This window comes from Erythrolamprus reginae, chromosome Z, assembly GCF_031021105.1.
Source record: "Erythrolamprus reginae isolate rEryReg1 chromosome Z, rEryReg1.hap1, whole genome shotgun sequence".
Classification (NCBI taxonomy): domain Eukaryota; kingdom Metazoa; phylum Chordata; class Lepidosauria; order Squamata; family Dipsadidae; genus Erythrolamprus; species Erythrolamprus reginae.
The window spans coordinates 127212613-127331046 of record NC_091963.1 but is presented as its reverse complement, the minus strand read 5'-3'; the positions used below and the strand labels follow the sequence as shown (position 1 = coordinate 127331046).

Genomic DNA, 118434 nt, shown 5'->3' with positions numbered 1-118434 from the left:
TCAGCCAGGGAACACAGTGAAGCTGATGCCCCCACTGCCTCTCTGCCTCCTTCCTAGCAACTTTCTGAAATCAGTTGCAAACCCACATTTGTGTGATCAGTAGAGGGAGAGAGGAGAGGACTTATCCTCCACTGAGAATAGTTTGCAACACCACCCAAATCTGATACAGCAAGTTTCATATCCTGCCCATCCCTCAATTCTGTATTATACATGTATAGTTTACATCAATGAGGTGTCCCAGGTGTACCAGAATTATTATTATTATTATTATTATTATTATTATTATTATTATTATTATTATTTATTGGATTTGTATGCCGCCCCTCTCCGCAGACTCGGGGCGGCTAACAACAATGATAAAAAAACAGCATGTAACAATCCAATTAATAAAACAACTAAAAACCCTTATAGTAAAACCAAACATACACACAAACATACCATGCATAACTTGTAATGGCCTAGGGGGAAAGAATATCTTAACTCTCCCACATATTGCATGTATTGATAGATAGGTGACCCTTATTGTCATTTTGTACTGTTGGAGGGATGTTGTTTTGTTACTTACCTTAGCCCAGGGCTGTCAACCCCCAGGCTGGATATGTCACACGCTGTCCAGGCCCATGACCGGTTTAGTGAATGGGGGAAAAGTCATGATGTATCATGTGCAGTGATGGGCTGCCAAATTTTTTTACTACCACACTGTGGGCATGGCTTATGCATTTTGTTTCAACATATTTTAGTGCAAATTGGAGGTGGAGCTCCAAATTTTGCTACCGGAACTGTGTTCCTGATCATTCCCATAGGAGCCCATCATTGGTCATGTGACACCTCCGCGACAACGCCAGGGTGGGTTCTAAACTTTTTACTGCTGGTTCTGTGGGCGTGGCTAGGGGGCATGTGACTGAGTGGGCGTGGCCAACTTGATGACACTCATGCACACTCAGTCACATGAAAACAGCAAAAGTATCAAATATACACAGTAACTTGTGTGAATACATCACACAGAATCAGAATAACAGAAGAGAATAACAGTTGGAAGGGACCTTGGAGGTCTTCTAGTCCAACCCCCTGCTTAGGCAGGAAACACTACACCAGACAAATGGTTATGCAATCTCTTCTTTAAAATGTCCAGTGTTGGAACAGTCACAACTTCTGGAGGCAAGCTGTTCCACTGATGAATTATTCTAATTGTCAGGAAATTTCTCCTTAGTTCTAATTTGCTTCTCTCCTTGATTACCCCATTGTTTCTTGTTGTACCCTAAGGTGCTTTGGAGAATAGCTGGATGCCCTCTTCTTTGTGGCAGCCCCTGAGATGTTAAAACATTATGTTTCCAAATGTAAAATAATGCACTTGGGGAAAAGGAATCCTCAATCTGAGTACTGTATTGCATTGGCAGTTCTGTGTTAGCAAAAACTTCAGAAGAGAAGGATTTTGGGGTAGTGATTTCTGACAGTCTCAAAATGGGTGAGCAGTGTGGTCGGGCAGTAGGAAAAGCAAGTAGGATGCTTGGCTGCATAGCTAGAGGTATAACAAGCAGGAAGAGGGAGATTGCGATCCCCTTATATAGAGTGCTGGTGAGACCACATTTGGAATATTGTGTTCAATTCTGGAGACCTCACCTACAAAAAGATATTGACAAAATTGAACGGGTCCAAAGACGGGCTACAAGAATGGTGGAAGGTCTTAAGCATAAAACATATCAGGAAAGACTTAATGAACTCAATCTGTATAGTCTGGAGGACAGAAGGAAAAGGGGGAACATGATTGAAACATTTAAATATGTTAAAGGGTTAAATAAGGTCCAGGAGGGAAGTGTTTTTAATAGGAAAGTGAACACAAAAACAAGGGGACATAATCTGAAGTTAGTTGGGGGAAAGATCAAAAGCAACGTGAGAAAATATTATTTCACTGAAAGAGTAGTAGATCCTTGGAACAAACTTCCAGCAGACGTGGTTGGTAAATCCACAGTAACTGAATTTAAACATGCCTGGGATAAACATCTATCCATTGTAAGATAAAATACAGGAAATAGTATAAGGGCAGACTAGATGGACCATGAGGTCTTTTTCTGCCATCAGTCTTCTATGTTTCTATGTCCCCCCAGTCCTTCTTTTCATTAAACTAGACATACCTCATTACTGCAACTATTCTTCATATGTTTTAGCCTCCAGTCCCCTAATCATCTTTATGGTCTTCTCTGCACTCTGCACCCTACCTAGCTACACCTACCAAAATGATGGCAATTTTTTTTGGTACTCTGACAGAGGGGAGGGGGTGAAAAATAGACAGCAGGAGGATTTAGGGTGTGGAAAAACCGTAACTTTCCTAAAAGGAATCTAAGCATTCAACTTTGAAGTTCAGAGGACACACCTATGTTATAAAACCGGCAGGCGAATTGTGGAGAAAGACAACTGGAAGGAAAGTGTGGGAGATAGGAAAAAATGCAGGTGTGGTGCTGGACTATTCAACCAGGGCGTGAGGGAGTTAGGAAAGTTCACCCAATCCTGGTTTGGGACAAGTGTGGGGAGAAAGAACCTGCTGCAACTTCAAAAAACATCCCCAGGTGTGGTGAGAGCTGTGGGAAACCGCAGGGCCTGGATTGCATACACCTGTTTATGCCCTGCAATCATATGTGTTGCCCCCACTGCATCCCAGGTTCCTCCTACTGCAGCTTAAGTGCAATATTGAAGGAGATCTCTAAAATATTTGGACCAAGTAACAGCACGACAAAGCAACGCATGCGAGTCCATGCATCTCTCATTATCAACTATACTTTGTATCAATTGCACTTTGTACACTTGCATTTATTTCCCTTGGTGTCTACTATCTGTGGGGAATAAACAAAGGCAACAAATTATCTATATTGTGATATTGTGATGCAAGCCCATTGCTTGTGTACTTGGGTTGGATACAACTGAGCAGATACAGTACATTGGCCCAGATAAAGTGTACTGTACCCTCCATTGGACAGGATTCATAAAAGACACAATAACGAATAAAGAAACACAACTTTTTCACCTGGATAAGACTAATATAGTCAATTTGTCAGGAATGTGGGCATTTTGTGGGTGAATGGTGAAAGAACCTGGACCTTGATTCATAAATTATTACCAATTAAAAAAATAAGTGAAGTAGTGCAATGCCAAACTGCATCAATGTTGTATCTTCCTTTTATATAAGGAGAATCTTCTACAGTATGATTTGAATCCTCTCTTTCCACAATGGAAGAATGATTTACAGACCAGGAGTTTCTTCTTCAAAGTCTGTTTCGGCCAAACACTCCCTCTGATCGCAGATGAATCACTGTCAATAGTCAGCAATTTGGGGGAAATGATATTTTATTTATTTATTTATTTGGATTTATATTCTGCTCCTCTCCGAGGACTCGGGACGGCTTACAACATATAAAAAACTATATATTATTATATTATTAAAACTATGTAACATCATAATCCAATTAATTTAAAACAGTTAAGCTAAAACCCCCATAGTATTAAAATCAGTCATTGCCATCCACACAACAAACATGCATTACATTCGTTGGGCTAGGGGGCTAGGGTCTTATGGCCCCAAGCCTGGTGGCACAAATGAGTCTTGAGACTCTTACGGAAGGTCAGGAGGGTGGGGGCAATGCGGATCTCTGGGGAGAGCTGATTCCAAATAGCAGTCCTTGCTAATATATTTTATAATATGCTAACTCGGGGATCTCAAACTCAATTTCATTGAAGGCCGTATCAGGGTTGTGTTTATGTGGTTAGACTAACACAGAGAACTGTTGGGAATATTATTGAGCCCTGACTGTTTCTGAATTTGATAGCCTATTCAAGATCAGATCTAGTTAGGATTTGTAATTCCAATTCTGTGTGTTGGTCATGGAGCGTCTGAGTGTTGTATATCTTCAATACAACTTAAACAATTTATTGCTAATGTTCCTTTCTGTATTGAATAAAATATTCTAACTTCTTATATCCAAGCCATAGTACCTCCTTTCCATCCTTATCTGCTTTCTTAGTAACTAAAACCCTTATCGAATGGTTAATTCACATTTGCTTGTATTTAATATTAATACTTAAAAATACAAATTCTCCATATATAGTTTCTATTCAGTAGTCTATCTAATGGGGGTGAAATTCCTAAATTAATCATTTTTATTCTGTTCATTTCATCTTAATGTCATCCTCTTGGTGGTATAAAATATATTCATAAAATCTTAATTCCAATCTAATCCAGTTCTTTTCATCCTAATCCAGGTAACAATCACTCAAATTTCATATGTTAATACATCTCATACCATTGTAATTATAATCAATCATTCTTCTAATACGCTAGAGGTATTTATTAAATTAAAACTTAATCAATTATCACAATTTATATCCTTTTATACATTCCATTCATCTTATTCATTTTACCTATATTTCTTTCTCTTATTCATACCAATATCTAACAAGCGTTTGTTTTAATAAGTTAGTTCATTAACTAATTTTACAAAACCCATAATAATTCAAAATTAAAACTAAAAAGCTAATTATTACATAATAATCAAATCCCAATCATTCTTCTTCTTTTAACATTTCAAACATTGTATTTAGTTATAATCAAATTTACCTCTAATATCATATGTGTTTAACAATTCCATGTGTAATTAGTGAACAAGTTTATAACAATTTATATCCCATTAATAAATTTCATTCAATATACTTGTTTTACTTCCTCTAAGTTCACATAAACATTAACAAATATACCAATTTCCATGCCTCTAATACTACTGATAATACTAAAAAATATCAATATAATTTTTAAAAAGGAGAAGGAAAGAAAAATGCATTATCCTCATTTATTTCACCCATATTCAAACTTCATTTCCTCTTTTCTAATCTCTATTTCTTTCTTTCTTGTCATTTTGTACTCCCTTTTTATTTCTCCCTTCTCCTTCTCTTTCTTATAAATTTTCTTCCTGTATATCTCAATCTCACCCCCTAAGTGCCTTTCTCTTAAAAATTTTAATTCCCTTTTTAGGTTGCCAAATCTTGTGTCTCTGTGCAAAACCTCTCCTTTTCTTATCACTGTTAATCCCAATGTAATCTATATATATAGTTATGTTTGACCATGCCCCTCTTCGAAAACAATAAACATTGACAAAGTCATGATCTATCCGTTCCAAAAGGCCACCATACTTGGATCTGTGTGCATCATATGAAAATTCATTACACAGTCCTAGACACTTGGGGAGTATTCGACTTGTGATATTGTAATATGAAATCCAGCATATAAATCTCATTTATTGCGTAAGAATAATGATGATGATGATGATGATGATGATGCACTTCATATACTGTAGTATTGTAGAGATATCCTTGACATACAGTTTGTTTAGTGTCTATTCAAAGTCATAACAGCACAAAAAAGTGACTTATAACTGTTTTATGCACTTAACAACTGCTGTGGCATCTCCATGGTCATGTGATAAAAATTCAAATCCTTGGCAGCTAACTCATATTAATGGTGGTTGAAGTTTCTCAGGATTTTGTGGTTAGCTTTTTTGCAAATTTCTGACAAGCAAAGTCAATGGGGAAGCCAGATTCACTTAACAATTAAATTACTAACTTAACAAATGGAATTCACTAAACAGTGGCAAGAAGGTTGTAAAATGAGGCAAAACTCACTTATCAAATGTTTAACTTAACAACATATATTTTGGGACACATTGTGGTTGTAAGTAGAGGACCACTTGTGTATATTTTAATACAAATATGATATAAAATACCGTAATACAATGGAATAACAGAGTTGAAAGAGACCTTGGAGATCTTCTAGTCCAACTCTCTGCTTAGGCAGGAAAACCTTCACCACAAATGGTTATCCAACATCTTCTTTAAGACCTCCAATGTTGGAGCATTCACAACTTCTGGAGGCAAGCTGTTCTACTGGTTAATTGTTCTGTCAGGAAATTTCTCTTTAGTTCCAAGTTGCTTTTCTCCTTGATTAGTTTCCATCCATTGCTTCTTGTTCTATCTTCAGGCGTTTTGGAGAATAGCTTCATGTCCACTTCTTTGCGGCAACCCCTGAGATATTGGAACACTGGTATCATGTCTCCTCTAGTCCTTCTTTTCATTAAACTAGACATGACCAGTTCCTGCAACCATTTTTCGTATGTTTTAACCTCCAGTTCCCAATTATCTTTGTTGTTGTTCTTTGCACTCTTTCTAGAGTCTCCATATTTTTGTCACATTGTGGCAACCAAAACTATTCCAAGTGTGGTCTTACCAAGGTCTTATAAAGTGGTATTAACACTTCACATGATTTTGATTCTATCGCTCTCTTTATGCAGCCTAGAACTGTGTTGGCTTTTTTGGCAGCTGCTGCACACTGCTGGCTCATATTTAAGTGATTGTCCACTAGGACTCCAAGATCCCTCTCACAGTTACTACTGTCGAGCAAGTTACCACATACAGTGTACCTGTGCATTTTGTTTTTCTTGCCTAAAGATCCTTCTGCCTATCGTCCAGAGTGTTGGCTATTCCTGTTAGCTTGGTGTCATCTGCAAATTTGATGATTTCCCCATCTATCCTCTTGTCCAAGTCATTGATGAAAATATTGAAGAGTACTGTGCCTAAAACAGAGCCTTGGTGTACCCCAATACATACTTCCCTCCATGCGAATGCAGTTCAATTGAGGACTACAGATTGAGTGTGGGTGGTCAGCCAGTTTTGAATGCATCTGGCGATGTTGCTATTTTTCTTCTTTGTGTAGTAGTAGGCTATGGTCTACTCTATCAAATGCCTTACTGAAGTCCACATAATAATTATTAAGACCCTATAAAATAGTTCTCCTCCAAGAAAATGTATGACGGTTGAGCCGTTTAGGCTTAACAGACTAGTGTGCAGTAATTTCCGATTAATTAGGATTTGGAATCATGCGACTTTAACCTTACACACCCTTCAGCCTTTGGAGGGCGTCTTTTGCCCGTTTCGGGCTATCTTCGGTTCGAGCCGCAATACCCAATCAAAGTCCTATCTGGGAGGAGATTGAGGGCGTGTTTCAATGCTTATGCAAAAATCTGACGCTTATTAAGAGCGAGCACCGATGTGAGGCGGGCCCTGGGTTATGCTAATAATAGAACGCTATAGTTTCTTTCTCCTGGACAGTTGATAGGTTCTCAAAATAGAATAGGTGTGGCCTGCATCTCTACATCCTATAGTATTACGCAACGCAGAGGACAACCGCGCGTACCGAACTGCGGTGCAGAGATTATGCAAACGAGGGACAGTGGGCGGGGCTTACATAAAAGGATGCAAATGAAGAAGGGCAGGGCGCCTTGCCTTGTAAGAAGCGCGGGGCAAAGGCGGCGGGCGACACCCGCATCTATTATGTTAATGAGATCGGTAGGCGAGGCAGAATTCTGAGCACAGGCTGCGGAGGGGAAAAGGAGCGGTGTGTGTGTATGTGTGGGTGAGAGGGGGGGTGGACAAGCCCAAGGAAGAGTCCCCGCCTGCAGCGGCCCCATCAGCAACGGCAGAAACAGGAGGAAGCAGAGCTAGAAGGATGCAGAGCCCGGGTGGTAGCTGACCCTGGGGGGGGAGCCCGGCCATGGCTTTCCTGGGGGGAGCCCGGCTCCTGGACTGGGCCAGCTCCCCCCCTCATTTGCAATTCAACCGCTTCGTGCTAACGGGCTACCGGCCGGCTAGCTCCGGGCCCGGCTGTCTCCGCAGCCTCTTCTACTTGCACAACGAGCTGGGCAACATCTATACCCACGGTGAGATGCGGCAGATTGTCCTCCGAACCCCATGCTTGCTTCCCTTTACCTTTCTCACCCCTCCGATGCCCTCCGATCTCCGCGCCCTCCTTGCAGGACCGGTCCCGGCGATTGCCCTGGCCGCCATCCTTGCTTCTGCCCACCCAGATAACTCGGGAATTGCGTGGGTCATCGGTAGGCTTTCCCCGCCCGTCCCGCAGCTTTAGCCGGTCCCGTGTCCTTGCATGGCTCCCGTATTTCACAGGATGGGGGGGGGGGGGAGTAGCAGCAGTGATTTTCGGACGCCGCGGCCATCCCACAGAGCCGGTATGCTGATCCTTTCAGGGCCCGGATAAGTTCTTTCCCACCCGTAAAAAGATTTGGAACCAACCCCTTCTGCTTTTTTCCCCGTCCTAAATCTATAGTTCAGAAGCCCAGTGAAATACTGAACCTCACCATACGGTATTTAGCAGCACAGTGCAGTACAGTAGTAATACCCGTGGAATCACTTAGCCTGCGCCTGCATCCTCAGACACACAACGCCAATAGCAAGCCAGCTCTCCATCAGGAGTTGAGGTACCTACCTACCTTCCTCTTTGCGCATATAGATATGTTTTTGTCTAGACTTTTTTTCAAGTTTGGATTGTGGTCCCCTCCCCCTTTGCTGATAAATGAGGGATTACTCCTACAAGATGGCAAAAAAGCCAAACTTTGGGCAAAGTTGTGCAGGGAAGCATGGGCATAGAGTTATTTGATTGCAGCAGTGCCCTTGCCTACTCCCATCAAGTTTGCTATGGGAATCTTAGTTTGGATTCCATGGGCTTCAATGAGCAAACTTCTGAGAAGGACTAAGCTTGCACTTTGTATGCTAAAGGGCTCAGGTTCAATCCCTGGCATCTTTGTATGGATTCATTATTGCTTTTTGTGCCTCATGATCCTTGGTCAGTGACCTTTTACTTTGCATCCTGTCCTGGACTTAATTCTGTAGTTTTCATCCCTGACGAAAGTGCCTAAGAAAACAAAGCGATAATTTAATTGTTACTAAACTACAACTGATCAATGATAGTTGTTGTTCTTAAGCAGTATTTAGAGGGCCCATTTATCAAAAAGTGAATAGGAATGGGTTGTTTTAAAATTCCCCTAGGTTCAAGGGAGCAAAGAAAGTGTGACTAGTCCCCATTTTCGCCGCTATACTACATAACTTTGTGGATCATTTTGTGACATGTTGATAATACTGAAGAAAACTTGGCCTCACCTAACTATTTTCGGAAAGTTAGAGAAATATATATGACAATGATGTAACCAAAAAATATTGCAATTAAAATATATGGAGAGGGAAGAAACACAAATGAAAATAGGTTTTATTTCATTTATTTCAAATTGATGATGCAGTTCTACTACATGGAACTCGCCTGCTCCTTCAGTTGAATAGATAATGTGTTTCTACCTTTCTAGCTGGGTCATTTGTATCACTGCTTTGGTACCTTTCCTGTACTTGCTGGCAGCTTGCAAAAATAAAAGCAGGGAATCCTCATAAACATAGATTTGTGTTGGTGGAACACAAATTAAGAAAAATAGGCATAAGTATCTAAAACATTCTTTTAGAATTCAAAGGATGTTGTGGCGAAAGTTTCATTAATTCTTTTAACATCTTTTTAAACTAGCTTTATTTCCATATTCCTGATGTTTATGAAAACTCTGTTGTGAGTACTTAAAGTGTTGCTCATACTTTAGATATTCTATTGCATCAATTTACTCTTGAAGGAAAACCTTGCAACATATAATTTATCCTGGGGCTTAATCAAGAGCTCTGTTCAAGGAAATGCTAGTACCTGAAAGTATATATTGTACTGTAAGGCCTTTATTTTATGAAGCAATTGGGAAGAGGGTGTATGTTTGAATGTATTTAACTACATAAATTATACATACTTTAAGATAGTTTATGTAACTTCCCCCACCCAAACGTTATGTAGAATGATTCACCAAATGTTGGACTTTATATTGGAAGCAACGTATATTCAGATTTCTTTGCTGCACCCAAGTACACTGAATGGAATGGTATGTTTTACTCTTTCATTTTTTAAAAAGGTTGTAACGTTAGAAAGAAAAGCATTCAGGCAGAAGTCTACAGCTAATTCTGTAAAAACTAAAATCAATGTACCTTAAGATTTGTGTAAGCTATTTTTAGATGCATTTTCATATTATTCTCAAATACTTGGCTCTTCTTACTACAAAAGTTGTGATCCAATTTCAAAATCTAGCTTTTAACTTGAGCAAGTAAAGAAATAATACCTATATTCCTAATATTCTTCTTCTGAGAATATATATATTCTCACAATTCAAACAATTTAAATACTGGCCTGTGATATATTGACAATCTGCCTCTTTTCCATAACAAAAAGCAAAATCACAAATATAGGATCCCCAAACAATTCCTAATGGATGCAATCACCATCCTATAGGAATTTATTTGAGGATCCTATATTTGTGATTTTGCTTTTTGTTATGGAAAAGAGCGAGATTGTCAATATATCACAGGCCAGTATGTAAGCTGTTTGAATGGTGAGATCCCTGTTCTAGCAATCTTCAAAGACAAAAGCCTCCCAGATCACTTACAATTGGTTATTTACTCTCCCCCCAACCTGTTTGTCACAGTTTGTAATGAGAAACATTGGATGTTCATGTACCTAACCTAAATTCCTTGAGAAAAGGCAGGGAATTAGACATATTTGTTAGACAGAAATCTAATCAATGAGTAAAATAATATGAAATGAAATAAACAAATTAAGACTGAAGAACTGAACCTCTTCAGTTCAGTTCAGCCTTTTTTGTTGTTGTTTCATTACGTCCTGTAAGAAAATAAGAAGAGCCATGCTTCCACTATGAGCCACTGCATCAATCTGGAATAATAAAGGAGTGAAAAGGGAATAAGAATAAGTTGTAACAAATTTTCTTAGGACCTTGCAAATTTCCTTTTGCTAGCTATTCTTGTCGGTTGACCAATAAGGACATCCCTTCGTGACCTCTTATGCCTAATCCACCACATGCCTAATCCACCACGATGTTCAGGGAAATTGTGCAAAACTGCTCTCATTGTTGCTTGTTGTGGGGAAAGCAGGAAGTAGAACGCTTCCTTTCTTAAACTGTTTTCTTGTGCAAATAGCTTTCCCTATTCTGGCTCCCTTCCAGCTTGCAGACCATGGTTCCTTTGTGCTCCTCACACTGACCAGATCGCTTGCAGCAAAACAGTATTTCTCAACTTCAGAAGCTTTAAGGTGGGTGGACTTCAATTCTGCAATTTCAAGTCCACACATTGTAAAGTTGCTGGGGTTGAGATAGTACATTGCTTTAGACAATGCCATCTTGAGGGAAATTGGCTTATAGCTTCTCCTTTTTTGTAAGGATAGTACGGGTAAATTAGTTTGTTGAATTAATTGAGAGCTATTTGTCATGGATTAAGAGATATTTGTCGTCTGTGGCCACCACAATTCCTTTTAGCTGTTTTACGAGATTGCAGTTGCAAAAGCTTCCCATCTATTTGTATCAAAGAATTCAAGAATACGATAGGACCTTTTCCACCTTACAAAACATACTAAGAGGCATAAGCCCTTGTGAGCTGCAATACATGCTTAAAAAGCTCCTGATTTTATGGCCACCGTAGACCAACGAGTGTTCAACCTTCTATCACATCTACACCCTAAATGTTTCAAGCAAGAATCTGTGGGTTGAGGATGAATCCTCCCTGAAACTGTTTACACTGTTCCTTTCTTCCTAATATACCCTTCTTTTAAATAGACATATTTCAATTTACTCGAGTCAATGCTATTTATTTTATTTATATATTTATTGGATTTATATGCCGGCCCTCTCCGTGGACTCGGGGCTGCTTACAATATTTTGATAAAAATACAATATATAAAACACTTCTAAATCCAATTAACAGAATAATTAATTTAAAATATTTTTTTAAAGCTAAACATTTAAAAGTCAAACATTCAGAAACATACTACAGCATCCTACACATTCACTGGCCAGAGGCTGGCATCTAGTGACCCCAAGCTTGACGGCATAAATACGTTTTCAAATTCTTACGAAAGACAAGGAGAGTGGGGGCAGTATGAATCTCTGGGGGGACTTGATTCCAGAGGGCTGGGGCCCCCACAGAGAAGGCTCTTCCCCTAGGACTCGCCAAGTGACATTGCCTAGTTGACGGGACCTGGAGAAGGCCAGCTATCCTCCCCACCAATCCCAAAGTGCACTTTTCAACTTTATCTTGGTCATCAGAAATGTTCCACAAATCAGAATTTGGGAAGCTGGTCACCCTGCAGCCTTTTGGAATAATGGCATATCAGTTGCTCTAAAAGTGTCCTCCTTGAATAGTAAGCTTTTTCTTGATGTTCCTGAGCAGATGAACAAGAGGATCTTCATAAGAAAGGGTATTGTTCTCAGTCCATTGATGTCAAATGAGGCCAGGGAAAAACAAGAGAACAGAGGAGCAGTTGTAGTTTCCCGGGTGTGTCGAATTGCATTGATAAAACAAGGCAGTAAGCATTTGCTGGATAGATAACTTCCAACAATATATGTAGCAACTTCCAAAGTTTTCAGAGAACACCTTGGGCAATGTCCTCGGGAACAGTATTTCTCAACCTTGGCTGCTTTAAGAAAGATGGACTTCAACTCCCAGAGTAGGAGGGGGAGGACTTCTGGGAACTGAAGTCCATCCCTCTTAAAGCAGCTAAGGTTGAAAAACTCTGTTCTGGAGATATGGAGCCCTGAGAGTGGGTTTGTTGGTGCATGTTGTTTAATGAATCACTGTCCCACAGAGAAGACAGACATTTAGTTTTCTTCCTGCTATTAATAATATAATAAAAAATTATTATTATTAATAATAATAATAATAATAATAATAATAATAATAATAATAAGCATAACACACCAGACATTGTGATCGTGGAGAAAAAGAAAGTATGGATCATCGACACCGCAATCCCAGGAGACAGCAGAATTGAGGAGAAGCAGCTAGAGAAATTAGTGAAATACGAAGATCTAAAAATCGAGCTGCAACGACTCTGGCATAAGCCAGTGAAAGTGGCCCTAGTGGTACTTGGCACTCTGGGCGCAGTGCCCAAGGATCTCAGCGGACATTTGAAAACCATTGGAATTGACAAAATCTCCATCTGTCAATTGCAAAAGGCCGCTTTACTGGGATCGGCAAACATAATTCGCCACTACATCACACAGTCCTAGGTGCTTGGAAAGCGCCCGACTGGTGATGAAATACGAAATCCAGCATAGTGATCTCGTTTGCTGTGTTGTACTGACATAATAATAATAAAGTCCAAGTTCCTAAATGGAGAGACTTCTACATTGTTTTCTTTATCAAGGTAACACCCGTCTGTCCGCTAAGGAATCTGTGCATATTGCAAAGGATTCTGGGAAGGGGGAGCTCACGGACGTACCGGATAATGGTGGACGTGCAGCCTTCTCATCCGTCTTATTCCATCCTTTAGAAACAATTTGCACCTTCAGATTGCTTGGGGAATGGCCCAAATTTTGGAATTTTAGCCAGCATGGCCAAAAGGAGGCTGAGAGTTCTGGGAGTTGTAGTCCCTCACAGGTGGAGGGTTTCGAGTTAGGAAAGGTGATACTAAAGAAGGGGGGGTGGAATGAGAGGAAGGAGCAATGGCAATGCTAAGGTGGAAATTGAGTAACTGCACGTCAATTGCAGCAACTTGTTTTGCAAATCTAATTCTTACAGCAAAAAAGCTTAAGGTTCAAATAGATCCTTGAGCCATGACAGCTGTAGAGTCATGGAACCAAGTATTTGTATTTGCTGTGCTTGCCTATTACTCACTTCCCAGGAAAATTGACTTATGGATGCTATTGATTATTTTAGTGTTACAAGGGTGGAGAGTGTCCTGTACCAGATGCCTAAGGTTGCTTTGGGAGTGTCACCTCTTAGGGTTGTGGCTCAAAGAATGCAAAAGAAAGAAACAAGGGTGGGGTAAAAACAGGTCTTGCTGTAAGCATTGATCTGATCTAACATTCTCTTTCTAGTGATGACTAACCCAAAACTTCTGAGAAGCTTAGAGGTAGAAGAACATGTAAATGTTACTCATCTATTATTTGTCTTTTGGTGATTCTCTAAAGCTACACTGCTTTTGTGGGGGGTTTACTACTACTACTCTCCTTGCCTTTCGTAAGCTCCTTAAGACCCACCTTTGTCGTCAGGCATGGGGAAACTGAGACATCTCCCCCGGGCATATACAATTTATGAATGGTATATTTGTATGTATGTGTGTTTAGAAAATGGGGTTTTAAAAAAAAATTTAAACAGTAAATTAGATTTGTTGTAAATTGTTTTCACTTTGTTGTGAGCCACCCCGAGTCTGCGGAGAGGGGCGGCATACAAATCTAAATAATAAATAAAATAATAAAATAAAATACAGTGGTACCTCGAGATACGAGTTTAATTCGTTCCGGACCTGGGCTCTTAAGTCGAGCAGCTCTTATCTCGAACGACTTTTCCCCATAGGAATTAATGTAAATAATTTTAATTGGTTCCAGCCCTCAAAAAACTCACAAAGTTAGTCTAAATTATGCAGAAAGACATGTTTTTAATGAAGAAATGTACATGTACATATAAATGAATAATGAAGTTTCTTTCACTTAACTTGTAAACTTTCTTAAACTTTTAAATTTACATATGTTCAACTTCTCTGCCACCCAATCCTGTAGGACAGAGGTCCCCAACCCTTTTTGCACCAGGGACCGGCTTTAAGCGATCAAGAGAGGAATGGGTGAATGAATGGACGGAGGGTGGGAAGGAAGGAAGGAAAGAGGGAAGGGACAGGAACAGAGGAAGGAAGCAAGGAAACTTATGAAAGGGGAGAGTAAGAGAGGAATGAGTGAAGGGAGGGAGGGAGGGAAGAAGGTGGGAAGGAGAAAGAAAAGAAGAAATAGAGGAAGGGAAGGTAAAAGAGAGAAAGAAAAAGAGCAAGAAAGAAAGAAAGAAAGAAAGGGGGAAGGGACAGGAACAGAGGAAGGAAGCAAGGAAACTTATGAAAGGGGAGAGTAAGAGAGGAATGAGTGAAGGGAGGGAGGGAGGGAAGAAGGTGGGAAGGAGAAAGAAAAGAAGAAATAGAGGAAGGGAAGGTAAAAGAGAGAAAGAAAAAGAGCAAGAAAGAAAGCTGCAAGCACCCCCCCGAGCCCCCCAGGCCAGCTGCAACCTTTTAAAACCCGCGCGCCGCTTCGCAGCTGTCTCCTGAAGCCGAACGCGGAAGTTAGCGTTTGGCTTCAGGAGACAGCTCCTTGGCGCTTGTATCTCGAATTTGGGCTTGTAAGTAGAACAAAAATATCTCTCCCCTCCCAGCTCTTATCTCGAGTTGCTCTTAAGTAGAGCAGCTCTTATGTCGGGGTTCCACTGTACTTCTAACTACAATATTAGTATTCCTTGTAGGGGAATTTTGCTTGATTTTGACTAACACTGTGTGCTGAACAACTGTAATATCGGGGTTAAAGAATATCACAATGAGCAGGAGTAGATTCTATTTGATGCTTTATAAAGCCACTGGAATAAGCCATGCTATTATTAGATCGTTGTGGTTTATTTTGATTGGGTTTTTTTTCCCTCCTATGCTGACTATAGATCCATGACGGCGAACCTATGGCATGTGTGCCACAGGTGGCACGCAGAACCTTCTTTGCGGGCATGTGAGCTGTTGCCCTAGCTCAACTCCACTGCACATGCCACCCACTGGCCAGCTAATTTTCAGGTCTCTGCCGTGCATGCGTGGAGGGAGGGCGCATATGGGAGATGTGCAAGCATGTGTGAGTGGGCGGGGCACATGAGGTTATGCACACATTGCATTATGGGTTATAAATGCAGGGACATCTACTAGGCCCAAAACGGGATACGGGTGTGTGTGTGCAGCATAAGCCCCCATCCATGCCCTGTTTTTGCTCCCAGGAGGCTGTAGGAAACCTACTAATCCCGAAACAGGGCATGGGGGGAGTACATGTGCAGGAGATTAGGCACGCTTTCAGCATGTGACAACGAAAAGGTTAGCCATCACTGCTATAGAGCCTACTCCAGAGAGCAAATTGGGCTAGATGACCTCTGGCCAGTTCTTGTACCAGCTATAAAGTCATCTAATTGGCTTGTTTACAGCTCAATATATAGAAGTTTAATCTGTCGAAGGGGAGCTTTCTTTCCAGTTCACTCTAGTTTAGCTTTCATCTCTTGCAGAATAGGAATCCTGCTGGGAGGTGAGAAGGAATTACAGTTTATAAACATAGAAGGGCCTGCTTATGAATTAAAGAAGAAGCCTTGTTTAAGTATTTCATTCTTTGCCTAATAGTGAGGGATAAGGCAGGATATGATTATCATATTTGAGCTGCAAAAATCCCATTGACCAGATTACAGCAAAGAGGCAGCATGTTCTGTATCATTTACTCTTATCTAAAGGACATTCTGATTTCCGTAGGCTGTATGATAGCCAAAGGAGGTTTTATGTGGTGCAGACTCTTCAGCTAAAAGTCATAGATATGATTGGTCTTGATTCTCTTGTTTTGCTAAAAGTTTTAACTTCTAAGATTTGTGAAACAAAGTACTGAAGCACGTTTATGAGCTAGGCTGTGTGTTTGGCAAATAATTTGATTTATATATTTTGAAGTTAGTCACATAATATACCCAGTAACCACCATAACAGGTAGCTTTTTCAGAAAACCCAAAGCTCAGAGTGACAGAGCATATTTCACCAATTAAAATACTCAGAATTAATCCTTTGCTTCTTTAGTTGGAAACAGCAAAATCCCTGGTCAAACTAGAGGAGAATTGCTTATTGTTGGCTCTGGATGAGGGAGTGTGTCCCAGAATTCCACTGGTAGTATAGCATTGCTAATAATTCTGTGAATGGAAATGGACACATCTGGGAGACATCCAAGGTTGGGAAAGTTAGTGTAAAGATTCTATAGAGCAAGGTGGCTGTAGGGTCTAATTCTGTAAACATTCATCTATCACAGAGGTGAGGAACTATGGCTGGCTCAAAACTTCTGAGGGTTGAAGTTCACAGACCATAAAAGGGTCATAGTTCTCTGCACCTGATGTGTCATACTAACCATGTCAGTTTTTCAATGAGCTCATGGTGATTTTTGAAGTCAGAGATCGAAGGCTGGATTTCTCTCATGATTTGATGAGTCCATGCTTGGAGAAATTAAGTGACATTGTGTGGCCATGAGGGATGAAGAAGACGTTGACCTGGACTTCTTCTCTTAAATACTGCACACGGCTAAAAGAAGATTTTCTTTCCATTTGATGTGGAAGATTCTGTCCAAATAGGGTGAAGAACCAGTACGTCCATTGTTATCTATTGTAATTCTGAATCCTTTGTGTAGTGAAGGGAGATTTGACTCTCCTTTCACAGATAGAGAACTGAGGCTGAAGGCCTGGGATTCAGCCAGGACTTTATGGGGGTGGGGATGGTAAAACCTGAATTCATTATTATTTAGAAGTTCTAAATCTGCCTTTTGATAGCTCACAAACACTTGAAAAACATCCCGATTGAATAAGATGGATTCACTCAGCCTACAAAATTAAATAATACATTCTAAGAACAAATAGAGTAAATGGGTCAACAGTAGCTAAAAAAAAGAGATCAATATTAATTGCTGTTTAAGGCTGAAGAGAACAGGATAAACTGCGCCTGGTATCTGAAAGGCGATTGTGCCAGGCAAATATGCTTACAAGTAGAGTTTCATAATTGTGATGCTGTCACAGAGAAGACGTTCTCAGGAAAAGTTACCCACTGGCCAGCAGAAATGGGAGACTGCAAAAAGCAGACTCTGGATTATCTTGCTCCATGTAGCCAAAGTTCTGCAATTTGCCTGGGACAGTGGATCTTCAAAGAGTTGCCAGGAATCGCTTTAAAAAAAAGCAAGTAGAAGAAGACAGCCATTCCTGTTTGAAGCCGAGGGTACAGATTTTGGTTACTAATAAGCTGTTTAGGGTGCTCCAAATCTGTTGCATTGGAATTCCCTTACACATTAAGAGAATTGTGGTTTTTGAAGACACCAGTTTGGGGTTAGCTAAAACCATTGATAGATTTATACAGTGCGGATTTGTGCAATATCTGCTAAAAATATAAACTGGGGACGGATAATCCTTTTTCGTTACTCCATTTTTGCAGCTTGCAGAAATGGCTCATCAGATTACATTGTGAAGACTCTAAATCTTTTGAGAACCCCAAATTATGACAATTATTTTCAATTCTTTGTGACTTTGGACCCATAATTACTCTTAACTTTGTCCTACCATGTGGAAGGTTTAACACTAAGCACTCCTTTCCTAAGCTCATCCTGAAATACTCCAAAGATATGAAACAATTATCCACCTTCTATTTATCTTCCTATCTCCTTCTTTCCAAATAGCTAATGGTGATCCTATTATAGGCTCATCTCTTTTCTCTCTTTTCTTCCTGTCTCCCTCCTTCCTTCTTTCCAGCCAGAGGACCCATGACACAGGTCCCCGGGGGAAGGAAGATACATCCTATCCAAGATAGGCTGAAATAGTATTTTCTGATCTGAGTGGTTTACACTTCAGCAGCTGACCATGTAGGTGGCAACAAAAAGCCGATAGGAACTCTTGCAAAGGTGTTTTGGGTGTTTAAGCACAATTTTTTTTGTTGGCCTTGCACACAACCTTTTGCACATTTATGTACGTACTGTATATGTACGTGTGCATTTACATTCACACACAGCTCATTTATTGTTGTTTTATTTATTTATTTGATTTGATTTGATTTGTATGCCGCCCCTCTCGGGAGACTCAGGGTGGCTAACAACAATAATAAAACAGTATATAATAGTAATCCAGTACTAAAAACAGTTAAAAACCCATTATTATAAAAACCAAACATACATACAGACATACCATGCATAAAATTGTAAAGGCCTAGGGGGAAGGAGTATCTCAGTTCCCCCATGCCTGGCGGCAGAGGTGGGTTTTAAGCAGCTTACGAAAGGCAAGGAGGGTGGGGGCAATTCTAATCTCTGGGGGGAGTTGGTTCCAGAGGGCCGGGGCTGCCACAGAGAAGGCTCTTCCCCTGGGTCCTGCCAAGTGACATTGTTTAGTTGACGGGACCCAGAGAAGACCCACTCTGTGGGACCTAACTGGTCACTGGGATTCGTGCAGCAGAAGGCAGTCCCTGAGATAATCTGGTCCGGTGCCATAAAGGGCTTTATAGGTCATAACCAACACTTTGAATTGTGACCGGAAACAATGCTTTCATCATTGTCTTTTCTTTCTGCTGCTCCTTCCATGAGAATCTAGATCATCAGCTTGTAACAGAGTTCTGTGTATCCTGCACATAGCCCTCAGTTGCTCAGCTTGCACTCCAACTTTATTGTGGCTCACTTGTTTTCCCTTACCTTTGGGAAATCTTATTTTGCTTACAAGTTCGCTGGAGGAAGGATGGGAGTTTTACTCTCTTCTAGGGCTCACGAGAGAGTGGTTAGCTTTCTGTTTAGCCCCTAAAGAGCTTTTAAAATGACTTATGTATGCCCCATCCACCTCGGCAAGCGTGCTCCCTGTGCTGCATGTGTTGCATGTATAAATGACAACCCAAAGAACTAAGTGAGGTTTGTCTTGTAGCCAGGAAAAGATTTGATGTAAAGAACAAAGGGGGGAGCGTATTGATTCATGAGAGAGGGTGACAGGTGGGTAGAAAGCAAAGGAATCACCCCCCCTCCCGCACTTCAAAGAAATCTGAAATAGTAGCATGTTTTCCCTTGCCCAAAACTGTATGGCTTGGGGAGTATCATTGTTATTGATTAGTATTATATTGCCATGGTGCCTCTGAGTTCAAAGTCCCATCGGTGATGCAACCTTGAGGGAAGCAAGCAAAGTCAGGATGTGTGCAGTAAGAAAGAGAAGTGTCAATAGAAAGATAAGACACAATTGGAAAACTCCAGGTAAGCTGCCTTTTCTTGAGCCTGGACATTGGATGGAGTTGAAGGCCACTTGCCCCCTAGCCTCTAACATTCTGTACTCAAGTTGTTAGATTTATATATACCTAGTCCCTTCTCAAGAGAGAGATCTTGTATGAAAGCCTAAAACGCTATGACTTCCCAAGGCCATCACTGTGCTTTATAGCTAATCGTGGAATTGCATCCTTGCCTCTCCCACTTCTGGTATTGAAATTGAAATTTCAGACTACAGCAAAGAGCTAGAACCTTCCCATTTAAAGGCATTACATTTTGCATCTTCAGCCTAAATCTATGGTGTAGTTAAGATATTCACATACAATTTCAACTATTACCCTGCAAAGACCCACCTAATTTTTAAACCTAATTTCTCCACCCAATTTCTAAATGTTATTTTCAGCTGCTTTCAAGCTCCTTAGCACTTGAAATTTTGGATGTTTGAATTCAGTTTTTTTTTTTTTACTTTTCTTCTTTAGATTTAAAATCAGGTTCCTCAGTGGTTTGGGGGTGGGGATGTGACGGAAATGTCAGCAACTTGGTATATTTAAAATAAAAAATAAAAACATCCTCCTCCAGAAACTAAGTTGTTGCATAGCTTGTTTAATCGGTTTGGCTGCATTTTGGAGGCATTTGCTGCTGTACAGTTAGAGCTTGGGTACCAAATTTCTACTGTCAGCAAAATGTACAATTGCAATTTATCTGCTGACACGCCATCCTTGTTTTCCTTGAGGCTGTCATTCCCATCCGATGGAGTTTCTAGGGACCAGTGAGAATTAAGGTGAAAAAATACTTGGGTATTTCTTCACAGAAATATTTATTTATTTACTTATTTAGTTAGTTAGTTAGTTAGTTAGTTAGTTATTATATTTGTATGCCGCCCCTCCCCGTAAACTCGGGACGGCTAATACCTGGTCTTGGTTTCAGTGGCTTGGTTTTACGATCATCATCATCATCATCATCATCATCATCATCATCATCATCATCATCATCATAATTTCTTTGGTCCTTAAACACAAAGTTTTAGATTACAAGTCCATAATCCTCCAGTTGTCAGTAGGGACATTCTTAAAGACAGTGGAACCCATAGGTTTGATAGGAAGGTACAGGTAGTCCTTGACGTATGACTACAATTGAGCCCAAAATTTCTATTGCTAAGTGAGACATTTGTTAAGTGAGTTTTGCCTCATTTTATGAACTTTCTTGCAGAGTTGTTAAGTGAATCACTGCGGTTTTTAAGTTAGCCACACTGTGGTGATGTGGCTTCTCCATTAAATTTGCTGATCAGTAGGTTGCAAAATGGAATTACATGACCCGAGGACACTGCAAGCATCATAAATATCAGCCAGTTGCCAAGTGTCTGAATTTGGATCATGTGACCATGGGGATACTATAACGGTCATATGTGGGGAAAAGGGTCATATGTCACTTTTTTTCAGTGCCATTCAATTCAATTTATTAGATTTGTATGCCGCCCCTCTCCGTAGACTCGGGACGGCTCACAACAGTAATAACACAGTATATAACAAATCTAATAATTAAAAGTCACTAAAACCCCCTTATTAAAAGAAAACATACACACAACATACCATGCATAAACTGTATAGACCTGGAGGAGATGTCTCAGTTCCCCCATGCCTGGCGGCAGAGGTGGGTTTTAAGAAGTTTACGAAAGACAAGGATTATAACTTCGAATGATCACTAAATGAATCGTTGTAAGTCAAGGGCTACCTATACATGCTTTGGATGTAAAATATCCAAATTTTAGTGTTTGTTTGTTTGTTTGTTTGTTTATTTATTTACTTACTTACTTACTTACTTACTTACTTACTTACTTACTTACTTACTTACTTACTTACTTACTTACTTACTTACTTACTAAATTTGTATGCCGCCCCTCTCCGTAGGCTCGGGGTGGCTCACGGTTTAGGTCAGGCAGGAAAAGTTATGTCAGTTTTTCTTAACCTGGAAGATGTGGTTGCCTATAGTTCTGATTGTCACAGTCAGAGATATGCTGGGGTGGTGGTGGTGGTTAAATGAGAACTCAGGTTTGGGGAACTGTTAGTTTAGGTTTAGGTTCTCAATCTTTTCTTCACACCCCCATCCCTTTTTTGGCCGTGGACGAAGACCATAGACCCAAGATTTAAATCATAACATTTCTTCAAGCCCCTCTGATGACATTGCAGCCCTCAATGGGTCGGGAGACCACAAGCAGAGAACCACTGGTTTAACACCGTATGGAATTTAAAGGAAAGCTTGGAGTAAAACTTTGTCCTTTCTGGGTGGAGCTTTGGCCAGATATAAAAAGTAGGAGTTTTCTCTTTGCATTATCAAGATAACCTGCTCTACCAAGGTTGCCAGTTCTTGCTGAGTCTTTCATGGTGAAAGTAGCACTCTTGGGATGTTTTAATATATTCAAGGTTTTCTTCCTAAATATTATCCCCCCCTCTTTGCCCCTTGCATCTCCATCTTAGTCAATTTTACCTTAGCTGGATTTTAAATTTAAATTTTAAGATTCTTATTTATTTATTTGTTAATTTTTTATACTGCATTTTAATTGAATGACTATAAACTGCCTTATAGCTTATAGTGAGATTGGCAGCATATAAGTTAAATAAATCAGTTCCTACCTTTTATATTTTTTATCTCCTCTCACTACTGCCCAGTGCTCTTGATATATGTCAGACAAAGCTGAAAGTACATATTTTTTTCTTTGGCAAGGCTTAGGATAATTTGGAAGGGAGGAATGACTTACTAATTACAGTAGTCCCTCGCTATATCGCGCTTCACCTACTGCGGCTTCACTTCATCGCGGGTTTTCAAGAAATATTAATGAGAAAAATCATTTGCGGATCTTCGCTGGTTCGCGGGTTTCTGAGGAAGTCGATCGGCAGATTTAAACAGCCCGCAGAACTCGATCGGCAGGTTTTTCAAAAAAAATATATCTAAAATTGTAAATACTGTATTTAAATACTGTATCTAAAATAAATACTGTGTGGGAAGGGTTTATAAACATTTGAAACAATGAAAACTTACCAAACAATTACAATATAAATACAGTACTTAAATAAGTACAGTACTATCAGTCGATAAATTCCCCATCGCGGATTTCACCTATCGCGGCTGGGTCTGGAACGTAACACCAGCGATAGGTGAGGTCTTACTGTAGTACTGTTTTTCATACTATTGTTAAAGCCACAAAAAACTTGTCAGCAAAACACGTTTGGCCATAAGCTTTCTGCATACTAGCCATGATGCCTCAATTTGTGATACTACTTCTAGTCTAGTGGCAGACCTCCTGCCCTGAGTTTTACTTCTAGAATCTTATCTTGGGCTTGACAAAAGTAGAATGGCTGGCCCTTAATGAACTTCAAGGTGTGTGGGTGGGTGGGGGGTTGTTTATCATCTTCCTAATTGAGATCTGGCTTCAGGCAGCCTCAATTAGCGCAGTAATTGGGCTCAAGGAGACCTAATCTGTTTGTGTAAAGCTGTAACCTCTGGGGAAACAGGGGATGAGAGAAAAGAGGATAAGGTCAAGCATATACACCTGCAAATCAGATATGGATGAAGTTCATTGGGTTTGGAGTGAAAAGGAAACATACTCCAGAATATGGTAACAGGAACATACCATGTTTTTTCCTTTAGAATAATTTTTAGGAATAATCAGGACTGGATGACAGATTACAACATATCATATCCTTGAGAATGACAAATTGGTATCAAACAAGTGTGAAGATTCCTCATATTTGTGAGTTATTTTCTTTGAAGGGAAAACATGATCAAAGAATGCCACATTGGACAGCAAAAAGCCTTGTATGAAACAGCCTTGTCCTTATTGGGATGAGAAGACGCTATTCTGTAGGGTTCAAGGCCTCCACCAACAATTCAACTGGTGGACCTTTGCATCTTAGTGCAAGTTAGTGCAGTGCATTAACTTCAGGAGCTATTCAGGAGGTCCCAGGGCTTGGTGATTGCAGGAAGGAATATGGGGAAGTGGGTTCAGAATGGGGAAGTCATATAAAATTCTATATGGAGAGACATGAAGTAATATAACATCGGTATTTCCCTGCTCTGAGAGTTTGAAAGAAACTAGACTGCATATGCCATTCTGATAGCGCTTCCGGAGAGCCTTCCTTGCAACCGCTAATGTCAGAACCTGGATAGCAGGATAGCTAATGCAAAGAGTAAATCTTCGACTTACAGCCATTTGATTAGTGACCAAAGTAACAGTTGCACTTTAAACAGGTGACTTACGATTGTTTTCCACTTACAACACTTGCAGAACCTCTGTGATCACATGATCAAAATTTGGAGACTTGGCAACTGGCGTTTATTTATGTTGGTTGCAATGTCTTGGGATCATGTGTTTGGGACTTTTTAACAAACAAGGTCACTGGGGAACCAGATTCAGTTTACAATCGTATTACCAACTTAACTGCAATGATTCACTTAACAAACGTGGCAAGAAAGATTGTAAAATGATCCACAATTCACTAAACTGTCTAGGTGAGCAACAAAAATGCTGGCCTCAATTATCATAAGTAGACAATTTATGGTGTCTCCTCTCCCCAAAAGGAGGTTTGGAAATCATGTAAAACTCCAAAGAGATATGACACTGTTTCTCAACGTCAGCAAGTTTAAGCTGCAAATTTGGCTGGGGAATTGTGGGAGTTGAAGTCTACGCATCTTAAACATGCCAATGTTGGGAAATATCGAGACACCATATTTTTCGGAGTATAAGACACACCTAGATTTTAAAGGTGGAAAACAAGAAAAAAAATATTCTGAACCAAATGGTGTAGTAATATATTATTTAATAAAATATCAGTGTAGCACAATACTTTTTACAACCATGTACACTTTTTACAAACTTTAAACTTGACAGGTTTAAGACTTGTGGGCTTGAATTCCCAGAATTCTTCCTGTCATACTAGCTTAGGAATGGGAGTTGAAGTCCACAAGTCTTAAAGCTGTCAAGTTTGAAAAACTTTGCCCCCTAATTCCTAACCCAGGGGTTTTCAAACTTGCCAGTTTTAAGACTAGTGGACTTCAACTCCCAGAATTCCTCCTCCAATCATGCTAGATGGGTAATTCAAAGGCAAAAACAGCCCCATTTTTGTGAAAAAAGGGTAATTTTTTGCCTGGGTTTTTTTGCAAAAATTGAGTGGGCAAAGGGTTTGGGAGCCTGCAGACAGCTCTTGGATACTGGAGGATAGTAAAAATGGAGGCATTTTTGCCTTCCTCCAGTCCCAGGAGCTCTCTGCAGGCTCCCTGGACCCTTTGCCCACACCATTTTTGCAAAACAAACAGCCGAAAAACGGCCTGTTTTTCATAAAAACGGGCAATTTTGCCATTCCCCAGCACCCAAGAGCTCTCTGCAGGTGAGGGGTTGGTCTTCAGGAAATAAAAAATGGTTGCATTTGGCATATAAGACACACCAACATTTCCACCCTCGTTTGGGGGCGGTACTCTGAAAAATACGGTATAATGGTTCGTCTGTACCTGTCTGCTTGGAGAATCTAAGAGCAGATTAAGAAAAATCACAAACTTGGAGATTTGCAAGTGGTTTTTAATTCTAAACTTTTCTCTTTACATTTGTGCTTTCCTCTGAGAAATCTTCAGTACAGTGTTCCCTCGATTTTCGTGGGTTTGAACTTCGCGAAAAGTCTATACCATGGTTTTTCAAAAATATTAATTAAAAAATACTTTGCGGTTCCCCCCCCCTATAACAACGTTTTTCCCGCCCGATGACGTCATATGTCATCGCCAAACTTTCATCCACCTTTCATAAATATTTTTTAAAATAAACTTTAATAAATAAACATGATGAGTAATAATCTAAATGGTTGCTAAGGGAATGGGAAATTGCAATTTAGGGGTTTAAAGTGTTAAGAGAAGGCTTGTGATACGGTTCATAGCCAAAAATAGTGTATTTACTTCCGCATCTCTACTTCGCGGAAATTCAACTTTCGTGGGCAGTCTCAGACCGCATCCCCTGCGAAAACTGAGGGAACACTGTATATCATTCACAAAAACAACTGGGAGAAGGATGCAATTTCTTTCTGTTGTGATTCAGCCTGAGGCTCCTCAGGGACCGGCTGGAGCTCTGCCGGATCCGTGCCCAGAAGAGGAGGACAGTGACTAGGAGGGGGAGGACCAGGCAGATGGGGGAGAGGAATGTCAGGAAGAGGAGGAGGGAGAGCAGCCTGAGACCCCTGGGGGGGGGCTCTCCCCAGCTTGTAGCCTGGATTCATTGGATGAAGACGCACAGGCTATAATAGACATGAGGCAGAGACGTGCAGCTCAAAGAAGGGGCCAATTAGAAAGGTATTTCCATCCCTGAATTGGCAACAGCTGGGTTTGGGTGTGGTTCTCCTCAGCAGGGTTGAAAAGGCAGGCCCGCCCTTAGTCTTGTGGAGAGTTATCAACTGGGAGTCCTGTGACCTTGCTTTGATTCTTGGCGTCTCTGATCTTGGCTTGTGGCCTAGAAGCCTGGAAGACTTGGGGGAGGCGTGGGTTTTATTATCTCCAGCGTTGTTTTTGCCAGCAAGAATCCTGTTTTATTGCCTGGACTTCGTGAAACCTCTGTGAAGCTTCATAGTGTTCCTGTCTGTAAGAACAGTTTTTGTTACCTGTGTTTGCTTTCAAGTATATACTGTAAACTGCCTTTGCTTTTTACCAGTGTGTCTGGCTACTCTGTTTGGTTGGTGCTGGCGTCTGGGGGGACCCAGACAGAACACTTTCATTCCCCATCCCCTAACATTTTTGAGTATTGCTGAAAGTTTCCTCGCCTGAAGTAAACAAGAGGAAATTGATAAACCAGCTGGCCTCAGTCTGATATTTTACAGATAGGTTGAGATTTCAATTTCCAGGATTTCCAGTCTGCCTGCAATCCCAATACATTAGGAATCCCGCAAGCTGTGAAAGGAATAAGAAAGTTGTACTAAAGCAATAGTTATCTATTAAAATGAGGGCTTTTTAAAAAGTGTGTCCCTAGACTCCCTACACAAAAATGCTATGATGTAATTTCTGGATCCATGAAATTTCTTTCATTGGTTTCTCTGTGACAGCTGATGAACAAAGGATGTTGCTTGGGTCAAACATACATTATGGGTGGGATAAGATGCAGAAAATACATAGGGTTGCAAAAGGGGGCAGGGATCTCTGATACTATCCCTATTGGAACTTTGAGTAATAATCCTTCCTTTCAGTTCCTTCTTTTCTCCTCTTTCAGGCATCCCTCTGCTGGGGTTTCTGTTCGTGCTGCCACTGACCATTCCATGGGCTCGACTTTCAGAATCATGGCTGGGAGTCGTGCACTATTTGGCTTGCATTTTTCCACAGCTGGGTAGCGTGCTTTACCATCTCTTCATGAATCATGAGGGAGGCCCTGCTGTTTACCATACCTTGCTCACTCTGGATATGTGTGGGGTATGCATGGTCAACACTTTGGGTAAGTTAAAGTGCTCCCTTGTTATCCCTGGATGATTTATTGGATTGGAGAAGCAAAAAAGGGACAAAATTGCAACCTGTGTTGAGAACACAGGAGGACTAAAAGTGATACAGTGATGCTTCGCCTTACGAACTTAATTGGTTCTGGGACGAGGTTTGTAAGGTGAAAAGTTTGTAAGACGAAACAATGTTTCCCATAGGAATCAATGGAAACTCACCCCCTTTGCCAGCCGAAGCACCCGTTTTTGCGCTGCTGGGATTCCCTTGAGGCTCCCCTCCTTGGGAAACCCCACCTCCGGACTTCTGTGGTTTTGTGATGCTGCGATTTCGCTGAGGCTCCCCTTGCTGGGAAACCCCACCTCTGGACTTCCGTTGCCAGGATTACCCTGCAGCATTGCAAAAACACGGAAGTCCGGAGGTGGTGTTTCCCAGGGAGGGGAGCCTCAGGGGAATCCCAGCAGCACAAAAACGGGCGCTTCGCTGGCAACAGAAGTCCGGAGGCGGGGCATTCCAGTGGCGGCGGCTTGGGTTTGTAAGGTGAAAATAGTTTGGAAGAAGAGGCAAAAAAATCTTAAACCCCGGGTTTGTATCTTGAAGTTTGTATGACAAGGGGTTTGTAAGACGAAGTATCACTGTATTTTCTGAGCTAGGAACAAGTTGCACAGAGGGCATATGAGCCAAATTGTGTTGGCTTTGGGTATTGAAGAGCCAATCTTTATGTGATGGCAAAAGCCATGGTAAAAGCTGAAGAAAGAAGGGATAAGAGTGGTGTAGAATTAAGAAGTTGTGGTTATGCTTGAAAAGGAAATACTCATGCTGACTTAAAAGAAACTGAATTTAAAATGAAAAATATATTTTCCATGAATGATCCTTGCATTGTTAAGATTATTTAGGGAAAAGGGAGCTTCCTATTGTAAATACAAGACTGTTTGTTCTGGGAGTATCTGAAGGACAGGTGAAATATTTCAAGAGTGCTAAATGTAGTTAGTCCTTGCTTAGTAACTGTTTACAATAGACTTTAAAAAAAGGTTTATTTATTTATTTATTTATTTATTAGATTTGTATGCCGCCCCTCTCCGCAGACTCGGGGCGGCTCACAGCAGTGATAAAACAATATACCATAACAAATCTAATATTGAAGTCTAAAATAACAATTTACATTAAAAAGCTAAAAAAAAACCATTACAGTGTTCCCTCGATTTTCACGGGTTCGAACTTTGCGAATAGCCTATACCACGGTTTTTCAAAAAATATTAATTAAAAAATACTTCGCGGGTTTTTTTCCTATACCACGGTTTTTCCCGTCCGATGATGTCATACTTCATCGCCAAACTAATAATTTTTGCAAGTAAATTAAAAAAAAAATATTGTTAATAAATAATTATGTTTATAAATATCAGGATCACTAAGTGCCGTATTCAATGGTGAGTACCAGTAATAATGGTGAGTAAATTATTGTTAAGGGAATGGGAAATGGTAATTTAGGGGTTTAAAGTGTTAAGGAAAGGCTTGTGATACTGTCCATAGCCAAAAATGGTGTATTTACTTCTGCATCTCTACTTCGCAGAAATTCGACTTTCGCGGGCGGTCTCGGAACGCATCCCCCGTGGAAATCAAGGGAACACTGTATATAAAAAAGCATACAGACAAACATACCATACATAAAACTACATAGCTCGCCCATGCCTGACGGCAGAGGTGGGTTTTAAGAAGTTTATCAAAGGCAAGGAGGGTGGGGGCAGTCCTAATCTCTGGGGGGAGCTGGTTCCAGAAGGTCGGGGCTGCCACAGGGAAGGCTCTTCCCCTGGGTCCCGCCAGCCGACATTGTTTAGTTGTGACCTATTATCAAATTTCTGCCTCCTGCCCACATTTTTCTGAGATCATATGATTGAATTTCAGGCACTTGGTAACAAAGCATTTGTGACTAGTTGCAAAATTCCGTAGTCATGTGATCTCAATTTGCAACATTTTTGCCCGTTTCCAACAGAAAGCAATGCCCACTGGATGTGCTGGATTTGTTTAATGACCATTTGGTTCAACCAAATGATTTGCTTAACTTGGCAATAGCATTTAGACTAATGTAGCGCTTCACAGCCCTCTTTAAGTGGTTCACAGAGAGTAAGCGTATTGTCCCAACAATCTGGGTCCTCATTTTATTGACCTTGGAAGGATAGGAGGCTGAATCAACCTTGAGCCTACTGAGATTTGATCTGCCAAACTGCTGGCAGCAGGTGATCAGCAGTAGCTTGCAGTACTGCACGCTAACCACTGTACAACCAACGCTCTTCTACACTTACTTGCTTTATAATTGCTGCAAAAGGATTGTAAAGTTGATTCTGGACGATTTGTTGAGTTAGGCTACAATAACTTGCAAAATCCCAGGTTCCATTGTAGTTGGGAGACTACCTGTAGTGACTGGCTTTGTAGGATGATTTCCATTGTTTTTATACTTAATTTCTTGGTGGACTGACTCTCTCTTTCCACACAGGTGCTCTACCAATCATCTACTGCACGCTGGCCTGCTCCCCACTTCTTCGTTCTATTGCCCTGCTGGCCTACACAGGCTTGTCAAGCTATGGTATCTTTTGTGCAGTGACTGCTCGTTCCAGTGTCCGGCGCTTACGAGCCTTTGCCTGGCAGGCTCTGTTCCGCTTCTTCTTCTTCTATTTGCGATGGGTGGGATTAGGCACTGGTCATCCCACCTCTCTGCGTTCATACCTCATTATGGATGGTCTGGCCTTTCTTGGGGGCGTCATCAACATCTCGCGAGTGCCTGAGCGCTGGAAGCCAGGCTGTTTTGACTATTGGTTCAACAGCCATCAGATTATGCACGTGCTGGTGGTGGTCAGTATACTCTATCTACACTGGGGAGTAGTGGCTGATCTTCATTGGGTTGCCAACTATGCCTGTCCAAAGGAATGATCACGTCATGTTTGAATTTACGCCTTCCACGGAAAATCTGCTGACTGAGAAGTGGGTGGCATATAAGGTGGACCAGTGTTCTCATTGTTCAAGATCTTCTACAAGGGCTGAAGTTCATAAGAAAGGACATCTTTTGGATGTGATTTATTTAAAAGAGGCTGCATTTTTTCCCCTGTGGGGTTAATACAGTAGTTTCCTATTGATTGATTATTCATGGATCAACTTGTCTAGGATTTGTATACTTCTCAGTCTAAAGTAATGAATTTCCACCACTTGAGGTTTAGATCAGTTTCTGCAATTCAACTATTCTTCCAAATTGCAACAGGCAAACATAATTTGGTTAAAAAAATCTTGGTCACTAATAAGATAGAATCAGAGAAATAATCCAGTCTACTAGTGAAGATTCTCATCCCATCCCCAATTCTGACTTTTGTTTGCTGTAGAACTTTTTGTCATCACAGCTGTTCTTGAGTAGCTTTGATGATACTAGGAAGAACTCGGTTAGTTGCTTCTCTTCTTTTAATTTGCATTGAAAATGAAACGGGCAGTGGGAAAAGAGATGTTGGAGCCGAGTGCAAGTTCTCTGCTTTTTAGAGACAGTTACTTCAATACTTTTTATCCAGGTGTCTTTCAGACACCATGCAATACTTTCTGATTTTTAAAAGGGCTTGTCAGACATATTAAACTCTGCTGCATAGTTTAGTTTTTCTTTACCTACCAGGAGGATAATCAGGAGCCTTGATACTGGATTTGGGTTGAAGAGTCCTGATTTAAATTTCTGGCTAATGTCATCAACGTTAGGGCCATGACTCTTTTGCAGCATACCTCAGTTTCCTAAGTCTCTCCTGGCAGAGTGTATGTTTATGGTCAGATTGGAATTCTTTTTTCTGTTACCACATTCCAATTTTACCCTGACCAGAGCAATGCTTTTCAAAGCTTTATAGTTTTGTATGAATTTGGAAGAACTCTTTCTACTCCATTGATATGGCTGCTGCAATTGTAGTAATCAATAATAGGCAAGCACTAATCTTTTCTCCTTTGTTACTGTCTTGATTGGTCCATTAATTACAGCTTCTAGATTTTGGTTCCCTTCTTTCAGTGGCTACTTGAATTGGTCCATTCTGAAGGCTTTGCTTTTTAATTCGATTTGTTTTTGATACAAATAGAATCCTGAGATTGATTCTTCCTCTGAAGAATTAAGTTTTTAACTGTTGGTCCAGGGTCAGAATTTTTAGGGAAGGGGGCACTTTTTGAGAACCTAATCAAAAGTGGCATCATGTTCAGGATCAAAATAGCATTCTAGCAAATATTTTACAATCCCTTTGAAGTCTTCTCTTGGCTTAAAATTAGGAACTGGGAGAGCTAGCATTTCTTTTAGGTGCTTAAATTTGGCTCATGTCTCACAGTCCTTAGACTGCTGAACTATATTTGATCCTGATGCATATATGATTATTGTCTAAATAGGGGTAAAATATGTGAGATATTACATCCCCTGATGATCTTCCACATCTGAACACTCGAATAATTGTGCATAATGCTACTTTCAATGTAAAATGGATTTTCAAGTGGAATTTGTTTTAGTATGTTATGGCAGATCTTAAAATCAGGGGTTTTTTTTGGTGTAGCCTCAAAATATACCTAAATCAAGCAACCCATTCAATATTTGGTAGCCCTTTATATTTTACATTTATGTAGACCATTGTAATTTGGCTTTTAAAAAGCTATGTGTAGGGGTTCTCCTTGAAATGGGGGAATTCTCTATTTTCTATGCAGCACAAGTTACTTCATAGTGAGCGAGGCACAGAATATTTAAGACAACGGTTAAAGTATTTTATGTGACCTTTATTGAAAAAATAGTTTTCAATATACAGTAAGCCAACCTACTTGGATTTTAGTTTATGATCAAGTAAGAAAAAAAAATCTACTTGTATCTTTCTAAGAATATAAGTGACAATGGAAACTTCTTTCTCCAAGAAAAGAAATTTGGAAAGGGAAGCGGATATTGTGTTATCAATTAAAATAAATCATTTCTGATTCCTTTGATAAAGATCAAAATAGTCCTTCTGCAGCACATGTATATCCACCTTATTAAAACCATGTTTTAAAACAACCATGTAGATGTGGAGAGAAATTTTGATTTTTAAAAGAATCAGAAACACACACCCCTTGATATTAATCTATACAATATGTTACTTTGGATGTATCCTCTTTTGAAAAGGTAACTAGGATAAAACATGCAAGAGTCTGATGTAACTTAACAAGATGAAAAATGAGTCAAACAAATTCATGAAGGAATAGAGTGAAGATTAAATAATTTATTTGTTCTAGGTTGCAAGTACATCTGTGTTCTGAAAGGGAAACATTGACCTAAACCTTCCATGTTAGAATGTGAATTGTGTGTCATACAGCATTTTGGGAGAGGGTTTAATTTGCTGCTAACCAAGTCTTGTCTCTTGTTATCTCAGGTAGATGGACATTACTGATGTTCACAGCTTCTGAAGTTGAAGCGTCACATATCTTTAAAATAAAAGAGCAAGGCAAAATATCCAAAAAATGCACTTCATATGGGAGGGAGGGAGAGACAGGAATTTTAAATACTTAAGATCAAGAACTTTAAGGGGAAAAAAGGCTGGGGGGAAAAGTTGGGCAAGTGGCAGATTTGGGCTTTTGATAAAAAAGTTTAAAAATGGGGCTGAAATGAACTGATTCTTCAAATCTCTTAAATTTGTTCAGCTTATCAACATGGGGACTGTGCTATCCCTAATGCTAGATGGTTCCTTCATACATCTATTAGGGTAACCATCAAATTTCATTCTGAAGCAGTGGAAATGGGGTCTTAAAATACTTTCACATTGACAGCTATTATTGTCTCTCTACATTTCAATGAATTGCTGCTAAAGGTAACATCTTTGAACCTGAATTGCAGTTCAGTTAAAACTACCATGCTGGTGGAAACTAATTGGTATATGACCATGTTTTTTTGGGAAATCATAAGTATGATTGAAAATTCTACTACCAATACTATAAGTTTTCTCTATATTTTTATAAAACAATTGCATGTTTTATAAAAACGTAACAACAAAAATGTTTAGTGAGACAGGTCAGCTCAGTGCTAATAACCTGCTTGTTGAAAATTTAATTTTCAGTTAAATCTCTACATTCTAAAAATTTCATTATATTCAGCTGAAAGATGGAATAAGACTTTGTACACTGTTATTTGCTTGATATTTTAGAAATTTTACTTTTGGTTTTCAACTAGAATTACATATCTTTATATTTTAAAAGTATCTATATAAATTTGAGTTGAATTTCAGACTCTGGAATTCAATGCCCGGTCAGAAATAACACATTCCTCTTATAGTCTAGGCTAAAAAGAATTAAATCAGCTATGAAGCAGTTATATTGGCTAAAAAAATGTAGAAGGAGCTTTATAAAATCAACTTAAATTTTAGAAAATGAGATGCTAGTTTTAGAATTTCTAAGATCTCATCATCAGGTAAATAGACTAACATAACACAGTTAAAAAAAATCAGTTCCTGAACATATTGGTTGAAAGAGTTACGATTGGTATTTTTGCCTTAAATCCTGTATCATGGAACTCTTGCTACTGAAATTTAAGATTGGCATTGGAAAACTGCACCTGTTAAAATATTCTGATAAATGGACATTCATTTTGTCTATGTAAAAAAAAGAGAGAGAGATTTACAAATAGGAGCCACAAAGTATAAAACCTATTATACTTTGTCGTTTATTGTTTTAGAGGTTAAAATCAGGTTGTCAGTACTGATGGAAACCACAAGATACTTATTGCATATTTCATGCTATTTGGGTATCTCCTGTTTCTTCTTTTCTGGTCAACATTGCCTGCTTCCATTCTGTTATCTCTGTAAAAAAAAGCAGGATACAGAAGCACTGTGCTGGTGGTTTGCAGGACTAGATTAGACTGCTCAGTTAGCAATGCTTTACCTTATCATTTTTACCAAGTTAGTGCCAGGCTGAAATCACATAATAAAGAATGATAGCATCAATGTAACACCCCCGCCCCCGGCTGGTTAAACAGCATAGGACTATCTGGAAGTCCATATGTTTTGCCTATTTTAAAAAAATGAAGAAAAGTCTTCTTAACTTTGGTTTGGGTTACAATAAAATACAATATACAGTGATACGTTGTCTTACAAACTTAATTGGTTCCGGGACGAGGTTCTTAAGGTGAAAAGTTTGTAAGACGAAACAAAATTTCCCATAGGAATCAATGGAAAAGCGATTAATGCGTGCAAGCCCAAAATTCACCCCTTTTGCCTCGAAACCCCACCTCTGGACCTCTGTGTTTTTGCGATGCTGCGATTTCACTGAGGTTCCCCTCACTGGGAAACCCCACCTCCGGACTTCTGTTGCTAGTGAAGCGCCCGTTTTTGCACTGCTGGGATTCCCCTGCAGCATCACAAAAACACGGAAGTCCGGAGGTGGGGTTTCCCATGGAGGGGAGCCTCAGTGGAATCCCAGCAGCGCAAAAACGGGTGCTTCGCTGGCAACGGAAGTCCGGAGGCGGGGCATCCCAGCGGCAGCAGTGGGTTTGTAAGGTGAAAATAGTTTGTAAGAAGACGCAAAAAAATCTTAAACCCCGTTTGTATCTCGAAAAGTTTGTATGACGAGGCGTTTGTAAGACGAGGTATCACTGTAGTCGGCTTATAGATGGGAATGGGACTGCTTTGATTTTATGTATGCAGTACCTCACACCAAAGCAGCTGATTTCTGTGGCTATAATTTCTCTTCAGCATATCTGCTAGTAGGAAATATAGCAGCCACCCAAGGCACCACAGGAAGAAGTGGGGAGGGACAATCTGGTTGCAGGCAATGTTTCTACGAGGCAGAACAGATGCCATAAAACTGAGACAGGAATTGGTAACTAGTGGCAAATTTCATGCTGATACTGTACAGATTTTTTTGTTGTTAACTGAATGATGCACATATATTCATCAGTAGGCCCCCAGTTGGATATTAGAGAATGAGAATACATGTATCCTACTTATATCTTAATTGAAGCTCATTAAAGTAGAATAAATATATTTCCAGAAGAGCACATTTTAAATCAATCACCAGTCACTTTTATCTCTACCTAGTAAGAATAGGGCGTCTCATTTAATCTGACTGGAAAATCCTGAAACCTAGAGACACACAATAAATATGGGCAGCTAATAATGTGTACAATTTACAATGACTTCTCTAAAAGTCTGTATTTTCAAGGTTTCCTTCCATTAAACAAGAAATTCAAATAGCTTCCCTCATCATCTATTATACTTGGCTTTAAATAACATCTCCTTTAAATCTTTTTTTTCTTAATGGAGTTTTACTTTATAGTCATGTTTTTAAAAAAGGAAACAAACCAGTTAATGGAAATTTTGAATGCTTTTAATATCATGACTTATAGTTACCACATTTGTAAAATCTCAGAATGAAAGATTATTAAGCTCCCAAACTCAGAGTCCAATTCTACAAATTACAAAAAATCTTTGGGACAAAGAGGAAGGAGATAAAGCTTAAAAGAGAAATGCGTACAAAAGGTATTAAATTCTAAAATTTGTATGAAATAACGCTTTTACCCGTAAGTGGTGAGATTATGATCTGCTTTCTACTGATTGCCAGCAAAACATCAAATAAAGCAGAAATATGTCAAAAACATATATAACTCCAGTAGATAACATATGCACAAAGCAAAGCATCCATAAAAACTTGCCTTTCCTTTGCTAGTCCAGAACTGACAAAACTTAAGCCCTCTGAGAATCGTAGGTATCTATGAGTACCATATTGACCTCTAACATGCTAAAGAAAAAAAGTTCCAAATAAAGGGTCTAAGCAAGCCAGAAAATGTAGTTCCCACATCAACTGTTACATTTTTTGTTCAGGTGCCACCTAATCCTCAAATAAGCTTAGCAAATTTTTTGGCTCAAAGGGAGAGCACTGATTTAGGCATTGAGATGAAACCGATTCCCATTTATCTTCTGTTTCATCATATGTTAATCTGTGCTGTGATGTATTTGCAGATAACATGTTTGATGAAGTGGGGCTGCTGCATGGGGAGTTCAGACCAATGCAACTAAGGTTGGGACTTTCCTGGAGTGGAAAAGACCTATGAATAAAAAAAAAAAGTTAAAATGTAAGAAAATATGGAAACCTCACAACTTGGCAAGAAAGAAACTAAAGTATTCAGCATCTCTTTCTAGTCTAAGAGTCTTGGGAAAGTATTAAGCTTCAAAATACAATGTTCTTATCTTTTACTGAAGAGCTGGAAACATGCAACTAAAGTATTAGGCCAGTGCTACAGTTGCTGCCTGGCTAAGCCATCAAGCATTCTAAATATTGTTTTGTGTCTTCAGTTTGCAGGTGACTGTGCAAAAGTCTCCAGAAGTTTAGTTACTGAATTTAGACACAATAAGCCTAAGTTAAATGACAGGACCTTACTGAATATTACATTTGTACAACCCTGTAAATCAAGACAAACCAGATTACAGTATTCCCTCGATTTCCGCTGGGGATGCGTTCCGAGACCGCCCGCGAAAGTCGAATCTCCGCGAAGTAGGGATGCGGAAGTAAATACACCATTTTTGGCTATGGACAGTATCACAAGCCTTCTTTTAACACTTTAAACCCCTAAATTACCATTTCCCATTCCCTTAACAACCATTTACTCACCATTATTACTGGTATTCACCATTGAATAAGACACTTAGTGATCCTGATATTTATAAACATAATTATTTATTAACAATAATCATTTTTTTGTTATTTATTTGCAAAAATTATTAATTTGGCGATGACATATGACGTCATTGGGTGGGAAAAACCGTGGTATAGGAAAAAAAACCGCGAAGTATTTTTTAATTAATATTTTTTGAAAAACCATGGTATAGGCTATTCGCGAAGTTCAAACCCGCGAAAATCGAGGGAACACTGTATATCTGGTTACATATGAAAACAAATATTTCTTTATAGTAATTGCTTCAGTAACATCTCACCTTTTCCTGAAAGCAGCCTCTGGCGTGGAGGTGCTTCCTGCAAATGGGCATATGGTAAACAGAAGGGAACTAGGTTGTCTGGAAGAAAAGTAAATAGGAGGTTTTACCACCAGAGAATGGGTGAGAATTTAGACAACACATATAATAAATGATGCACAACATGTTTGAACAAGTAGGTTATGTTAGTTATTTGCTCCACTTCTCCCTTTCATTCATCATACAACTTCTAGGTGTACAGGCCTGTTCTGTCCTTCAAGAAAAAACAAATAATTTCCCCAAAAGGTGAATTCTTAGCCAGAAATAATTTTAAATATTAGGGGATAATTATTTTTTTGATAGGGCAATTAAAAAAAGATGAAATTTTGTTGAAAAGCTGAATGAGTATTTTAGATGGTTTTTTTTTTAAAAAAATACTTAAATAATTACAGCATTTCATAAGCTACAAACATTTCCTAATAACGAGAAAATATCAGAAGAGCAATACATTCCCATATGAAAAACAGAAGAAACATTGGCTTACCTGAACATTCTTCTATGTGTGCTGGAGAATCCAAGTATGGGAGATTAAATTGTCATTGCTAAGGGACTGAGTTAAAATTAAACGTCGTGTATCTTTTGTTCCATCGGCTCTGATCTGTATCAGTTCTTTTACCACAGTGTAGAGAGTGAAGACAATCAGTATGAGATGAGCGTCAATCAATCAAAGTCTAACCCTGGACCAAACCAGGACGGGGCTCAGTCTCCACAGTGCACATAGAACGTTCAGGTAAGCCAATATTCCTTCTCCTGTGCGCTGCTTGGATAGGAGATATACCAAAGCTTATGTCCCATGGGTGGGAGCAACTAAGTCCAGGGTATTGGAGGTGGAACAAACATTTTGGAGGACTTGACACCCAAAGAATGCCTCAGCTGAACCAAACTAGTCCAATTTATAGTGTTACACAAATGGCGATGGTGTTGACTATGTTACTGCTCTGCAAATTTCTTCCGGATGCCCGTGTGGCCCATGCAGCTGAAGTGGCCACACTTCTGGTCAAGTGAGCTGTCAAGTGACCAGGCCGTGATTTCACCTGACTTTCATAAGACGTGACAATGCATGCCTTAATCCATATGCCTATTGAGGGGGGATACTTTCTGCCCTCTAGATTCAGGCCGAAATGAGACAAGTAACACCTCAGTCTTTCTAAATGAGAAAATCCTTTTTAGATATAACTGGAGAGCCCTCCTAACATCTAACTTATGCCACTGATATTCCAATCAATGTTTTGGATTGGAGCAAAAAACTGTAGGAAAAACTTCCTGGACCTGAAGGAATCAGAATTTTTCCTTCAGGAGGAAGGAGGGATCCAGGCGGAGGATAGCCCTATTGTTATGAAAGACACACAAATCCTGGCATATCAAAAGGGCCACCAATTTGGATATTCTCCTGGCCGAGGTGATATCGACCAAGAAGGCAGTTTTGAAAGACAAGTACCATAGACTGATTGATCTCAACAGCTCAAAGAGAGATTAGTGTCTGAAATACCAAGGCAAGATACCAGGAGGGATAGTGATGGATTACCTGGTCTCAAATTCGTTGCCCCCTTTAAGAAACCATGAACCTGTGGTTGATGGGACAGGGACTGTAGATTATCAACATGCATGATGGCTGATAATGCTGCCACCTGCTTGCATAGCATATTGGGTGCTACTCCCTGAACAAACACTTCCTGCAGGAACTCTAGCACCTGGTGGATAGATGGCTAAACGATTAAAGCCAGATTGTGAGCAGAATTTGCAATAGGCCTTCCACGATGCATTGTAAACGTGGTTTGTGGATGCCTGGATGATTCTTATTAGATCCCTGGAGAATTGCTCCTGCCTCAGGATATCTCCCTCAAGTGTCATAGGGCTAGTTGTAACCATTGAAGCTCTCAATGGAGTATGGCCCCTTGGGAGAGGGAAATCATGTGGTCAGGAATCTTCCAGGGGTAGGTAGGTAGGGTATTGAAATGTCCATCAGATCCACAATCCAAGGGCCAATAGGGAGCGATGAGAACCTCCACCCTCTCCATCAGGATCTTTTGAATCACCCTCTGGATGAAACGAAGAGGGGGAAATGCATACAACAGTCCTAGAGGCCAGGGACTGGAGAGAGCATTGGTCCCTTTCCCTCACCACCACCCCAGGGGGAAACTGGCAGGTAGGTGTTGGCCTTGGTTGCAAAAAGTTAACTGTGGCATGGCCGAATCTCTGGACTAGCGATTGAGATATGTCCAGGTGCAGGCACCATTTTGAGTGGTCTATGGTAGAGTTGCTTAACCAATCCACCTGAACATTCATTAATCCGGAGACATGCTCCGCCCAAATTGACCCAAAGATATGTTGGAGAATGGGTGGGGAATTCAGGCCAACGCATACAATGATGCACAACATGTATGAACAAGTAGGCTGTGTTAATCATTTGCTCCTCCCTCATCATACAAGCTCTAGGTGTATAAACCTGTTCTGTCCTTCTAGAAAAGAGCATAAGAAGAAGGGGCTGAGATAGAGGCCCGCTGCAACCATATGAGCCGAGGTGGCGCAGCAGGTAGAGTGCAGTTCTGTAGGCCACTAAAGTTGACTGTAGATCTGTAGGTCAGCGGTTCAAATCTCATCACCGGCTGAAGGTTGACTCAGCCTTCCATCCTTCCGAGGTGGGTAAAATGAGGACCCGGATTGTGGGGGCAATATGCTGGCTTTGTTATAAAGTGCTATTGCTAACATGTTGTAAGCCGCCCTGAGTCTAAGGAAAAGGGCGGCATTAAAAAAATCGAATAAATAAAATAAATAAATAAATAAATAGCTTTTGAACAGTGTCTACAAAAATTTTGGAAGCAGGAATAATACCCTTCTCCTCTATTGGTGCAGAGAATAGGCCTCCCGCAGGGTAAAACCCAAACAATGAGGGTGCTGGAGTGTCTGCTGTTCCCAAATCAGCTGTTAATTTAGCCTTATATTCAGGAAAAACTCAAAAAATTAGAATATCGTGCAAAAGTTCATTTATTTCAGTAATGCAACGTAAAAGGTGAAACTAATATGAGAGACTCATTACATGCAAAGCAAGATAGCTCAAGCCATGATTTGTCATAATTGTGATGCTTATGGTGTACAGCTCATAAAAACTCCAAATCCGCAATCTCAGAATATTGTGAAAAGGCGCAAAGTGTCCCACTCTAATCAGCTAATTAAGCCATAACACCTGCAAAGGCTTCCTAAAGTTTATAGTTTTATAAGATTTGTATGCCGCCCCTCTGCGCACTCGGGGCAACTCACAACAATAATAATAACAGTATACAATGTAACAAATCTAATATTAAAAATTATCTAAAAACCTATCATTTAAAAATCATACAACACAAGCATACGATACATAAACTATATAAGCCCACGGGAGATGTCTCAATTCACCCCAGCAGGCGATATAGGTGGGTCTTGAACAATTTACGAAAGGCAAGGAGGTTGGGGGCAGTTCTGACCTCTGGGGGGAGTTGATTCCAGAGGGCTGGGGCCGCCACAGAGAAGGCTCTTCCCCTGGGGCCCGCCAGACCACATTGTTTAGTCGACGGGACCCGGAGAAGGCCAACTCTGTGGGAGCTTATCGGCTGCTGGGATTTGTGCGGCAGAAGATGATCCGACATAGGGCTTTATAGGTCATTACCAACACTGAGTTGTGATCGGAAACTGATCGGCAGCCAATCCAAGCCATGGAGTGTTGGTGTAACATGGGCATATTTGGGAAAGCCCATGATTGCTCTCGCAGCTGCATTCTGCACGATCTGAAGTTTCCGAACACTTTTCAAAGGTAGTCCCATGTAGAGAGCGTTGCAGTAATCGAATCTCGAGGTGATGAGGGTGTGAACGGCTGTGAGCAGTGACTCCCTGTCCAAATAGGGCCGCAAATGGTGCACCAGGCAAACCTGTGCAAACACCCTCCTCGCCACAGCTGAAAGATGATGTTTATTTATTTATTAAATTTGTATGCCGCACCTCTCCGTAGACTCGGGGTGGCTCACAACAGTTCCAATGTCAGCTGTGGATCGAGGAGGACACTCAAGTTGCGGATCCTCTTTGAGGGGGGCAGTAATCCCCCCCCCAGGGTAATGGAAGGACAGATAGAATTGTCCTTGGGAGGCAAAACCCACAGCCACTCAGTCTTGTCCGGGTTGAGTTTGAGCTTGTAGACACCCATCCAGACCCCAACAGCCTCCAGGCACCGGCACATCACTTCCACTGCTTCGCTGACTGGACATGGGGTGGAGATGTATAACTGGGTATCATCAGCATACTGATGATACCTCACCCCATGCCCCTGGATGATCTCACCCAGCAGTTTCATGTAGATATTAAATAGCAGGGGGGAGAGGACCGACCCGAGGAACCCCACAAGGGAGAAACCTAGAGGTCGACCTCTGACCCCCCACTAACACCAACTGCGACCGACTGGAGAGGTAGGAGCCGCCCCGAGTTTGCGGAGAGGGGCGGCATATAAATCCAATAAATCTAATCTAATCTAGGAGAACCACTGAAGAACAGTGCCTCCCACTCCCAAACCCTCCAGCCGGCGCAGAAGGATACCATGGTCGATGGTATCAAAAGCCGCTGAGGTGAAGAAGCACCAGGACAGAAGACAAGCCCCTGTCCTGGGCCTGCCAGATCATCCATCAACGCGACCAAAGCAATTTCCGTGCTGTAGCCGGGCCTGAATCTTGACTGTTGAGGGCCTAGATAATCAGCTTCTTCCAAGGACCGCTGGAGTTGGAGCGCCACCACCTTCTCAACAACCTTCCCCATGAAGGGAAGGTTGGAGACTGGACGGTAGGTATTAAGCACGGCTGGGTCTAGGGAAGGCTTCTTGAGGAGGGGGTGCACAATTTTACAAGGGACAATTTTAGCAAGAATTCCCTTGAATGGGACCCCTTCCATCTTATCACCAGCTGAGGTAGATGCAAGAGTCCTTCAGGAGTTGGGTAGCATATAAATATGTTTAATAAATAAATAAACATCTCCTGCAGATGTAGAAGATCTAGAAGCCATGAGGACCTTCATTCTGGATGAATCCCAATACAGCGAGGGTTCTGGTCCACACCAATGCTTGCACCTAAACCAAAGGAGTAATACCCCTAAGAATATTGTCCTGTAGCTTAGTCCGAATTTGAGATATTATTATTATTATTATTATTTATTCGATTTGTATGCCGCCCCTCTCCGAAGACTCGGGGCGGCTCACAACATGTAACAACAAATCATAAATAATCCAACAATTTTTAAAAAGTTTAAAGATTTAAAAGACCCCATATACTAACAGACATACACACACGCATACCATATATAAATTAAACATGCCCAGGGGGAGATGTTTCAATTCCCCCATGCCTGACGACAAAGGTGGGTTTTAAGGAGTTTACGGAAGGCAGGAAGAGTAGGGGCAATCCTAATCTCCGGGGGGAGTTGGTTCCAGAGGGCCGGTGCCGCCACAGAGAAGGCTCTTCCCCTGGGGCCCGCCAACCGACATTGTTTAGTTGACGGGACCCGGAGAAGGCCCACTCTGTGGGACCTAATCGGTTGCTGGGATTCGTGCGGCAGTAGGCGGTCTCGGAGATATTCTGGTCCAGTGCCATGAAGGGCTTTAAAGGTCATAACCAACACTTTGAATTGTGACCGGAAACTGATCGGCAGCCAATGCAGACTGCGGAGTGATGGAGAAACATGGGCATACCTAGGTAAGCCCATGACTGCTCTCGCAGCTGCATTCTGCACGATCTGAAGTTTCCGAACACTTTTCAAGGGTAGCCCCATGTAGAGAGCATTACAGTAGTCGAACCTCGAGGTGATGAGGGCATGAGTGACTGTGAGCAGTGAGTCCCGGTCCAGATAGGGCCGCAACTGGTGCACCAGGCGAACCTGGGCAAACGCCCCCCTCGCCACAGCTGAGAGATGTTTTTCTAATGTGAGCTGTTGATCGAGGAGATAGTTAGGCAAAGGGAATATTACAAGGGACAGGGACTCCTGAAGAGCCTCATAATATAAATATAAAAGGTGGCGCTTATCACTCAGAGCCCTGGGGACCGACACACCGCTAGAAAAATGCCTCTTTGCAACAAACCCCCCCCCCAAGGCTGTAAACTTGGAGCTGCTGAGAAAATACCAATGTTCTGAGGTGAAAATGGCGATTGCAATAGCGAGACTCTTCCCCTCATTCAGCCAGCCAGCAAACAATGTTTAGAAGCTGTAATTACAAACATTGGCCATTTGTTCCAGCGTGAAACTTTTGTGTGCAAAATGATGGTTGCAAATGACCTGATCTCTCTCTGCAGCCCCCGCCCTGGCCCCATCAGCAGGAAGAGCTGAGAGAATAAACATTAATACTCCTGAGGGCAGGAACTGTGGCTGGCTTCAACAATGCTAGAGTATAGCTCATGGAGGGCAGGGACTCCAATCTGGCACTCACTGTTGCTTGTCAGACCCCTCATCAATGAAGATAGCCAGGAAGCAAGCCACTCCCAGAGCCTCACAGCTGATCGTAATTAACAGAGTATAGCCCTCAGGTCAGGGACACCTATTGCTGCTCATATCTGACACTGCTGACAGCCAAAGTCCAAGAACTTTTGTTGTGTTAAGAAACTGAGGAGAAAAAATTTATACGTCCCTTATCTTGATGAGTTAAAAGAACTGAAGCAGGTCAGAAGTGGTGGAACAGAAGAGATATTGTCACATTTAATTTTAACTTGGTCCCTCAGCAACGACAGAATTTAATCTCCCGTGCTTGGACTCTCCAAGCAGCGCACAGGAGAATTGGATAAGTTTACTAATTTCATAAATTGCCTTCAGGCTTGGGTTGAATCATTATGAAAAGCATTGGAGGATACTACTGTTTGGAATCGTGAGGCAGTTTCCCTCTCAGAAATTTGGTGCTATCAGTTTGAAGCTATACCTTGATTGTCAGTTATACTCCATCCATAAAATTTGGTAGGGCTCTTTACAAAATGCTTCTTCAAGTGCTTTTAACAAGCCTAATCTTCCATTTTGGGTTTTAGAGATTGCTAAAACCAGAAATAAGTTTACTGCATGCAGTTGAAGTGTTAGGGAATTAAGAAATTCTAAAAAAGAATGAGTGAATGAACTTTACTTCATGTTACTAATTCAGTATCAGAAAGGATTTTTTTGCAATGGATTTTTGAGATTTGAGCTTATTTGTTTTTCAAATTAGGCAAGCACTTCACTGACCTTAAACCTAGGATTCGTTTACCACTATTTTTAATATATTCTGATGCAGGCCATGTTCACTTTCTACTTCAGCCACATTTTGAGATAGGTAGAAAAAAGAATATGCCTCTTTTTAACTTACTTATCCAAGGTCTGCAGCTCCACAGGGCACGTGTGATTATCTTGTTTACTTAGCTCTAAAACCTCAAGTACATCCTTGCCAACAGCCTCTTTATCATCTTCATCTTCACCCCAGTCACTGGAGAGACTGCTGTTTTCCAGGGGAGGAAAAAAGGGTGAATGTGGTGGTGTGACTGGAACAGCCTTATGCCAAAAGAGCAACCGTTTAGCTGGACTGAAAAGAATTCCCCAAAGCCATTGCATGAACCCGAGGAGAGTCTGGAATGAGCAAAAGGAAAAGATCAAACTCCGAGAAAGAGATCAGCAGACACACTATAAAGAAAACAACCATGAAATACAGAATCTCCTAAATTTTACAGTAAAACTGGACCCAGAACTGGTTCTAGCATTAAATAATAAACGTTTGATACAAATCAATGAATTTTGAACTAATATGTACCAAAACATCCACAAGAATTCAAAGAGAAATAGAACCAATTCAGTTTCATTCAATCACAAGTAAAAGTAACATGTTAATAACAAGTACAGTAATACCTCGTCTTGCGAACGTAATTGGTTCCGCGACAAAGTTCGTAAGGTGAAAAGTTCGTAAGATGAAACAATGTTTCCCATAGGAATCAATGGAAAAGCGAATAATGCATGCAAGCCCAAAATTCACCTCTTTTGCCCTTTACTGCTCGCATTTGGATCCTTGTTCGGGGACAGGGGGGTGGCGGGGCTGGTGGACGGGTGGACATGACATACCCGGGACTGCTGCTGCTGCTTCTCAAACAGAAACTGCCGCCGCCACTATCCTCTTGTCCTGGCCAGAGGGATGGAATCCGCCCGGACGTGGCAACTCCAGCCTTTGGGAGGGCGGGGCTGGAGCAGAGGGGCAGCTGGGGAGGCCCCCTGCATGGTTTGGGAGCTCAGTGTCAGGGCTGTCAGCGAAGGGGCTAGCTCGGCGAAAGCACTCCCAGCAAAGAGGCTGGAAGAGGGTTTTCTCTGAGTGCTTCGGGAACACCTGTCCCGCTCCTCTCGGAGCCCCTTCGCTGGGAGCGCTTTCGTCCAGGGCTGTCAGCGAAGGGGCTGCAGGAGAGGCAGGGCAGGCATTCCTGAAGTGCTCGGAGAAAGCGCTCTCTCAGCCGCTTTGCTGGGAGCGCTTCCGCCGAGTGCTTCAGGAACGCCTGCCCCGCCCCTCACAGCCCCTTCGCTCACAGCCCTGGGCGAAAGCACTCCTAGCGAAGCGGCTGAGAGCGCTTCCTCCGAGCGCTTTGGGAACACCTGCCCCGTCTCTCCTGCAGCCCCTTCACTGACCGCCCTGGACGAAAGCGCTCCCAGCAAAGGGGCTCTAAGACAGACGGGGCGGGCGTTCCCAAAGCGCTCGGAGAAAGCGTTCCCAGCGAACCAGCTGTGAGAGCACTTTCTCCGAGCGCTTCGGGAACGCCTGCCCCACCTCTCCTGCAGCCCCTTCGCTGACAGCCCTGGACGAAAGCGCTCCCAGCGAAGCGGCTGCGAGAGCGCTTTCTCCGAGCGCTCCAGGAACGCCTGCCCCGCCTCTCCTGCAGCCCCTTCGCTGAAAGCCCTGGACGAAAGCACTCCCAGCGAAGGGGCTGCGAGAGGGCTGCTTGAAGCTGCCCTCCAGGATCCTCACTAGCAGCCGGAGAAGCCGCCACCCCCGCTGCAGCCACTGCTGCGGGAGGAGCCGTGCCCCAAGGTGGGGGGCAGAGGAGAAGAAAGCCGAAGAGAGGGATGGGCAGGGGCAGTGGCCGGAGGCCAGGGGCGCGAGGGGGCCCAGACTCCGGCACCCAAACATGGCCTCCTTCCCTGCTGAGCCTCCTGGCCGCAGAGAAGGTGCAGAAACTTCTGCAAACTTTGAAGCCCGGCACGGCTCCTCCCATAGCGGTGGCTGCAGCAGTGGTGGTGGCTGCGGCTTCTTCTCCGAGCAGTTTAGTGGCTCCTAAGTGGGCTCCAGGTTTAGGCGCGGCTTTCCCCTCCTTCTGCGGAATCCCGTCAGGGGCTATAATCAAATGGGAAATCCCGGCAGTGAGTCACAAGGTAGGGGAATCCCTGTGGCAGTCAGAGAGTGCACACACAGTACAAGAGCCCATGCACCCGGGCTTGGGTTCATAAAACAAAAATGGTTCTTAAGACAAGGCAAATAAATCGTAAACCCCGGGTTCATATCACGAAAAGTTCGTATGAAGGGGTGTTCGTAAGACGAGGAATAACTGTATAGACATCATGACTATAGTTAAAAGAATGTTCTGGCAGACCTATGGAATATTTATTTTTAAAAGGTTGTTTAACCAATTTTCAAGCAAACATATATAAAAATGAAAAATCACCAGAGTATGTGGTTAAAGGTTGCTGTAGAATTTGGACCATAAACAATATTTGGCTAAATTCATGAGTACCTTATAGATGAAGGTACCATGCTGGATCCCAGAATATGCTAACAACACAAGTTTTCGCCACCTCTGAGTTTTCTTCATGGGACTAGAATTAAGCAACATCTCCACTGACGGCCGGAGAAGATGATTGGGTTCCAACATGGCAATTAGAAGTTCTTGTAGCTCAACCGAGAGACCTGAAGTGGATAGGAAAATTCAGTCATCTATCTTTAATTGTGTGGCATGCTGAATTTTACATTTCAGCAGATTCTTCACTTGATCTTTTTGCTTTTCATTTTGCCTGCTTCTTAATATTGCAGAATTCTTGCACTGTAGATATTACACATAGAGATATCCCCTTTGCTGCTGCTCACCTGCAGTGAATTCAGAGGGCAAATAACCCTGTCGAAGTTGCTGCCAGCCTTTACCTCCATTGGGGAGCTCCATATTACAGGCAATTTCTAGAATAGTTATGCCAAGACTGGGAAGACAGAAAGACATAGATCAAGCAACTGAAGCAAGCAGCACTATTAAACCATATCACTCCTTTTTAATACCCATAGTTAGCAACATTTGAGGCAAAGGAGCAAACGCTATGCAAAAATGGCCATTCCTAGCACCAGAAAATCTACTACCATCTTCTCATCACATTCCGCACCTGAAGACATCAGCAGCCTTGGTGTATTCCCCACGGAGCAGTTCTGGAGCCATGTAGCGTGGATCCCCTTCTTGAGCATCTTTCAGATCCCCAGAGTCCAACTCCAGCATTACGCCAAAGTCACCCAACTTGCAGACATTGGTAGATGATAGAAAGATGTTAGCTGGCTTGATATCCATGTGTAGAAGGTTATGACCATGTAAATGGCGCAGTCCTTGAAGTATATCCCAGAGGAAGATCTGAACTTGCCATTCAGACAGAGGGCCATGCTCCTCGCAGTACTGCAACAGAGTGCCTAGGCATAACTCTGTCTGTATGTAGAGTTGACCACACTCTTCCCAAGCCTGTACAAAGCTCACACAGTTGGGATGATGCCCCACACACTCATGCTTGCGCACCTCAGCCAGTTTGCGCTGCCTGTCAGCCTCGCCCCGGAAAAGCCCCACAGAACGCTTCACTGCATACAACTGACCATCTTCACGAGACCGTACCTACAAGAGAGAAGAGTGAACAACCTGGACAGTTCACAAAAATGCTTTAAATTAAGAATCATATCTGATTATCCCAACATCCAAATGAGGAGTAGAATTATTTTGTGCCAAGAACAGTAAGTTTCTCTGACAAGTGGTGTTTATACCTTGTAATTAGACTGCAAATAAATGTTCTATTTGTTCTAATTACTAAGGTAGACAAAATTAAATCACATACAGTGATACCTCGTCTTACAAACTTAATTGGTTCCGGGACGAGGTTCTTAAGGTGAAAAGTTTGTAAGACGAAACAATGTTTCTCATAGGAATCAATGGAAAAGCGATTAATGCGTGCAAGCCCAAAATTCACCCCTTTTGCCAGCCGAAGCGCCTGTTTTTGCACTGCTGAGATTCCCCTGAGGCTCCCCTCCATGGGAAATCCCACCTCCGGACTTCTGTGCTTTTGTGATGCTGCAGGAGAATCCCAGCAAGGGAATCCCAGCATCACAAAAACGAGCACTTCACTGGCAACGGAAATCCAGAGGTGGGGTTTCCCAGGGAAGGGAGCATCAGTGAAATCGCAGCATCACAAAAACACCAAAGTCCTCGAAACCCCACCTCCGGACCTCTGTGTTTTTGCGATGCTACGATTTTACTGAGGCTCCCCTCTCTGGGAAACCCCACCTCCGGATGTCCATTGCCAGCGAAGTTTTTGCACTGCTGGGATTCCCCTGCAGCATCACAAAAACACGAGAGTCCGGAGGTGGGGAGCTTCGCTGGCAACGACAGTCCAGAGGCGGGGCATCCCAGCGGCGGCGGTGGGTTTGTAAGGTGAAAATAGTTTGTAAGAAAAGGCAAAAAAATCTTAAACCCTGGGTTTGTATCGCGAAAAGTTTGTATGAAGAGGCGTTTGTAAGACGAGGTATCACTGTATTTAAAATACTGTCATCTGAAATGCAAAAATTTCTACAAGAGGTACTTTTAAATAATTACACAAGTTATACTTAAATATAGGAAATTATCTGCTGTCTAAACAAAAGTCCAATTTGTTTCTTCAGGTTGTCTGACACATGCTTCAAAGAGGTTTGCAAGTGGAGTATCATCCCAATACTTTTCTTCCAGTCACCAGAGATCTGCAGAATGTGAAATTTCCATTTAGCTGTCCCCACTGCCACCCATCAATATAGTCTCCATTAATTTCTGTAATCCTATCACCACTAATCATTACTTGATGACCCCCTTACCTTATATACTTTCCCAAAAGATCCTCCTCCCAAATAGATGAGTTTCTGAAAACATTGCTTGAAAAACGATTCTTTTTTAGAGATATCATACAGATGACTATGTAGAGGCAATTTCTGTTTTTGCAAGCCACGGAAGGAAACACTACGTGGCTTGAGCTTGCTCCAAGTCTGCTGCAGACGGCGGTCAGAGAATATTCGGCTCACACTTAATGTGCACTTGTGGCGTGGCGGTGGAGGAAGTTGTCGGCGGGTCTTTTTGACGGAAAAACTGTATTCTGCTTCTTTAAAGAAGGCAGGCACTGGCAGAGGAGTATGGCTCAATTGAGACTCAGCATCTGAACAGTCAAGAGCCACCGGCATATCTGAAAGTAAGAAGTAGATCATTAAGATTTTGCAATATCTTCCTTTATAGCTTAACCCAGAAAGCATCGCTTTAGTGCTAGGCTTTTCCTTCAGGTACATCAGCCGTAAAAACTGAATTTAAGTATGGTCACAAACTATTCATCATATTTAATCTAACTGGAATAAAATAGATCATGACATGTACTGAGTTTAAACCATTTTTTCATACAATGTAACAGCATATTAGAGAGAGACAAATTTATAGCCAGTGACCATAAGTAAAAAAACAACCAATAAAATGTAATAACCATCCTTACATTTTTCACCTTAATTTGTATGAATGTACATAAATATATTTAACAAAACTATGAAATTCATAGAACTAATATAAATAGCCAAACCTATAAAGCTTATTAGCTATGCATCTGTCTGCTTTGTTTATTTCTTTCTTAGTTAGATGCACTTAAATGGCTAAATAGAAGGAATAAAGTAGTAGCATATACAGTATTACATTACCAGCTGAGAGACTTCTACTGCTATTATGGCCCAAAATGCTTCTTTATTTCTAGCTTACAATTCTGGAAACAACTTTTAATTTGATATTAATAATTTCAATATTTTCAGTTCTTTTTGCAGTAAGATTTTCTTTATTTTGTCCTTTAAAAAACTCTTATCAACTAAAAGCCTTAGTAACAATCATGCTTTTCCATTAGCACTAGATTTCCATCTGAGAAAATCAATGCCTTGTGGTGTGCTATTTCCAAATCTTGGCCATTTGAAGAGTATTTCAGGTAAGATGGATTTCATCTGCTGCAGGTGTTCAGGATCCATCAATAACAGCCATGAAATGTCTTAGTGATTCCTGATAAGACACGTGACATTCAAATGAAACTGACAAATATAATTTCTAGAGGCACTCAAAGCACAACTGTCAGTAGAAGTATAAATTCAAAAAGGAATAAATGGAACAGTTTGAATAATATAAAAGTTTCAAAGTATTGATTTATTCCACCAGTTTCTTGCTTACATGATCAATTATAAGGTACTTTTTAAAATAATAGAAGTAATCATATATGATTTTTGGCAATAAGTTGTACTGAAAATAGTGGGGATTAGTTAAGGGTTAAGGGGATTAGTTAAGAGTCTACTACTCTTTCAGTAAAATAATATTTTCTCATGTTGCTTTTGATCTTTCCCCCAACTAACTTCAGATTGTGTCCCCTAGGAAAGTGAACACAAGAACAAGGGGACACAATCTGAAGTTAGTTGGGGGAAAGATCAAAAGCAACATGAGAAAATATTATTTTACTGAAAGAGTAGTAGATCCTTGGAACAAACTTCCAGCAGATGTGGTAGATAAATCCACAGTAACTGAATTTAAACATGCCTGGGATAAACATATATCCATCCTAAGATAAAATACAGAAAATAGTATAAGGGCAGACTAGATGGACCATGAGGTCTTTTTCTGCCGTCAGACTTCTATGTTTCTATGTTTCTAAGGGTAATGGGCAGCATGGCAACTCAGTGGTTAAGACATTGGACTTTTGGCAGGAAAGACAACAGTCCAGGTTAGAAACCCAAGTGCCAGGAGATGGAGTGAGCTTGTCCATGTCCCAACTCTTGACAACTAACAGTTTGAAAGCATGCAAATGCAAAATAAATAGGAACCACTTTGGTGGGAAGGTAACAGTGTTCCGTAATGTCACATAGCCCACATGACTGCAGAAATGTCTTCAGACAATGTTGGTTCAGTGGTCTGGAAATGGAGATGAATATCCTGATATAGTTGGCAACATAAAATCCACAGGGACTTTTTTAGCTTTACTTTTATTTAAGGATATATGTTACAGAGTTCACTATATATGCTCTTTTATCCAACATGGCAAACCATAATTGTGTATAATGTTTTATTTAAAAGACACAAACTACATTTTTATAGTGCTCAGAGCATCAGACTAAGAGTAGGGCTTCAAATGGGGTTATGAAGCTGGTTCTGTTCTACATACAGTGGAGCAAATCTCACCAAAATATTCTAACAGGTTTGACCAAAATATGTTATCAAATGTTATAAAAATGATCCAACAAGCATTTTTAGATAATATGATCACTGGACTCCACCTGGAGTAAAATAAAAATTTACAAAGCTGTTGTAGGCATTAAAAGAGATATTTGAAAAAAGCAGTTGAGTTAATAGGAATATTTTTCTAACGGAACTACAAATCTGAAGCAGATCGGAATTACGTAAATTCTCCTTTAAAAATATTTTATACTAATCCTGTTGCTTGTACTCCAGTCTGTTATTCGTTGACTTAGACACAATAGATCTGGCTATAGATTTTCCACACTATAGTGTACTCTTTCTCCTTTTCTTTTTAAACTGAACAAACCTACAACCTAAAGAATGGTCCTCTCTTAATTTTTATTTGTTCAGAGACTATTTCAAATTACTTCTTCACTAACCTTTTAGCTAGCCTCTCCCTGATAAATCGCCATGTTCTAAATTTCTCCCCTTCCAGCAATTCTTCATTTGTTCTGCTATTTCCGATACTGTTCTACAGTTGTTCCTTCAACCTTATACCGAGAGGAAACAAATACCTGAAATATTTTGGGGGTAAATATCCAAAACCAGAGCTTATGTAAACCAACTTTAAATTGGGGTTACAATTTGATTTCACTCTTGATTCCCTCTTCACATTTCACCTTCTCCTTAGTTTATTTCATGTCCTTGTTTAGGCTTTACTTAAACAGCTTCTCAGGTTGCTAAAATGACAACCCTTTCCTTGATATGGTCTCTTTCCCATTGACAGATAGGTTTTATTCATGTCCAAATAATTGATTTGTGGAAGTGAATTTGTCTACACCAGTGTTTTTCAACCAGTGTGCCGTGAGACATGGTCAGGTGTGCCGCGAAGCTCAGAGAAAGAAAACAAGAGAGAGAGAGAGAAAGAAAGAGAGAGAAAGAGAAAGCAAACAAGAGAGAAAGCAAGCAAGAGAGAGAAAGAGAGAGAGAAAGAGAACAAGAGAGAAAGAAAGCAAAAGAGAGAAAGAAAGAAAGAAAGAGAAAGAGAGGGAGGGAAGGAAGGTGGGAGAGAGAAAGACATAGAGGGAGGGAGAGAGAAAGAGAGCAAAAAAGAGGAAAGAAGGAAGAGAGAAAGAAAGGGATGGAGAGAGAGAAAAAAAGAGGAAGGGAGAGAAAGAGGGACAGAGAAATAGAGCGAAAGGGAGGAAGAGAGAGAATTTTTTTGTCCAATATTTTTTTAGCCTCCCCCCCCCAAAACTCAATGTGCCCCATGGTTTTGTAAATGTAAAAAATGTGCCGCGGCTCAAAAAAGGTTGAAAATCACTGGTCTACACTGTAGACAAATTTAAAACAATTAAATAAATACTTGTATATTCAAATGTGTACTGTGATTATCTGCCAAGCCAGTTTTCTTGACTATCAGGTGTGGATAGGAGGATCTCAGCACTGAGAAGAAAATTGCATGTTTACTGAAGCAATGCCTGTCTCCAAAGTTCCTTTCCTGATACTTCCTGTTCTGCCAACGTATGCCAAGACATTGTGATGGAAATCTTCCAAAAATATTTGTCCACTTTTCCAGGTAGATCAGACAGGAAACATGAGCAGATACAGTAAACCAGTTCTACTTTATTTCAAGATATTGTATAATATTAACAAAATCTTACAAGTCTGAAAATATAAATCTCTTACTGTCTTTATAGCCCAAGAAGCTAGGAAGGGCTTTCTTCCGAGCCTCTTGCTCTGTCAACTATCCAGCTGAGTTATGTTCTCTCTTATCACATCGTTCTATAGGTGGTATCTCTTTGTCCAAGTTTCCAGGGTCTTTTCTACATACCATTACAAGATTTGAGGTATAAGTTTATTGGGTAACAAAAATTCAATGTTCATTGGGTTCTACCTATACTAAAGTTAATTCAATGGCTTTCTTTGTACTCTAGCCCAGGGGTTCCCAACATTGATCTTTGGCACTTTTGGAACCGGATTGCAGAAATGGTGGGTGAATGTGAAGCTGCATTTGTGAAAGCAGGAGGTGCGTGCATGAAACCATACCCTCTCCCTCACCACTGCCACTCCATTGAACTGTAAGGTTGGAGACCGCCCCTCTAGGCCACATGACTAATTCACTTATGGGATGTGGCCTATAGATTTTTTTTTTCAGAACATCAACTTATTCTATGAGCATGGATTACTTTTTAAAGTCTGAATTGTTTTACAAAATTCTAATGCATATAAAACTGAATTCCAATGCATAAGAGCTGCGTACCCTGTTTGAAAATTAAATAAATAAAGAATGGGGAAATCATTCACTCAATAAATTATTTATTCCCCTTGAAAAAAACCTCAAACATTTTATCTAACACACCCCGAGAAAGGATCCACTTTTTCACTGAGAACACATCAAATGAAAAAAACCCAAATCATTTGTTTCTCCAATCCTAATTTATTAGTATTAAGATTTTGAATTTTTTCTGCTTTTTCACATGATTCTACCCATCATGTCTTTCCAATGTCTCTTGCTATATTCACACAACCTATTGTGCCATGGTTAATTTTGATTTTACTTAACAAATTCAAATTGTGTTGTGGGTTTGCACAACACTATCAAAACTAAAAACATTGGCTTAATTAAAATATGATTGGCTAATCTATGGCACAATGTATTATGTGAATCTTTATTGAGTCACCTTTTCAACAAGTCCCTTCTCAAAGCTATATTCCAAGAAATCTTAATCTAATCCCAAACAAATGTGATTAAAGATAAATAAACAAAACTGAAATGTATCTATTTTCCACTAGCCATTCTTAATTTGTCTTTTCTTCTTCTAATATTCCTATTATTCTAAATCTAGATTATAAATTTCTTTGGGAAGATAATTGCACTTATAATTTGTGGCATTACATAAAGGCAAAGTTACACTTCAGGTGAGCTTAACTCTTGATGACTTGAGAATATGAGTCTTCGGAGAGGGGCGGCATACAAATCTAAGTAATAATAAATGAATCATGCAGTTTCACTAAATACATGTAGTTCAAAAGTGGTTGGCCATTGCCTCTTTCATGAATGATTTTCCAATTTAACCAACAACTCTAGTACTTTCTAGTAGCTTCCCATACAAATACTACAAATACTACAACAACCACAGTTCAGTTTCAAAGTTTCACAAAGTCAAGCAAATGCTGGCATCTGCTAAAACATAAAGAATTTCTGCTGGGTACATAAGAACATAAGAAGAGGCATGCTGAATCAGGCCAAAGCCCATCGAGTCCATGTTGTCCAGCAATCTGAATGACACCAAATTGAAAAGGTTTAACATAGAAGGGAAAACATAGATAATATAACCTATGTTGTAAGTTGAATTCCTAAGCTGGAGTAAGTCTCCAGTTCTTGTCATCTGGAGTTAGCCTGATTGTGGCTGTACTTAAAAGAGACAATGGAAATTGAAAAAACACCTTATTGGAGTGGCATTTTTTATATAGATAGGGCTGATAAGCTGCATTTATTTCCCATTTATTCTGTCCTTTTTTTCCCTCTAGGAGTTCAAAAATACACCACTATTACTTCCACCCATTTTGATTTAAAAAAACCCAAAAAACAAACAAACAACCTGGAGAGAAAGATTGGAATGATTATTTGACCCAAAGCTACTTATGGATTTCCTTGACCAAGGGGACATTTGAAACTGAGTATTGCCTCAAAACTCACAAAACCAAGTGTACATGGAGCTGAAGAACAATTCTCTGAATTTGGGAGAGAATACACCTTCACTTGAGGGGTGGGGATTGCAGCAGCAAGTCTTTCTAGGAACATAGAAACATAGAAGATTGAGAACAGAAAAAGACCTCATGGTCCATCCAGTCGGTCCTTATACTATTTGCTGTGTTTTATCTTAGGATGGATTCTACGTTTATTCCAGGCATGTTTAAACTTAGTTACTGTGGATTTACCAACCACGTCTGCTGGAAGTTTGTTCCAAGCATTACTACTCTTTCAGTAAAATAATATTTTCTCACATTACTTCTAATCTTTCCCCCAACTAATCTCAGATTGTGCCCTTATTCTTTCGTTCACTTTCCTATTAATTTTTTTAATATACAGTAGTGTAGAAACAAATAATACATATTCCTTCCTTTTCATTATCAGCAAAAATGTTACAAATAATACATATATACATACAAATAATACATACATACATGCAGTATGCGATAAGTCAATAATACATTGATTGCATGGGAAGTTTCAACAATGGAAAACATTGTTTCCAGACACACACACACACACACACACATACATACGTATCTATACACTCCCCTCCAAAATGTACTAAAACGCCCTTTAAAATGCTAACGAAGCCTAAATTTTGAGGCAGCAGGGCTCTTCTCTACGCTACCCACGTAGACTTACAATCCTAGGTTTAGAAAGCTTAGAAACACGACCTAAGCATATCCCATAAAATCATCTGCTCCAACGTCCTTCCTGTCAACGACTACTTCAGCTTCTACCACAACAACACACGAGCACACAACAGATACAAACTCAAAGTAAACCACTCTAAACCTGACTGCAGGAAATAGTTGATGCATGGAACTCACTACCAGACTCTATAGTATCATCACCAAACCCAAAAACTTTACCCTTAGACTATCCACTGTTGACCTCTCCGGATTCCTAAGAGGTCAGTAAGGGGCGTGCATAAGGGTACCAGAGTGCCTTCCGTCCCCTCTCCTAAGGTTTCGCTTTTTTTCTTTTAATTTAATCATTTCGCCAACCTGCTTTACTCCCCTTCACAGCCACAGCGACAGACTATATCATCGTCCTTTCCTCAACAGCTTAGTCAGTTACACCAACCACCTCTCTTCCCTCTCGGAAAAGCTTCGGGGATTCTCCATACCTAATTAAACTCTTTCTCCGTCCCAATCACCTCGGAGTCGCGAAAGAAGAAAAACTCGGATTCTCCGTGAGCTTCCAGACGCAGCAATCCCGGTTTTTCTCCCCTCGGTCCCCCGTAACCACTGCCACCACCTCCTCGGAGGAGCGCGCCAAGCTTCTCCGAAGGGAACCCAACGCTCCGCACTCGCGCCAAAATTTTCAAACCGCCTCGCCCATTTCCGCCTACGTCATAATAGCGACGCATATACGTCATAATAGCGACGCATACGTAAAAAAGGGGCAGGGGGGTGAGGAGGGAACCACCAGAGAGCTGCCCGCGCGCGTGGTAACTGAATCCCTATTTTATAATGCCCCCTGCTGTGGTCCTCAGATTCGCCTGTCTCTCTTCCCCTCCTCCGTTTTCTGAAATTTTATTATATTCTCAGGCGACGCCGTTCTGTATTTATAGTTTTTATAGTCTGCTGCAAAACTCAGGATCATCACAGGGTGGCGGCAAAAGAGCCCAAAGTGTGGTGTTTCGGCATAAATACAGCAGTTAAAAGACAAATGTCTGCTATGTTCAAGTTGTCTGTGGTGAAACTTCAAATAAAACGATCGACGTCTTGGCTCTGTTTGAGCGTTAGGCTCTCTATTCGTTTCAGAAGAGCCTTATTTCGTCAGTAAAAATTTTAATACCATGAAAAAAGTATCAATGGGATTTGGGATTGTACTATCAATTTTTTAAATTGCAGGTATTTATTTTTAAAAATATATTATTTTAAGGTTGCGCAATGGGTAGAGTGCAGTACTATAGGGCCCTAAAGCTGACTGCTAGATTTGCAGGTCAGCGGTTCAAATACCAGTGTTGACTCAACCTTCCATTCTTCCGAGATGGGTAAAAAATGACCCGGAGGAGGGGCAATATGCTGGCTCTGTTAAGAAGTGCTATTGCTAACGTGTTGTGAGCTGCCCTGAGTCTAAAAAGAAGGGCGGCATAAAAAATTAATTAAATAAATAATCAATCTGTGGTATAGATCTTAGACTGAGTTTATGTGTATGAAAAAGAAATAGAGCAATTAACAACTGTTAAAATTTATTTATTTGATTGATTGATTGATTTGATTTATATGCCTGCCCTCTCTGAGGACTCACTGCTTACAACATGTAAAAAACAATAAAAATACCTTAAATCCAATTTTAAAGTTAAAACTAATTAATCTAAAACTTGATCAAGTAGTTGGAACCAGCTTGAGTGCCAGTTTGATATACTGTACGTAGTGGTTATTGTCATTAGGGTAGAAGCCTGGAGATGTCATAAACTAGCTAGTTGACTTGGGCCAGTCATTTCCCCCTCCTCACCCTTAAGAAGAAGGCAATGGCAAACCATTTCTGAAAAAACTTTGCCAAGAAAACTGCAGAAATTTATTCCAAGTAGTCTCTGAGAATCAGACGATTGAACATACGGTTTGAAAATACGGTTTCGTATTGTTTAGAGAAAATAAGGGTCTCCAATTCCTTTTAAAAATGTGCATATAAAAATAATTAATTAATAAACAGTATGTATAAAAACTAATTATGGGCTTATTGATTTTATTAAGATTTAATCATCTTTTCCAATCATTTAAATATCTCTGAAGCTGAAAATGCTAATGGTTCAAATTTTGATGGCAATATTCTTTAATGTAAGCTAATAATATGTATCCTTAATGTAAGAAATAACAATTTATCATCCAATAATTGACCTGAAGATGCCAACATTCATCTGTATTTTTAACCTTTTGAATCAGTTTCTAGATTCCACGTTATCAATTTTAGGATGAGAAAAGGATCAAAATGCTGCATAATAGACTTAATTTATGGATAAGATATTCAGTGGGATTTTTTAAAAATATGGACAAATACACAAAGTTTGTTTTTATGAACAAAGACACCACAAGTATGCAAGACATTGAGAATGGTGGATTTATTCTTATGTAAAAAGACATTGATGTCTGGGCGTCCAGATACATAATTAGATGAAAAACATCTCTAGATTGCTTCCTAATCTGGGAATTCACAGGGTATGTCTTTTGGGGGGTGGAGGGGGAGGGAAGCAGTTTCTAGCTTCTCAAACTCTGTGTAATATGGTCACAAACATACTATTAGTCCTCAGGAAATATTGTTGACCAAAGCTTTAAAAACTAACATGCAATGTTTTTCACTCTTTTTTTTTAAAAAAAATGAAACCTTCCTAATGATAAAATAAAACATACAGAAGGAAAAAGACACAGCCATTTATATTGGGAACGCAATTTTTGGTCTTTAATTTAGCACCAGAGATTGCCTAGATGTCAGAGCTTGGTGTAGGAAGTTCTGCAGAGCAGTATTGTCTTTCAGCATTTTCCAGCAGAGCAGCGACCTAGAAAAAAGTAAAGACAAAGGCAGCCATTATTTTATTTTCCAGCATTGCCATTTATAGACTGACTGCTAGACAGCATGAGATGATTTTGGAAATGTCTGTCTTATTCCCCACATAATTAGCTAGGTAGCCACTTCCCCAACGTTCAAAATTATTCACCTTCCTTGCATATATTCCCGTAACCCAGTAAATGTTTTTTTAAACAAACCAAAATAGTCAAAAGCACAAATAATAGTATTATTTTAAACAAGCAATAATATGTCATAATTTTCTTCAAATGATGCTGAAATATATAACTGATTTCTATTAACAATACCTAATACTTTTCACCTAAGCTGAAAACCCAGAGCCTGCAAGAAAGATGGTGACTGGTTTCACATAATACATTGGTTATGGTTTGTTTTAACCATGGTTGACCACAAGCTAACTTCACACCATGTTTTGCAAATCAGAATAGATGGGTTCATCCATAAGATAAATTACATTATGACTGGGTTCATCCATAATGATAAATTACATTATGACTAGGAAACCTAGTAAAGATTTAAATACCACTATTGATGATTGGAACTTTTTAATCTTATATACAGTATATGCCTAGATATAAGGACAGAATGCATGTTTTGGCTGATGGTAGGTATGAGGGTGAACAAAAAAATCAACCAAACAGGAGATATATGAATTCACCTTAATCTTACCTCTATAGCCGTTTCCCAGGTATCCATTCATTCCATACTTTGATTCCTTTCCTCCTAGACCAAAAGGAAAAGAATACCAAGAATTAATATATTCTTGATTGAAAATTTTTCCTTATGTAATTCTAAGCAATAAATTTATATTTAGTAAACTTGAATGTGAATTGTTTCATATCTGTGTTCAAAATGTAGCACTCAAAAAGATAATCCAAATAACAGTGTCCAAAAAAGCCCAGAAGATCTACAGAGATGTCTAGCCCATATTCAGGTGCACACAAGATGTAAATAGACTTCAATATTCTGGCCATATAGAGTTTGCCAATGAAGTGCCAAGTATATTTTAAAATCTTCCCCAGTCACATAACTTTGAAGTTCTTTTAATAGTAGTTTGTCAACCATCAGATCTGAGTCCTATCACTCATGCTTCAGGGACATCCAGATTAGCTAATCGTGAAGTGTTCTATTTAGGGCTGTTCCTGAAAGTGTTTGTAAATTGATTATTTCTGAACTATGTTCCTATATTTTTAAGGGGTGGTGGTGGCAAATAAGAGCATGATGCTCTGATTTTTTCTGTTTCACTGGCTTTATAGTTGGTTGCAGAGTGCTGATGGATAGAGGGACTTATTTGTAGGGTTTACATCTTTAGAGTTTAATTATTTCATCTTTATTACTTTAGAAGTAACTCTGAGAAGTGAACGTACTGTATACAATAATCCGTCTTCCTACTTTTCCCTGCAACCATAATTCTGTGAAGTGAGTTGGGCTAAGAGAGAGTGACTGGCCCAAAGTCACCCAGCTGGCTTTCATGCCTCAATCCAGATTAAAACTCAGTCTCCAGGCTTCTACCCTGGTGCCTTAAGATAGACCATGAACTTAGGTAAGCACTAAGAGGGGTCCAAAATGCTGAAGGTAGCTATATAAAACAAGCCTTCCAATGATGGGATTCAGAAATTTTTACTGCCAGTTCTGTGGGCAGTATTGAAAGACTCAAGAATTATCCAGACACATAGTTTGAAAAATAATTGCTCATCCCAAAACTCTGGAAGCTCTTTATTTGAGGCCAACCAGTTTTAGGATATTAGCCAAAGAAAAAAAGATGAGAAAACAGAACTGTGGTGCTACTTACGATACCCTCCTACTGGTTGTCCAGGGCCTAGCAGACCGCCGTATCCTCCTGGAGCTTGCCCTGCAGCAAGGGGACCATATGCAGCTGCCAGATAAAAGAAGAGGCAAAATTTAAGCACAATGAATGGCAAGATAATCTTTGATGGTACTATGAGCCTTTTCTCCCAGGTAATAGCAATATCACTTAAATATTGAGTCACAGTGCTTTCCAGCCCTCTCTAAGCGGTTTATATTTTGCCCTCAACAATCTGGGTCCTCATTTTACCCACCTCAAGAATGAAAGGCTACGTCTTGGCCTTGAGCCGGTGAGACTCAAACTGTCAAACTGCAGGCAGCCTGCAGAATTAGCCTACTAAATTCTAACTACTGCGCCATCACGGCTCTTTAACTGAGCTCAGCCAGTGCTCTTTTTATATCATCCTGATTAGACACTGGTGTGCTATTTTGATTCTTATTACCACTCTGATTGGCTATTGAAATGTCCTTATTGACACCGGTAGTAATGAGGATATTTGCTGACTTGCTGATGAACAGCTAACAGCATCTCACTTAAAATACAGGGACTTTTCCAGGATCCATTAATCAAAGCTTTTCTGGTCAAATAAATAGACCCATCTAAAAGGGGGAGGGGAGAATAGTACAGAAAATGCCCATTGCCCATCATGGTTCTGTGTTGGTTTTAGCAGTGTTAAAATCAACATAAGACTGCTTAAATCATGGGCTACAGCGAGATAAAGCTAGTATCATGTGACAAAGGGAGAAGATTAAGATTAGGACTGTCAGAACACTCTAATGCTAATTACATAACTAGCAGCAGGATAAAGATTTAAGAGTCTTTTCTGGGGGTGGAGTGAAGGCTCATACTTAACCTTACCTGCCCCCAGTCCATTAGCTTGAAGGTCTCTACTGTTCAAGTATCCTAGTCCGTTTCCGTTTCCTGCAAAGGATGGAGAAAGGGAAAGGGAGACACGTGCAACTTAGAAAATCACATCAAATCCCTTGTGCCACTATGATTCCCTCCTGTATGTTTTGATAGTTTGAATGGAAATCTAGTAAGTATTGTTCACCACTGCTTATTGATAGTGACCTTCAATCATCTATACAGTACTTACGTTTTCCATGTAAAATAGGATAGTTGAAAACCAATGAAAGTATATTTTGGGTCTCCTGGGATACTCTGGCAATCTGAGAACTATTCTTCAACCGTATCCAATTCAGGCAATACAATATATTTCCATATCTAATACAACACTTAAGGAGCACTGAACAGACTGTCCTCTCTGAATTGTTCCGTCAACAGCAACTAATCATCTAAAGATATGACACAATTGTATGCAAAAGCTTTATCATTTGTATGTATGTGTTTATTTCTGATTTTTTAAGATCTGCATTGGAGTGGAAAGGGGGAAATGATGATTTGCAGTTCTTTTGGGTGGGAAAGTTTATTTCTTTGAAAGAATGGGCACATTAAGGTTATTTTGCTATTTAAATTGCATTTTAACAAAGGTGATGTCAAAAGTTGCGCATCTGCAACCAGAAGTTACATTCTGTTAGCTAGGAATCCCTCCTGGCTTAATATACGCATCCACTTTGATTTGCAAATCAAGATTTTTAACAATTTGGTGTGTAAACCTAGTTGACTGCAATTTATTCAAGAAAACAATTGAACCATATCTTAGTACAATACATCATTCATTTAAAGGAGAATAATTTCTCTTTCTGGGCTTGTTTTAACAGGCTGGCCTAACAGCGCCTCAGAAATTTGAGAATGAAGGAAAAGACAAAGAAAGATGCAGGAGTAAAATTGATACTCCTTTATTATGTCAATCAAATGCTAAATGCTTTCTAACTTGGTCACTCACACTTTGAGATTCTCAGGAAGACATGAAATAATAATTACTTTTTCCCTTTCATGATAAACTATTACTAAATTTCCATTTCCATCCTAGCTTGTAGAAGATTCAGTTTCTTACCATCCAACCCTATCGCCTGGGCAGGCTGGGATCCATATCCTACGTGTGGCCCACCTGGGTGAAAAAGACCAAAAAGCAGGAAAGTGAATTTTTAATTCCACTGATACAAGAAAATTCCATATAGATGTAATCTAGGGATTTTGAGGTTGATGTCACACCTACAAAGATTGCTTGCAATATAGTACATTGGCCTGCAGCATTATACTTATACTGGGCTTAGACAAGAACTAAGCCAACTTAGGACTGACTTAAGTGTAATAGAATAGAATAGGATAGAATAAAATAGAATTTTATTGGCCAAGTGTGATTGGACACACAAGGAATTTGTCTTGGTGCATATGCTCTCAGCATACATAAAAGAAAAAGATACATTTGTCAAGAATCATGTGGTACAACACTTAATGATTGTCATAGGGGTCAAGTAAGCAATAAAGAAACAATCAATATTAATAAAAATCTTAGGATACAAGCAACAAGTTACAGTCATACAGTCCTAAGTGGGAGGAAAAGGATGATAGGAATGATGAGAAAACTAGTAGTAATAGTAGTGCAGATTTAGTAAAAATTCTGACAGTGTTGAGGGAATTATTTGTTTAGTAGAGTGATGGCGTTCAGGAAAAAACTGTTCTTGTGTCTAGTTGTCTTGGTGTGCAGTGCTCTGTAGCGACGTTTTGAGGATAGGAGTTAAAGCAGTTTATGTCCTGGATACGAGGGGTCAGTAAATATTTTCCCCACCCTCTTTCTGACTCGTGCAGTATACAGGTCCTCAATGGAAGTCAGGTTGGCAGCAATTGTGGGTTTTTTTGCAGTTCTAATTATCCTCTGAAGTCTGAGTCGGTCCTGTCGGTCCTATGATTTCAGCAACAGAGTGGTCAATGCCCAGAATGCACTACCCGACTCTGTGGTTTCTTCCGCAAACCCCCACAACTTTAACCTTAGATTGTCTACTGTTGACCTATTCCAAAGAGATCTGGAAGGGGCATGCATCAGCGCATGCACCAACATGCCTGCCATCTTTATCCTATTCATATCCTTTTCACGTATTCAAAATCATGTTTATACTCTTGTCTATTATCTTATGTGTACCCAACAAAATAAATAAATAAATAAATAAATAAATAAATAAATAAATAAATAAATAAATAATCTTTTAAAGTAGGAACTTCTTCCTTCCAAAGCCCATATTGGCAAGGAATAATGGACCGGGAGTCACTGCTCACAGTCACTCATGCCCTCATCACCTCGAGGCTCGACTAGTGTAACGCTCTCTACATGGGGCTACTTTTGAAGAGTGTTCGGAAACTTCAGATCGTGCAGAATGCAGCTGCGAGAGCAATCATGGGCTTCCCTAGGCATGCCCATGTTACACCAACACTCTGCAGTCTGCATTGGTTGCCGATCGGTTTCCGGACACAATTCAAAGTGTTGGTTATGACCTATAAAGCCTTTCATGGCACCGGACCAGAATATCTGCGAGATCGCCTTCTGCCGCACGAATCCCAGCGGCCGGTTAGGTCCCACAGAGTGGGTCTTCTCCGGGTCCCATCGACTAAACAATGTCGGCTGGTGGGACCCAGGGGAAGAGCCTTCTCTGTGGCGGCCCCAACCCTCTGGAACCAGTTCCACCCGGAGATTAGAATTGCCCCCACCCTCCTTGCCTTTCGTAAACTTCTTAAAACCCACCTCTGCCGTCAGGCATGGGGGAACTGAGACATCTCCCCTTGCTTATGTAGTTTTATGTATGGAATGTTTGTGTGCATGTTTTTCTATAAGGTTTTTTTTTAGGTTTTTAATGTAAAATTGTTATTTTACACTTAATATTAGATTTGTCATTGTATACTGTTTTATCACTGCTGTGAGCCACCCCGGGTCTGCGGAGAGGGGCGGCATACAAATCTAATAAATAATAATAATAATAATCATATGGCCTGATCCTGGAAGGAAGGAAGAAGTGGGATGCAATACAGTCTTCTCAACTTTGGGGTGCGTTACAAGAAAATATATGCTATTTTTTTCTTGTTTTTTTAACGCATAGTCTTACCAAATGGTCCTGCTTTACCCTCTACTCCCAGACCAGCAGGTTGAGCACCATATGGCAGTTGGCTGGGGTCTCCTAGAAGGAAATATTCAGTGTGAAATATGTGGTTTACAAAGAAATAAATGTTCTGCACCAGGCAATCTACTCCTGAATTTCAGTTCAGCTTTCCAAGAAGACAACTCTTCAATGCACCTTCCAGCAATACTATTGTTGCTTTCTTTGACCTGAAGAAGAATCCAATTGGTATAATCCTTTTCACCCTTATGTGTTGGACTTCTTCCTCATACTGATGATAAAGTATAACTTTATTTGGATATGTCATACATGGAGAATCATTTCGGTTCTTAAAAGCGTTAACTAGTGGGGAAGAAATCGCTTTGTCTATAAATGTTCTAATCCAGTGATGGCGAACCTTTTTTTCCTTGGGTGCCAAAAGAGCGTGCACACTCATTATCGTGCGTACACGAGTGCCCACACCCTTAATTCAATGTCTGGGGAGCCCTCTGGAGGCTGGAAATGGCCTGTTTCCCAACTTATGGTGGGCCCAGTAGGCTTGTGTTTCGCTTTCCCCAGGCTCCAAAGGCTTCCCTGGAGCTGGGGGAGGGTAAAAACGCCCTCCCCGATCCCCCTGGAGGCTCTCTGAAAGCCAAAAATGCCCTACCAGAGCCTCTGTGCGAGCCAAAAATCAGCTGGCCAGCACACACATGGACACTGAGTTAGGGCAATTGCTCGCATGTCAGCAGATATGGCTCCATGTGCTACCTGTGGTACCCATGCCATAGGTTCACCATCAGTGCTCTAATCTGTTTATAGGCAGAACTCCTTTCTAAATGTCTTAAAAATTGGGGTCTTTAGAAAGACTAAACCTTGAGTTAGTTAGCATTAAATTTAAATCTACGTTGTTTTTCTATTCTTCTATAGTGTATTAATAATCCCACTGCAATTGATTCTGCTTTACACACACCGTATCTGCCAGCACCATAATCTCCCATGCCGGTAGCTTCTGGTTGCTGTGGTTGTCCTCTGTATGGAAGTTGCCCAGCACCTGTAACAGAGATGGCAGTCAGAAGATGAACTGGAACCGAGGCACTCCCTTCCCTCCCAGTATATATTTAATTCCAATTAAATGCAACAGGCATTCCCTCTCCCCAAGGATCTGAAGCTCTAAGGCAGCTTTACCCAATGTGGTACTCTGCTAATAGAAGGGTCATTCTTTGTCAAGTGGACCAGGTGTCCACTTGACTAATTTTGGCAGCCTTATTTGAAAAGAAACCATCACAAAAACAACATATATGATAGGAAAAAAACCTGTGCCCTTTCTAATGAAATAAAAATGAAGATGATTGAAGGTGAGAAAACAGAGAGCTCTATTTTATCACTTTCAATCATCTTCATTAGAAAGAGCAAGATTTTTTCTATCGCCCTCTGTAGAAAAATACATGCTCTTTCTAATGAAATAAAAATATAGATGATTGAACGTGAGAAAACAGAGAGCTCATTACAAAGAGGAAGTTTTTTCTATTGCTCTCTGTTTTCTCAGCTTCAATTCGTCATGTTTATTTCTTTAGATAGAACACATTTTTAAAATCATATATGTTGTTTTTGTGATGGTTTCTTTTCAAATAAGGCTTCAATTTCACCTGGTCCACTTGACAAAGAATGACCCAGAACAGAAGTTCCATCATCCATAGTGACATCCAGAAGGATATCACTCTTAAGAAAGAATCTTGAGGATAAGTGTGGTTCTTCAAAAAAAAAAATTCTCTTTGCCTTCCTCAAAGGATATGATTTTTTTAAGGGAGAGGAAGCCATCACAAAAGGCTTCATAAACCAAAAAATGGCCAATGTATTTTTGCTCAAGCCATTCTGAGGTCATATCTTTGGTGCTCAGAGCTTGCTAATCACTTGGAAAAGTTCACTTAGCTAACTTCAAACTGCACAAAGATTTGTTGGGTTGCCAGTGAATGGCGGAGGAATATTGCTCTTCATTCTGCCATAGCTTGTAGACTCACCTCCATACTTGGTGGAGGCAGCACCACCAGCAGCTGGACCGCCTAGTTGACTGCCATATGGAATCTGGGCACCTGTGAATGAAACAAGCCTAAAGATTGTGTTCGCATGACACACTTAAGCCAACATCATAACTATGGTTTGTTCAATTAACATATTTTTTTTTGCATTTGCATAACATCCTGGAATTTTACAGCAATAGCACTTAGACTTCTATACTGTTTCACAGTATTTTACAGCCTTCTCTAAACGGTTTGAGTCAACAACCTGAATCCTCATTTTACTGATCTCAAAAGGATAGAAGTCTGAGTCAACCTTGAGCCAGTGAGACTCGAACTGAAGAATTGCTAGCAGTCAGCAGAATTAGCCTGCAGTACTGCATCCTAACCACCGCATCACCCTGGCTTTAAACAAACCACGTGGGCTGAATTTGCTAAAACATGGTTAGCTACCATCTGCTAATACAGCCTGCATTTCAGCACTGATTCAATTATTCAAAATTGATTGTGATTAATTTCTTACAAATATGCTTATTTCCTAAAATCTACTTTTTTTCAAATCGAAAAAAGTATTCACTCCCCAAATCCATAGTTGTAAATGGTAAGAGAAAGTGGGAATACTAGTTGTGAGAGTAACAATAAATGAATACTTGCAGACTTTACTTCGCTAGCTGTTGCTGAATATTGCATTTCTCCATTTCAAATCCACTGAGCGAATGCTGTCCGAAGACATTTCCATGTCATATGGACAACATGATGTCACAGAGTGCAGGTAGATGTTACCTTCCCACTGAAGTGGTAACTGTTTATGTATTCTCATGTGCATGCTTTCAAACTGCTAGGTTGGTATGAACTGGGGCAGGGATGAGAGCTACCCCATCATGTGACATTTGGGTCTTGAACCTGGGCTCATTTAGGTGGATTAAAAATGCCAAGTTCTGTCAGAACATCTGATTGACTATGTGACAAACCATAATTTATGTCATTATCTGATCCAAATGGGATCAGATAATGGAGCTACTGAACACCTCATAAAACAGATAGGGCCATGATGGCACACCTATGGCACATGTGTCCAAAGTGACATGTGGAGCCCTCTTACGAGTTCTGGTGCACCTGAGCATACACCAATCAGCTAGCCTACATGTGTGCAACAGTGCCAGAAACTGGAAGAGCGGGCCTTCTGTTTTCCTGTGTGAGCATGTGCGCTGGCAAGCTGATCATTGTGTGCGCATGCATGCCAGAAACCCAAAAGACTAGCTGGCTGGAGCACATGTGCATTGGAAACCAGAAGTTCATTTGGGGCATGCGCATATACTATGGGCAGCTCCTCTTCCGGGTTGTGGGCTAGACGAGCACACATTTGCATGCTCTTTTCGGCACTTGGTGCTGAAAAGGTTTGTCATCACTGAGATAGGGTCTATACTAGGGGTATCAAACTGAAGGCCTGGGGGCCAGATCCGGCTCACAGGATGCTTACATCTAACCTATGGGGCTGTTATGGAAATAGTGAAGGACCAGTCCGCAGTGCCTCTGCTAGCGAAAATAGAGCTTGGAAAGGCTCCATGCAACCCTCTCGAGCTCCCTTTTCACTGGCAGAGGGTTGCAGGAGGCCATTGCAGCTGAAAAGGGAGCTCGGGAGCCCATTTTCACTGGCAGAGTGCTCTGGCCACCACGGGCACCCCCAAAACGAATGAAGTCACGCTGGCCATACCTAGCCTGGTAAGGCCCACTCTGTCTCCCTGAGGTCAAACCCAACCCTGATGCAGCCCTCAATGAAATTGAGTTTGACATCCCTGGTCTATACAATACTGGGATAATTTCAGACTAGAAATTGGTACAATAAAGAAAATAGGAAAAACCTATTCCCATAGCCCTGATTAAAATTCACAGACTGGATTTGCATAGCATTTTAAGCCATAGTCAAGTTGATTTGGAGATCCTTTGCACTCCACTAGTATCTGTTAATGACTACTTCACCTTCAACCGCAACAACACAAGAGCAAGAAATCGATTTAAACTAAATGTCAACGGCTCCAAACTTGAGTGCAAAAAATACGACTTCAGTAATCAACACCTGGAATGCACTACCTGATTCTGTGGTTTCTACTCCTCATCCCAAAACCTTTAGCCTTAGACTATCTACAATTAACCTCTCCCCCTTTCTAAGAGGTCTGTAAGGGGCGTGCATAAGTGCACCACTGTGCCTACCGTCCCTGTCCTATTGTCTTCTTTTGTTACTTTTTATCATTACTTATCTAATGTTTTATTTGTACAAATTACCACCCTATAATTGTTTGACAAAATAAATAAATAAATAAAATAAAAATAAATAAATATAGTAGATAATAGTTAATCGCTTAGTCTTAGGTAAAAGCCAGTTAGAATCAGTGGTTTATGGATTAGCCCAGTGTGGCTTCTTCAAAAACCATGATCGAAAGGAATTATGGCTTAGCATACTGTGTGAAATGACACATTTGCTCGTGCTGATCTGTCTAATTGTAAATCTCACTGGAAAAAGAAAGCATTGCAGCTGAGTAGGGTATTTTTTTTTAAGCTGAATATTAGATATTCCTACCTTCCTACCTTCTAGATAGGCTGGGACTATAATTGCAAGAACTGCAAGACAATATGGGAAAGTATTTGATCCTATACTTACTGTATAGCAGTATAAGCGACTGGGTCTGGTATTCCAACCATGAGTATACTCAGAAGAACATTTCAATTACCATGAGCCTTGAAATACACTGAATGGAATTGGTATATTTCAGGGGCAGGTTCCTCTTACTGCCTTACCGGTGCCCTGCATGCGCATTGTGATGTTGTGCGTATGCGTGCATCCCCTCGTGCAATTTTGCTTCTGCGCCGGTACAGAGAGACAATTTTCCTTTTGCCCATACTCAGAGAGCAAAAAAAACCCCCACCAAAAATTAGGAAAAAAAGATGGTGCACGGTCCAACAAAGACAGCACCAGAGCCATCATGCGCAAATTGCACAATCAGCAATCCACTACCAGAGAGGCACACTGGAACGCACCACGAGCACCCCATCTCTGGTATATTTGTCTGGGTCTCACATAAATTGCCTTGCACTTTCAACTAATGTTACTTACACTTTTGCAGCCTCAAATGACTTGCTCCCTAACTGTCACACTTTCTTGGCTGAAGCGCACCGTAATAACCCAAATAAGCTAGAGTTAGAAATCCATGACTGATGGATCTGTAGCCCACTTCTTTCCTCCTCTTTGGTTTCTTCCTACTATCTCAGTCCCAAATGAATTTCCCATCCCTATTACATGATGCAGCTGCGGCAGCTGCTGAATTTGGACATGAGCAACCAATATTCAAATACGGCCTTTGTCATCAACCTGACCAGAAGGCTTAAGCAGATCGCCATCTGGCTTCCTACCCTCCCTTATCAGTTGTTATGTTAAACCCTTCCTCTAAATTCTTTGGAGGAAAGGAGAATAACAAATGTGAGAAATTAATGCCACCCATCCTCATTTCCACCTGGCTGAGCTCCAGCGAGAGGAAATCCATTGCCTCCAGCTCCATAACCTGAAAAAGTAAAAGAAGATACAATCTTTCTAGTCAGCTAGAAACTCAAGCCATCAATCTTGAATTATCGACTGTGTATTTTAAAACAGCTGAATTCAGATAAAAGAGACAGATTTTCTTTTTAATATGTTGGTCAACAGCTCCACATTCTGGACATATCTATTTATTGCAGCAAGTGATGTACAACAATATTTTGGGGCCCCTACATTTATGCAGCTATGTTTTTGAATTAGTGATACCAGGGAAAAGCGGGAACAATTTGCATGAAATAGATATGCAGCCATTATTTTTATCTGCTTTGTGAAAAACTTGGATTAGCTCTGGGAAAAAATTTGTACACAGGTAATCCTTAACTTCACAACCATTTGTTTAGTGACTATTGAAAGTTATGATGCTGCTGAAAAATATCCACTCTTATGATTGAGCCTTGCACCTATTCATTCATTTATTATTTATTAATTGGAAAAAATCATTCATTACCATTCAGAAACAGACATACCTACGCTCATCAGCCATGGGGCTGGAGTCTAATGGCCCCAAGCCTTTAGAGCAGTGGTTCTCAACCTTTCTAATGCCGTGACCCCTTAATACAGTTCCTCACGTTGTGGCGACCCCCAAACATAAGTGTAGCACCAATTCTCCCAACAGAGCTTTAAGTTGATTGGCAGGAAGGTCAGAGGGATACCCTGTAAACGCCTGATTGGTCGGATTGTAAAAATAGGTTTCCAGCCTTTAGTTCCTAACACCATGGGAATTTTCTCTTTTTCCATGGTCTCAGGCGACCCCTGTGAAATGGTCATTCGACCCCCAAAGGGGTCCTGAGCCCCAGGTTGAGAACCACTGCTTTAGAGTCTTGCGGAAGGCGAGGAGGGTGGGAGCAGTACAAATATCTGGGTAAAGCTGATTCCAGAGGGATGCCCCCACCCACCCAGAGAAGGCACTTCCCCTAGGCCCCACCAAGCCACATTGTCTAGTTGATGGGACCTGGAGAAGGCCGACTCTGTGGGACCTAACCGGGATGAGTGTCACACACACCAATGTCCACATGATTGCAACTCAGGTGTTTGGCGACTGACTCACATTTATGACTGATTGCTGCATCCCACAGTGTTGTTTTATGGCAAAAACCCATCCCTTTGGAAGAAAGATTTGCACTTACCATTGTGGTGTTTGCTTAATGAGCCCTAGGTTCACTCAATGACTGCGGCAATTCACTTAAAACTGTTAATAAATTTGAATCTGACTTGACTTAGAATTGCAATGATTTATGATGGAAATTCTGGTCCCAATTATGGACATTAGTCAAGGACTACCTGTGTCTCAAGCTTCCCAAAACAAGATGGCAGAAATGGAAAGAAAGAAGGAACAACTGATAGGACAATCTGTACAAAACAGTATGTCCAAAGAAGCTGCTTTATAACACATTTATTGTCCCATTAAGCTTAGTAGTAGTCACTCTGACCCACCTCCTACCAAGTGTTCCTTGATTAGAAGATGGCATGTTTTGAATTTTTGCATGCAAGTCCAAGAACAACAGTTTATCATTAGTGCAACTCTATGAAGGACGATAAGGTCCCACAGAGTTGGCCTTCTCCGGGTCCCGTCGACTAAACAATGTCATTTGGCGGGCGCCAGCAGAAGAGCCTTCTCTGTGGCGGCCCCGGCCCTATGGAACCAACTCCCCCCGGAGATTAGAACTGCCCCCACCCTCCCTGTCTTTCGTAAACTACTCAAGACTCACTTATACCGCCAGGCATGGGGGAGTTGAGATATTCCTTCCCCCTAGGCCATTACAAGTTATGCATGGTATGTTTGTGTGTATGTTTGGTTTTATAATAAGGGCTTTTAGTTGTTTTATTATTGGATTGTCACATGTGGTTTTTATCATTGTTGTTAGACGCCCCGAGTCTACGGAGAGGGGCGGCATACAAATCCAATAAATTATTATTATTATTATTATTATTATTATTATTATTATTATTATTATTATTTGCACAGTACCTACATGTCACAATCCTGTGTGATAGCTTGTATAGCTTTCTTACCATTGCCATATCCATTCTGCATCCCGTTGCTTGGAAAGCTTCCAGCTCCAACACCACCCATATATCCTGTTGAAGAAAATACACTGTAAAAACCAACACACAAGCAGAGAGAGACATTATTTTCCCCTTCTAGAACTTTTTCCTCTTAAGAGTCTTGGTAGTGCAGTGGTTAGAAGGCTAATTCTGCTGACTCACCAGCTCTAGGTTGACTCAGTCTTCCATCCTCCTCATTTACTTAAAGCTCAGCTAGCAGGGTTGACATTGAAAACTGGAAATAATTACTTCTGAACATGTGTAAAGTATTTTTTTTTCTTGTTCAGATAAGGAGGGACATAGAATACCTAAAAGGTGCATTTTAAAAATGAGAATTGAGTCTAAACCTTTAGAGAGATAAATCTTTAGAAAACTCTCAGTCACTCTGTAGCAGCTAAACCCCCTGTGGGTTAATTCCTGGGTTATCAAGCTGTGTTCAGAAATGAGCCCTCTTTGTAACTTGCTCACAGTAATCAGAAGCTAAGAATGTTCTGAAGGCTTCCCTTGATAATCTTCTCTGATCCTGCCTTGTTGCCACCTTTGTTCTTCATTTCCCTGGCTACTAGTTGCAATGTGAAGATCTGGCTGAACCAATCCCTAAAAGCAACCCTTTACTCATTCCTTAATCCCTTGAGCGATGCAACAGCAATGTATTACATTGTTATGCCAGAAAGCTTAGTCTACAGTATGTGATTTCCCAGGTCTCCCTTGTCTTTATGACACCAGATATCTGATGAACATGGACACCAGGAGTGGGATCCTTCTGGTTCAGACCAGATTGCCCAAACTGTTAGCGACCTGCTGGTGATGTAATTTTGGTGTCACAGATCTGGTTCTGTCTCTGCCAGCCCATGCTCGTCGCCATCTTTTCCTCTGAATTTTTGGGTGATTTTCCTGTATTTGGATGGCTTCTTCTCATGTGCTTTGAAAAAAACCCCTTTGCCAACTCCTGGGTTGATACTGACCCTTATTTCTTCGCCCGAAGCACAGCTGATCAGTTCCTCAGCTGTGTTTCGGGATAAATCCACCTTCTGAGTGTTGGGTTTCACCACTCTAACCCAGTGTTTCCCAATCTTGGCAACTTGAAGATATTTGGACTTCAACTGCCAGAATTCCCCAGCCAGCGAATGCTGGCTGGGGACTTCTGGGAGTTGAAGTCCAGATATCTTCAAGTTGTCAAGGTTGGGAAACACTGCTCTAACCCATGCTGACACTGTCTTGTAGACACATCTCTATGATCAGGTCGCAAATCAACTGACTACTGTGTCACCTTTTGATGGCAAAAAGGGGCATGTATTCTGCAGACTATATAAACATGGCAGAGTAGATGACTCCTCCCCTTTTCCCCTTTTTGGCCCTGATGAGCTTCTTTCCACCTCCGTCTATCTTCCTGTGTGCTCCATTGTCCTCGGCTGAGGACACATGTGTGAGATCAATCCGAAGGCATCCTCACACATGGAAGCATCCAGAAGTTATTAATATGTACTGGAATATAAGCATTTATGCCTGCATTCTGTAGATACATGAATCAACAGAATTGTAAGTAAAGATTGCAGTTTCATCTTTATGAAGGAGTGATCATTCATTGCTAACAAATGGGATTCTAAGCCACACAATTGATTTCTTGCCATGCTGAATCCGTTGCAAGTTAAGCCAGCTGAACTCTGCTAATACTAATAACAACTAAATACTCAACACTAAGCGTGTGCAGAAATGAAATCACAGGAGGGGATGTGTGTGCATGTGAGTGGAGTGAGCCAACCAGTAGAACCCACCCCTGATGAATACATTAGTATTTCAAGCTCAAGAACACTGTATTAGGGGTTTCACTGCTGTTGATACCATACAGGTAGTCCTTGACTTATGACCACCGCTGAGTCTAGAATTTTAGTGATAAGTTGTTGCAATTATTACAACTTGATCTTAAAACCATTTTTACAAGTTTCACAAAGTGAATCAGTGTGGTCATTAAGCAAATCATGTGGTCAGTAAGTGAACCCAGTATGTCTTATCAACATTTTTTGCTGTTTTCTTCAAAGGTTCAAAATTACATCAAAGCAAGATCAGAGTGAAGCATCAGATCCCCTATTTAAAATATGTGGCATTTAAAAGATATTATATACTTATTCATTATGCTCATGTTTGGAAAATTCATATTTATAAGTAAGGAGAAGGAATTGCCAAAGAAAAGAAAAGAATCTCTACGGAGATATGTGACACAGAAAGGAAAAAAAATAATCTTTCTTTGGGAAGATCTTTACAGAGATGCATCAAGAATAAAATTAGAAATCAGATTAACAAATTCCGCCACCCCCTCCTTCTTATCCTATTCCCTCCCTCCCCATCTTTTAACTGGGTCTCAGTAATTGGATCTATACAGTATTTTGTTTATGTCTTTTAGGTTTTGTATAGTTTTTAACTTTTTAAGGTTGTAAGCTGCTGAGTGGTAATATGGCAGCCAATAAATTTTACAAATAAAGAAAAACCAGACCAGCAAACAAATGAAAAGTCAGATTGCAAAAAAGAGAAGAGCAAGGGAAGGGCTCAAATGTAGCAGATGAAAATTTTAAACTAGGAAGAACAGCTTATATAACTGCAGTCTCTGGTTGATTATAAATTCATACAGACAGGTTCTGCATTTGGACTTAACTTATTCAGAATTTTCTTAGACCTTAGCACTGGTTTGAAGCTTTACTTTCTTTTGCTCTGCATAGCTTATAATGGTTCAATTCCTTCACTTCCAAAAACAGCTTCAAGACATGGTGTGTTATTTTTGGATCCAAGTGACAAGGACAAGTTGATTTGGTAAATTCAAAGATAATAAAACAATGAATCAGAGAACATATAGAGTTCATTTGCTAAAGGAATTTGATAAAATAGATCACAACCTACTGCTTGATAAGATAGAAAAATGTGGGTTAGATAGCATCACCACCAAATGGATTTGTAATAGGCTGACCAACTGCATTCAACTTGTTGTGAGCCACCCCGAGTCTTCGGAGAGGGGCGGCATACAAATCCAAATAATAAATAAATAAATAAATGTAATTCTCACATTGGAATTACATCTACATGGAGGGAGGCATGCAGTGGGGTACCTCAAGCTCTGTTTTAGATCCAGTATTCTTTAACATCTTCATCAATGATTTGGATGAGGGGATAAATAGGGAATTCATCAGATTTGCAGACAAAACCAAGCTAGCAGCAATAGCCAACACTCCAGAAGATAGGCTCAAAGTATAGAAAGATCTTGACAAATTTGAGCATTGGGTGCTTTTTAAAATCAATCGTGAAAAAAGTAAGGTTCTACATTTAGGCAAGAAAAACAAAATGCAAAGGTACAGTATATGTGGTACCTTGCTCAACAGTAGTAACTGTGAGAGGGATCTTGGAGGTCCTAGTGGACTACCGTTTAAAAATGAGCCAGCAGTGTGCAGCAGCTGCCAAAACAGCCAACACAGTTCTTGGCTGCATTAACACAGGACAGAATCAAGCTGTAAATCTTAAAAAAGAACAAAGAATGATGGGAAGAAAGAGTCCCAACTTTACATGCTGAATACTGTGAAGGTTCTGGTTTTTCCCACTGAATGCTAAAAATATTCTGTATAGGCTTAACCAGTATAGAACCCATACGTGGTAACAAAATGAAAATTTGCTCTTGCTTTTAAGCAGACAGCAACAGGTTACATATTAACAGAGTTTGAAGTGACCTTACAGGTCATTTAGTCTAAACCCTTGCCCAAGCAGGAAACCTACATCTGCCTCTACCTAGGATTGAACTCACAACCTCCTGATTGTGAGGCAAGAGCTCTACCTCTAGGTCACAGCAACTGGGGTTTTATCAATTTGAGCAATGTAAGTATGTGAGCTGTTGCATGAAAGTTAGCTTAGTCTTTTTGTGTTGGAATGTAATACAGAGTAGGAGATGACCAGGCTAAACCTGAGGGAGGGGCCAAATATGTCATCAGTCATAAGTCCCTGCGTGCTCACAAGATATCTAAGTTCAGCACACCTTGAATGCCTTTCTAATTCCTGCTCATATCCTTTGACTATTAGGAGCTCAGAATCCTGTAGAGAGCTTAAGCTTATAATAAATCTTTATATTCATTTGAACTGCCTGAATCACCTGATTTCCCTGGTTGCTTGACATTACAGATTGTTCTGTATTTACAACCATTTGTTTAGAGACCACTGGAAGTTACAGCAGCATTGAAAAACCTTGCTCACAATTGGTTCTTGCACTTATGACCACTGCAGCAGCCCTGGAATCACATGATCAAAATCCAGGCATTTGGCAATCCGCGTGTATTTACGATGCTTATAGTGTCCTGGGTTCATGTCATTGCCACTGGCAACTTTCCCAGCTGGCTTTCGACAAGCAAAGTCAATGGCAGAAGTTGGATTCACTTAACAACCATGTAATTTAACTAAGGGATCCACTTAACAACCATGGCAAAAAAAAAGGTCAGTAAATCAGGCAGGACACACTCAATGACCATTTTGCTTAGCAACAGAAATTCTGGTCTCAGTTGCAATTGCAAGTTGAGGACTACCCTCTATATATTTCAGGTGTCCTAAAGGTATCTACTGGGGAAGCTGAAACCATTTTACCTGCTTTGGAAGGTTTGCCTCTTGCTCCAAGACCTGTGGGATGACAGAGTGAGAAGTCAGACCAGGATTGACATTCACATTTTTCCCCTATCAGTTCTGTGAGTGTGGCTCAGTGGGTGGGGCCAAGCCAAGCCCGCCGCGCCACGCCCACAGAACCAAAAGAAAAGTTCGGCCAAGTCTTCTAGCATTCAACCTGGCTGCTACTTGCCTCCTTCTCATATTGCTCTGTATGTATGAACCCAAGAAGAAGGAGAGGAGGGGGGGGGGCGCGGGAGGGCAGGGCCAGTCAGTGATGCAATTTACTAGTTCTCCGAACTGCACATACTTGCCACCACCTGTTCTATAGAACCTGTCCAAACCTACTGAATTTCACCCCTGAGTCAGATATCTATATATTCTGCAGATGAAGTTTTGGGATGAGATGGGAATGGGAAGGAAAAGAGATAGGGATAGGAATGATAGGATACACAGTACAAAATGGAACAGGAACAAGAGTAGAGTAGAATAAGAATAAGAATTGGAATGAATAGAATAGAAACAGAAACAAAACTTTATTGCTTAAATGTCATTAATCAGCATATATTAAAATGAAATTTCATTGCATTCAGCTCTGAAAAGATAACTATTATGCATATACCCACATACCAAGCATGGAAGCAAAAAACCTCATCAAAACACATGTGCACATGCGTCCCCGTGCAAAATTTTGCTATCTGCACAGGTGCAGGAAGAAAAATTTTGCTTGGATGCACACTTGTGCACCAGAGCCGCAGAGCTGTGCAAAATTAGGTGTACCAGTAGTAACCCATTATTGCCACATACATACATATGACACATAGAAACGTCAGTCTAGTTCAGGGGTAGGCAAAGATGTCTCTTCTATGGCTTGTGGACTTCAACTCCCAGAATTCCTGAACCAATCATGCTAGCTCAGGAAATCTGGGAGTTGAAGTCCACAAGCCATAGAAGAACCAAAAAAGAATACTGCAAGTTTACAAGATGGGTGACATAAGGAACAAAGCTGTCACAGAATCATGTGGTTCTGCTATACGTCCTTCAAAACCTCCTCCCAGAGGGGAGCAACATAAACAGACCATAAAGTGGGTGTATGGGGTCTCTAACAATGTTCCAATCTATAAACAGTATGCTAAATAATAGGAATTGGGTTTCCTATAATTTTCCCGACTGTCCTTACCATTTTCGGTATGGACCTTCTATCTGAGGCTCTATGGCCAATTTTTTTCTGAAATCCAATACTTTGGTTGCAGTATAGGATTGTTCACAATCAGTTTTTACATCAAACCACGAACATAGACGGTCACTGCAACCTATATTTTCTCCCACCTTAACCTCTAAAACCCAATTCCCATTCGTAAAGACTAAATCTAGAATATTCTCTCCTCTAGTCGGTGTCTTAACCAGCTGTGCCAGAGCTGCTCCTGTAAAGGCCTCTACTATATTCTTACTTTTGCATGTAAGGGCACTGGGAATATTCCAGTCAACATCAGGCATGTTGAAATCACCCATAACCACAATATCTCCCTTTACTGCCATTTGTGTAATTTCATCCACCATCCTGTTGTCATATTCCTCAGATTGCCCTGGAGGCCTATAGATCACCCCAATTCTAATGACAGAACCTTCTTTATTTCGCATGCAAACCCAGAGTGTCTCCAGATCTTTACATGTATTTTGAATTAGTGTTGTTTTTAGACTTTCCTTAACATAAATAGCTACTCCACCTCCCCTTCTCTCTATTCTATCCTTCCTATACAGTGTATATCCTGGTATGGATATTTCCCATTCATTAGAATCCTTAAACCATACTTTCTTTTTCTCCACATTCAGGATGTCTGGTGTGTTATGCTTCAGAATTCGGTCAGTCTGAAGTCGGAAGTTCCACAGTAGTTTTGCTTGCTCATTTTCGACCACTTTTTCGGGCTTATGATCCCACCAGTTCTTTGCCACTGGTAAATGTTCCAGTGTAGGCACAAGTTCCAGTGTAGTAGTAGTAGTAGTAGTAGTAGTAGTAGTAGTAGTAGTACCGTGTTTCCCCGATAGTAAGACCATGTCTTACTTTCTTTTTACCCCCAAAAGCCCCACTATGTCTTACTTTCGGGGTATGTCTTACATTACCATCCCCGGAAGCGAGCCAGTTTATGCCCTGGAAACCAGCTACTCTTCCAGCCAAGGCACCTTTTGAGCGGCGTTGCAAAAAAAAAACCACACATCTTACGTCTCCCCTTCCCCCAACCCCGGCCTCTTTCACACAACCCGACCTCTTTCTTTCTCCTTCTCCGGCAGATCGAGCGCGCGAAGAGGCACATCTCACCTTCCGCCGCTGCTGGCCGCCCGCCCTCTTTCGCCCAGCGCCGCTTGAAAGGACACCCCCTCTTGGCTTCTGCGATATGCCGGAGAGCCAGAGAAGGGGGCGTCCGGACCCCCCCACCCCCAGCAGAAGCCAAGGGAGGGGGGTCCTTTCAAGTGTCGCTGGGCGAAAGAGGGCGGGCGGCCAGCAGCAGAAGGCGAGAGGTGCCCCCTTCTCCGGCTCTCTGGCATATCGAAGAGTCACCTCTCACCTTCCGCCGCTGCTGGCCGCCCTCTTTCGCCCAGCGTCGCTTCGGAAGCCGCCGAACGCCGTCAGGGAGGTGCTTGGCGAGCAGAGAGGCGGTCACCAAGCGCCCCCCTGATGGCATTCGGCGGCTTCCGAAGCGACGCTGGGCGAAAGAGGGCGGCCAGCAGCGGCGGAAGGTGAGAGGTGCCTCTTCGCGCGCTCGATCTGCCGGAGAGCCGGAGAAGGAGGCACCTCTCGCCTTCTGCTGCTGGCCGCCCGCCCTTTCGCCCAACGCCACTTGAAAGGACCCCCCCCCTTGGCTTCTGAGATATGCAGGAGAGCCGGAGAAGGGGGCGTCCGGACCTCCCCACCCTCAGCAGAAGCCAAGGGGGGGGGGGTCCTTTCAAGAGGCGCTGGGCGAAAGAGGGTGGGCGGCCAGCAGCAGAAGGCGAGAGGTGCCCCCTTCTCCGGTTCTCCAGCATATCGAAGAGGCACCTCTCACCTTCCGCCGCTGCTGGCCGCCCTCTTTTGCCCAGCGTCGCTTCGGAAGCCGCCGAACGCCGTCAGGGGGGTGCTTGGCGAGCAGCACTTGGCGAACGGAGAGGCGGTCGCCAAGCACCCCCCTGACGGCGTTTGGTGGCTTCCGAAGCGACGCTAGGCGAAAGAGGGCGGCCAGCAGCGGCGGAAGGTGAGAGGTGCCTCTTCGCGCGCTCGATCTGCCGGAGAGCCGGAGAAGGAGGCACCTCTCGCCTTCTGCTGCTGGCTGCCCGCCCTCTTTCGCCCAACGCCGCTTGAAAGGAACCCCCCCTTGGCTTCTGCTGGGGGTGGGGGGGTCCGGACGCCCCCTTCTCCGGCTCTCCGGCATATCGTACCGTGTTTCCCCGAAAGTAAGACATATGTCTTACTTTCTGGGTATGGCTTATTTTAGCCGACCCCCCTGAAACCCCCCATATGTCTTACAATCGGGGGGGTCTTACTATCGGGGAAACACGGTAGTAGTAGTAATAGTAATAGTAATAATAATAATAATAATAATAATAATAATAATTATTATTATTATTATTATTATTGTCATATATAATCTATATAGTTTTACACACACAGAAGCCAAAGCAAGAAACTGAAAACATGATTTGCATAAGAAAAACACTTAAAAAAGAATCTGCCACAATAATGGGCTAATTAGGCTGACTGCTGCCAAGTATTATGAGTGATTATATTCAAATGGACCCAACAAGAGCTATCAATTAAATAAACGATCTAAGATCTCACAAAAAAGGAAAGAGCACATTAATCATTACAAGACTTGATCCCTAAGAGGCAATCAACTGATTCCAGAAAGTCAATACAGGAAAAAGAAGGGTTATTTTTAACTAAAAAATATAATTAAATCACCTGGTGGACCACTAAGCTTTTAAAAAACTAATACTTTGAGCAAGATATATTTTGCACAGGAATGTTAAGAGGGAAAAAATGTAGGAAGGTCTGGTCAGTCCAAAGTCAACTTCAGTTTGAACTATTTATGGAGGACAAAATTATATGTGGTTTGCTGCCTTATCTGAGGTTTGGGCTTTCTTAAAACAAGAGTTGTTGACTATGATTGTTTAGTTTTATTGTATATATCACTCAGCTAATTGGAAATTTTTACTTTTATAGTTAAATGTAAGTTTTGAAAAGGCTAAGGTATTAAACTTTCGCAACTAACTTTACATTTGTTTTAATTCAAATGGATTTATTAGTGTGAGAGATGATTCTTCTAGTAATTTGTACCTTGTTCTAATGTTACTATACATTATTCTGCAGGGGGGAAAAATCCATGTAATTTCTAATGTGCATGTATCTTTCCTTATTTTTATTTCTCCAACATTTTAGAAAAGAAGTGCCTCTTCAGCTGGAAAGAAAGATCACAAAACAAAGAAGAAATATCCACGCCAGGATTCTTACCTCCCAAGGGGAGACCTTGATGGGGATAACCAACACCTCTGAAACCTGGAAAGCAAAGCCACATCATGAGCTCAACCCTAGTTTGGACAATGTTCATAGCTTTTCAAATTAATTTAAATTATCAGTGGTCATGTATTTCATTTCTAGGTGAATAATACATTTTTAGATAATCATGTCAAAGCAGCTTTCCTTAATCTGATACTGTCTAGATATTTTTATAGGCTAGAGAAGTGATGGCAAATCTTTTTTTCCTCGGGTGCCGAAAGAGTGTGCGCGTACACGAGTGCCCCCACCCATAATGCAATACCTGGGGAGGGCAAAAGCAGCTTTCCCCACCCCACGGAGGCCCTCTGGAAGCCAGAAACTGCCTCTTTCCTAACTTCTGGTGGGCTCAATAGGCTTGCGTTTCACCCTCGCCAGGCTCCAAAGGCTTTCGTGGAGCCAGCAGAGGGTAAAAATGCCCTACCTCGTCCCTCTAGAGGCTCTCTGGAAGCCAAAAACGCCCTCCCAGAGCCACTGTGTGAGCCAAAGATCAGCTGGCCAGCACATACATGCATGTTGGAGCTGATCTAGGACAATGGCTCGTGTGCCAGCAGATATAGCTCCGTGTGCCACCTGTGGCACCCATGCCATAGGTTTGCCATCACTGGGCTAGAGCATAATAAGAGCCCTGGGCTGAGAAAGATAGAATTACCCAATGTTAAAAACTGCAGATGACTTCCCAAATTCATAGCCAGTTATCAGTCTATGCTAAGTTTGTTTTTTAACAGGTTAACAGAATTGAAAGGGACCTTTAGGTCATCTAGTTCAACCCCTCACCCATGCAGAAGACCTTACCTCATTTCTAACAGATCTAAGTCAAACAAGTTTGATACTATTTCAGATTTCTTTTTAATGCCAGATAGTAGAAGCATTTGCTTAATACAACCTATTGGATTGCAATATTCCACGACTGTCTCTCCAATAATTGAGTAATAGTTCCTGATGTGTCTCTCTGCCCTTAATCAAACATAGTTTTTATTCACTAGTTTTCACTTTAGTGCCTTGCAAAATGTTTTAAAAGGGGAATCTGTGTACTTCTTCAAAACACAGATCAGGTGACTTCCTTCCTATATCTATAGGGTTTGAGCAGAGCTCTGTGTTTAGGCCATATCAAATCTTCATGCTCTCATTAAAAATAATGCTGTAGTCAAATTTAATCAGCGAATTGTCCAAGGCTGGTCTGTCTTATCATTAAAAAAACAGAGCCACTTGGCTCCTACTCCTGGCATGGAATATCATAAAATTCAAGCAAATCTCTGATTTTGAACATAATGTTTTAAAATGCCACCCATATCTCATCTTTGTGCAGGCAAATATATATTAATTTTCCTTAGTTTTATCTTCCACTGTCAGAGGTCTAGAGCAGGCATCAATACAATTGCTCGTTCAAAAGTCTTCTTAGTATATAGCAGGGCTCCCCAACCTGTGGGGAAGTGTGAGTGGCTAGCTGTTGTGCATGCATGCATACACATGCACCGCCCCTCATGTGAGCATTGCAGGGGTTCACGATCCCACTCGCAAAAGCATTGCAGTTGCTGTCAGCTCCACTCATGCGAGCAACAGGTACTTGTGCACACGCACCTGCCTGTCTTTCAAAATTATTCCCGCTTTTTCCCTCTGGGCCGCCAACACAGAAAGGTCGGAAAACTCTGTAAACCAGAGTACAACAGATAACTGCTCCTCCTCTACCAGCAGTTCATTCTCTGCATGGGCTTGTTACCACTCTGCTTTTTCCAGTTCACTTTCCTTTTCATCTACTTTATCTCTTCTCTTTCCAATGGATCATGTCAAGTCTGAAGATACAGCCTTTCTTATTTGTGCATATAGTCCAATGATTTGGGGCACAAAATTCCATAAGTAATTGCATTATTCAATAATGCAGATGGAGTTAGGTTTAATAAAGTAGTTCATTTTCCACCACTTCTCCTACAGTTCTGTTCAGTTGATAACAGAGCATGAATAAGTGAGATCCCCACCTCCATTTTGTGCTAAAGATGCCAATAACCAAAGGAATTTCTACGGGGTTTGTGTTACATGCATTTAACTGCCGCACAAACACATCCTGAAAACATATTTTTCCTAGTTTATCCTCTTGTAACAAGTGAGATAGGATTAGGACATTCCAGTCTTAAAGTAGGGGTTTCCTCCACCTTATCTGGACAGCATCTGAGGACAATCTATGGTACAGAAAAATTGTTACATTTCATCCCTCATTATCTTGAAGAGAAATCAATTACTTTCAGTAACTGGAAACAAAGCCATTTGAAGCAGGACAGGAATCAATAGTAGGGTGTTGATTCAAGGATGAGGCTAGAGAACTTCAACTCAATGGAGAGAAGACATCAAAAATCTAATGTTTATCTCTCAACCTTTCCATGATACAGTGGAACCCCGACATAAGAGCTGCTCTACTTAAGAGCAACTCGAGATAAGAGCTGGGAGGGGAGAGATATTTTTGTTCTACTTACAAGCCCAAATTCGGGATACAAGCGCCAAGGAGCTGTCTCCTGAAGCCAAACGCTAACTTCCGCGTTCGGCTTCAGGAGACAGCTGCGAAGCGGCGCGCGTGTTTTAAAAGGTTGCAGCCGGCCTGGGGGGCTCGGGGGGGTGCTTGCAGCTTTCTTTCTTGCTCTTTTTCTTTCTCTCTTTTACCTTCCCTTCCTCTATTTCTTCTTTTCTTTCTCCTTCCCACCTTCTTCCCTCCCTCCCTCCCTTCACTCATTCCTCTCTTACTCTCCCCTTTCATAAGTTTCCTTGCTTCCTTCCTCTGTTCCTGTCCCTTCCCTCTTTCCTTCCTTCCTTCCCACCCTCCGTCCATTCATTCACCCATTCCTCTCTTGATCGCTTAAAGCCGGTCCCTGGTGCAAAAAGGGTTGGGGACCTCTGTCCTACAGGATTGGGTGGCAGAGAAGTTGAACATATGTAAATTTAAAAGTTTAAGAAAGTTTACAAGTTAAGTGAAAGAAACTTCATTATTCATTTATATGTACATGTACATTTCTTCATTAAAAACATGTCTTTCTGCATAATTTAGACTAACTTTGTGAGTTTTTTGAGGGCTGGAACCAATTAAAATTATTTACATTAATTCCTATGGGGAAAAGTCGTTCGAGATAAGAGCTGCTCGACTTAAGAGCCCAGGTCCGGAACGAATTAAACTCGTATCTCGAGGTACCACTGTATTGAGCTCAACATTTGCCACTGTTGAGTTTTAAGTAGGTATGTGTAGAATGTGCCACCACAGAACATTGTGAGCTTGGCTGCTTTCGATGTTCCAAAAGTGATTCACTGTATGTAATGATATGTGGGAATGGTATTGGGAGGGATGAGTAGAGGTGCTCCTCTACTCTACTCTACTCTACTCTATGAGAAGGCATAGCCTGCAGCTGCATAATGGGCAGAGGAAGAAACTCAGAATGAAACTTCAGTCATTTCTCAGTCTGTAAAAGGGGTGAGAGATTTGTACTTTCAGATTTGCAAGATTATGTTAATAAAGTGATAAATTGTAATCCTTTGCAATAAAGTAGAATTAACTCATCTGGTCATGCCTTCTATCTGGTCTTGTCTACCCAGGAAGACTGACAATATGAAATGTTAAGAATAGGACAGGTTTTATGTTGGGTTACTGTAATTGGAGAATTGTCAATCTCAATTTTGAACATGGAACAGTGCATGCATTGAAAGTGAACAAGAAAGGTCCAACATACCAGTTCCATATCCAGCTGGCATTCTGTAACCTGTGGAGAGATAGAAAGATTCAGACACAGAAGCATTAGAAGATAACATCAATCACTTCAGGAAATAAAAATATGTATAAGAGAGATTGCCAAAATCTAAAACCCGAGCTACAAATATTTAACAGATTGCTATTAAGTCCTGCAGTTATTGTTGTTCACAAAGTAGGCAAAAATCCAACCTCAGGCCCACAGGCTCCTCCAAATTTATTGTTCCAAGCTTCTTCCCAAGTTGTCACAAAAGGGAACAATGATTAAATAAATGGGTAGTAATCTCCAAGTCCTAGCCCTGTCCCCCTTTTGGTCTGAAGCTATTGAAAAGGCAGTGGACATTCTCAGCTCCAAAAAGAACTGTGCATTTTTGTTAAGTCTTTTTAAAATCCCCTCATCACAAATATCTGGTTAAGAACTTGATTGTTAAGGGATGCGATGGCCTAGCGCAGTACAGTGTTCCCTCATTTATCGCAGGTGTTACGTTCCAGGACCACGCACGATAAACAAAAATCTGTGAAGTAGGGATGCTATATTTATTTAAGCATTTATACACTATTTTAAGGCTTTATAAACTCTCCCCCACACTTTTACGCTACATAAACCTTTCCCATTCCCTTAATAACCATTCCCACACTGTTCTGTGCATGTATCTTAAATTACACTGTAAAATGATTTTGAATTTCTAAACCTATGCGAAGAAACGATGCGCCACGTGAAATGTAGGAGCAGACTCAGAGATGGGGAAGCTGCGCATAGACGAAAAGTAAACAACGTACTACTATAATGTGCCAATCAGGCTCTGGGATATCAAGCAGCACTCTCTGGTTGGTCACTTCTCCATCAATCAACCAATTGTGTGTTGTTTACAATCTCATGTAGGCAAGTAGCGTCTCAGGTGGGCGAGTTCCGTAGGAAAACCCACGAAGTAGTGAAAATCCGCTATATATTTTTTTCATTAATATTTTATAAAAACCTGCATTGCACCAAGTCCATGAAAGGTGAACCGCGAAGTGGTGATGAAACACTGTAATGGCGAACCTATGGCATTTGTGCCACAGGTGGCACAGGGAGCCCTATCAGAGAGCATGCAAGGCATTGCTCTATGTCAGTTCCAGCACACATGTGTGCACTAGCCAATTGATATTTGGCCTTGGGGAAGGCTGTTTTGCCCTCCAGAGGCTTCAGGGAAGCTTCCCTGAAGTCCCAAAGTGCAAAAAACAGCACAACGGGCAAACCAATAGTCTGTTTTTCCAAACTTCTGGTTTGCCTGTTTGGGCTGTTTTTTCACTGTCCCAGGCTCCAGTGAAGCCTGTGCACATGGAGGGGGATTGTGCACATACGTAGGAGTAGCACATGTGTGTGTGTGTGCATGCATGGGGCGGATGAAATAGATGTGGATATGTGCCCACCTGCTACGGTAGCACATGCACACACACCCTTTTGGCATGCAAACCAGACAAGGTTCGCCATCACTGGCCTACTGGTTAAGACACTGTCTTGTCAACTGCAAGTATTATATGATGGCATAAGCTTCACAGCTCCTATTAACCTGGCAGTTCAAAAGCAGGCAAATAAATAAACAGGTACCACCACAATGGGAAGGTAACTGCATTCTGTGTGCCTCGGTATATAGTTATTATACTAGCCACATGATCACAGAAGCCTCTTCAGACAACCCTGGTTCCCTCAGCTAAGAAACAGAGATGAGCATCGTCCCCTAGAACTGGGCAGTACTGGACAGGAGAAATTTTTACCTTTTCTATGCTCAGAGCTGAGTTCATTACGTTGAGTATTAAAAAAAAGAAAATAAACCGCTCACTCTATTCTGAGCAGGAATCATAGTCCCATAGGGACTATGCACACAAACTGTCAGTATAGTATTTTGTACTGACAGATTGGAACCCAGCTGTCAACAAAGGCATTGCTCACCTGGCTTGCCTGGTTTGGCCCCAAAACCTCGTGCAGCCCCAAATCCATTTTGAACTCCTGCAAAGATAGACAAGGAAAGCTAAAACTTATGCATGGACCACAGACAGACTTAAGGTTATTTTCCTCAATCCTGGGCCTTGAAAGCCTAGAACTACGGCGCCTAAAACACGATTTGAGTATTACCCACAAGATCATATGCTGCAACGTCCTACCAGTCAATGACTACTTCAGCTTCAACCGCAATAACACAAGAGCACGCAACAGATTCAAACTTAATACGAATTGCGCCAAACTTGACTGTTAAAAATATGATTTCAACAATCGAGTTATCGAAGCGTGGAACCCATTACCTGACTCAATTGTGTCAACCCCTAACCCCCAACACTTCTCCCTTAGACTCTCCACGATTGACCTCTCCAGGTTCCTAAGAGGCCAGTAAGGGGTGTAAATAAGTGCACTGGAGTGCCTTTCGTCCCCTGTCCAATTATCTTTCCTTTCCTTCACCTATCTTATATATTCTCTTCCTTTCATATATCCTCTCCTCTAAGTTCATTTTCACCCTCTTTTATATTATCGCATGTCTATTTTTCTTCCTATGTATTTGTATATTGGACAAATGAATGAATGAATGAATGAATGAATGAATGAATAAATAAATAAAACCATGCAGGAGCAGAGAAACAGAATCACTGTTATTGTACTGGCCTAGAAATCCTAGCCAGGTAGCTATTAAGATAAAAGTATTGAACAAGAGAAAATAGCTCTCTCTTTAACTGATGGAAAAATGGGATTTTTTTAAAAAATGAAACAATTACTTTAAAATCAAGAGGCCCACATGGTGAACTTGTTAGTAGGCATGTGTAAAATGTTTGGAGATTGAGGTGGGCTGTTCGGAGTGGTTCATAGGTGGTTCGGACCATCCAATCTAATCTGAGTGTTTCAAGCATTTTAGAAACGGTCTGTCCTCAAACAGTCCTTTTTACATTACTCAGAACCCTCAGAATGAATCAAAATGGAAAACTGTAGCTTCTAAACTTTCTCTGGGGTAAAATTTGGCACATTCATGAGTGCTAGAAATGCTTGCATTTACATTCAGTCTAAGTAACCAACTTGGACTAGACTTAACACCTTCTACAGGAAGGATCAAAATCTGTGAGGTAAAGGGTGCTCATAACAATAGGAGCTCTTCTTTTGCACTGGTATCAGCATAACACTGTATTAGCCATCTTGAATATTAGTGTACTGCTGACTACTTAGCATCAGTAGAACATACAGTGGTATCTCTACTTACGAATGTAATTCATTTCGTGACCAGGTTCTTAAGTAGAAAAGTTTGTAAGAAGAAGCAATTTTTCCCATAGGAATCAATGTAAAAGCAAAAAATGCATGCGATTGGGGAAACCACAGGGAGGGTAGAGGCCCTGTTTCCTCCCAGGAGATTCCTAGAGCGGCCCCACGGAAGCTTCTCCCCACCTTTTCTGGCCCTGTTTCCTCCTAGGAGATTCCTAGAGAGGCCCCACAGAGGCTTCTCCCCGCCTTTTTTGGCCCTGTTTCCTCCCAGGAGATTCCTAGAGAAGCCCCATGGAGGTTTCTCCCTGCCTTTTCTGGTTACAGTTTCAGAGGCTTGGGTTTGTAAGTGGAAAATAAAAAATGAGAAGAGGCACAAAAAAATCTTGAACACCCAGTTCTTATCTAGAAAAGTTCGTAAGTAGAGGCGTTCTTAGATAGAGGCATCACTGTATTTTGAAAGCTCCATAACTATTGTAATACACAGAGGTGGGGTTCAGCAAGTTCTGACCTGTTCTGGAGACCCAGTAGCAGAAATTTTGAGTAGTTCGGAGAACCGATAAATATCATCTCTGACTGGTCCCTCTATCTCTCTGCCTCCTGAGTCCCAGCTGATCAGGAGGAAATGGGGATTTTGCAGTAACTTCCCCAGAGTGGGGAGGGAATAGAGATTGTACAGTATCCTTCCCCTGCCATGCCCGCCAACCCATGCCCACAGAACCGGTAGCAAAATTTTGTGAATCCCAGGATAGGGAAATATACCGGTAGTCTTTGACTTACAACCAGTTGTCACAACTTTAATGAGCAGGCTCCATCACAATTGCAGTGTTCAGGCACATCGGAAAAATGTAGTGTTTTCCATCACTGTTTTAGATTCTGCTTCTATGGTGTTTGTCATATATTCAAGAGCTGACTCTGTCAACAAATTCCTTCAACTTTATGCCACCAAATGAAAAGGAGGCTCCAGTCTTTTCAAGTTTTTAGAAAGCAAATACCACTGTTTCTGTTCCAGGCAAACTTTACTACAGACACACACACACACACACATACACAGACACACAACATTCCATCCCAAAAGTGTTATACTTCTTAGATTTATTTCATTTATCTGGCTAAACTTACCTAATCCTGCAGAAAGCCCTTGGGCCCCAAAGGCAGAGTATTTTCCTATGTTGATAAAAGACAAAAATAGAAAATGTAAACAGAAGGATAATTACAGGTTAGTCTGTACTACAAGTTATGACTGATATTGCTTTTTAACTTTTACCATATGCTAAATATAATATAAACAAGGGGTTTATGGGTTTGCGCCTCTTCATCTATGACACCCACTGGTTCTACAGAGCACTTAACAACTATGTCTCAATTTAATTTAAAGTCCTATTACGGTGGTAAATTTGCGGGAGATCACCCTGCTTAATCCTTTCAAGTTTCTTAATAGTAGGATAATATGGAATAAACTGGAATGGAGAGGAGAGGAGAGGAGGGGAGGGCAGGGCAGGGAAGAGGAGAGGAGAGGAGACAATTTAGTATGGGCTAACTGTGATTGGACATACATGAAATTTATCTCTGGTGCATAAGCTTTCAGTGTTCATTCAAACAACAAAGTGACAAGCTATTGATTATAATAAATTGTAAGATACAATAATCAATTATAAGAAAGTCAGTTTGAGGCAGAGGTTAAAGACACTGAACTAGAAACTAGGAGACCATGAATTCCAGTCCCACTTTAGGTACAAAACCAGCTCTCTCTATCTCTTGGCTCTAGGAAGAAAGTGAGGGCAAATCATTTCCAAAAATGCTGCCAATAAAATGGCAGGGACTAAGCTAAGAATTTTAGGACTTATGAGAGACAGCCAACCCCCCCCCAAAGAATATATGTGGTTAAAAGATCATCAAGCCCTCACTGAAATTGAAGAGGTATTCATTCTGTCCCCTTCCCATCTATGGCTCTGATGTCCTAAACATATTTCAGAGCATCATAACATCTCAAGCTGCAGTTCCCTAATATCCCAGAGCCTTTAGACAACAAGAGGCAAAATATCTTTGATATTACATCAAAGGCATTGCGCAATAACTCATAACAGAGGCAGAGGGGGATAATTATTTTATTTTATTCCTCTTTTGAAATACTGGTACATCTCTTAAGTGAGTTTTGCCCCATTTTATGACCTTTCTCGCCCCAGTTAAGTGAATCAATGCAGTTGTTAATTTAGTTGCATGGTTGTTAAGTGAATCTGCCTTCCCCACTGACTTTGCTTGTCAGAAGGTTACAAAAGATGGTCACATTTATTTATTTATTTTATTAGATTTCTGTGGACTCAGGGCTGCTCACATAATAAAATCAATATGACCCTGGAACACTGCAAATGTCATTAAAATGTCTGAATTTTGTTCATATGTCCATGCAATTATTAAAAGGGTCATAAGCCATTTTTTTCAATACTGTTGCAAGTTTGAATGGTCACTAAACGAACTGTTGTAAGTTGAGGACTACCTGTAAAGAGAATCTATTTCTCTATTTTGCCCAGGTTCGCCTGGTGCACCAGTTGCGGCCCTATCTGGACCGGGACTCATTGCTCACAGTCACTCATGCCCTCATCACCTCGAGGTTCGACTACTGTAATGCTCTCTACATGGGGCTACCTTTGAAAAGTGTTCGGAAACTTCAGATCGTGCAGAATGCAGCTGCGAGAGCAGTCATGGGCTTACCTAGGTATGCCCATATTTCACCATCACTCCGCAGTCTGCATTGGCTGCCGATCAGTTTCCGGTCACAATTCAAAGTGTTGGTTATGACCTTTAAAGCCCTTCATGGCACTGGACCAGAATATCTCCGAGACCGCCTCCTGCCGCACGAATCCCAGCGACCGATTAGGTCCCACAGAGTGGGCCTTCTCCGGGTCCCGTCAACTAAACAATGCTGGTTGGCGGGCCCCAGGGGAAGAGCCTTCTCTGTGGCGGCACCGGCCCTCTGGAACCAGCTCCCCCCGGAGATTAGAACTGCCCCTACTCTTCCTGCCTTCCGTAAACTCCTTAAAACCCACCTTTGCCGTCAGGCATGGGGGAACTGAAACATCTCCCCCTGGTCATGTTTAATTTATACATGGTATGCTTGTGTGCATGTCTGTTAGTATATGGGGTTTTTTAAATCTTCAAATATTTTAAATTTAGTCGGATTATTTATGATTTGTTCCACTTGTTGTGAGCCGCCCCGAGTCTTCGGAGAGGGGCGGCATACAAATCCAAATAATAAAATAAAAATAAATAAATAAAACTTGCCATCCAACTTACCAGCTTTGGCTCCAGCTGGTCCCATTCCAGCTCCTGGCTGAAGGGCTCCTGCACCTAAAATACAATACAGGATACAAACAAGGGAAGCTGAAGCCAGAGACATCCATAGGTCAAGGATAGCAGCATAAACTCTATGACTGAAAACCTCCTGTCACTTTTTATATACATCATGTGCACAATTTATATAAAGGGCAGACGAGATTCCATCATGCACCCATAGCAGAGATGAGTTTCAGCAGGTTCTGACCAGTTCTGGAGAGCAAGTAGTGTAAACCTTGAGTAGTTCAGAGAACCAGTAAGTGCCAGATCTAACTGACCCTGCCCCCATCTATTTTCTGTCTCCCAAGTCCCAGCTAATTGGGAGGAAATGGAGATTTTACAGTATCCTTCCCCTGATATGCAACCAAGCCACGCCCACCAAGCCACACCCACAGAACCAGTAGTAAAAAAAATTGAATCCCACCACTAAGTCCCATAGCAAACTCTGGACATTTTGAGCCATCCACAGACCTCCCTTCCTCCTTAATTTTAAGAGTTCAGTTGAGTTATAAACCAGGCTGATTGAAAGGAATGAATTCCTTGAAACAGGAAGAAAGGAATAGTGGATGATCGTTGCTAGATTGTTCCCTCTTGTACTATTCTATGTACAAAAATTTAAATCCTTCATTGGAATAGGCTTTGATGATAGGGGACTTCCATCAATCAAATAACATCTCACTCTATTTCTAAGAAGGCTGAGGAAGAGGGAATGACACAAAATGCTTACCTCTTGTTAGAGATGAAAAGTAACCTCCTCCATGGCCACCTACTTGAGGTTTCACTCCTAAGATAAGTTGGGGGGAAATTGGGGATGAGACTGGAGTCACATCAGGTTAAATCACAATTTGCTGACTAGTCCAGCTGGGTGACAACACCTAGCCTGTTTAACAGATCTGTTTGTTTGTTTGTTTTGTCCAATACACAATAATACACAATGAAGGTTTTAGAGGATATATTCAAATAGAATATATTAAAGAAAGAAGAGAAGAGAAAATATAGGAGTAAAATATAACTAGAGAGAATAGCAGAAAAGATATAAGAGATAGAAGGGATAGAAGAGAAGATATAGGAGAGACTATAGGACAGGGGATGGAAGGCCCTCTGGTGCACTTATGCACGCCCCTTACTGACCTCTTAGGAATCTGGAGAGGTCAACCATGGATAATCTAAGGGTAAAGTGTTGGGGGTTAGGGGGTGATACTACAGAGTCCAGTAACTGAAATAACTAAGCAGCATAGAACCTGTTAGGGTTGAAGTGCTAAATTTGAAAGAAAGAAAAATCATGTAGGACAATCAATGGCAAACCTTTTAAAAAAATATTCCTAAGAAAATTATTTAGACACAAATTACCAGGCACCAAATTCTTTTTGGTACTGCTATGATCTGAACCAAAGCAGCTGGGTTCACACATAAAATTCGGTTCATAGTGCTTAAGGTGCAAGAAGAAAAATAGCAATAGCAATAGTACCTAGATTTATAAACCGCTTCATGGTACTCTAAACCAGCATTCGCTAGCTGGGGAATTCTGGGTGTTGAAGTCCAGATATCTTCAAGTTGCCAAGATTGGGAAACACTGCTCTAAGCAGTTTACAGAGTCAGCATATTGCCCCCAACAATCTGAGCCCTCATTTTACCGACATTGAAAGATAGAAGGCTGAGTCAATCTTGAGCCATTGGGAATCGAACTGCCAAATTGTTGGCAGTCAGCTGTCAGGAGAATAAGCTTGCAGTACTGCATTCTAAATAGTGCGCCACCAGGGCTCTTACTGATGTAATGGAACAGAACCTATATTGTATATCACAGCTTTTCTGCCTTAGTTTAACTAACCTTACATTCAATTGGATTAGAAATATTATTTGCAGTTCTAAAAAGGCTATCGGGCTGAAAACATCCTGTAACAGAAAGGACTGTCCAATCAGAGGGTTTTAAACAGTGACTGGCAGAAGCTATAAAGTTGGCCTATCAAGCTTTAGCCTCTGGTTAGCAGATGAAAAAATTATAATCACATTCTCTGGTTTTCAATCCTATCTCAGAAGAATTTCTAAGTAGAAATAATTATAGCAATTCTGCATTTGCTGTTATTCATATAATGTAAATATCCCTTGTCTTCTTTGAGGGGTAGAGGAAGAGGAGATATAGCATCTCATTAGGAAATGCATATGCTCATCCTGTATTTGAGCTTAGATTCAGAAAAAGATAAACCAATGAACTATGAGTGAGGTTAGTTTAATCTGTTTTTTGTGTGTGTTGTAAGTTCAAGTATGTCTTTTGGGTAGAGGATTTTAGTAATTACCTCTTCAGTAATTCTGTAATATATCAGACGGTTGAATTAATTATCATTATTATCCAACTTCACACAACATCCTTTCTTATTCAGTCAGGTCCACTAATTTAGTTTAGTTTATTTATTTACTTATTTATTTATTTTATCAAATTTCTAGGCTGCCCTTCTCCAGGGGACACAGGGCAGCTTACAAGATAAAAGTCAATACAAAAATTAAAATGACAAGCATAAAACTCTAAATCCTAAAAACCCTACATTAAACACATTCATCATAAATCATCCAATCAAAATCATACTATCGTCCAGAGCAGAATGTTCATGCTCAATGATCCCAGGCCTGCCAGCAAAGGTATGTTTTTAAAACTTTTTGAAAGGCTAGAAAAGTGGGGGCAGTGCAAATCTCTGGGGGGAGTTGGTTCCAAAGGACTGGAGCTGTCACTGAGAAGGCCCTTCCCCTGACAGGCAACATTGCTTGGCTGGAGAAGGCTGACTCTGTGGAATCTAACCAGTTGTTGGGATACGTGAGGCAGGAGGCGGTCCCGTAAGTAATCCGGTCCTAAGCCAATTCCCATTCCCATTCTGCTTCCGGGAAGTGATGGAACGGAAGGTCCACATTGAACAGCACACGAACTCTTGTCTACAACTAGCGCTGTGTGCTGTTGCTATAACACTTGATCATTTTGGTTGCCGAGAGAACTATTTTCTTGTTGCATCTGGTGGAAACCATCCATCATTTTTTTCATGAAAAGTCTGATGGGGTCAAGTCTGGGCCTTTTCACAAAGCTGCTTTCAGATCCTGACACTTTCATGCCAAAGGATTATTTAATCTCTGTGGGGAAACATTTAGAATTTCTAAGCCACCCTAGAACTGCAGTTTCTCCTGGCATAGGGAGTTGGCTGGCCTCCCTTTATGGCTTTGCAAGAGCTTTTCAACATCCTCCCCCCTGCTGAGGGCACTAAGGGAGCCTTTGTGTGCAGAAGGTGGACAAGAGAACTAGAGGAATTTGGCATCTTTAGGCCAGACAGCTATGTGGCATAGGATGTAGTGCACAAATTCCTATTCTCATGGTCCTTTTAGACAGATTTGAGGTACAGAAAGTTTGGCTGGGGAGTAGGAAGTTTGGTTGGGAATATGGAAGGCCAGATGGATTGAAACACTCTATAGCAGAGGTCCCCAAACGTTTTACTCAGGGGGCCAGTTCACTGTCCCTCGGACTGTTGGAGGGCCGGACTATAAAAAAAAACTATGAACAAATCCCTATGCACACTGCACATACCTTGTTTTAAAGTAAAAAACAAAATGGGAACATACTATTTAGAGGGGGGAGAAGGTCTGAAATTCGTATATGTTTATGTTTTGTTTTTTATTTTCTTCTGTTGACATCTGATTGGCTATACAAGGTTTTCTTGGCTTATGAAAAATGTATAAAGAAAGAAGGAAGGACTTTGGCATAATGGTTAATAAGTTGCACTTTTTGAAGAAACATTAAGGAGGAAATTTAATTAAAAGAAAATGAATGTAACTGGATGACAAAATTAGAAAAAAAAACTTTTGCAACTTTTTTGATGATTGATATTAGTTACTAACAAAATACTGCATTTTATTCATGGAAAATTAGATGGTACGCTGTGTTGTTTGAATGTATGTTGAGAGAAAAAATAATAAAAATTAACCCCCCGCCAAAAAAACAGTCCTTCCTTCCTCTGTCCCTCCATTCATTTCATTCTTCCTTCCTTCCTTCCTTGTTCCCTCCATTTCTCCTTCCTTCCCTCCTTCATTCCTCTCCACTTCTCCTTCCCTCCCTCTCTTTCCCTTTTCTTTCTTTCTTTCTCTCTCTCTCTTTTCCCTGTGCTCTTGTCACTCACTGATGGGCCGGATAAATGGCCTCAGTGGGCTGCATGTGGTCCGCGGGCCGTAGTTTGGGGACCACTGCTCTATAGGTAGTCCTATACTTATGACCATTTACTTAGCAATTGTTCAATGTTACAGTGGTGTGAAATAAAGTGGCTTATGTCTAATCCTTACATTTACAACTATCACAGCATTTCCATGGTCAAGTGGTTGCAGTGTGAATGCATGTTTTTGATGTCAGTTAATACTAGGACTTTAAAAGATGACACAAACATTATACCATAGAAACTGTTAAAGGAGATATTAGAAGAATGGAGGTAGAAATTAGCAACAACATCAAAAATGTAGTGATGTGTAAAGACTATGTGTAAAAGATGTTAATGAAAGAATGACAAATATGGAACAAATTTTATTTGAGAAAACAGAAAATACAGAAGTTACAAATAGTAGGCCAAGAGAACAGTTTGTGAAAAAGACTATTTTGGATAAACAAAAGAAACTGCCTGGAGTTTTGAAAATTACTATATTTTTCGAAGTACAGTAGTACCTCTAGATACGAGTTTAATTCGTTCCAGAAGGGAGCTTGTATGTCGAACAACTCGTATCTGGAACAAATGGCTTTAGACTTTGTTTTTCCCCTCCGAGATAACCAGAAGCAAGGATTCTTGCGCCACCTAGTGGATGCTCAGCTCGTATCCCGAATTTGAGCTCGGGTCTGGAACAGAAATTTCTCTCCCCCAGTGGCTTGTAACTTGGAATACTCGCATGTGGAGCAGCTCGTATCTAGAGGTACTACTATATAAGACACATCTTTTTCCTCCCTAAAAGAGGCTGAAAATTTGGGTGCATCTTATACTCTGAATGTAGCTTTTTTAAAGCTTTTTTTTCCCAGCTGTAAGTAGATGCTAACGATCTTTCTAGCTCTTACCTTGCAGGTTCTTTCATTGTTATTCTCTGCAAATAATGTTTTCCAAGCCCTAAGTCTTTGCAGGGTTTTTTTCATTGCTCTACTTGCTCCAAATGTTTCTTTTCAGCCCTAACTAGGTGCTAATGATGTTCCCAGCTCTTACTGGCTTGCAAGCTCTTTCATTGTTACTCTCTACGAATAAGGATTTTTTAAAGCCCTAACCAGGGGATAAAAGAATGTGCTGAAGCTGACTAGACCAGTGTTTTTCAACCAGTGTGCTGCGGCACACTAGTGTGCCATGAGACATGGTCAGGTGTGCCGCGAAGCTCAGAGAGAGAGAGAAAGCAAGAGAGAGAGAGAAAGAAAGCAAGAGAGAGAGAGAAAGAAAGCAAGAGAGAGAGAGAGAAAGAAAGGAAGAGAGAGAAAGAGAGAGAGAAAGAGAACAAGAGAAAGAAGCAAGAGAGAGAGAAAGAGAGGGAGAGAAGGAGAGAGAAAAAAAAGACATAGAGGTAGGGAGGGAGAGAGAAAGAGAGCAAAAAAGAGAGGAAGGAAGGAAGAGAAAGAAAGAGGGATGGAGAGAGAAATAGAGCGAAAGGGAGGAAGAGAGAGAATTTTTTTGTCCAAACTTTTTTTAGCCCCACCCTCCCCCCGCTCAATGTGCCCCAGGGTTTCGTAAATGTAAAAAATGTGCCGCGGCTCAAAAAAGGTTGAAAATCACTGGACTAGACTAAGGACGCTTGCCAAATGAATATCTGATAAGCAAATTCTTTTCCCTATTTTTCTCCCCCCAAACTAAGGTCTAATACTCTGGAAAATATGGTAAAATACTATTATAAACCAAGGGAATGACTTGGAAAATGTTTTCTAATTTGATATACAAGAGAAGTTTGTTAACACCTGGAAGAAACCTTGTGATGGGATAAGGGCAAGCTGAAGAGAAATCAAATCCTTTGAAGATATTTGATTGGGATATAGATTAAAGCTGTTAGAAATAAAAGGAGGGACTATAAATTCAGTTTATTTGATCATCCTAGATGATCAAATAAATTAGTTAAATTAACTGCTAGATTAAATTAAAGCTTCTTTTGCAATATTATTTATTTACTTACTTACTTACTTACTTACTTACTTACTTACTTACTTACTTACTTACTTACTTACTTATTGGATTTGTATGCCGTCCCTCTCCAGAGACTCGGGGCGGCTAACAGCGACAATAAAACAGTGTACAATAGTAATTTGGTATTGATGATTAAAAATCTATTAATATAAAAACCAAACATACATACATACATACCATGCATAGAATTGTAAAGGCCTAGGGGGAAAGAGGATCTCAATTCCCCCATGCCTGGCGGCAGAGGTGGGTTTTAAGTTGTTTACGAAAGGCAAGGAGGATGGGGGCAGTTCTAATCTCTGGGGGGAGTTGGTTCCAGAGGGCCGGGGCTGCCACAGAGAAGGCTCTTCCCCTGGGTCCCGCCAGGCGACATTGCTTAGTTGACGGGACCCGGAGAAGATCCACTCTGTGGGACCTAACTGGTTGCTGGGATTCGAGCAGCAGAAGGCGGTTCCTGAGGTAATCTGGTCCGGTGCCATGAAGGGCTTTATAGGTCATAACCAACACTTTGAATTGTGACCGGAAACTGATCGGCAACCAATGCAGACTGCGGAGTGTTGGTGTAACATGGGCATATTTGGGAAAGCCCATGATTGCTCTCGTAATGGCAAATGCTTATGCATTGTTAATGCTAAGATTGAAAAGTTGATGTTTTATGGATTTGCTTATAGATAAGAGATGGAATATTGAATGAAGAGATATCTCTTTTACCTTGTAGGGGGTGAAGAACTATTAATTTGTGCTGAAGGTTAGAAATCACTTTTTATATACCAGTACTTTTTTTTCTTTTTCTCCCCCCCCAAATCTTTACTCTTTCTTTCAATTCTTTCAATTCTCTTTCTCTAAGTTAAGTTTGTCTTAGTTTTTACTACTGTAATTAAAATTCTTCATAAAAGTTATATTAAAAAGGAATAAACATATATTTTTGAATAAATAAATAAAACTAAATATTAAAATTAAATATTTTAAAAGTATGACAATCCTTCAAGCCTAAGGTGACCAGATTTGAACATTGGCAAAGCAGGACACCATTGACGGGGTGGGGGGAGGTCCTTGATTAAAAATGTGGTCTAGTCTCCCTAGGAGACTTCCCGGAGCCATCGCTGCTTTCATCCCCCCTCCCCTTTTCTAACCGGGAAGAAGCGGGGCCACGCTCCATCCCAAGTTTGGCGGGCCAGCCCATAACAAGACGTGCTTTCTTTCTCTCGGTGATGGGAGGAGCTTCCTCCTTCCAGCGCCCAGAGAAAGGAAGTGCTTTATTCGCTCTGAACCATCCAGAGCAAATAAAGCATTTCCTTTCTCTTGGCGCTGGGAGAAGTTTATTCCCTCTCCCAGCACCCAGAGAAAGGAAACACTTCATTTACTCTGCGCAGTTCAGAAAAAGGAAAATTGGGACTTTTTAAAAACCCAGTGGGATGCGGGACAAATTATTAAAAATCGGGACTGTCTTGCCAAAAAGCGGGATGCCTGGTCACATATTCAAGTCTGCGGAGAGGGGCGGTATACAAATTTAATAAATAATAATAATAATAATAATAATAATAATAATAATAATAATATTCAAACCCCATCGCCTCATCACAATCTGTAATGTTGAATTTTGTAAATTCAAATTGGAGAAATGAAATCTTCTTGATATTTTAGAACTTTAATTCTCATTGATTCAAGGCTGGACAACAAGATTTGGAGCCCTATGTTCTTTGCCATTCCTAAAAAATCTTGTGCGTGAAAAACATGCTTTTAAAAAATCTGCCTGAAATCTCTTGCTGTTTAGACTGAAATCACATCCTTGGTTTTCTAGAACAAGATTGTCAAACTCAGTTTCATTGAGGCCCGCATCAGGATTGTGTTTGATCTTGGGGAGGGCATGGTGTGGACAAAGAGCGTGGCCAGTTTGCCATCACTTGTGTTGGGGTGCCTGTGGAGGCCCAAGCACTCTGCCAGTGAAAACAGAACTCAGGAAAGCTATGCATGGCCCTCCTAAGCTCTGTTTTAACTGGCAGGGGCACCATGGATCGATCCTTCATTGTTTTCAGGGTGGCCCATGAGCCAGGTCTAAGCACTCACGGGCCTTGAGCTTGAAACACCTGTTTTAAAATGATGAAGCAGAGGACAAGCTTGTAAAATACAAAATCTGAGCAGTTATGACAAAATGTTAATTGGGTCAGTATTGAACCTACAAGATAAATAAAATATAGCAGTTTCTCCCGATGTGCTGGCAATGAAACTCCTAGAAATACCAACACAGTTGGCTGTTGACTATACTGGGCCTTATAGTCTCAACATATTCAGAGAATGAGTCTGCTGATTAAAATTGCTTTATTAGATTTTAATCTGCAATCTAAATATTTTTTTAAAAAAAATCTCAACAAATGCCTTTTGTTTCCCTTGACATTTGAATTCCTTTCACTCTTGGCCTGATCTAGAGTGAAAGAATCTAAGAAAACCTTTAAGTGGCATTAACAAAAGTGTTATCATAATGATATTTTGGATTTTTCCCCCCCAATGTGTAACAGTACCATCTGCTGTTTTTGTTTAGTCAACTTCAGCTAATGAAAATAGGACTTTTATTTCTTTTTTGCCTGCTGCAAAATCATTGTGGATATAAAATTTTATTTTTAAGATGGGAAAATAAAGAACAGGGACTAAAAATAGTGTAATACATTCCAATAGAGAACTGTGTTTATCATAAAATGAAAAAAGTATGGAGAGAACCTCTAATCAATTTCTTTCTGTTTTCATATGTTAATAAGAAACCTAATGTATTTTGTCTTCTTCAAAACCTCTTAACTGTTTTCAACTCTTATGAAAAGCACCTACAGCAAACAGTAGCCACTTTACTTTTGGGAGACTTTGTAAATATTCTTAAAAGTGCCTAGCGAGAAACACAGAGTTTCATCTTTAAAGTATCATTTCATACAGTAATTGGAGGATTTTCCTTTTGTTTCTTGGTGCTTTTCTTCTTCGCTGTTTTTTACTAAAAAGAACATCATGATAAAATTAAGACTGTAAAGTTTGGAGGTAGACTCTGTGGAACTTTGTTCTGTTGTACCCCGTTGGAAAGAAATATACAGCACACATAATCCTCAAAATGTATAACCATAAGAAACATTTAATTTGGAGGCATAAGCAGATTTGGGAGGAAGCTAATCCTATGCTCAAAATACATGGCATGCCTTGGTAGATTTTACAACAGCTAAAAAATTCTATTAAGACTTTATATGTCCACTTAGTGCTGTGTTTAGGTAATTTTAAATCTCAAATAAAAATTTAAGCAAGTCCTTCTCCTGCCAGGTGAAGGACCTGGCAAGGTGACTTAACCTAATTTCTTCCGTTGAGTAAGCTTGCTCTGCTGTGTTTGGATGAATCATTTTGTTGAATAGAATATCAAATTCTGCCTCCCACAAACTACCAATTTTTCCCTGACCCCATGACATTCTATGCAGAACTGTTCCCTTATCATCCACCTTATCATCTATTACCCTGACCACTTCAATTTCTCCCTTTTTCCTGAACCATTGAGTAGAAAAGAACACAGGTTGAAATTTACTAGCAAACTTGCACTGGTCATGTGCAAATCCAGTGAAAATTAGGAACAAGGCATTCATTTTAATCATCTGGTTCCTGCAGGCTTTCGAACAAACTTCCAGCAGACATGGTAGATAAATCCACAGTAACTGAATTTAAACATGCCTGGGATAAACATATATCCATCCTAAGATAAAATACAGAAAATAGTATAAGGGCAGACTAGATGGACCAGGAGGTCTTTTTCTGCCGTCAGACTTCTATGTTTCTATGTTTTCGAGCCACCTCATTGAGTTCCCCTAACCAAAATATGTTGTTTTGTTGTATACAAGGACTTACTGTTTCATTAAAAATAATATCCAACAAAGTATGTCAGCTACATGGCATTGCGGTAGGTGAGACTACTGCAGACAAAAATCAAATCAGATGAATGAATCAGAAGCATACATCATCTGGAGTGATTTTTGTCCACAGTAGTTTCACCCATATCAATCTCATGCAGCTAACATACTTCGTTGGATGTTTTAAAACAGTAAGGCCTTGTATTAGAAGACTGACGGCAGAAAAAGACCTCATGGTCCATCTAGTCTGCCCTTATACTATTTCCTGTATTTTATCTTACAATGGAGATATGTTTATCCCAGGCATGTTTAAATTCAATTACTGTGGATTTACCAACCACATCTGCTGGAAGTTTGTTCCAAGGATCTACTACTCTTTCAGTAAAATAATATTTTCTCACGTTGCTTTTGATCTTTCCCCCAACTAACTTCAGATTGTGTCCCCTTGTTCTTGTGTTCAATTTCCTATTAAAAACACTTCCCTCCTGAACCTTATTTAACCCTTTAACATATTTAAATGTTTTGATCATGTTCCCCCTTTCCCTTCTGTCCTCCAGACTATACAGATTGAGTTCATGAAGTCTTTCCTGATACGTTTTATGCTTAAGACCTTCCACCATTCTTGTAGCCCGTCTTTGGACCCGTTCAGTTTTGTCAATATCTTTTTGTAGGTGAGGTCTCCAGAACTGAACACAGTATTCCAAATGTGGTCTCACCAGCGCTCTATATAAGGGGATCACAATCTCCCTTTTCCTGCTTGTTATACCTCTAGCTATGCAGCCAAGCATCCTACTTGCTTTTCCTACTGCCTGACCACACTGCTCACCCATTTTGAGACTGTCAGAAATCAAAATGGGTGAGCAGTGTGGTCGGGCAGTAACAAAACACTCTGTGTGTGTGTGTGTATGTGTACATATATGTTTGTGTATGTATGTATGTGTGTATGTATGCATCAATATCACAATAGGACAAACATGAATTCTGATTCTCTTTGTAACTTTATGAAGTTACACTGCATCGTGTCTCTTGCATTCATTTTTTTAAATTTGCTTTTAAATTGCAGTTATATCCTATTTTCCTCCTGTAAACAGGTCTATATTTCTGATAAAAATGAAAATAAAGGATCAGATTCTCCATTCATTTCTACCTGGTTAGAGTAAAAACTCCCTTTTCATGCACCATGTCTGACTTACCTCCCTGTAGGCTGCACCTGGTCAAACAGAAGAGCAGAAGCACAAGACAGAGATTCAACCTGGCCATTGTGAAATGCTGCAGTCCCTTTGCAAAGCCTCTGAGTGCCACACAATGTTGAGTGGGGAAAGGGATGGCTGCTTTTATCCCCTCTTCTCACTCCACCCACCTCACACCTTCCTTCCTCATTCACTATTCAGACGATCCTTCCTTTACGGGACCCAGTTGATTTTGAACAGAATGCCAAAAAGTGTTATGAGCTACACTAGTTCAATCCTCCTTATTCAGCTGTCTAAGATAGATTTGCAATAGTTTCTGCAAATGCTACCAGACAAAAACTATGACAGTTCTATCCGTAACAACCAGCAGGGACCGTGGTCGCAGAAATATGAATATTGCTGTTGTATTATTTTTGGGAATTATTAAATATATTGAGTTTGTTGTTGTTTTTGCAGAATATAAATAATGTACAAATAATCTGAATCTTTTTTAGACACATTTAATTACTGTAATTTCTTGGTAATGGCTCAATCATAATTTGATTTTTAATTATAAATATCTACTATATAAACACCTTACATATCTATCCATAAACACACAGTGCTTCACAATCTCAACAGGCTGAACAAAATGTGCCTGCCTGCCTGCCTGCATCTATCTATCTATCTATCTATCTATCTATCTATCTATCTATCTATCTATCTATCTATCTATCTATCTATCTATGCAACCACTGTGCTGTACACTTTTCTGGACATCAGATTTTCAGAAGATGCTGACAGGTTAGAATAGATTCAGAAAAGGATAACCAAGCTGACCTATTCCCTGAAAGGACAGGCTGAGTGAATTTGAGAAGTTCAGTCTGAAGAAACGAAGACTAAGAGGACACATACTCAGCGTTCAGAAGTATAAAGGATTTTTTTTTAAAAAAAGAAAGTGATCAGGAACCATTTTCCACTGCCAAAGAAACTAAAACCAGAAATAAAGGGTAATAATTTGCAGTTACCTAGATTTAAACTTAAGGAAAACCTTTCTGATAATAAAGTCCCAAGGGATTGAGCAGCATAGAAGTCAAATAAATAAATAAATAAACAAACAAACAAACAAACAAACAAACAAACAAACAGGGTTTCCACTAAACAGTCTACTTATAGAGATTATAGTTTCTTTATTTTAGGTTTTTAAAACGAGGCTGAACAGTCGTCTCTCAAGGATGGTTTAAGTTGGTTTTCTCTACTATGCTGAGGGGTAGATTACATGATCTTTGTGATCCTTTCCCACTCCACAATTCTATAAAAGTATGAAAATGAAAAATTTTGGTTCTATATACAGAAATCATCTGAGCTACAATTTAGCTATCTGTTATACTGCTAACTGTATCTTCCATTGTACTAAGTCAGCAGGCTAGCTTAGCAGTAACAGGTAGGATAGTGTGAAACAGATGTCTTTTAAGGAAAAGGGAGACAATTTGGTTGGTGGGGGGAATAGTTCAGAAGCAATAACAAGTGGAAACCACTCTCTCCCCTCCTGCAATGCACCTTCATGCTTGGAATGCTGCATCTGCTGAAGGCACAGACTCTCTCTGGGTTTTAAAAAAAGGAAATACAGGATGAGCTCTACCTGTTCTTTCTTCTTCAAAACAACTCTGTAAAACCATTTGCAAAATCAGCTTCCTTATCCAACATAAATACTTGGGTTGGTTTCTCTCCCTGAATTTATTACATATCCGCCAGGATGTTTCATAAAACTTTTGTATCCAGCCAGCTGTGTAATGTTCCCCCCTCCAACTCCCCCTTTTTTCTTCCTCCTCATTTCTCCCCACTAGCCCGTGTTTAAACTGTCTGGGATAGACACAGTCGCGGCTGTTGAACGTTAGGTTTCCTGCCAGGTCTTGTTCCCAAAGATGCCTCCAGCTCTCGTGCTGAAAGTTCAGGAGGTGCAGTCTTTGCACAAATGTTTCATGTGGACTAGTATTACTTAGCAGCATATGAGCTGATGATCTTTTCTGAGTGTCATTTACACTTGGTAGCATTATGAGCCGTGTTCTTGCTAAATAGTTGTTAATGATCTGACAGTCACTCATGCCCTCATCACCTCGAGGTTCGACTACTGTAATGGTCTCTACATGGGGCTACCTTTGAAAAGTGTTCGGAAACTTCAGATCGTGCAGAATGCAGCTGCGAGAGCAGTCATGGGCTTCCCTAGGTATGCCCATGTTTCGCCATCACTCCGCAGTCTGCATTGGCTGCCGATCAATTTCCGGTCACAATTCAAAGTGTTGGTTATGACCTTTAAAGCCCTTCGTGGCACTGGACCAGAATATCTCCGAGACCGTCTCCTGCCGCACGAATCCCAGTGACCGATTAGGTCCCACAGAGTGGGCCTTCTCCGGGTCCCGTCAACTAAACAATGTCGGTTGGCGGGCCCCAGGGGAAGAGCCTTCTCTGTGGCGGCCCCGACTCTCTGGAACCAACTCCCCCCAGAGATTAGAACTGCCCCTACTCTCCCTGCCTTCCGTAAACTCCTTAAAACCCACCTTTGCCGTCAGGCATGGGGGAACTGAAACACCTCCCCCGGGCATGCACAATTTATGCATGGTATGTTTGTGTGTGTGCTTGTTAGTATATTGGGGTTCTTTTTAAACTTTTTTAAATATTTAAATTTATTTGGATTTGTTACGATTTGTTGTGTCTTGTTGTGAGCCGCCCCGAGTCCGCGGAGAGGGGCGGCATACAAATCTAAATAATAAATAAATAAAACAAATAAAACTTCTAGCTGCAACATAGGGAGAATAATACTGGCCAACTATACAAAGCTGTATGTGCCACTGATTTGTATATGAAAGGTAGTGATCGCTTTGGGATATGCTATATCAGTGGTCCTCAGATTTTAATATTCAGCCAGAGGAACCTGGAGTTGGCTCCCTTCTCCTTCTGCTCCTTTTGGATCTTTCTGCTGTTTGCTAACTACTCTCAGCTGTGACCCATGAAGCATCCTGCCACAGTGTGTACCCACACACCTTGTGTAAGTATGACCTCCCTATTGATTTGGGGGCCAACACATACAATACATAGCCTTTTCCTGCTTTCCTAACTCTTGGAAAATGCATCTGCATTCCTGGTCCATGACCTGTTCTATCTTCAGGGCAACTGAAGGGGATTTGATCCAAAAGATCTTGATGTATGGAAGGAGGGACAATTGCCACAAGAATGGGGTGCTTTACAGCAAACACACATGGCAAATTGGGGCTGGAAGGTCTGTTGGTTGGGTGCATAAACAAATCCACTTCTCCACTTGCAGTGTTTAAGTTCCAGAAATCACTGTCTGGGAATGCTTCTGGCGGCGGGCAGGGTAGGTGGGTTGGGGGGGAGGAATGGGAGGGAGGAGGAAAGAGAGGGAGGGAAGAAGAGAGAGGATAAGAGATGGGGAAAGAGAGAAAGGGAGGGAGGGGGAGGGAGAGAGAGAGAGAGAGAGAGAAAAGAAGAAGGAGAAGGAGAGGAGGAGGAGGAAGAAGAAATGCTTCCCATACTGTTGGGAGAAAAACTAAACCAGCTTTCTAGAAAGACAACTGGAACCCAAAAGTTATTAACCAAGTTAGATAGATTTTATAAAGCAGCAACATCTCAACTTTGTAGCCTACCAGTCCTAGGTAGACCAGACCAAGAAATCTACTCTAAAGGAAGGCTAAAACTATTTGATCGGATTGGATTGGATTTGTATGCTGCCCCTCTCCGTAGACTCAGGGCGGCTAACAACAGTAGTAAACAGCATATGACAATCCAATATAAACAGTTAAAAACCCCTATTGTAAAACCAACATACATGCAGACATACCATGCATAAAATTGTAAAGGCCTAGGGGGAAAGAGTATCTCAATTCCCCCATGCCTGGCAGCAGGGGTGGGTTTTAAGAAGCTTACGAAAGGCAAGGAGGGTGGGAGCAATTCTGATCTCTGGGGGGAGTTGGTTCCAGAAGGTCGGGGCCGCCACAGAGAAGGCTCTTCCCCTGGGTCCCGCCAAGCGATTTGGGGAGGGGGGATTGGCTTTAATAACAGAATCTCTTGCGATCTAACTGTATTTCTTCCCTTTTCTTATACTCTTATAATTAGGGAGCTATCTTTCTGAGGTACTCATGAACATTATCTGGCTGATTAAGGTAAGTTTTCTCCCTTGTTGACTTGGTAACAAAGCTTGCACATCTCCAACAAAATTATTGTCCTTACTCTCTACACCAATTCACCTATAGCAGTGATGGATAATCTTTTCTGGACTGAGTGTGTGCGAACCCCCGAAATGCAATGCACCTCCTGAGCATACCCCCCAACCATGCGTGCATGGCAGCTGTGCATGCATTCCCATTCATGCACACATATTCCCTCATGTATTCCATCCAGCATATACGTCCCTCTGCGCCCACCCACCCCCACATGTGCAGAAGACAACCAGCTGGCCAACAGAAGGCATGAGAACATACATTATTATTATTATTATTATTATTATTATTATTATTATTATTATTATTATTATTATAATATTAGATTTGTATGCCGCCCCTCTAAGTAGACTCGGGGCGTCTTACAGCAGTGATAAAACCAATATATAATGACCAATCTAATAGTTAGAATCTAACATAACAATACTGTAGTACATTTAAAAAGTCTAAAAAACAAGGAACCCCAATTTATAAAAACATACATACAGTCATATCATGCACAAAAACTACATAGGCAGGGGGAGATGTCTCAGTTCCCCCACGCTTGACGACAGAGGTGGGTTTTAAGGAGTTTACGAAAGGCAAGGAGGGTGGGGGCAGTTCTAATCTCTGGAGGGAGCTGATTCCAGAGGGTCGGAGCCACCACAGAGAAGGCTCTTCCCCTGGGTCCCGCCAGACGACATTGTTTAGTCGACAGGACCCAGAGTATACCAACTTTGTGGTACCTAACCGATCGCTGGGATTTGTGCAGCACCCATGGCATACATTGAGGGAATTAGGGCAACAGCTTGCATACCCACTGAGGGCACTGCGTGCTACCTGTGACACGCATGCCATAGGTTCGCCATCATGGACCTATAGTGACCTAGGATGTTGGGAATTTTGGTCCATGACATCTAGAAACCACCAGGTAACCAAGGCTGTGAGCCCAAAAGCTGAGGCCTGAGAGTAAAGTTAATTTAGATAGAGTATAGCACCTACATTTATATAGAGTATAGCACCTACGCTGCAACAGTGCCAAAAGATAATATGACTTTGGTGAAAGGAATGCAGTTCCACAAGCCACATGCAAAAATGGTGCTGCATTTGGGACCCCACTATGCACACAATCTGAAAGCTCCCATTATTCAACACACTCTACATAGGGCTACCACTGAAGAGAGTTTGGAGACCACAGCTAGTCCAGAATGCACCCACATGAGCTGTTGTGGGTGCACCTAGGCGCGCTCACATTATACGAATTCTCTGTGGATTGCACTGGCTTCTGATTGGTCTCCGGGCACAATTCAAGGTGTTGGTCATCACCTTTAAAGCCCTACATGGCTTAGGGCCAGACTATCTTCGAGACCACCTTCTACCACATAGCTCCCAGCGACCGATACGGACCCACAGGGTTGGTCTTCTCTGGGTCCCATCAGCAAAACAGTGTTGGCAGGCGGGCCCACGGGGCCTTTTCTGTGGCTGTTTCGACTCTTTAGAACTAACTATCTCCTGAGATCCAGACTATACCCACCCTACTGGCCTTCTGGAAAGCCGTAAAGACCTGGCTTTTCCAACAGGCCTGTGGCCGTTGATCTGATGGAATATATACCATCGGGATACGGCTATTACTGATATGTATGTTTTCTTTACTGTTTTAATTGTTTTAAATTTTTGATTTTAAATTGTTTTAAACTGTTTTAAGGAGTCTTAATATTACATTGGATGTGTTATTTTCTGGTTGTGAGCCGTCCAGAGTCCCCCCGGAGTTGGGCAGCATGCAAATCCAAATCCAAATCCTAATCCTAATCCTAATCCAAATCCAAATCCTAATCCAAATCCTAATCCTAATCCAAATCCAAATCCTAATCCAAATCCTAATCCTAATCCTAATCCAAATCCAAATCCTAATCCTAATCCTAATCCTAATCCAAATCCTAATCCAAATCCTAATCCAAATCCAAATCCTAATCCTAATCCAAATCCAAATCCAAATCCTAATCCAAATCCTAATCCTAATCCAAATCCAAATCTAAATCCAAATCCTAATCCTAATCCTAATCCAAATCCTAATCCAAATCCAAATCCAAATCCAAATCCTAATCCTAATCCAAATCCTAATCCCAATCCCAATCCCAATCCCAATCCAAATCCAAATCCAAATCCAAATCCAAACAAACAAATTAAATAAACAAACAAATAAACAAACTTTCAGGAATTTCTTCCTTCTAATAGATTTACATGAACATTATATAATATTTTAAAACAAAGATAAAACAGAAATTATAACACACCATTTATTTTAATTAAGAAGCCTCATAATTTTATAACAGACAAGATATTTTGTATACTCTACTGAGGGGTACTGTACAATTTAAGTAGTCAGTAATGGGATTTAGATACTTTTTAATGGCCCAGCTAAAGATATTTTATTAAAAAAAAATTTTTTTTAATTTACATGTAAATCAAATAGTAACCAGGGATTATATTTTAATTTTAGGTTCAGATAAAGATTGACATAGATAGCCTCTTTGACACCCCCCCCCTTTCAAACTAATAGTCCTCTCTGTCCAAAATGTGAACTTTGTTGTCTTCAAAGAGTGGCCCTTGCCTTTTAAATGCAAATGGACTGCTGAACTTTGCCCTAATGGCTTTGTTTTTCTATGTTGTCTCATGTGTTTGTGAAGTGGTTGCTTTGTTTCTCCAATGTACAGATCTGCACATGTATCACTGCATTTTCTTCAAAGAAAAAACAAGAAAATCAAGTTGCATCTTGAAAAAGCACCTTTGGAACAACCATGACTTGGATGACTGAGAATATCCATAGATATTTGAGAGTGGTATTTATATGAGCTCCTCTCAAATATTTTAAACAGTTTAACAAGTTAATGGCTAACTTTTTATGGAAGGAACAAATGCCAAGGATTTCTTTCTCAATCTCATATGATAATGGTATTAATGATCATATCAATAATATCAGTTAACATGATACTGATCTTGATGTTTCTCCTGAAATTTGCTGCTACTATGAGAAATAGAGAATCACTATTTGTGTCTTTAGGTCCTTTTGGTTCCATTATACCCACCTACACACATAGTTGCAATGGAAATTTAGCAGTAAAGGAGATAACAGAAAGCAAGGAATGTAAACTAAAACTGAGTCTTTAAAAGAAATTTGCTTGAATGGTTTTGCTAGTAACAGGAATATGCAAAAAATAGTCAAAATTCAGTCCCAAATTCCAAGAGACAGGTCAGCATCTATACAAATGTCATACAAGAACCAGATATCATTTCATTGCTTTGCAAGGAAGCTCATAAAATTAACCCCCTCTGCTTTGTTCTTCATTCTACTCACTAAGTGCAGTGTATTAGAGATATTACATCATCACTATCTGACTTCTCCAGCTATTCGGATGGTACCTGTATTTAATCAAACTTTGGTGACCATAGATTCTGCTAGAACAGTTTCTTCAAATTCAGAGTCAGTATCCAAGTCATGACATTTTGTAGAGAAATAGTGTTTCCAATGCTGTATTATAAATTTCCAATCAGCTTGGAAGACCACTCAATGTATCTTATTCATTCTGTGATGAAAACTTGGAGTCTTTAATTATTAATTGCAAACCCTTTTATTCTCCTCATGAGATTCATTCCTTCTTAATTTCTACAATTTACATCCCTCCCCAAGCATCTGTACAAAAGGCACTAAAAACCCTAGCTGATCAGATTATGGAGGCTGAAGCCAAATACCCTGATTCACTGGCCATTATTTTGGGAGATTTTAACAAGGCAAACTTAAGAGATGAGCTACCAAAATACTTTCAACATGTAAATTGTCCCACCAGAGGCAATAATATCTTAGACCATTGTTACACAGCTGTAAAAAATGCATACGGGCTTTACCACGAGCAGCTGTGGGCCATTCTGATCATTGCATGATTCACCTTGTTGTATCTTGAAATGGCTACCTTGTATTTCCTGTAGATAGTTTGTTCCGTCTTCCAGCGCTGTCTGAGCTAAAGCAGGAAGTCGCTCCTGATTGGCTCAGACGCGGCTGGCTCTTGCTTTGGCGGGAGCCGCAAATGTATAAAAGAAGCGGCTTCTCCAAGCAGAGCCAGTCGGTACTAGCTGAAGTGTCACTTGCCTTGCTGAGCTGTTACTTGTTCTCTGAGCTGAATAAAAGTACCGATTTGTTTGAACCCTGTCTCTGGGTCTACTTCACTGGCGACGACGGACGAAAGAAAACCTCGCGTGCAACATGAGCAACGTCCAGATCGGCCGGGCTCCAGAATTCTTCGACCCCGAAAAAACGTCCTGGGACGAATACCTGGCTACCTTCGAGATCTTCCTCGAAGCGGCAGGAATACAGGACACCGACGCCGATCGCAGACGGGCTATTTTTTTGAATTACTGGGCCCAGAAATCCGTGGCCTTGCCCAGACTCTCACCGACCCGCAGCCAGCAAGAACTGTCGCTTGGGACGTCCTACAAGCCAAGCTAGCGAGCCACTTCAAGCCGACCAAACCAGCCATGGTTTTTCGGCATCAGTTCTCCATGATGGCTCAGAAGGAAACAGAATCAATCAACCAGTTTACAACGCGACTTCGGACGGTACTTGCACAATGCAAGTTTAAAGACCCGGAAGCTCGCCTCACCGATGCCTTGGTTTTCGGCATGAGAAGCGCCACGGTGAGGAATAAACTCCTCACCGAAGACGAACCGACTCTACAAACCGTAATTAAACTAGCGCAAACTGCAGAAGCCGCCGACGCAGCGGCTAAGGAATTAAAAGAACACGGAAGTCGAGAACTCATCGCCAAGATTGACTCCGTGTCTCCCCGCGCCGAGGGATCAGACGACCTCAGCCAACCAGCTCACAACGAGGACAACTGCTTCCTGGTACAAGACCAGCCAAGACACCACAGAGCTACTCACCCCCCAGCCCCCTGTGCCGGCTGCCGAGGGAACCACCAGCGCCATCGATGCCCCTTCCGGGACGCCACATGCCGCCGCTGCAACCGTCGAGGCCACATTGCCATCGCATGCAGAGCATCGGCACCAGAGGAAACATTCACCACACCGCGCCACCAACGGCCACAAAACCAAACGCCCCAGCCGCGAGAAAACCGACCGCTCCGCTATTCGGGTCAAAGGAACTACTCAGCCGCTAACCGCGACTACTCAAAAGGTAACACTCAATTTTCCGTGAATAACACGGCAACCAAAAAGGGGGGCAAAATTGTTATCTCGCTGTTACTTAACAACCAACCATGCTCAATGGAGCTTGATACAGGGTCTAAGTATACCATTATGCCATGGGAGAAGTTTAAACTGTACATGCCTAACCTGTCTAAATCTGATCTAAGGCAAACCTCTGTAGTAATCAGAGATTTTCAAGGGGGGGTAATCTCGGTCCTGGGAACAGCAAATGTACCTATTGTATTCAAGAATGTCAAATGTACCCTACCCATGCTCATTGTCACAGGGGCTAAGCACTCTCTCCTGGGTTTGGCTTGGATGGAACCTTTGGGGATTGAAATTTCTGGTGTTTGTACTGTAAACTGTGATAATATGCCTAACTTCGTGCAAGAGTTCCCTGAAGTGTTCAGCCCCACCTTGGGATCGTATAAGGGGCCCCCTATATCATTTTCTATTGACCCCAAGGTCCCACCAGTCCGGCTCAAACCTCGCAGGGTACCCCTCCCGCTTCTCCCCAAGCTAGACCTGCAGCTAGATAAACTTATAAGCCAAGGTATTCTGGTCCCTGTGGAACAAGGGCCATGGGAAACGCCCATAGTTACGCCTCTAAAGCCAGATGGCTCGTTAAGAGTTTGCGCTGACTATAAGTCCACCCTTAATAAGGCTCTACAGCACCACCCATACCCCATCCCAGTGGTACAACAACTCCTACACTCCCTGGGGGAAGGGAAAAGGTTTGCAAAAATCGACCTCGCGCAGGCTTACCAGCAGCTTCCGGTCGATGAACAAACAGCAAACGCACAAACGATTGTAACACACAGGGGAGCTTTCAAATGCACAAGGTTACAGTTTGGGGTAAGCATAGCCCCAGGGATATTCCAGAGTATTATGGAACGCCTATTGTCAGGGGTAAATGGGGCCATCCCATATTTTGATGACATCTTAATAGCAGGGGAAAACCAAGAACAAGTAAACAAAAGAATAAGGGAAGTACTTAAGAGGTTACAGGATAAAGGCTTAAGGATCAAGCCTGACAAATGTGTCTGGGGAACCAACAGTATAGAATTCCTGGGATATAAAGTGGACAAAGAAGGTATACACCCCACAACAGAGAAACTGAGGGCCATTAGGGAAGCCCCAGAGCCACAAGATAAGAATGAGCTGCAGGCATTTTTAGGCCTCCTTAATTTTTATTCCGTTTTTTTGAAGCAGAAGGCAACAGTAGCAGAGCCTCTACATCGTTTACTCCAGAAGGAAACCCGTTGGACCTGGGGGAAAACTGAACGTGAAGCTTTTTTCCAAATAAAGCAATTACTAACTTCTAAAAGTGTGGTAGTCCAATACAGTGCTTCACTACCCATTAGGCTCACGTGCGACGCTTCACCGTACGGCATAGGAGGAGTCCTAGCTCACGTTCTGCCTAATAATACAGAGGCCCCAATCGCATTTTTCTCCAGAACCATGACCAGCACAGAGAGGAATTATAGCCAGTTAGATAAAGAGGCTCTAGCTTTAGTGGCAGGGGTGAAGAAATTTCACAATTACATTTTTGGAAGAAGTTTTGAATTGGTTACAGACCACAAGCCCTTACTAGGCCTGCTAGCCCCCAACAAGCCCACTCCGCCATTTATGTCTCCAAGACTGATCAGGTGGGCCCTTTTCCTCTCAGGGTACCAGTATGATCTCACCCACAAGGGGGGGAAGGAAATCAATCATGCAGATGGCCTCAGCAGGTGCCCCATAACAGACTTAGTGGAGGACCCTGCTCCTTCCACAGATGTACTAATGATAGAGCTCGAGGATAACCCACTAACCACGGCCAAAGAGGTAGCTGCACACACGCAGCAAGATCAAATCCTTAAACAAGTGGTCAACTGTGTACTTAAGGGATGGCAAAATGACTCTGTGAAACCTGAATTGTGTGATTTCAAAACCAAAAGACTTGAGTTATCTTATGTAAAGGGTTGCCTGCTGTGGGGAGATAGAGTGATCATCCCCAAAAGCCTAAGGGTAAAGGTACTAAAAATGTTACATGTGGGCCATCCTGGGATTGTCAGGATGAAGAGCCTAGCAAGAGGGCATTTATGGTGGCCAGGTTTGGATGCTGATATTGAAAACTGGGTATCAAAGTGTGACCCATGCCAAGAATCACGGCCCAATCCCCCCAAAACAACTCCAGCAGAGTGGGAGCAGCCTGCTGGGCCTTGGTCAAGAATCCACATTGACTTTGCCGGTCCAGTGGGATCCCAGTATTTCCTAATAGTGGTTGATGCGTTCTCCAAATGGGTGGAAATAATAACAATGAACAACATAACCACAAGTGCCACCATCAAGGTATTGAGTAGACTGTTTGCCACCCATGGTTGCCCGGATATCTTAGTGTCTGACAATGGGCCACAGCTAACAGCCAGACAATTCGAATTGTTCCTAGACGGCCTAGGGGTCAGGCATGCCCTCATCTCGCCTTACTCGCCATGGGCTAATGGCTTGGCAGAATGTTACGTTCGTGTGGCAAAGGAGGCATTGCGCAGGTCAGGCCCTGGGGATGTACAACAAAACTTGGACCAATTCTTCCTCACCCAACACATCACCCCTAACTCTCACACACATGTAAGCCCTGCAGAGTTATTAATGGGAAGAAAATTAAGGTCACCACTAGATAGGTTGAATCCAAGATTCTGTGTTAATAATCAAATGTTTGTAAAACCTGAAAGAGAAATGTACTTGGGACAAAATGTATATGTAAAAAATTTTGATGGAGGTGTAAACTGGATGAAGGGAATTGTTGTTAAACAAAATGCACCAAAGACTTATATGGTAAAACTAGAGGATGGTCGACTGTGGAAACGGCACATCGACCACATTCGGAAACGAACAGAAAATCCGTTGCCACAAACCGCTGACATGGACTCTCCCCCTTCAACAGACTTTAACACATTGCCCGAATTAAGAGACACGCAAAGGAACTTATCGGGCCAGGGGGAGCCATCCAGCGACGCCGAGCCATCCTCCTCCTCCGAGGTCCTCGTTGGGCCCGCCAGGCCAAGTCCACCGCACCGGGAGAACAACGGCGAGCCATCCTCCACCGTCGGTGTCGAAGGAGAAATTGAATTGCGCAGGTCAGAGCGAGCTTCACGGAGACCCCACCGATTGGACGACTTTGTCACATGGCTGTCGTGATGGATGTGTCCAACTATGAGGGGAGGGGTGTTGTATCTTGAAATGGCTACCTTGTATTTCCTGTAGATAGTTTGTTCCGTCTTCCAGCGCTGTCTGAGCTAAAGCAGGAAGTCGCTCCTGATTGGCTCAGACGCGGCTGGCTCTTGCTTTGGCGGGAGCCGCAAATGTATAAAAGAAGCGGCTTCTCCAAGTAGAGCCAGTCGGTACTAGCTGAAGTGTCACTTGCCTTGCTGAGCTGTTACTTGTTCTCTGAGCTGAATAAAAGTACCGATTTGTTTGAACCCTGTCTCTGGGTCTACTTCACACCTTGTACCTGCTTACAAACAAAGATTTAAAGCCACAAAACCAATAATTAAATCAGTGAGGACTTGGACTGAGGAAGCAAAGTTAAAGCTACAGGCTTGCTTTGACTGCACAGACTGGAATATTTTTAAAGACACCTCTGCAGATCTAGATGAACTCACAGATATTGTAACATCATATGTCAGCTTCTGTGAAGACCTATGTGTACCAACCAGGAACTTGAAAATATACAGTAACAATAAACCTTGGTTCACAGCCAAACTCAAGCAGTTACGTCATTCCAAAGAGGAAGCCTACAGAAAAGGTGATAGAATGCTGTACAATCAGGCCAGAAATATATTAACAAGGGAGATCAGAGCAGCAAAAAGGAACTACTCTGAAAAGCTAAAGAATCAATTCTCAACAAATGAACCAGCAAACATGTGGAAAACTCTCAAAAACATCACCTGTTACAGCAAACCACCTTCCCAAGCTGAAGGAGATCAGCAATTGGCAGATGACCTGAATGTGTTCTACTGCAGGTTTGAAAAGAAACCTCAACCACTTATGTGCACAACCTCCATCCCAGACACACCAACAACAGCTAAATCTTCTACAACTGAACCCATCCCATTGTGTTTACAACCCCTAGTGATCACAGAAAAGGAAGTGAAAGATCTATTTCTCAGAAAGAAGCCTGGAAAAGCACCAGGCCCAGACAAGATAACTTCTTCTTGCTTAAAAGTCTGTGCTGACCAATTGGCCCCCATCTTCACCCAAATCTTCAACAAATCACTAGAGTTGTGCTATGTTCCTTCCTGCTTCAAACGCTCAACTATCATACCAGTGCCAAAGAAGCCCTCCATCAAGGAACTGAATGACTACAGACCAGTTGCTCTAACATCTGTAGTTATGAAAACCTTTGAAAGGCTAGTGATGTTCCATTTGAAAGCCATCACGGATCCACTGTTAGACCCCCTGCAATTTGCATACCGAGCAAATAGATCAACAGATGATGCTGTTAATATGGCTCTACACTACATCCTTCAACATCTTGAATCTCCAATGACCTACGCCAGGGTCCTCTTTGTGGACTTCAGTTCAGCATTCAATACCATCGTACCGGACATTCTCTTAACCAAACTAAATCAGCTAGCGGTACCTGAACACACTTGTAAGTGGATCACAAGCTTCCTAACAGACAGGAAGCAGCAGGTGAAGCTAGGAAAAATCACATCAGATATATGTACAATTAGCACAGGTGCCCCCCAAGGCTGTGTACTCTCACCACTTCTCTTCTCTCTATACACTAATGACTGCATCTCATGCGATCCATCTGTTAAACTACTGAAGTTTGCAGATGATACAACAGTGATCGGACTCATTCGAGACAATGATGAATCCGCATACAGACGGGAAGTTGAACAACTATCCTTGTGGTGTGACCAGAACAATCTAGAACTGAACACACTCAAAACCGTAGAAATGGTGGTAGACTTTAAGAGAAACCCTTCCACCCTTCCACCTCTCACAATACTAGACAACACAGTATCAACAGTAGAGACCTTCAAATTTCTAGGTTCTATCATATCTCAAGACCTAAAATGGTCACCTAACATCAAAAACATCATCAAAAAAGCACAACAAAGAATGTTCTTTCTGCGCCAGCTCAGGAAGCTCAAACTGCCCAAGGAGCTGCTGATTCAGTTCTACAGAGGAATCATTGAGTCTGTCATCTGCACCTCTATAACTGTCTGGTTTGGTGCTGCCACCCAACAGGACCGACACAGACTTCAGAGGATAATCAGAATTGCAGAAAAAACAATTGTTGCCAATCTGCCTTCCATTGAGGACCTGTATACTGCACGAGTCAAAAAGAGGGCGGGTAAAATATTTACTGACCCCTCACATCCTGGACACAAATTGTTTCAACTCCTACCCTCAAAACGTTGCTACAGAGCACTGCACACCAAGACAATTAGACACAAGAACAGTTTTTTCCCGAACGCCATCACTCTACTAAACAAATAATTCCCTCAACACTGTCAGACTTTCTACTAAATCTGCACTTCTATTCTACTAGTTTTTCTCATCATTCCTATCACCCATTTCCTCCCATGTTGACTGTATGACTGTAACTTGTTGCGTATATCCTAAGATTTTTATTAATATTGCTTCTTCATTGCTTATTTGACCCCTATGACAATCATTAAGTGTTGTACCACATGATTCTTGACAAATGTATATTTTATTTTATGTACGTTGAGAGCATATGCACCAAGACAAATTCCTTGTGTGTCCAATCACAATTGGCCAATAAAATTCTATTCTATTCTATTCTATTCTATTCTCTCTCAATCTAATCTATTTTGGAATATTGAACAGGATAAAATGGAGGCCAACTCATGAGAAAGGCAGGAGGAAGAATAATTAATATACAGTGATATCTTGTCTTACGAACACACCTTCATATGAACTTTTTGTGATACGAACCCAGGGTTTACGATTTGTTTGCCTTGTCTTAAGAACCATTTTTGTTTTACGAACCTGAGCCCAGGTGCATGGGCTCTCGTACTGCGTGTGCCCTCTCTGACTGCCGCAGGAATTTCCCGGCCTTGT

At 41.2% G+C, this 118434-nt stretch overlaps 3 protein-coding genes across 4 annotated transcripts; 1 reads left to right on the top strand and 2 right to left on the bottom strand.

Moving 5' to 3' along the window:
* Positions 1 to 7305: 7305 nt before the first annotated feature.
* Positions 7306 to 32413, top strand: LOC139154829 (progestin and adipoQ receptor family member 4-like). The gene is made up of 3 exons (XM_070729832.1): positions 7306 to 7754; positions 26947 to 27165; positions 29653 to 32413. The coding sequence occupies exons 1-3, from the start codon at positions 7589 to 7591 to the stop codon at positions 30084 to 30086; spliced, it is 819 nt and encodes a 272-aa protein (XP_070585933.1). The 5' UTR covers positions 7306 to 7588; the 3' UTR covers positions 30087 to 32413.
* Positions 32414 to 35477: 3064 nt separating this feature from the next.
* LOC139152948 (membrane-associated tyrosine- and threonine-specific cdc2-inhibitory kinase-like) lies at positions 35478 to 56692 on the bottom strand. Its single transcript, XM_070726406.1, has 8 exons — positions 56463 to 56692; positions 49209 to 49570; positions 47495 to 47985; positions 47211 to 47317; positions 46861 to 47033; positions 44466 to 44722; positions 37100 to 37177; positions 35478 to 36213 (listed from the first exon to the last, which is right to left on the bottom strand). Exons 2-8 carry the CDS (start codon positions 49566 to 49568, stop codon positions 35997 to 35999), a joined length of 1683 nt encoding a protein of 560 aa, XP_070582507.1. The 5' UTR covers positions 49569 to 49570; positions 56463 to 56692; the 3' UTR covers positions 35478 to 35996.
* A 1692-nt stretch (positions 56693 to 58384) lies between these two features.
* LOC139175646 (spidroin-1-like) lies at positions 58385 to 103075 on the bottom strand. Of its 2 annotated transcripts, XM_070766822.1 has the most exons (18): positions 102965 to 103075; positions 92469 to 92525; positions 91703 to 91756; positions 89531 to 89575; positions 87122 to 87178; positions 85172 to 85201; positions 81423 to 81467; positions 76925 to 76957; positions 72281 to 72346; positions 70188 to 70235; positions 66682 to 66753; positions 65634 to 65714; positions 64673 to 64744; positions 62632 to 62685; positions 61533 to 61595; positions 60660 to 60743; positions 59537 to 59590; positions 58385 to 58838 (listed from the first exon to the last, which is right to left on the bottom strand). In XM_070766822.1, exons 1-18 carry the CDS (start codon positions 103029 to 103031, stop codon positions 58813 to 58815), a joined length of 1008 nt encoding a protein of 335 aa, XP_070622923.1. In that variant the 5' UTR covers positions 103032 to 103075; the 3' UTR covers positions 58385 to 58812. The 2 variants fall into 2 exon arrangements, with proteins under 2 accessions (XP_070622923.1, XP_070622924.1); XM_070766823.1 differs by lacking the exon at positions 70188 to 70235 and having other exon boundaries at positions 102965 to 103064.
* Between the last annotated feature and the right edge of the window lie 15359 nt (positions 103076 to 118434).

Bases quoted from the DNA above. Each gene is read 5' to 3' on its own strand.
- LOC139154829 (XM_070729832.1), top strand. From the start codon at position 7,589: ATGGCTTTCCTGGGGGGAGCCCGGCTCCTGGACTGGGCCAGCTCCCCC. The intron at 7,755-26,946 runs GTGAGATGCGGC...CTCCTCTTTCAG, and splicing joins GGGCAACATCTATACCCACG to GCATCCCTCTGCTGGGGTTT. The intron at 27,166-29,652 runs GTAAGTTAAAGT...CTTTCCACACAG, and splicing joins ATGCATGGTCAACACTTTGG to GTGCTCTACCAATCATCTAC.
- LOC139152948 (XM_070726406.1), bottom strand. From the start codon at position 49,568: ATGCCGGTGGCTCTTGACTGTTCAGATGCTGAGTCTCAATTGAGCCAT. The intron at 47,034-47,210 runs GTGAGCAGCAGC...TATCCACTTCAG, and splicing joins GCCCTCTGAATTCACTGCAG to GTCTCTCGGTTGAGCTACAA. The intron at 44,723-46,860 runs GTACTCATGAAT...TGCTCATTCCAG, and splicing joins ATGGTACCTTCATCTATAAG to ACTCTCCTCGGGTTCATGCA.
- LOC139175646 (XM_070766822.1), bottom strand. From the start codon at position 103,031: ATGGCCAGGTTGAATCTCTGTCTTGTGCTTCTGCTCTTCTGTTTGACC. The intron at 89,576-91,702 runs GTAAGTTGGATG...TTATCAACATAG, and splicing joins ACCAGCTGGAGCCAAAGCTG to GAAAATACTCTGCCTTTGGG. The intron at 66,754-70,187 runs GTGGAAATGAGG...TTTCATTCACAG, and splicing joins TCTCGCTGGAGCTCAGCCAG to GTGCCCAGATTCCATATGGC.